Below are 140,337 nucleotides of genomic sequence, written 5' to 3' on the forward strand. Positions count from 1 at the left end.
CGTCTAGACTGGCGCTTTTCTCCGGCTTATCCCCAAGCCGGAAAAAAGCGGCAGCCATGTTAATGCAAATGCCGCGGGGGATATTTAAATCCCCCGCGGATTTGCCTATTCCAACATGCTACATTAGCATCCCTTTTCCGGAAGGGATGCCAGTGTAGACACAGCCCAGAGGATTATGGACTTGTTTACAACTTTAAGAGAAAAGACTATGTGAAATAAAATAACTCTGTATGTAACTGAGGCTGCATTCCCAGCATTGCCAGATAAGAAAAAGTAACAAGGGAAGAATCTAACCAAGGACAGATAATTGTTTCACACTCATGGTGAGGCAAGTGGTGCAAAAACCAGATATTTCTGGATCGGTTGAGGACATGCCAGTAAGAAGAAGAGGGTTTCACTAATGGACATCACCCTACTGGACTGTGTGCAACCAGTGGATGGCATCTCACTGGCCTGGCCCCTGTCAGGGGATATATACCACACCATTTTCCCCCATGAGTTGGAGTACATCAATTCAGTATATTAGGGTGATATGCACATCGGACTTCCGTCTCAACCAAATCAACCAACATTACCTGGGGTCTGGCCAGCCCCAGAGGATGTATGTGTGTGAAAGTGCGAGTGTGTGTGTGTTAAACTGGATTAAGAATTAGGCTGCTAAATTGGGTTAAGAATTAGATTTAAATTGTTAAGTATTCCATTTAATTATTGCTTTTAATTCCTTTTTATGCTTGCAATGCCTTCTAAAGTCTTTCACTGTTTGTTTTAATTAAGTACTAAATATACATATACATATAATGCTTTTAAAATTTCCTCCTGAATTGCTTGCAATAAACTTGTCAAGGGTACAATCTGTCTACTGTGGATCTCTTGTTATGTGAGACAGTTATAATACAGGGTCAGGAGCTCTGTTTGCTCGGCTTAATCACCTGAGCAGCAGCAGCGCCCTCTTGTGACAATAATGCAGGACAATGTAGCACTTTAAAGACTAACAAGATGGTTTATTAGATGATGAGCTTTCGTGGGCCAGACCCACTTCCTCAGATCAAATAGTGGAAGAAAGTAGTCACAACCATATATACCAAAGGATACAATTAAAAAAATGAACAAATATGAAAAGGACAAATCACATTGCAGAACAGAAGGGGGATGCGGGGGGGGGGGGGGGAGGGGGAGGAAGGAAGGTAAGTGTCTGTGAATTGCTGATATTAAAGGTAGGGAGAGTGGGATGTATGTGAGTTAATGGTATTACAGGTGATAATTGGGGAAACTGTCTTGGTAATGGGTGAGATAGTTCAAATTCTTGTTAAGTCCTTGTTGGCAAGTGTCGAATTTTAACATGAATGACAGTTCAGAGGATTCCCTTTCAAGTGCAGATGTAAAAGGTCTTTGTAGCAGAATGCAGGTGGCTAAGTCATTTAGAGAGTGTCCTTTCTGGTTAAAGTGGCAAGAAACTATTTTCTCTTTGTGATCTTATCTGATATCTGTTTTGTGGGCATTAATCCTTTGGCGAAGTGTCTGAGATGTTTGTCCAATGTACATAGCAGACGGACACTTTTGGCACATGATAGCATAGATTATATTTCTGGATGCGCAGGAATATGTGTTCTTGATCTTATAACTCACTTGGTTAGGTCCAATAATGGTATCAGCAGAATGAATATGTGGACAAAGCTGGCAACGGGGTTTGTTGCAAGGGAAGGTACCAGGGTTGGTATTAGTGTGGTATGTCCTGTGGTGGTTGGTAAGAATCATCTTGAGGTTAGGTGGTTGTCTATAGGAGACTATGGGTCTGTCTCCCAGAGCCTCTTTGAGTATGGTATCCTGTTCCAATATAGGCTGTAGTTTATTGATAATGTGTTGGACAGGTTTAAGTTGGGGGTTGTAGGTGATGACAAGTGGTGTTCTATTGTTGGTTTTCTTGGGTCTGTCTTGAAGTAGATGGTTTCTAGGTATTCGTCTGGCTCTTTCAATTTGCTTTTTTATTTCTCTGGGTGGGTAGTTGAGATTTATAAATGCTTGGTAGAGATCCTGAAGCTTCTGGTCTCTGTCAGTGGGATTAGAGCAGATGCGGTTGTATCGAAGGGCTTGGCTATAGACGATGGATCGTGTGGTGTGTTCTGGATGGGAGCTGGATGCATGTAGGTAACTGTATGCGTCGGTGGGTTTTCTGTAGAGAGTGGTGTCTAATTGTGACAATGGTTGAGAAATTTCTTCTCTGAATGATTTTTCAATGGATAATGCTCTTTTGTCTTTCCATTAGGAAAATAATTCCCAGCTTTCTGCCTGAAGGAGAGCTGCAGCCAAACTTGTGGGGGAAGGAGGGAGGCTGAAAATCTTGGCGCTCCATCTGCCCATTTCTCTTGAAGTACCGCTGCCTCTATGAAGGGGAAGCAGGGAGGTTGAAAGACAGGGAGGCAGAGAGGTAGAGCTCTGGATATGGGAGAGAAAGAGACATTGACAAGTATCTAGTGTGTAACACATTATTTATGATGTAACACATTAAAGAGTAGTGACACAGAAGGTGTTGGTCTTGAGATACTTATTTCCACTTCTGCCAAAGGAACTGGAGTAACTGACTTGACAGCCTGGCAGCCTGACAGCAGCCTGACCTAAAATAAAACTTTTCAGAATGCTTTTTGACCTATGAAAATGTAAAGGGTTTTATTTTTTGTCCCAAATTGAGATGTTAATTTTTTCCTACACCTTAGAATTTTCCACGAGATAGACATTTCATTTTCCAGACAGCTCTAAACCTAGTGATATTTTCAATACCCGAGTCCTTCTCTTCCTATATGTAGGCTCTTGTTAAGCTTTTTCACTTCATTCTGGAAAACAATTCTAAAATCACCCTTCTTTCTTTTGTCTGCCATGCCAAAACCTTATTAACTGCATTTCAAAGATACCGAGCATCCATGGCTCCTACTGACTTCAGTTATCAATCAGTTCAGAGAACAATGCTTCAGATTCAATCAGTTCAGATTCAGAGATGAATCTCTTCCTAATATGTAAACCAATGTGAGTTATGAATAAAGGAAAATTTACTCCCTCCCTCCTCCCACAATATGTAAGAAGCTAACAACTTTATGGTACTTTATGGTACTCTCTAGAAAAGTCCCCTTGAACCTACGTTATCCCCTGATATTGAATCAATTAGCATTAGCCATAGCATATACCCAAAGTAAATATATGTACCAGCCCTGACATTATGGATATCCTTTTCTATGTTTTCGCGCCTTGGCTGATGCATATGAAAACTCAGCTGCAATTCTGAATTCAGCTCCTCTTTCTTGGCACTTACAATGATCCAGGAGTTGGACATGGATTGGGTAAACCACTTCTTGAAGTGCTCAAAAAAGCAGAAGTGGATCCTATGATTGAAAAGCAAACCTATTACTTTTTGAGTAAAAAACGCAAACTCTGGGAAGTCTGACTCCACTGGGATAAGGTTCCTTACTAGTTACACAACACTGACACTACTCTTTCAACCAAACACAAGTAAGGTTAGCCTGCACAACTTGCTATTTTCTCATTTTTACAGAATCACAGTTCAATCTTCTTACCATGGATTTCTTGGCTATAGAAAAGCAACTGCTGAAATGCAGAAGAGCTGGTGCTCCATCAAAATGAAGGGTAAGGAAAAGGGCTCGAAGGGACAGGATTTAGAAATTAGAGCAAGGAACTGGAAGTCAGGTGCTTTTGGTTCATGGCTCTGTCAGTGCTTTGTTTTGTGACTAGACAAACCAATAAACTTTCTGTGTCTCAGTTTGTCTTTAAAATAAGGATGAGATCTTCCTCTCACATATGCCATGAGGCTTAAATATTTGATCAAATGCAATATAAAATGTTTTTTGTTTTAGAGGTCATATAAAGCGGTACTTGACCCACGGAAAAGAGACTCTTGAAGAATTCCACAAGGATTTCAACAACTTATACCCCACCATCAACCTCAGCCTGGACCAGTCTACACGAGAAAACCACTTCCTGGACACTACTGTACAGTTAAATAATGGACAAATTTCCACCACCTTATATCAGAAACCCACTTATCTCTACACTTACCTTCATGCCTCCAGCTTCCATCCCAGACACATTTCCCAATCTATTGTATACAGCCAAGCCCTAAGATACAATCGGATTTGCTCTGACCCCACAAACAGAGACAATCACCTACAGGATCTTTACAGAGCGTTCCTAAAACTGAAATACCCACCTGGAGAAGTGAAAAAACAAATTGACAGAGCCAAAAAACTGCCCAGACATGAACTACTTCAAGACAGACGCAAAAGAGAAAATAACAGAACTCCTCTTGTTACCCATAGTCCACAACTCAGACCCCTCCAACGCATTATACACAATCTACAACCCATCTTGGAAAATGATCCCTCACTCTCAGAGGCCTTGGGAGAAAAGCCTATTCTTGCTTACAGACAACCCCCTAACCTGAAACGAATTCTTTCTGGTAACCATGTCACACAACCACATCATAAGCCTCCAGGAACACAGCTCTGCAACCAAAAACGATGCCAACTCTGCCCACATATCTATACTGGCGAATTCATCACTGGAGCCAACATCAGTCACCAAATCAAAAGGTCATTTGACTGCACATCCAGTAATCTGATCGATGCCATCAAATTCCCCACTGCTATATATATTGGACAAACTGGACGGTCTCTGTGGGAAAGAATCAATGGACATAAATCAGATATGCACAAAGGAAACATATAGAAACCTATTGGAGAGCATGTCAATAGTCCAAATCACACTTTGAAAGATCTCCAAGTAGCTGTCTTATCACAAACCAGTTCTACAAGCCAGATCCACAGGGAAGCATTGGAATTAGAGTTCATCCTCAAATTCAGTTCACATGCTAATGAACTCAGTCATGATGAAAGTTGGTTGGGACACTAGCAATTTAACAACCATTGAAGGTGCAAACAGCTCTCTGTGTTGTATCCTTCCTGACATGGGAGCCTATCTATTGACTTTGATTTTTATCTGCTTCGGTTTAACAATCCAATCTTCAGATACTTACTGATGCCTTCAGGACGGGGGTTGGTGGTGTAAGGGGTGCAGAAATCAGGGCAGAACTTGGGGATGTGTTTGGGGAGGGCTGAGACTGAGGATGTGGGAGAAGGTGCAAGAGAGAAGGTCTGGAGATGAGGAGGGGCTCAGCATAGGGGATTCCATCCATTAGGGCTTTCTCTCCCCCCTCCCCACCAGCCAGCGGGGCCTTCTCCTCTCCTTAGCCCACCCCAGCTGACAGAGGCTGTTTCTCCCTCAGTCCTCCCCAGCCACCACGGGCCTTCTGTCTCTCCTCAGCCCTCCTGCCAGCCTTTAGGAGTCTTCTGTCTCTTCCCAGCTCCTCCCAGCTTCCAGGGGCCTTTACTCTCCCCGCTCTCTCTGGCACTGTGGCCAAGGGTTGAGAGGGGAAGGGTTTGGGGTAGGGTTGCCAGATGTCTGGTATTCACCTGGACAGCCTGGTATTTTCACCTCCTGTGCAGTAAAAAAAAATTCAGAAAATACTGGACACCTAAGATGTCCGGTATTTTTTGATTTTTTCCCCCAGCCAGGAGGTGAAAATGCTGGGCACCTGGAAACCCTACAAATACTCAGTGCCCGGCCTCCACCCCCCCACCCTGAATCCCTTTGGCGCCCAACATCTCCACCTCCCCGACCCCAGACCACATGCTTACCTGGTTCCGCAAGGCTGCTGGCACAAAATGGCTGCCAGCAAAAAACCCAAGGGCAAGCAATGACTCTTCTGGGCCTTAGTGCTCAACCGGTCCCCTGTTCCTATCCCTGCACTCACTCTTAGGGTACGTCTCGACTACATGCCTCTGTCGCCAGAGGCATGTAGATTAGGCTACCACACATCGTAAAATGAAGCGGCGATTTAAATAATCGCCGCTTCATTTAAATTTACATGGCTGCCGCGCTGAGCCGACAAACAGCTGATCAGCTATTTGTCGGCTTAGCGTGATAGTCTGGACACGCGGGTGTCGACATCAAAGGTATTTGTCGACCACCCAGGTATGCCTCCTGGGATGAGGTTTACCTGGGTGGTCGACAAATACCTTTGATGTCGCCACCCGCGCGTCCAGAATATCGCGCTGAGCTGACAAACAGCTGATCAGCTGCTTGTTGGCTCAGCGCGGCAGCCATGTAAATTTAAATGAAGCGGCGATTATTTAACTCGCCGCTTCATTTTACTATGTCTGGTAGCCTAATCTACATGCCTCTGGCGACAGAGGCATGTAATCTAGATGTACCCTTAAAGGGGACATTCTGTTTTAATGCTGTTTTATTTTTATTTTATTTTTTTTGCTCAAAAACTTTGGTCTGCCCCCCCCCCCCTTTTTTTCTTGAACAGAATTTTTTTCTGGTGTATTTTTTGGGGGGGAGGGACGGGTGTTCTGTATTTTTGTTTCAACCATCTGGCAACCCTAGTTTGGGGCAGGGGGATTATTTATCTGGTCTGCTGGCAAGCAAGATAATGGAGCCCTAGCCTTGATGGTACAGCTGTCCCCAGGGGTCACTCTGCAATATAGCTCTCCTCTGCAGGTTCATTGCCCCCATTAGCCACCCTCAGTATTGCATCCCGCCTCTCTGTGCCCCTCCCTTTCTGTGTTATGGAAAACAGTCCCATTCACAGCACTTCCCATTTTCTTGGGACAGCCAAACCCCGACCTTGCTTTAAGGATAAAAGGAAGTGGCACACAAATTTGGTGGTCCTAGCTCTTACCATTTAGGAGTTCTTGAACAAACGAACTTTTAGACACGCAGACTCACAGACAGACAGACAGACACAAAAATCTCTAAAATATATATAGATGGTAAAAATGAAAAAGTAAGCATTTTTTGTTAGTAATAATGTCCTGTGATACTTTTTGTATTTTTATGCCTGATTTTGTACGCAAGTAGTTTTTAAGTGATGTGAAACTTGGAATACATACAAAAAAACCCCCTGAAAGTAGTTTGGAAAGGTTGAGAGCCACTGTTTTAGATAACCGCAGACAGGTTGAAAGCCATGTCAAATATCTGAATCGATTTCCTATTACATATTTACTTTCAAATCCTAGGCTCTATGTAAACAAGAGCACTGCGCCCAAAAGCTTCTTGCTGCGGTATATGAGTCACAAAGGCATAGGACTGAGAGTCAAACAATCTGAGCACTATTTCTAGTACTAGCACAAGCTCCTGTATGGCTTTAGACAACTCATTAACTCTCTGAGCCGCCATTTGTAAAACGGGGCTATTATTCCCCCTATATCACAGAGGTGTTGTGAGGAGATCCTTAATGAAGGGTACGAAAATAAGGCATTTATTTATCCCATTACTACAGCACCTGAGTGCATAAGTTTTAATTTTGTGTATTTATCTTCACAATCCCTCTATGAGGTAGGGAAATACTAGTATCTCCCCTCTAGGGATCTATGCCCAGAGAGGCCAAGTAACTCACTCAAGGGCAGACTGAAGGTCTTTTGCAAAGCAAGAAACTGTGTCCCAAATCCCTGGTTAGCTCCTTAAGTATGGAACCACCATTTCTCCTTAAACACCATATCATACTTTTAAAAGATACAATAGTAGACTTTACAAATAAAAAGAGCTTTGAAAATAGGGGTACTATCATTTTCTCATTTTACAGATGGGGAAACTGAGGCACAGAGCAGTTTCATATGTCTAATTCCAATACACATAATGAATTTTTCTTACAAATAGTTAGTTAGTATGAAAGACTGGCAAAACAAACATGCATTCAAGCTGAACCTCTCTAGTCCCTCATGCTTGGGACCTGACAGTGCCAAACCTGAGAATTTGCCTATCCACAGGAGGTCAAAATTGCAGCAAGTGAGTCTCTTTTCCTTTTTATTTCAGTGAGACGAATAAATGGAACAATGCTTACAATGCTGCTCAATAATATGATTGTACTGATACACCCTATATAAGCCTATGCCTAGCCAAGTCTCATCGGCCTGCTTCATAACAAAGTATTAGTGTTGTTATACAATTTTATTGTATTGGCACAAGAAGTAAATAAAGAAGTGCATAAAACATAAAAACCATGCTTATGCTTAGCGACATTACCAACACTTCCACTGCTTGCTGGGCTCTTAGAAGACATTTAGGGGTAAATTAGAGCTAAACAACAGCACAGAACACTGAGGGTACGTCTAAACTACATGGCTCCGTCGACGGAGCCATGTAGATTTGTTTGTTTTGGCAAACTCAAATGAAGCCGCGATTTAAATGATTGCGGCTTCATTTAAATTTACATGGCTGCCGCGCTGAGCCGACAAACAGCTGATCAGCTGTTTGTCCGCTCAGTGCGCTAGTCTGGATGCTCCCCTGCCGACATCAAAGCCCTTTGTCAGCAGCCCCGGTAAACCTCATCCCACGAGGAATAACGGGGCTGCCGACAAAGGGCTTTGATGTCGGCAAGGAAGCGTCCAGACTAGCGCGCTGAGCAGACAAACAGCTGATCAGCTGTTTCTCGGCTCAGCGCGGCAGCCATGTAAATTTAAATGAAGCCGCGATCATTTAAATCGCGGCTTCATTTGACTTTGCCTATGTGTCTAATCTACATGCCTCTGCTGACAGAGGCATGTAGTCTAGACACAGCCTGAGAGCCAGGACTGGCGGTGGTCAACAAAATATATAGAACCAAGGGAAACTTGGCCACACCAATGATAAGAGGACAGCCAGCTAGCTAAAATCATGCTGGACCATGCATGTTGCCAGACCAGAAAATGCCAGACCATTCATCCGATACTATCATATTATAACAAATAATAGATTAAGTGATAATCAAATGCTGAACCTTGAAGTAAAATGGTTCCCTAGCAATGCTACAAGACATGTAACAAACTTCAGAAGATGAGTACTTAAGTACCAAGGATGATTGTGTTTGTTTATTTGTTTCCATCATGTATACAATTGTTTAGTGAATGATTCATTATAGCCAGGCTTTCCTCCCCCTCCCTGCCCAAGTTCCTGGGGAATAAGTTAGTTAAGAAACATATAGTATGGGTGTAAGAACTCTAGAGTTCTGATGAGTTAAGAATATGTTGTGAACATTGGTTTCTAGTGCTTAAAAGACTGGAAATGTTACACTAGTCGTCACAATAGCTAATCAGATAGCACATAGAATTTCTTAGTGGTGGTGTTTGATTTGCATATTAACAAATACTTTAGGTTTTGATCATGGTTTTACCCTAACCAATCAACCAGAGGCATAAAGGAGAATCAGACACCTCACATATACCTGCATGGCCTCTTCACATCTCCCCTGCAGGTGTCGGGGGAGAGAGGAAACAAGCTATGAATGTTGTACAAATCTCTCCCCTGTGCAGGTTGGATAGAGAATGACAGCTTAATCCACTAAAGGAAGGCTCCGCTCTGGTTAGGGCCTGGAACAGAATAATACCCATAGGGAGAAAGTTGCTTCCTGCTCCTCATCCAGGGTTGGGAACAAATTCTTAATCTAGGAATTAATTAATAACCATTCAAACTTTAGCTCACTTTCTCAGCTCAAGCCACTTCACACTTGATTAAGGATTCATCCATCTCTTGAATCCACTGCCTTCTATACAAGGATTCCTGAGAGATGACATCCCATAACTCTCCAAAACTCTGTTAGAAAAATTTAAATGTCAGACCCATTGAAAAATTAAAAATAAATGGACATTACACATACAGATGGCAGGCAAATAAAAAAGGAGATACAAGGGCTTAAGCTAGAGAACTAGATTAAATCAAATACACTCCCTTACTTCAATTGAAAAGGCTTCCAGATCAGAGTCATTTTCAATCTTTTTTAATAGAAGTTCAATTGTTCCATCAGATTCTGACAGTTTTGTCCAAAGCAACTTACCAGGCTCCAAAATGAACAGTTCCATTTCCTAAAACTGGGAGATTAGATATTGGGTATTAGGCCTTGATGCTTACATAACACTCCAGACTTCCTAGAGTCTCACCCTCCCAATGCAGGCTAACTCCTGCTTTAGCCTACCTGTGGCTTCATTATGACGGCCTCGTCCGCGCTCTGAGATATGTTCAATGATATTGCCATTTGTCCTCTCAGGAACTGCCAAGGAAGAAAATAAAAATGGTGCAGACTAGATGTGATGCTGCAGAATGTGTAAGGTAGCCACCATCACATTACTAAATCAATGCTAAGATCTCTGGTTTTTGTGCAGTAGGAACAATCCACTACAAGAACACAAAAGGGCACAGATAACAGCAGCACTTTGAAATTATACAGCACTTTTTATCCTATGATGACAAAACACTTAGCAGACATTTATTAAGTTTCACATTCCCTCTGTAAGGCATATATTATCTCCAGTTGAACAGGTGGGGATAATTAGGGCAAAAAGATGTTAAGTGACTTGCCAAATTGTGAAGGACGCAGAATAGAAATCAAGAAATATTGATTCCCATTTTCTGGTCCAGCCACAAGAAAACTTTGTCTTAAATTTTCACACTGGAACAAGTTATTGAGTGAAAAACCCAAAGGAAACCTTGAACCAATATAAATTAACGCATGGTCACATAATAGCCTTATTGGTTAATCGTGTAAACGACTACATGCTAACATCCCTACAAAGGACTTGTGCCTGTTTTTACCAGGGCTGAATTTGACTCCATGTCTCTAAAGTCTGAGTAATTAAACAAGTACAATAATACAATCAATGTTTCTGCGATTATTCTCTCCCTTCCATGTGGAAAATTCCCAAAAAATCATAAAAAAATAACTTAAGATTAAGTAGTAAACTTTACTAATGAAATCACTGAGGCCTCTAGCTTCACGGACTGCAATCACATCTTCGTTTTCTTCACCTTTTAGAAATCTTGTCATTTCCCTGAAATAGAAACAATGATGAAAGCCTTGAACTATGCCACAGAAGAAAAAATAGGGATTTCCAAAAGGCATTGCTTTGTATTTTGAAAGTCAGATTCATTTGTAAAAAATCTAAATGACATTAAGTATTATCACAATATGCAGAGAGTGTTCCTGCTCTCCCCTATCCCATGACCCCCTGCTAATCCCCAAGGCCACGTCATTAAGGGGAAGAGGTTTGGGAGAAAGGGGTGAAACGGGGGGAAGAGGAAAAACATACCCGGGATGGAATGTAAAACTACTCGGACCCTAGATGGCCTCTGGGCCATGAGTTTGAGACTCCTGCTCTTACACCTTGACTGTTAATAGAGAACTTAGCAGACACTTTGTTCAGGATGCATGAAGCAGAACAGACTCTCGGGGTGGCAAGTTTGTAGAAACTTTGGTGGTGTCCAGAACAGATCCAATTCCCTCTTTCCACCCACCTGCCCAAGATTCTGGGAGGATGTTTGGGTGAGGGAGTGAGTCTAGAGTGCAGACTCTAGGATGGAGTCTGGTTGATGTATGCAGGCTCTAGGGATGGCATAGGGAAGGGGGAGGAGGAGGGAATAAGGATTGAATGCTCCGAGAGTTTGAGCACAGGAGGGGATGCTGGCAGAGAGGGTGATGGGTGCAGTGCTTACCTGGGGTACCCCACTCTGGCAATAGCTTCTAGGCTTGGGAACTGGGGGGTCTCCATGCATTATAAGAACATAAGAACGGCTGTACTGGGTCAGACCAAAGGTCCATCTAGCCCAGTATCCTGTCTGCCGACAGCGACCAGCACCAGGTGCCCCAGAGAGGGTGGACCGAAGACAATGATCAAGCGATTTTTCTCCTGCCATCTCTCTCCAACCTCTGACAAACAGAGGCCAAGGACACCATTTTATCCCCTGGCTTATAGACTTTTATGGATCTAACCTCCATGAAATTATCTAGCTTCTCTTTAAACTCTATTATAGTCCTAGCCTTCACAGCCTCCTCTGGCAAGGAGTTCCACAGGTTGACTACACGCTGTGTGAAGAAGAACTTTTTTTATTAGTTTTAAACCTGCTACCCATTAATTTCATTTGGTGTCCTCTAGTTCTTCTATTTAGGGAACTAATAAATAACTATTCTTTATCGGCTCTCTCCAAACAACTCATGATTTTATAAATCATTGCAGCCTGCAGAGGCGCTTGGGGTAAAGACAGTACACGGAGACATGCACCTCTTGCCCAGGGGCTGCAGTGACATGCCAATACCCTTGTGCAAAGGGATCAGGCAGGGAGCAGAACTAACCCCACTGCACTGCCAGTGGAAGCAGCAGGGCCCCCGGACCATTTTAAATTGCCCGGGGGCAGCAGATGGAGCCAGGGGAGAAACTTGGCCCCAAACTTTGTTGGAACTGGTTCCTATAGGCCAGGAATATTCCATGAGCCCATATAGCTCACTGCCCCTGCAAATTCCACATGGCCAGGCCAGTATTGCCTTTCTTTACAGCTAGGAGAATAGAGTCACATGGATACTCAGTAATTTGCCCAGTAGAAGAATTATTACTAGAGCCACAATTAAAATTCAAGGAGTTGTTAGCTTTCAGTTCCATGCTCACACCTCATTGTCCATAGTCATAATACATGTGGTTACCCCTTTTTGACCCAAGTAGCTGGGCCAAAGTTTGCAATCTAATGGGTTGTTTTGGTTAGGAGAAAAAATTGATGTTGAAGTCAGGTCTTTCTTTGATGCAATCCTATTTCATTACAAAGAATATACAAAGTCCTCTCAAAACAGCATGTAAGTTGATTTGCTCTTAGTTCCAAGCCCCTGTCCAGCTAGCACACAGACCAAAAATTCTCTCTCTAGGCCTTTCTCAATGCAACATTCCCAATGCTTGCTCTGGCTGAGGCTTTGACTTTCTGGTGTTTCTCTCCCAGCTTCTCTGCTGTTTTTTTTCTTCTCCTTTCAAAGAGAAAGACACACACACACACTTCCACCAAACCTACTGAAAGCCTGCCACCCACATGGGCCTTGCATGTTTCTTTGTTTTGGGTGGAAGCTGATAATATTTCAGCTGGTTCCATAAAGGAGCTGTTTCTTTCTTTTATCAATAATGAAGTTTGGCTATTCTACCCACTAATTTCAAAGAGATTTAACCCAACACCTACCAATCTATAATTACAAATGTATACTTCCAATCTATACTTGTACAACACTGGGATTTCAATGGAACCATCATTGGGCATTTCCTCAAACCATTTCTGCTGGCGATGAGATAACAGTCCTTTACCAGCACACATTTTCATGTCTCTAACCACAGGAATCCTTCCACTCTTCATAGGAAACTTAGGTTGCACTGCCTTGTTTCTTGCTTCCTCCAGAAAGCATACTAAGTGAACCTTCATAGAAATATAATTAAGATCTTAGAATTTTCAGTAATCCAGGGAAAGCAGAGAAAAGCAAAGAAGCTACACTGAAAAAAGTGGGGGGAAAGTAGCTGAAAAGATAAAAGTAATAAACAATTATTTGCCCTTACATAACACCTTTTATCCAAGGTTCTTTACAATATGAATAAGAACATCTCCTTTTTTGCAGGTGGGGAAACTGAGAAACAGAAAGGTTAGATGACTTGCTTAAGGTCACACAGCAAGTCAGCGGCAGACTCGGGAACACAAATTAGGTAATCCTGAATTCAAATCCCATATTCCACCCACTAAACTATTCGGATGTTCCATTTCAAAATTAAATCACCTGTGTATAATAGCCAAATCCTTATGAGTCTGGCACACTAAACCTCTGAACTCATCCATCATTGCCATGTCATTAATATAGCAAATTTTGGCTTTGGTAAACACATTCTGAGGTTCAAAAGACAAATAGTACAACATCAAAAGGTTTGTTGAGGAGGGCAGCCTGAAGATATAAACATTATTTTCTGCTAAAACGAATAAAAAATCCAAAGGCTCAAATTCATGTCTTATCTAACTCTACTGAATTTACAACAGCAGGAATGAAGAGTAAATTTGGTTTAGCCTCTGATGTTTCTGTACCTCATCAAAAATCTGCCTGTAGACTTTCCCACTGGGGACAACACGTACTGCTCCCACCAGCACCATATTGCAGAGTGCTCAGGTCTTGGCTTGTTTGCAGAACAATTTCCTTGTATCAACAACTTGGGAGGAGGGACAGACACAGAGGGAGAGGCAAGAGAATTAAATCTTTAAAAGGACTCCATCAACTTTAAAATTAGACACAGGGCTGAAAATGTGGACTTTCATATTATTATAAATGTATACAAATACTATAGCTTAAAGATGGAAAAATATTGGTGATTTCTCTAGTTTGTGCATGTAACAGGACTGCCTGCCATCTGGCTATTCCAGTAGGTAAGCAAACAGGGGCTACTTCAGGCCAATCCCAGGAAGCCAACAGGAGAGGAAGAGTACCTTGTCCTGATTGCCTCCCTGAGCTCCTAAACTTAAGCCAAATATTGGCAGAGAAATGGACTGGAGTTTCTGTGTGTAAGCAGTTTTGTCCTGGAAAGACTCTTAATAAACAGGAGAACAGGAAAACTTATATGGTTTTATTAATTTTTTAAAATCTCAAGACAAACTGTTAAAAGCACACCAAAACCAGACATATTTTGAAATCAGATAATTAAAGAACATCAGGTTGTCGTTCTCCCATTAAAGAGAAATTGTTCCTTACTCAAGGCTTTTTTAAACAAATTACATAGCCTCCAATCCTATAAGTGACTTTATGTGAGTGAATTCCTGTGCCAATGTAATCTCAGTGACATCAGTGGGATCCACAAAAGCACAAGTATCTGTCAGGCATGGTCATCTACAAGTTCAGGGCCTTAAGAGAAACATTATGAAAACCCTCTACCTACAGAAACTAAAAACTAAAGATGATGGCCATCCTGAGAGCTATTAATGAAAACACAGGTTTCTTCCAGAGCCTAGATTCCAGATAGGGGAGCCTTACTGATTCGCACTGAAAGCCCAGCATCTATTGAGGGTTACAACATTTTCACATTTCCTAAATAAGCAATCAAAACATACAAAGCAATTTGTGAGTTCACTGCATCAGCTGTGACATCTTTTTAATTATTTAAAGATATTTCAGAGGGCTACATGAGTCATACAGGGTAGGGTGTGAACTAGGGATGTAATAGTGTAGTTAATTAACCAATAAGCAAAAGCTTATAGGTTAATGTTGTAGACTACGTGCATTCCTCCCCCCCAGTAAATTTTTTAGCAGGCTGGCCAGCAGCCTGCCTCAGTCCTGGCTCATGCCAGGTCCAGGACCTATCCACACTGCATCTCTGCATTTAAAGTGTATTAAGAGCTGGCCCAGCTTAGTTCCAGCTAGCGCTGGGTCCTATAAGGGGAGCTGGTTTTTAAACCGGCTCCCCTCACGGACCAGCTCCCACCTGGCACCCTGTGTTGCTGCCTCTGACAGGTGCAGCAGCACAGAGTAGCAGGGGGCTCCTCCAGAGTGAGGCTGGAATGCACTGGCTGCCAGCCTCGCCCCTGGGGACTATAGAATAGTTGACTTCTAATTGATAAGAATTAGTGAGGTTACTCGACTATTAAATTAACCAATATTTAACATCCCTTATGTGAACATCACGGAGTCACAGAGCGGTACAAACCGACATAAGAATGCTCTTCCCATGATGCAATTTCTCCTCCGACCTCCTAACACCGTGGTCACCAACCGGTCGATCGCGAGGCATTCGGGCCCCCCCATTTTCTCTCCACCCCCGAGAAGCCCCACTACCTACCTCCAGTGTAGTGCCGGCTTCCCACGGGGTGGACGGAAGTCCTGCCTGCAGCTTCATGCCACTTCTGGGGGTTCCGGAAGTGCGCTGGCTGCTCCCCTCCCACAGCTCGGTGGCGTGCTTGGCACGCTGCGGAAAGTGGCGTCGGCCCCGGAGGAGGAGTGCGACAGCTTCCCTGCGCCACAGGAGGGGTGAGTCGAGCACAGGGGTCGGCCCTGGGGTTTGGTCCCAGGGCAGGCGCATGTGGGAGTTTGGCTGCGCCGCAGGAGGCATGGACCCTCTTCCCTTGCGGTGGGGGGGAAGAATCCTGGGAGAAGGCAGGTGCAGGGGACTCTCTGCCCCCACTGCTCCCTTTCCCCACTCTCCAGCCTCAGAAACCTGTCCCCACTGGCACCCTGTCCCCAGCCCTCCCAGCACCCTGTTCCCTCTCCCCCGTTCCCAGTGCCCTCTGCCCAGACCCCAGCTCCCTCTCCCCACTCCCCCGCCTCAGAAACCTGTCCCCATTCAGTCACTCTTATATTCCTCTTTCCACGAGGAATAAGGGGGCTTCCAAAAGAAGGGGTTTCTGACATTTGGTCCAGCCTAGACAGGCCAAATGTTGGAAAAACGTCTTCCTACAGAAGAATTGGGGGAAAAAGCAGCAGTATAAGGGTTGGGGATAGCAAGTGACGGAGAGGAGGAGAAGAGAGGGAGGGCGGGGCTTCAAGGAAGAGGCGGGGGTGGTAGATCTTGGCTTGTTCTGTCATTTAAAAAGTGATCTTGGGTGTACCCTGGTCTCCATGGCAACCCGAGACTTGGCGACATAGGGAGCGAGAACTCATCTTCTCGCGAGAACCTTTGCACGCCGGCGCGAGTTCTCAGGCGCTTACCTGTTGCCCTGGAAACGCAGGGGGGGAGGCGGAGGCGCACGTCTCCCCCCCCCGGGGAGGGGGAGGGGCGGTTGTACGGTAGCGCTGCCCCGCCCCAGGGAAAATCACCCGCCCTTTTGCCGGGGGGGGGCCAGAGTAGCGCCCGTCCTCAGAGGCAGCTGCCTGCGCCTGGGCCCGGGGCTGTCCGTGCCGGCAGGGGAGGGGGCGAGGCTGGGCCGCTGCCTGTCACCCCTATTCCCACAGGGGCGGGGGGAGCCGGGCTGGGGCAGTTACCCCCCCCCCCCAAGGCCCAGGGGAGAAATGGGGGCGGGTCTCCCAGGCGGCCGAGGGCCGCACAGTCAAGTTTTTCAGCCCCTCTCGGCCCTTTGTTTCCCGTGGACCTACCGGGTGACTGGGGCGGGGGCTGCATGTTCCAAGGCTGCCGAGCCGGCCGCTCCCCCCAGTCACAGAGTCCTAGACCCGGAGAGCTGGAAGAGCCTTGCAGGGAATTCCCGTCTGGACGCTCCACGGTTTGTGAGAAAAAGAAAAAGCAGATTTTCTGTCCCGCGCTCGGTGTCTGCAAGAACCTTTCATTTGGCAGATGAAGAACTAACCACGGTATTTACCTTAGGAGTCTACAAACAATGAGTCCTTCGTCCTCACCCTCTGGGAGAAACCCACTGAACCACAGGAGGTCAGTATTGTCTACAGGCATTCCCTACATTGCTACTGCTTACTGGACTCTTAGGGTACGGCTCTACACTGTCTTTTTTTCCGGAAGAGGTATGCAAATGGAAGGAGGTTTTTGAAAGGGGAGGGGTTCTGACATTTGCCCTGTGTAACTGTGCTCAGGACAGCACAGTTAATGAGCTCCTGTCTCCCTGTCTTGGATGGAGCCACAAGCTGGTATCTCTGTCCACCCAGAGAAAACCCAAGCACCACTCCTTGACCAGAGGATCCCCTGGTTGGTCGCAGCCCTATCACCCACTCGCTCAGAGGTCCCCTGCGCCAGCTGCAGTCTTGTCCCTCATCTGCCCAGAGAAGGGCTGCCAGATGGTTTAACCAAAAATACCAAACACTGCCCCCCCCCCCCCCCGCAAAAAATATTCTGTTGAGAATCCTGACAGCAATGTCAAGCAAAAAAAATTTTTTTTAATTAAAAATCAGCATGGTAAGCATGGTATCCGGTATTTTCGCTTCCTGGCAGGGAAAAGCCCAGAAAATACCGGATATTTTCGGTGTCCGGTATTTTCTGAATTTACTACCAGACAGGAGCCGAAAATACCGGACTGTCCGGGTCAATACTGGACACCTAGCAATCCTAGCCCAGAGAAGCCTCACACTAGCTGTAGCTGTGCCTCCTCTCCCTTCTCCAGATCCAAGCCGCTGCATTTCATAGAATCAAAGAACTGGAAGGGACCTCTTCATCAAGTCCAGTGCCCTGCATTCATGGCAGGAGAAGCACCATCTAGACCAGGAGTGGGCAAAATAGAGCAGCTTGCCACATCCAGCCCACCAAACCCTTGGCTCCATCCCACTGCAGGACACTCAGACAACCTCTCTGCCTGCCATGGCGCCGCACATTGCCAAAACGGTCAGATGCTAGGGCCAGCTTGTGTGTCTCTGTGTGACCAGAGCCACTTTGGGGGGAGAGGAGTTTCTGCACCCTATTCCTGCCCCCAGCTGAAAATTGGTCAATGGGAGCTGCAAGGGCAGTGCTTGTGGGTGCATACAACATAGAGAGACCCACTGCACCCCCCTCAAAGGGCACAGCAAGTAGACACACAGATGCTGGTCCCAGACCCTAGCCACTTTACATAGCATATGGGGATGCAGCTGTCAGGCAACCAGCCTGAGGGTCCTGCTGGGCCACCAGAGCCTGCAACTGGCACCCCACCCCTTTCCAGACCTCAGTACCCTGCCCCATGTCACAACCCCCTCCTGTACTCAAACTCTTTCACTGACCCTGTCCTCTCCCCAGGTCAGAATTCCCACCCACACACTCTATGGAAATGCTGTATCAGATCCCACACCCTCTCCATTGATAGCTCAGGAAAGTGCGGCTGCTTACCACTTACCAAATTCTTGACTCAGCCTGCCATTGAAAATTGCCTACCTCAGTTTAGACCTTTCCCAACAGGTGTTTATCTAATCTGCTCTTAAAAAATCCACAATGATGGAGATTCCATAATTTCCCTAGAAGTTGTTTTAAATTCAGGAATAAGATTTTATTGTTTTAGGATTTCTTATGTGTCTTAACTCATGAGTTATGTGTCACAGAGAGGAAAAGTCTGTGGCTTTGACACATTTTTAGAATCTCCTTTGCGGAATCAAAGATTTATGAGGTATTAGGAGCACCACTAATGGGGTTCCTTTCTATTGTGATACTACTTCTCCCATGTCTTCCCAAGAAGCTAAGGTCATTTAAACACAGTCCTATGACTTCAGAAGAAAACATTAATTGAAAATAGATCCGATAACCCTGAGCTTTTTTCATTATAAATGAGATGAAAACCTAAAAATTTGATGCCATTTTCAGCTAGCTGAGATTGAAAAGTTGGATCCAAATAAATTGCAGCTATTAAGAAACAAAATTCTTTCATTGTCAAGGGTATTTTGCAAGGGAGAGAGCATAAGAAGAATGGAAGCAGCAGAACTTTGAGACACATTTCAAATATCTTACAGGTTAGGATAGTTACCCAAATCATGTGGAAAATCAAATTGAACCAAATATTTTTTAGATAAGCAAAAAGTCGTATTTTTTTTTAACAGACAGATATACCCACTGATATTTTGGTTTTTGTAACAAATAGAAATTCCAAAATACCTCTTACGGTCACACACTCACTCACACGTTAATATCTCTTGTGTTTCCACAACACTTCAGAGCCAAATAAAAGCAGAAAGAATTGGAAGAGTCATGAAAGTTTCTTTGCATCAGATGTCTGGCAAAAGAGGTTTGGATAAGTATCTGAATCCACAGGTCTCTATTTCCCCAGCGCTAAATACAACATAATGCCAGTACCACTGTATTACACAAAAATATCAATGTATTTTTGGCAAAGAAATTGATGGAATCAGCAAAGTATCCTTATGATAAATGTCATTTTGCAAACCATTCCCATATCCAGAACCACTGGAGCTGTAAGAAACAGTTATGGAGCCTTACCAGTTGTCTGTATATTCTCATCAACCAAGGGTACCTGCGATATCAGTTAGGTTAGTTTGAAATAAGATAGTGGTGGGCAACCTGTGGTCCATCAGGTTAATCTGATTCTAGGCCACAAAATATTTTGTTAGCATTGACTGTGCGCACTGCCCCTGTAACATTTAATGGCAGCCCTTCTCTGTTCTTGGCCAATGGGAGCTGTGATGTGTGGTACCTGCAAATGACCAACATCAGCAAAATGTCTCGCAGACACCAATCAAATTACTTTGGGCCACATGTTGCCTGCAGGTTGCCCACCACTGCACTAAGACCGGTCAGAGAAGAACTTCATTTATTTCTGATTGCAGCATGGTTCTTTGGTACAGCAAGAAACCTCCTTTTCCTAAGGATCTCTGGCCTACCCATATTGTCATCCCACACGTATTCTGGGGAAAGTATTTTAGTTGGTTTGTGGTAAACAAAATACTTGTTTAAGTGACTCTCTTCTTGCCATATTGCCTCAATTCTCTTGTCTTTGTCCACCATGATGGCTTCATGGCATTTCTTGGACAGCTTGTAAACCTCCTTTATTGTTCCTCCAAAAAATCCTCCAGCATAGTAGAAGTCACCCTCATCGTGGGGCACATAAGCTTGAGAAGCAGGATGACGTTCATACGTGAAAGACTGACGCTCTGCACCGTAGAATCCTGGGTGTAGTGTGCCAAACAAGTTGCTCAGGATTTCTACTCCAACTAAGTCATTAAACCTCATGTCTACGTCAACACACACAAGGTAGTCGACCTCATTAATGAACTGCTTCTTGGAGAAGTGGTTGATCATTTCCATGCGTCGCATAGAGATTTCTTGCCATCTCGAGTAGTTTTGGACTTGCAGAACTACTACGTTCCTTCCTTCTTTGAGCTCAACTTTAGGAACTTCTTGTGGTCTGTCTGTGAAAATGTAATAGTTTACTTTATGTCCAACCATAAAGTACATCTCTGCAGTTTCTAAAAATGTCTTGAGAAATACGACATACCTACACAAAAAAAGAAATTATCTATTAGAAATAAAAAGCACGGTGGGGAAGACTGGAAGAAGGGGACATAGAGAGCAAAAAAGTGAAGTACAGAAGATGGAGTAGAGCGGGGGAAAGGGTGGCAGTGTAAGAAGGGGCAGACCTGTACAGTATCATGAGGGTGAGGATGAAAATACTGAACTTAGTGTGGGAAAAGATAAGAGGTGGTAAAAGGACTGCTGAGGGCTGGTGACTTGGCTGGACTCACGAGAGTGATCTAGGATTCAGCTGTTGTTATTTAGGGAGAGGAAGATGAACCAATTAAAAGCACTTGTTGATGATCAAAGCAGTGTAAATATCTGGCTTTTTTCATAGGAGAAAACAACAATTAATATAAGATTTCTATTAAGAAGGAACAAATAAATCACTGTGATGCCACCTAACAGGCTTTGTTGCAAGCAGGAATTGATAATGCTCATGCCCCACCAAAATTACTGTTCTGTTTTAATCAGAAACAATGTTTTAAAAAATATTTGTTTTGAGTTTCCTGGTGAGGATTACTTCCTTCCAAATCCTGGTGATTATCAACCTTCATCTCTTGAGCCACATTCAGCTCTTCAGGACATTGTACATGACTCTGATGGAGTCTGTGCTATAGGAGCGAGTGAGATCTTAGATACTGTGCTGATTACTCGAGTGCTCTGCCCATGAAAACGTGGAAATGCCGAGAAATGAAGCACAGACACCATGGCGCTTGATTCATCTCAACAGCCAGGAAGGGAGTCTACCTGGGAAAAGTGAAGATCTCACATATACCCTGTCTGTATCTGAACCAAGTATTACAAGAGCTCCCCGCCATGTAGCCAACGATGAGCCAAGATCTCTGGCAGTGATTTGACATCAATGCCTGAGAAACAGCCTGGGCACTAGAACCACCAGCACTCAGGAGCCTTATCTTGCTGTCATATTGGAGAGAGCCAGCAAAGGAACCTGTAAAAAAATCCTTTCAAACCTCTCAAGAGTAGAAGGGTGAGATGAGGCACCAGACTTCAACTCACACCCAATAGGAGAGAGGGGGCTTTACAGTTACACTGCAAATATCCAAGCTCCCTTCATTTGACTATGAGAGAGATGAACATGAGAGTTGTACACTGTAGCTCTTAGAAATTAACATCAACCTCATTTGTTGCCCCTTTAGACCGCAGTAGCAGTGAATGAGAAACATCCTCCCGGTCTTTGTCCTTGTTTGGCTGCTCTTTATACAGTAAACAGATATATAGCACAGAGTGAAGACTGGAATTGTAAATTCACAGTAATTTCCAATGCAGTTACTGGCCCCATGCAGTTTGGATGCGCCAGAAGACCTTTCTGCAACATATTTAGCCTTGCTTGAAGAAACTGATTTCTGATTTTAAGCTAAGCACTTTTAAGTAAGCCCATTTCTCATTTCAAAAAAAATGTAAAGGTGCACCAGGAATCATTTAGCAACCTTCCCTATAAAACAAAGGGTACAAATGTGCTACTTATAGCCAACATATTATTGGGAAGAGATTCTAATTGATATCGATTCTTGGATAGTGCCAGAATCATTGTGCCAGGAACATATATAGGGGTGTTACATTGCTTGGAGTTTTGTCTTTCAAAGTCCTGCTTGCATGTAATCATTATCAATCCTATTAAACTTTTTACAAGAGTGGGAAAGTTAGCTCCAGTATCCTGGACAAATTCAATCCTCATTTCTATCATTCCATCTTCCCAGATTGGCCCTGTATTTTCAAAATGACCTGGTATTCTGTGCTTTCTGTCCTAATGTGTCGTGTCTCATTGATGTAGAACATTGAAAAGTTGTTGCATCTGATTGGTGGCCAAATCAACCTTGCATATATTTATTTAGCAGCTTATTCAGCACAGGTACAAAAACCAACTTATCCACGCTTAACAGGATAATAATGGAAAAATAATCTTGATATTTTACTATACTTTGCTCTTGGTTCTGCCTTGGGCAGGGGGCTGGACTTGATGACTCCTGAGGTCTCTTCCAGCTCTATGATTCTAAGAGAGGCAGCAGTGGAAGTGATTTTTTTTCTCCCCGTCCAAACCAGCCCCACAACTTGGAACTGCTCCAGGTCTCACCAGGGCTGCCGTAGCTGCAGCCATGCGCTTTTCTCACCAGCACTGGGGTGTGCGCAGAGCTGCTGTTAACATCCAGGCACGCAGCTCTGAACATTCAATTTGACATACACTTGCCACTTCCCCCTCCCTGATCCCCTTTGCAGGGCAAAATCCCAGACATTTTTTGCCAAATTTCACTAGCGTTGATGTACCCCCCGGACTTCTCTCGTGTATCCAAAAGGGTATGTGTACCACAAGCTTCAGGATCTCTACCAAGCATTTATAAACCTCAACTACCCACCCAGAGAAATAAAAAAGCAAATTGAAAGAGCCAGACGAATACCTAGAAACCATCTACTTCAAAACAGACCCAAGAAAACCAACAATAGAACACCACTTGTCATCACCTACAACCCCCAACTTAAACCTGTCCAACACATTATCAATAAACTACAGCCTATATTGGAACAGGATACCATACTCAAAGAGGCTCTGGGAGACAGACCCATAGTCTCCTATAGACAACCACCTAACCTCAAGATGATTCTTACCAACCACCACAGGACATACCACACTAATACCAACCCTGGTACCTTCCCTTGCAACAAACCCCGTTGCCAGCTTTGTCCACATATTCATTCTGCTGATACCATTATTGGACCTAACCAAGTGAGTTATAAGATCAAGAACACATATTCCTGCGCATCCAGAAATATAATCTATGCTATCATGTGCCAAAAGTGTCCGTCTGCTATGTACATTGGACAAACATCTCAGACACTTCGCCAAAGGATTAATGCCCACAAAACAGATATCAGACAAGATCACAAAGAGAAAACAGTTTCTTGCCATTTTAACCAGAAAGGACACTCTCTCAATGACTTAACCACCTGCATTCTGCTACAAAGACCTTTTACATCTGCACTTGAAAGGGAATCCTCTGAACTGTCATTCATGTTAAAATTCGACACTTGCCAAAAAGGACTCAACAAACATGTGAACTATCTCACCCATTACCAAGATAGTTTCCCCAATTATCGCCTCTAATACCATTAACTCACAAACATCCCACTCTCCCTACCTCTAATATCATCAATTCACAGACACTTACCTTCCTTCCTCCCCCCCCCCTGCATCCCCCTCCTGTTCTGCAATGTGATTTGTCCTTTTCATATTTGTTCATTTTTTTAATTGTATCCTTTGGTATATATGGTTGTGACTACTTTCTTCCACTATTTGATCTGAGGAAGTGGGTCTGGCCCACGAAAGCTCATCATCTAATAAACCATCTTGTTAGTCTTTAAAGTGCTACATTGTCCTGCATTTTGCTTCAGCTACCCCAGACTAACACGGCTACATCTCTATCACTATTCTACGGGCTGAGGAACACTGTTATAGGCTGCAACTGGTTTTAATGGAAGGTGGTGGGAGATGCCTGCTCTTCATGGGTGTATTCACTGAAAATATTTTTTGCTCCGACTCTGTCATGAAGGAAATAAGATTCCTAATGGAGGTAACAGCTGAGTCACTTACGGGAGGAAAGGATGAAAACAAAATGTAGAACTAATTTCCAGGGAGTGGTCACCTCCACACAGTTGCTTCTCAGGGTGTGAAGCTGGGAGCTGAGCACTGAAATCACAGAGGCAACCCACTCTTGGCCGACCCTGCTGCTCCCATTTTCTAGTCAGAGTGTAGAATTGGGCTGGGTTCTCCAGCACTGGTCAGTCTCTGGGTCAGTGTGGTGGTGCTGGGCTGTGATTTCCAGGCTGGAACAGGGGAAGTGAAGGGGGTGGGGCTAGAAAGCAAAGCGGGGCCTTGAGTGTAAGTAAACCAATTAGTCACTGGAGTAGCTCTTCAACTCATGGTTTGCCCTTCTCCCCTTTTCCACGGAGCAAGAGGAGACAACTCATAGGAACCTTACACTCCCTCCATCACCAGAGAGCTGGGTGGGGGAGTCTTCTACTCTAATTCCCCCCTTCCAGGAGCTTGAGGCCTCCCTCTTGCTCAGAGGGGGAACGACAGGCTTAAAACGTCAGCATCTGGTCTACACTGCAGCTCTTACAGTCAATATCATTGGTGGGAAATCCCAGATCCCAATTTCCTGACTGTTGACACAGCTTTGAAGACCTCATTATAACAGGCATCATCTTTCCATCCCAACAGGGCTGAGGGTTACTTTCTACATGTGCAAGTCCTGTGAGGGGCGGCCTGTCCTTGCTCCTCCCCTATCCTCCGCCAGCACCTCCACAAGCCACAAAACTACTGATCTGAAGCAGGCAATAAGGAAAGGCGCTGAGCCACAGGGCCCACCAGTAAGCAGGTTGTGATGGGGGAGGGAAAGGCATTGATAGCTGGCTGCCTGAAGGCTGCTGAGTACCCAGCATTATTTCCGTGGACCCCAGAACACCCATGGAGTCGGTACCTAGGGCTGCCAGTGTTGGAGACTGAGCCCAGTCCTACACAACACACACACGGAAGCGGCGCACCCAAAGCAGGGGGCCCGGAGCAGTCTCCCTGATTTGCCGTATCCTAGGGACGGCTCTGCTATCAGCTGCAGTGCATGAATAATGGCGGTAAATACCATACCTTGCCATCCTTATCTCTGCTGCTGGGGTGACTTTGCCTTCAGAGCTCAGATCCCAGCCAGCGACCAACATTCTCAGGCTGCTCAGCCCTGAAGGCAGCGCTGCCACCAGCATTACTGCAACCTCCTCCCCCCGCTACAATTATCTTGTGATACCCCTTCAGCTCCTTTTTGGGCCAGGACCCCTACAATTACAACACCTTGAACTATTAGATTTAAACAGCTAAAATCATTAAATGTATTGTTTTAAAAATCCTGTGACCATGAAATTGATCAAAATGGACCATGAATTTGGTAGGGCCCTATCCAGGATTAACAAGCACTTCCTTGTATCATGCACAGTTGTCAAAAAATACTTATGTTACTAAATAGTTCCTTAATCTGTCTTGGCATAGCATGTGTGGGTCCATCACAAGCCACCAAGTATTTTCCTTCATTTACAAATCTGATAAAGCCCTGCACAACATGAAAGTGAAATTCTTCCTTTGAAAGAAGGACTCCTGAGGAAAGTTTTTCTTCCCAGTTACATGGTTCTATTTCTGAAATATTCCACCCCAAGTAGAGTGATAACTAGGGCTTGACAAATGGCGGCGAAAACCGCTTGCAGGCCCCGTACTGCGCATGCTCCAGAGCCACAAGGCGCATGCGCACGCTGCCAGGGCCAGACCGAGCCATTCCAGGACCCCGGGCAGACAGTTTAATTGTGACCCGGGTTGGGGGAGGGCACATGCGAGGCCCCGCCCCCACACCGGCGCATGGGTGTACAGCCTAGGGCTGCCCAGGGCGTGCCAAGCCTGACCATGCAGGGCCCTGCAGCCATGGGGGGAAGGGTGCTTTTGGCCAGTGCTGCAGAGGTTAATGTGGTCCCCACCCCGGGCTGCCGCTGCAGGGTGGCCGCTGGGAGCTGCTGCAGCCCGCGATCCAGGAGCCAGGTGTGCAGCATCTGATGGCAGCTATAAGGGACACTATGCGCCCCTTACAGCTGCCATCAGGCACCCCCCATAGGTTGGCACCCTGGGCAGCTGCCCGGCTGACCTATGCCTTAATCCGGCCCTGCATGCCGCAAATGAACGGGGTGCACGGCTGAAATCTACTCGCTACGGGTAGTTCTTCCAGCAGAAAATATGCTAATGAGGGACCCAGTAGCATTAGTCATGGTCTCATTAGCATATTTTCTGCCATTTCTTTTTGGGCAGGGGGTTCTTGCGCAAAAAGAAGCAGTGTTGAATTTTTTTTTTCCACAAAACCCCTGTTTTGCTCAAAAACCTTATGCCTGTCCGGGACAGGCATAAGGATCTTGTACAAAATGGTGTTTTTGCTAAAAAACAAAAACAAAAAAAAATCCACACTGCTTAGTTTTCTGCATAAAACATAGTTGCTTCCATAGTTGCTAATCCTTTCAGTCCCCCTCTCTGTGGGTATGTCTACACTACCACCCTAGTTTGAACTAGGGTGGTTAATGTAGGCAACCGAAGTTGCAAATGAAGCCCGGGATTTGAATTTCCCGGGCTTCATTTGCATCTTGCCGGGTGCCGCCATTTTTAAATCCCCGCTAGTTCGGACTCCGTGCCCGCGGCTACACGCAGCACGGAGTAGATAGTTCGGATTAGGCTTCCTATTCTGAACTACTGTTACTCCTTGTGGAACAAGGTGTACCGTTAGTTCGGAATAGGACGCCTAATCCGAACTACCTACTCCGTGCCGCGTGTAGCCGCGGGCACGGAGTCCGAACTAGCGGGGATTTAAAAATGGCGGCGCCCAGTAAGATGCAAATGAAGCCCGGAAAATTCAAATTCCGGTCTTCATTTGCAACTTCGGTTGCCTACATTAACCACCCTAGTTCGAACTAGGGTGGTAGTGTAGATATATCCTTTGATACACACAACAAGCAGCTTAACTTGACCCTTTTTCATAGATGCCAGATCCTTATAATTTCCTCCTCTGCCCCATTGTGAAACCCCAGTCCTTTTGCTGTCACTGAAATGTGTTTTAAGTCAATCAGCAGTCTTCCAACAACACTCCTGCTAGGAAGGATGAGATGAACAAGGGATACACCATCACTACACGTATACACAAAACAGATTCCCACTCCTCTTAGTGGTTATCTTTCACTTTTCATAACTAACATATAGTTCTGTGAATTAGCCATACTCACTTTTTGATTGCAAAAACTGTTAGTCCTACAGTGACATTCCTTTGTCGGAACTGCTCATTCAGGATATCGAGGTTATAGGTCCCTTCCCAAACTATTGGTGCAAACCATGGAGTCATCATAAGGACGTCATTTCTCCTGTGGAAGAGGAAGTTTTCTTTAGAATCACACTGTAGAAGGTAGAAATACAGAGGCAGTTGCCTTCCCTACATTTAGAAAGACACCACCAGATCCATGTGTTAAAGTTCAAAAATAGATAACTAATAGTACAGAAATACACAAGTCCACAAACTCATGTGACATTGTACAATAAGGCTATATAATTAACAGGTTATTGGAATCTCTCTGGATTAACCCTTTAAGATTTAGTAATAATATAAGAAACTATCAGCTAACTAATGGTGCACTGCACTGGCATCTATCCATCATGCATAAAGTTTGTAACTGAATAAAAAATCTTGGGTTGTATTTTGTTTAAAGATCCAGGTGTTTCTGAAACTTTGTATGAATATATTAACAAACGGACAATCCAGGGAATCCAGGAATCCAGACCAGTCATCTTAACTTCTGTACCCAGAAAGATAACGAAACAAATAATTAAGCAATCAGTTTGCAAACTTCTAGAATATAATAAGGTGATAAGTAACAGTCAGCGTGGATTTGTCAAGAACAAATTGTGTCAAACATAACTGATAGCTTTCTTTGACAGGGTAACAAGTCTTGTGGATGGGGGAGAGGGGAAGCAGTAGATATGTTTTATCTTGTCTTTAGTAAAGGCTTTTGATACTGTCTCACATTACCTAGGGAAATACAACCTAGCTGGAGCTACTATAAAGTGTGCACATAGTTGGTTGGAAAACTGTTCTCAGACAATGGTTCATAGTCACGCTGGAAGATCATAATGAGTAGAGTTCTTCAGGGATCCGTTCTGGCTCTGGTTTTGTTCCATATCTTCATCAATTATTTAGATAATGGCAGAGAGTACACTTATAAAAGTTCTGGATGATACCAAGTTGGGAGAAGTTGCAAGTGCTTTGGAGAATAAGATTAAAATTTAAAATGAAAAGGACAAATGGGAGAAATGGTCGGAAATAAATAGAATGAAATTCAGTAAGGACAAATGCAAAGCACTCCACTTAGGAAGAATCAGTTGCACGCATAGAAAATGGGAAATGACTTCCTAGGAAGGAGAAGAGCACATAAGGATCTAGGGGTTATACTGAACCACAAACTAAATATGTGTAACACTGTTGCAAAAACATTGAACATAATTCTGGGATATATTAGCAGGAATATTGTAAGCAAGTCACGCAAAGTTATTTTTCTGCTCTAGTCCATATTGATTAGCCTCAACTAGAAGCATCTTTTCCAGATCTGGGTGCCACGTTTCAGGAAAGTTGTGAACAAACTGGAAAAAGTCTAGAAAAGAATGTCAAAAATTATTAAAGGTCTAGAAAACATGACCTATGAGGGAAGAGTGAAAAAGTGGGTTTGTTTATTATGGAAGAGAAGACTGAGAGAGGACATTATAACCATTTTCAAGTATATAAAGGGTTGTTTAAAAAAGGAGGAAGAAAAAATATTCTTCTTAACCTCTGAAAATAAATAAGCAAGGGAGATTTAGGTTGGAGATTAGGGAAACTTCCTGTCAGGTGGTTAAACATGGGAATAAATTGCCTAGGGAAGTTGTGGAATCTTTATCATTGGAGAGTTTTATGAGTAGGTTAGACAAACACCTCTCAGGAATGGTCTAGTATATATTTAAGCCGTGTCTACACTGGCAAATTACAGGGCAGTAAATCAGCTCCCAGGGCTATAACTCCTAAAGTATCCACGCTGGCAAGGTACTTAGTGTGCACTCATTCCACAGTTGTTGCACTCTAGGTAAACCACCTCAACAAGAGGCATAGAGCTTTCTGCGCTGTGGCTACAGCACTGGGATGCCCATGTAAACACTTCAATTGTTTTCTGAATAGTCACAGGCCTCGGGATATGTCCCATAATTCCTCAAGTGGCCACTCTGCTCATTATTTTGAATGTGGCTCTCTGCCCTGCAGGCGCATGCATTTCCCCTTTCAAAGCTCCATTTCTCACATCATGCTGATCTGCTCTGGGACACAGAGCAAGCCATTCAGTGGAAGGCTCATGCAGCTGTAGAAAGAGACAGGTGTGTGTGTGAGAGAGAGAGAGCGAGACAGAGACAGAGAGGCAGAGAGAGAGTTTGCTGTGTAGCTGTCTAAACTTACAAAGCAGCATGCTGACATCCCCCAAAACACACTGTCTCTCTCACCAATACATACCCACACACTCCTTGTCATACACTCCCCCCATCTTCCACACTTCTATTGAAAAGCAGCTGTCAGTGTAATAGGTTGAACATAGAGCAATGGGATTGGGAAACCTGCATCATGTGACACTGCCTGCCCCATGCACATTGCAAACCCTTTCCAAAGTACTCTGTGTCTAGTTGAGGAATAGCTGCCACAATGCACTACTCTCTGGGCCATTGCAAGAGCTGCTAATGTGGATGCACACCACCATCACAAGGAGCACAGTGCGGACACACAACAGCAGTATCCCTGCAGCACTCTGCCAGTGCAGTAAATCTGCCAGTGTAGACATACCCTGAGCCCTGCCACGAGTTCAGGGGACTGGACTAAAGGCACTGGTGCTGACTCCATTGATGCTCAGGGGCTGGAGCTCCCACAGGGAAAAATGTATAGGCAGCCAAGCTACTTCATCCACCCAATTACTTTTACCCACTGGTGGGCCTGCTGAGCAACACCTCTCCCATCCTCTTGGCACCCCCCACTCCTACAAACAGCTGTTTTGAAGCATTCAGGATACTCCAGGAGGAAGGGAGAGGAGCAGAGAAACAGCATGCTCAGAGGAAGAGTTGGGGTAGAGATGGAATGGGAGCAGGCAAAGCACGGTCAAGAAGAGGCAGGGCTAGACTGGGAGTGTGGGGGAATGGGGAAAGTAGGGACAGTGGTGGAGGAGAGATTGAGCACCCCCAGCCAAAGGGAAAGTCAGCACCTATGTCTCAAGGTCCCTTTCAAGCCTTTGGTTCTAAGTTCAGAAACTTCCTTAATCATTTTGGTTTCACCTTAGTCTATTAACTTTAGTTATAAGTTGGAGGAAACAAAAACACTTAGTTTTAGTTTTACTTACGGTGGCTTTAGAACCTGTGGCTTTGCGTAAATCATTCTAAAGGGAAAAGATGAAAACAAAAATTATTTCAAGTTAAAGAACGATTTTCATAGCTGTTAAAAAAAATCCTTCTGGAGTTTACAGCTAAAAGATTCCCCCCACTCAGGGACCAATACTCAGGACTCTCCAGGAAAGGATTTTAACTATACCTCTTGCTTGAGTTTAAATCCTGGTTCAGGTCACAAACGAACATGAGTTTAATGGTCTCTAATATTGGTTCTGATCACAAAACTGCTACATCGATGCTTAAGAGAGGCTCAGAGGGAGATAGCAAAAGTCAGGAATGATGTGCATTAGAAAAGCAGTGTGAGCATGCAGGATTGGAGAAAAATTTTGTAGATGGGTAATGGGCACATTTATAGAGCAGTGGGTGTGGCTCAAAGCTTTAATAATAGAAGTGCAGGCTGGTAACATTCATAGAGGGAAATCCATTATATCACTACTGAGAGGTAGGTAATATCCAAGTTTCTCTAAATCTCAGTGTCATCAGGCTCTCCTGACAATTCATAATACACAAACGCCATGCTAAGCCATAGTACTGGAGTTCCACAAGCATAAATGAGCATCATTCAGGAACCCCAGAGCTCTTCTGAAAGCAGATCAAATGCTTAAAAGAAACTAAATAAAGTTCTACCTTGGTAATTCAATTTCCAGCAAGTTCTCCAAGAGGTGGGTACGGTTGCTGTGGAGGAAGAGTAATGGAAGTTTGGTTTACAAGAAGACAACATGAAAAAGAAAATAACAAATCCAAGAAATCATTGAGGGTATGTCTATATTACCGCACTAATTCGAACTAACTTATTTCGAATTAGTTAAGTCGAGCTAATTCGAAATAATGCATCTAGACCCAAAAACTAATTCGAATTAGCATTTTGCTAATTCGAAATAGCACGTCCACACTGATTGGACGCTGGGTCACATTTAAGGGCAGCTGAAACCGGTTCTGGCAGGGCATCAGATCTGTAGCTGCTTTGTGTGGCTGCTGTCTGAGGCTATCTGAGGCTCGTGCTTTAAGGGACCCCCCCGGACAGCCAGATCTCAGCTTTTTCACTTGCTTGCCTACCTCTGTAAGGACAGCAAATCGTTTTCCTCTCTGCCTGCCTGTGTCTGTGGTTCCCATTGGGGACGCCGCTGCAGTTGGCACCATGGAGCCAGAGCTCACCCTGGGCCTTCTGCTCCAGTTTTTGGACTTGCTACTGCAAGCCTGCCAGCTGGAGGCTTCCTGGCACCATCTGGTGCACATCAGCCCCCAGCCCTTCTCCCTGGCCTCCCTGGAGGCCGTGGAGGAGTTGCAGCAGCGTCTGGACACCAGCAGCAACTGGTGGGACACCTTCCTGGAGCTCTGCAAGTGGCTCGCCCCTGCTCTGTGGCGATGGGACACTCGCATGAGGCCCGCCACCCCCCTCCAGAAGCGAGTGGCCATCGCCCTGTGGAAGCTTTTCATGCTGGACAACTACTGATCCGTCGGAAACCAGTTCGGCGTGGGGAAATCCACCGTCGGAGCAGTGCTCATGCAGGTACAGCACTCACTGGCCACTGGGCTGCAAGGAGGGGATGGACCGCCCCAGGGAAAACGGGGGGGAGGAGGCTAAAGTGCCCTGCATGGGAGGGTTCAGTCTGTCCCGGCCATATTACACACCGCTTGCAGCGGCCAGGATCGCAGCGGGGGTCACTTCTGGGAGTGGGGCACAGGGCAGTGCCAGGGAACAAACACTCCTAGTCACCCGGGCACCCCAGTGATTCGTGGTTTGGTGTGTCTATCTGCAGTTGGTCAAGGCCATCAACAGGTTGCTGCTCTGCAGGGTGGTCCACCTTACTGACCTGGACATTGTCATCCAGGGGTTTGGCGCCCTTGGTTTCCCCAACTGCGGGGGGGCCATCGACGGGACGCACATCCCCATCTATGCCCTGGAACACCAGACCTCCCTCTACATTAACCACAAAGGTTACTTCTCCATGATCCTGCAAGCCGTGTCTGACGACCAGGGCCAGTTCACGGACATTGATGTGGGCTGGTCCAGCAAGGCACACGACGCCAGGGAGTTTCGCAACTCCTCTGAGTGCCAGAGGCTGCACACCAGGTCCTTCTTCCCCGACCATCACATCAGGGTCAGGGACGTGAACATGCCCGTCTGCCTGGTGGGGGAATGCTGCCTACCCCCTATAGCCTGGCTCATGAAGCCCTACATGGGACACCTCAACCCCCCCCAGCAGGCCTTCAATGCCAGGCTCACCAGAGCCCACATTGTGGTTGAGGGGGCCTTCAGCCGACTGAAAGCCTGAATTCGATGCCTCCTCACTGGCCTCGACCTCGCAGAGCACAATATCCCTCCTGTGGTGGCAGCATGTTGTGTGTTGCACAATTTATGTGAGCGGAAGGGGGAGGCTATCCTGCCAGCCTGGATGGCTGAGGCTGACCACATGGCTGGCCAGTACGCACAGCCCTGCACTGTCGCCATCCGGAAGGCCCAGTGGGAAGCCGTTCAGATCCTGGAAGCCCTGCAGGAGAGCTTTCTGGTGGAGGAGGACTAAACTCTCCCTGCATGCCCCACTGGGGCCTTCTTCCACTGTCCCCTCCTTCCCCTTCCTAACCCCCCATCCTAATGTCAAATAAAGACACCTGTTTTGGCAACAAAAATCTCTTTTTATTTTACATAACTGGGGTGGAGGGAGGGAGGAATGAGGGTGGGAGAAGGGAGAGGGAAACCTGGGAGGAGGGAGCTGGAAGGAGGAGGAAGGGGAGGAAGGGAAGGGAAAGCTCAGGGCTTGGGATCCTGCTGGCTTTCCCGTCTTGCAGCACTGCGGGTGTGGGGGCGTCGGGGGGAGTGGGTGTGGAGGGTAGGGCAGGAGGGACAGGGGTGCAGAGGAAGCAGGAGGGGGAGCAGGGGTGGAAGAAAGAGCGAGAGCTGGGGCAGTTGCAGGGGCTGGAGCAGGAGGAGGCAGGAACCTGTCCAACAAGGTCTGGAGGTGGCCTCTGAGGGCAGGGCCCTTCTCCTCCAGCACCTCCAAGCTCTGCTGTCACAGCCACAGCTGCAGGTCCTCCTGGACCCAGTGGTTCTGGGTGCAGAGCTGTTGCTCCAGTAGCCACAGTTGCCACCGCTGATAGTCCTCCAGGTTGCAGATGCGCCTGCTGGCCCAGGTGCGGGTGGCTGTTCCAGGCGGGGTGGTGTGCCCTGCAGTCTCATGTGCTGCAGCTGTGGTGAAACAAGAGCAGTGATCAGTTCTCCCTGGGGACACAGTGGGTGAAACCCAGCCCTCCTCTGCAAGGTCAAGTTGGCATGTGGGGAACGGGCCAGGGCCCCTGCATGACACCCAGCTGCTGCTCCATGGTGGGCAAGGTCCAGGCACACGGTCCCTGGGCTCCCTCTCCTCCCCCACAAACACATAAGGGGAGCATGATGGCACTCACATGTGGAGCCTTCTCCAGCCTTGGACAACACAGCCGATGTGCTCTGTGGGATGCCTCAGGGGTCCTGGTTCCTGGGCAGGCTTCCTGCAGGCTCCTGGCTCTCAGCATCCTCCTCCTCCTCCTCCGTGTCAGGGACGGGGTCCTCTGACCCGGGGTCGATCACCATCAGGGGTCATGGATTGAGTGAGCCCCCAGGATGCAGTCCAGGGCATCATAATGAGGGCATTCCTCCAGGTCAGCCCCCTGGCTGGGAGGCCCTGGAGTAGGCCTGCTGCAGGTCCTTTATTTTGCAGCGTACCTGCTCCTGGGTCCACATGTGGCCTCTGATGGCCAGGCTGTCAGCCATGCGGCTGTAGACGGTCGCATTCCTGTGCCTAGTGCAGAAATTGTGGACGTTGGAGGCCTCCCCCAAACCTCGATGAGGTCCACGATATCCACACTAGACCAGGCGGGCACCCGCCTCTTGCGGCCCTGGGTAGGCTCCTGTGAGCCGCCAGCCTGGTCTTGGGAAGAGGCGGAGGGCTGGGTGGCAGCAGGTGGCTGGCTCATCTTGTGCCAGGTGCAAGGTCTGTTGGCTGGGTGCTGGCAGGCTTGCAACTGGCACAAGTACTGTAGCCAGACCGTGGCCTTTTAAGGGCTCCAGGGCCGGGAGGGGGGCAGAAGAGTTTCCTTGGTTTGGCCCAGAGTGGCCACCAGAGCAACCTTAGCCCAAGACCAGAGCCTGTGCCCCAACCCTCTGCCCCTGCCTGGTGAAAGGAAGGAAGGATGGAGTAGGGAGGGAGGATGGAGTGAGCTGGGGCCTCGAAGAAGGGGGACGAAGGAGGCGAGGCCAGGGTATTTGGGTTTGAGGTAGATCTTACATTGCACTTAAATTCAAAAAGTGATCTTGTGCTTAAAAAGGGTAGAGACCACTGCTGTAGGACCTTTTCCCAGTACTCTAGCACACAGCATCTCTGGGAGCTGAACCTCAAATAAATCTGTCTCCTGTATGGAATACAGAAATTGTAAATTTGTCCTTTTTCTCAATATAAAGAGAGAGATGCACAGACTCCTTGCCCCACACAGGTAACAATTATTTACTCTGGGTTTATCAATACACAAAAGTGATTTCATTAAGTATAAAAGGTAGGAAGGATGTAAGAGATCATAAGAGTTAGCACAGAGAACAAATTAGGTTACAAAGAAAATAAAACAAAACAAAGTAAGCTTAATACACTAAATAAATTAATTATTAATTAATATTTCACCCTACAAGTTGTTCTTATAATCATCTTCAGAGATCAGACATCCTTCTAAGCTAAGGTCAGTTCCTTCTGCTACTTAAGTCTTAGTTGTTAACAGCAGTCACCTTGGGTGGGGTAGCCAGGAGAACTGACTCATTCTCCACCCTTAAATTGGATTAGTATAAGCAAGAGTCCTTTGTTTCAGTTTGCTCTCCTCCCCTCTTACTGTGCAAAAGTGCAGATTTTAATATAGATTCCAGTATCAGGTGATAGGGATCATGTCTCTGGAAGGCCCTTGTCTCCATATCTCATGGGCTGACCCAAACCTCTGCAGGAAGGTTCAACTTCATTGTCTCTTGCTAATGGGCCATCACAGCCTTGAAACAGTGGGAGTGACCCAAATCAGGGAGTATGCCATTACAGAGATCCCCTGTAGTAATCCTCACTGATTAATGAAGGTAATGATACCCCCAGTCACACACTCTCCTCCTGACCCCTCCCCACCTCAGCTGAAAAGCAGCTGTGGGTATAGTAGGATGACCATAGAACAGTGGGATTGGGAAACCAGCATCATGTGAAACTGCCTGCTCCATGCGGCATTGCAAACCCTTCCCAAAGCACCCTGTGTCTAGTTGTACAGTGGGATAGCTGCCACAACGCACTGCTCCCTGGGCTGTTGCAAGAGCTGCTAATGCAGGTGCGCTCCACCATCACAAGGAGCACAACAGAGGTTCCCTGCAGTGCTCTGTGAGCAGAGCTGTAACTGCCAGCGCTGTACATCTGCCAGTGTAGACACACCCTTGTGAGTCCTGCCACGAGTGCAGGGAACCAGACTAGATGACCTCTCGATGCACAGGCACCGACTCCATGAATGTTCTCGAGGTAGAGCTCCCACTGGGAAAAATTAGCAATGCTCATCAGCCACGAGCAGCCTCCCCAGTGCCTCCCCAGTGCCTCTTGCCCCCTGGCAGGCCTGCTAACCAACTCCTCCTCCTCCCACATAGTATCTCTCACCCCCCACAAAGAGCTGTTCTGCAGCATTTGGGATGCTCTGGGGTGCAGGGGCAGGAGCAGAGACACAGCATGCTCAGAGGAGGTGGCAGAGCAGAGGACTTGGGGACCATGGTGGAATGTACGTGGTGGCAGGGGCAGAGCAGGGGCACGAAAAGGCAAGGCAAGGACAAGGGCGGAGGAGAGGGTGTCAAGCCCCCCCAGCTAAAGGGAAAGTCAGCGCCTATGTCTCAGGGTCCCAGTCAGGCCTGGTTATAAATTCAGAAACTTCCTTTTGCATTTTGCTCTGATTTTCGTTTGTTAACTTTAGTGACATCTTAGAGGTAACAAAAACACCTATTTTTAATTTTACTTACGGTGGCCTTAGAATCTGTGGCTTTGAGTAAATCTTTCTAAAAGGAACACAGGAAAACAAAAATTATTTCAAGGAACGATTTTCATAGCTCTTCAAAAAGCCTTGGACAGTTTACAGATACAGATTCCCACCACTCACTGATACCTACCAATTGGTGGGAGTGACGCAAACCCATAAATATGCCATTAGAGACCTCATTTAGTAATCCTCACTTGATCTACACAAATGATACATGCATATACATGGGATAATCTTATTCAGCTGATGACAGTCTTTCCAACCATGTTACCTAAGGCAACTTGTATAAAGCTTATCTCAGTTGTGACACATTGATTCTATAATCATGTGTTCAGAAAGTTTATGAAAGCCCTGTCACCGCTGCCTTGTTATTTGAAGTCCTCACCCAGAGCTGAAATCCTTTGTGGGAGGACTGATTCTGCCCTGCCTGCTAAGAGATAAAAATCACTGACAGCTGAAACTACATGAGATGGGGCAGTGTTTTTGCCCAGCCTGCACAGAGATGAAAGTTACGAAGAGACTAATGTGCAGAGGTCACAGCAGAGAGGCAGGTGGTAGCAGAAGGTGACTGATAGTCGGTTGGCAAACGAGTGGCAAACAAGTAGCAGAGAGGGACAGTGAGTGAGTGCCCAAGCAGCAGGAACAATAAGGTGCCTTTTTACACCCTACTCCACGTAGGGTGGAAAGTGAACTCCGTAGCTGTGTAACCCACACACCAAGGCTATATCTACACTGGCATGATTTTGCACAAAACTCTTTAGAGAAAGTAGTTGTGCAAGAGAGCGTTAAAATAGCTGTGCAAGAGAGCGCCTACACTGGCATATACTTTAGCGCAAGAGATGTGCTTTTGCGCGAGAGCATCCATGTCAGTATAGACACTCTCTTGCGCAAGAAAGCTCTGATGGTCATTTTAACCATAGGGCTTTCTTGCGCAAGAAATTCATGTTGCCTCTCTACACTGGCCTCTTGCGCAAGAACAGTTGTGCAAAAGGGCTTATTCCTGAGTGGGAGCATCATAGTGATTGCGCAAGAAGCCCTGCTTTCATACAGTAGAACGTCAGTTTACTTGCACAAGAACACGTGGCCAGTGTAGACAGGCAGCAAGTTTTTGCACAAGAGCGTCTGCTTTGGTGCAAGATCGCGCCAATATAGACACAGCCCAAAGGCTATGTCTACACTGGTGCGTTCTCACGCAAAAACTCTTTTGCGGAAGAGTACTTCTGCAAAAGCTCTTCCAGAAGAGAGCATCTACACTAGCATGTGCTTTTGTGCAAAAAATGTGCTGTTGCACAAGAGCATCCATGCCAGGGTAGACGCTCCCTTGCGCAAGAAAGCTCTGATGGTCATTTTAACCATAGGGCTTTCTTGTGCAAGAAATTCATGTTGCCTGTCTATACTGGCCTCTTCCTAAGAGCTCTTGCGCACGAGGGCTTATTCCTGAGTGGGATAATCAGAGTTCTCACGCAAGAAGCCCTGATTTTATACATTAGAATGTCAGTTTACTTGTGCAAGAACACGCGGCCAGTGTAGACAGGCAGCAAGTTTTTGTGCAAGAGTAGCCACACAGCCCCTAGTGAGTAGACACAGCCCCTAGTGAGGTTACTGAGCAATGCAAGTGGTACCTAGACCACAGTAACAGTTAAGACCAAGAGACCTCTACAGCCTGGGCTGGGAGCCAGCTGGCTTTTTGCTCAGAGGGTAGAGGCTCCTATACTCAGCTCCAGAAAGCCCAGGTTCAAATCTGCCTGGTGGTGGTTACAGCTGCACTTTAGCTCTGCACTGGCCAAGCAACACTGACAAGCAACTGTGAGTGGGGTGCAGAGAGGGTCAGGCATGTGAAAGGGTTTGGATGACTGGACTTAAGAACCTCAGAGGAAAAGGACACTCCCCCCCAGCCTACTTGGGCATAGCTCTTTTGAGCAGATCACTGATTCATACCAGCTGCAGACCTGCTCTCTTAATGTATCTAATTCTGAAGAAGATAATCACTAGATCCGTGCTGTCCCTCTCTGCCTACCTCTGAGGGGTCACTGCTAGTTTAAATTGAGTTTTCATTTGAAACGTGGCAGCAAACCCCAAATAAGTTTTAAGAACATAGGAATGGCCGTACTGCATCAGACCAAAGTTCATCTAGCCCAATATCCTGGCCTACGACAGTGGCCAATGCCAGATGCCCCAGAGAGAATGAACAGAACAGGAAATCATCAAGCGATCCCTCTCCTGTCATCCATTCCCAGCTTCAGGCAAACAGAGGCTAGCTAGGAACATCATTCCTGCACATCCTGGCAAATAAGTATTGATGGACCTACTCTCCATGAATTTAGCCACGTCATTTTTGGACCCTGTCAAAATCCTGGTCTTCACCACATTCCACAGGTAGATCATGGTTTTATACAGAGGAAATAAGATATTTTCTGTCTTATTCTCTATCCCTTTTTAAATGATTCCTAACATTCTGTTTGCTTTTTTGACTGCTGCTACACACTGAGTGGATGTTTTCAGAGAACTGTCCACAATGACTCCAAGATCTTTCTCTTGAGTGGTGATAGCTAAATTATTTCCCATTATTTTGTATGCGTAGTTGGGATTATTTTTTCCAATGTGCATTACTTTGCATTTATCAAAGCTAAAAGAGAAGTGGTTAGGAATCTCAGCAAAGGGGAATTGATTCCAGAGCTCTAACTGTGAGACTTCAAGGGCTCACAAAATCCAGGAAAGTCCAACAGGGGATAGTTACCTCACTGTGTTGAAGATCTTGACTGGTGTTTCCTGCCAGGTATAATTGGACATACTCCTGCACATTAAATCCAAATGTCATGTCAAACATGGAGATCTAAATAACATAAAGGCTTTACACCTAGTCCAATCTCTAGGCATGTTTAAAGATGCAAACTGTACAACAAAGAAACAAACCCAGCAATTTAGACTCACAATGGAACAAAACAAACCAGACAAACCAAAGGTTGCTAGAATGCTGTGGTCGATGAACAAAAGCAGTTTCATATTATTATCTGTCATGTAATGGGAGTGCACTCAATGATATATCATGATCTCTGCAATAAAGAGCTTACATCCTACATCATCATTGGAATGCCAAAACTAGAGTCATTAAAAGATAATCAAAAAGTGTTATATGGCAAAACAGATGTAGTGTTTACTTACCAAGCTTGTGAAGACCTCACGCTCAACAGTATTTCTTTTTGTCTCTGTGTTACGTGATAAGGCTTCAACTTTTGTGCTTCAAAAGCTCCTTTGTTTTTAAATTTCACTCATTTTTATTTAAAAAAATTAAAAAGATGAAAAATATTCCCAAGGTAACCCGAAACTGAAAACAAAATGTTTTGTTTGACCCAAAAAGTTTCTTTTACTGTATTTTGCCAGGGGAAAGAAATCAGTTTCAATTTGAAACCAACTGACTTTTTTCCTTCGGTTTAGACCCAATTTGAAAAATCGGTTATGCAGGCTTGGGAAAGTAAATCCATAATTCTGCCAGATACTGAAAACCATGGATTTCGGCTTTATGGCTCATTGTAAGAATTAGTCCTGCCAGCTGACCCTTAATTGCTCACTTAATTTTAGATAGTGATAGAAATGTAGCCACTAATTGATCTGAGGAAGTGGGTCTGGCCAACGAAAGTTCATTACCTAATAAACCATCTTGTTAGTCTTTAAAATGCTACATAGTCCTGTTTTTTGTTTAATTTTAGGTAGTCTCCCACAGCATGTGCAACAACCTCTCCCAACTTGTATTTAGTTCAAATACTTGCCCCAGACCTAAAGAGGAGCTTCTGTGAAGCTCAAAAGCTTGTCCCTTGCAACAACAGAATTTGGCTCAATAAAAGAGATTGCATCACCTCCTTGTCTCTCTGATCAGTTGGTGTCTGATATCCTGGAACCAACATGGAAAACCACATTGTTGATTCATATTGAATGTGTAATCTGCGGTAACCTCCCATCCTTTTTAGCAGTACTACTACCTACCCAATTATTCCCCATTTTGTAGTTGGGCATTTGATTTTTTTCTTGCTAAGTGCAGAATTTTGTCCTTGTCTTTATTGAATTTCATTGTATTCAGACTAGTTCTCCAATATGTCCAGGTTGTTTTGAATTCTAATCCAAACCCCAGAAGAGCTACCATCCCCTCCCATCTTGGTGTCATCCATTGATTTTATAACCATACGCCATTATCCAAATCATTAATAAAAAGAATGAAGAGTATTGGACCCAGGACAGACTGCTGTGGGACCCCATTAGACACACCCTCCCAATTTGACAGCCACCTATTGATATCTACTGTTTAGAGTCTTTTAATCAGTTTTGGGTGTACCTTGTAAGGGTTTTATCTAGACCACGTTTACCTATTTTAGTGATGAGACTGTGACAGTGTCAAAAGCATTACTAAAATAAAGCTATGGCATCTCTTTGCCTTTGTCCCTATCCATGAGGCCAGCCTCCCTGCCAAACAAGCTACATGGGAATGTCTACACAGCAGCATTATTTTGGAATAACTGGCATTATTCCGGAATAACAAAGAGTGCGTCTACACTACAAGCCTTTGTTTCAGAATAATGTCGAGTTGGACGACTTCTTACTCCAACTCCTGTAACCCTCATTTTACGAGGAGTAAGGAGGTCGAAGGAATAGTGTTCTTCCTTCGACTTCCTGCTGCGTAGACTGCACCTAAAAGCCCAGTTAATCTATATTGACTTAAGCTATACAACTGACGTAGCTGCTGTGCCTTTTTGTTAAAAAAAAGGGGGGGGCAGTACTCCAGTTGTTGAGCAAAAAAAAAACCAACCCCCCGGTTTTGCCCTTTTAAGACCCATGGTCCCATTAAGACACGTGGCTTAGCCGGCGTTCGGCCATTTTCATTACAGAGGTGTCAGTACACTCCATTCTTTCCAGGTAAGCTCTGATTGGAGGTGCCGGTACTGCATAGTGGGCAGTACTGTCACAAAAAAAGAATGACACAGCTGAAGTTGCATGGCTTAATTCGATTTCCTGCTGTGTAGACAGCACCTTAAAGCCGAGTGAAGCTATTTTGACTTAAGCTATACAATTGACGTAACTGAAGTTGCACAGCTTAAATTGACTTTAGTCCTGGTGTGTAGACATGCCCCATGGATTCTATGTGGTCAGCAACCAGAGCCAGGCTGGATCCCTGCTGCTTTCCCAGCCCAGGTGCAGAAGGATCGCTCTCCCTGAGCGGTTCCCTTCCCCCTTTGGTCTCTATTGCAGTGACAGGAGCAGAAGCTCAGCGGCAGGGGCAGCAGCTCAATTCTTGGCACGAGACAAACCGATGGAACCTTCAGGAACAGTGGGAAAGCTTCCGTCTAAACCGCCATGTTTTTGAAGTAGCAAATGTGCTGTGCAACTAGATAGATGCTGTAGGATGCTCACAGGGAGAGGGGCAGTGATTTTAAGAGTTAATGATTTCTGCACTTTGAGCTAAAGGGTGCAGTTAGCCATTCTGTGACAGCCCCGCTCATGTCACTTGGGTTGCACAGGTTGTGACAGAAGGGTCTGCTCTCTCGCTCATTTTTCTGCCCAGCTAGACCAACACAATGCTGGGGAATCTATTGTACCTCTAAGAACTGGGATTTTGCACCACTGATTTGAGTTTCTGTAGATATTCAGCGCCCCTGCTACTTTTTCCCACCCATGTGCAGAATGAATTGTGTCATGTGCAGCAATATGGAGATGATGTGTGACACATAACAAAATTCATGTGGTGGGGGTTGGGACAAGGGGCTCAGCATATGGGAGGGAGGTCAGAGTGAGCAGAGGGTTGGGCTGCAGGCTCTGGGGTAGGGCCAGGGATGAGGGGCTCAGGCTAGGGCACAAGGTTGGGGTGCAGAGATTTGGGGTGTAGGTGCGGCTACTGCAAGGAGAGGATTCCCCCAGATCTTTCTCACCCCGGGACAACACTTGGCTTGTGGGGGGAGAAGAGACACCTTTCTCAGCCAAAGCAGCTCTGGGGCTGAGGCCACAAAATAGGCACCTGGGCCCAGGACCCGGCAAGTCTAGGCTAGGGCCGGGTGGAAGCTGGGGAAGGGGCACTGCAGTGGGTCTGGGCTCCACAGTAGCTCGAGGTGTCATGGCAGGTCCAGGCCATAGCAGAGCTGGAGTGGGAGAGGGGTGCCTGTCCATGGCAGGTCCAGGCCAAGATTCGAACCAGCCGTTTCCCAGCTGTGGCAGATCCAGGGGCAGATTCCCTGAGCACCTGTGTGGTGCTAAACCGGCTGGTCCGCACAGATTGCAGGGAATTTAGGCAATAGCTACCTCAGGAGGGGAGCAATGGAGACTCTTGCTTACCAAAGCAATCTACTTACCAAAAGTAGCCAAGACTGAAGCACAGAACCACGGTGCAGCCCATCACATGCAAAGTGCGCCTTGTAGAACAGTCTTTGACCCATCCTCTTGTCCCTGGAATAAAGGAGACGTGCATGAGACTGGTCCTTTCTGTTCAATGCAGCATGAATTGGTGGCCAACCCTTCCTTTAGCCAGGATGCGGGGTAAGGCGAGAGGTCTGGTTACAGCCTGTGGCGGCATAGGTGACACGGGGAGGGGGAATGCAGGAGGGATCACATTCACACCTCCCTCCCCCAATGCTGTGCGCAGGAGGGGCTGAGCACCCTCCAGAGGGGGAGACTACTGAGGGTGGAACCTGGCACCTGCAGGAGGGGTCCATCCCCCAACGGGCCCAACAAAGGCTCCCTGCCCTAGGGAAATTCTATATAAGGCAAGGGAAACAAGGAATGGATTGTTTTCAGCTGACTTTACTCTCTGCCTTTCCACCCCAAGAGGATACATGAAAACACCTGCAAACAACAGGACTGTGTGATGGGGCGTGTGCCTTGCACTGGCCTTTTAAGGCGGAAGTGGGGAACCTCAGGCCTGGAGGGGGGATGGATGCAGCCCCCAGATTGCTTGGAACCAGCCCCTGAGGCTGAGGGCTCCTCCCTCCCTGCACTGGGGAGTCTGTGCTGGCACACCAGCCCTCCTGCCATCCCACCGCACGACTGGCGTATACAAAATCAACTAGCCTGGGCTCCCCTATATTCTGGTGTGCTAGGGTAATGTGGGGAATGTCTTTCTCTTTCTCAGTCAGGGGCCATGCCAGTGATATGAGGGGTGGTTTGTTTTGGGGTTTTGTTTCTCACTTGTGCCCCGATTGATTTTTCTGTGGGCCAGTGGCCTCCAGCCCAAGAAAGCTTCCCCAGTCCTGCTTTAAAGGTAAAACCCAGGCCTGGTAGAGGGCTGAAAGAAAAGCCCCACACCTAAGGCAAGTACTAGCTCATTGGGGCCCAAATGAAGGGAGTATAAATAAAGGGTCCAGGAGGTGAGGAGAGACAGATTGACTCTTGCTCTAGTTGGGGAACAGGAGGAACCTGATTGCCAAGGAAGCTGGAGGTATCCTGATACAGAGTAGTGCTGGGATGAGGCAGGCAGGCAGGGTTGGGAAGCTGTGGCCTGATCTCATTCCCAGGCTGCAGTGTCTGAGAATACTAGGGCTGGGGAAAGGCAGGCAGAGCTGCAGCTCCCAGGCTAGATAATGACTGCCAGTGGGTCACTGAGGCAAAGTGGGCATAGCGGATTGGGGGTTCCCAGCGCGGGAGGACCCCAGAATGAGGGTTCACTGTGGTAGGGCAGTACCCAGAGGTGGAGAAAATAGGTAACTGTGGGTGAGACACTGGCCAGAAAGGGGCACGCCAGCACCAAAAAACTAACTCCTGGAGTGTCCAGCCAGAGGTGCCCCTGACAGCAAGGCAGGACTGGTTACAGACTATAACAATGGGGGTGGAAGGGAACAGCTGGACTCAAGTCAGAAAGACATCTCTGGTCTGGAATATCAGAAATAAGAACTAAGATGAGAAATTATGACTTAGCTTCTATGTTTTTATTTTTTTTAGTAACCTACATACTTAGGGTATGAGTGTCTCTCTTTCATTGACAAAGGGTCTGAACATTTTTATGGGCTTGCTCTGTAAAACTTCATACCAGCATGGGGAACCTTTTCTGGGTTGATTGCCAATGACCCATTGAAAAATCAGGAAGAGGGGGAAAAAATAAAACCCTCACACATGGGGCTTGTAAGTGAGATGCAGAAAAGTAAAAAGATATTCACCTCATTCCCTTTGTGCTCCTTGCCAAGGAAACCATTCCTGCCACCGTTTATTACTGGTGTTGTGTAGCAGCACAACCCAGGTCTTTCAGAAAAACAGCGTATTGTTCAAACTTGGCAGGTATGTGTGTGGGGGGGGGGGGAGGGGAAAGTCTTTTTACCTTATCTGTAATTGATGACATGACACAGTACATTGGTACTTAGGGTCAGCCATAATAATAAGGATGCTTGTGTGAAAGTTCAGATTTAACAGCTCTTTTTATTCTTTGTGAGTGGGAAAGGGCTGTTTTAGCATTCTTTCTTCCATAACATTTAAATAGATATATGGTATGTTAGTAACTGGTGGGTGCCACGGGGGCACACATCCGAACAAACACGTGAGCTTGATATTGGTGCACAAGACAAAACTTGCTTTGCTCATGGGTGGAAAATCTTAGTGGGAACACTGGTGGTGGGTGCTTCAAAAGGCACAGAGGTGGGTTCAGTGGTATTTCAGCACATCAAGTGATAGTCTCAAGGGGCTTGCTGTGACTGGACCGGTTCCATTGGTTGGAGGATCTGTTATAGTGACGTTCCAAGTACATGGTTGCATAAAGTTTCAAGCACTCCTGCTATGTAGTTGAGCTTCACCGTTTTTGCTACACGTGGCCATGAACTTCTGTCAGTCTTATTATTATGACTATTTTGCCGATGACAAAGTGGGGCCCAGAGAATGGAATATAGGAGAGTCATTTGCAATACATAACAGTGTTATTAAAACCTACAGCCTTATGAGCAATACAACAATTTCTACTATTCTCATAAGTTACAAGCTGGTGACATTTATATATACTCACTGTAGGGCTGATCCTGCCTTATTGACATGAATAGCAATACTGCCATTGACTTCAGTTGTGCAGGATTTACCCCTACATACACAACTACATATACACATTTTACAGCTTATATTTTTACATACAACACTTTTTGGAGAAGATACTTTGCCCAAGTTTAATAATGGAAGATAAACCTATCTCCTAGAACTGGAAGAAACCTTGAAAGTTCATCAAGTCCAGTCCCCTGCCTTCATAGCAGGACCAATTACCATCCCTGACAGATTTGCTTCAGATCCCTAAATAGCCCCCCTCAAGGGCTGAACTCACAATCCCAGGTTTAGCTGGCCAATGCTCAAACCACTGAGCTATCCTTCCCCGTAGCTCATACAGCTAATTGGTGATGTAGCTGTCAAAAAAAATCCAGACTTTTGGCTCAATGATTTAGTGGCAAGACCTTCTTCTACCCCAGGGGCGAATGCATAAGAAATTACATAACACAGAGATCACAGTTCATAAAAAGTAAGAGGAACTGGCCTAACATGTTGCTGATTGTTCTGCGCCATCATAAAAGTGACTGTTGTGTTGGGCAACTCTAACAAATATAACCAAGAACAAAAATCAGACTCCACCTATACCATAAAATCGCTTATTAAACTGAACAATTGTTAAAGAAAGAGCAAACTAGTCCAGATAAAAAGGATGGTGAAGTTCATGACTGGTTGACAAAAGGGAATGGAATTGGAAACGAATTAGGAAATTAAGTCCAATAGGTGGACAAAATAATGAGGCAATAGGCTGTTCTACCCATCATGCCCTTTTGGCAATGCTGGATTTAGACTCAAGCTAAGTAAGCTACAGCTTAGGGAGGCCTCAGATTACGAAGGGCCTCTACATACAGAAACATGACTAGTTTAGTTGCATCCTGGCCTATAAACAATAAAACGTTATTATTTCTATTTTCATCATCCTTATTGTTAGAATACTACACATTTTTGGCAATGCTATGAGGCCTCTTAAATTTGACATATCTCAATCCAACCCTGCCTGGGGTGGGTTCTTGAAGAGACTTTGGAAGAGAATCACAATGCCAAGATGCAGTCAAGTGGATTGGTAGGTGCAAGCGTTACCGTCATGGCTGCCACCCCATCATATCCTGAGATCCTATGGGACCTTAATGGGCCTTCATCAGCCTGATCCTGAGAGCTGTTCTGAACAGAATGAGCCACAGAGAGAGACCCAGATCACACCCCCACCTTTACTGGCTTCAACTAAGACCTAAACAGCACCTGCAATGTGAAGTTTGCACTCCTGCTGTCACCCCTCCATGACATCATTTATCTTTCCCACCTTTTAACTTCCTTTTCTTCTCTTTCTCTCTCTCTCTCTTTGCCTTCTTATTAATAAATGTCTCACTTATCAGCAAAGATTATATCTCTTGCACCAACACCGGGGGCCAGTGATCAGAGAGGCACCTAAAAGCAAAGCCTTGAACAAGCCAATGTTGGTACAATTTGATGTTTCAAACTGACTGATAAAGTTACCATTTATGCCCATGCTGCTGTAGCAGTGAGGCTGCCAGTGAAAACACTGGAGACAGAAGGCTAAGAGGGTAGTCGTATTAATCTGTAACTTTAAAAACAAGTAGTCCTGTAGCACCTTGGAGACTAACAAAAATACAGAGCTCCAGGGGGTAGCTGAGTTTGTCTATAAAGTGCTACTAGTTTTTGGTTTTTAAGTTTATCCTGTACAGGCTAACAAAACATGTAGATGGTTATTTCGAAATCACATAGTGCGTGTCTACACAGCAAGCCATGATTTCTAAATAATGTCGAGATGGAGAATTTCTTACTCCGACTCCTCTAAATCTCATTTAATGAGGAGTTAGGGATGTTGAAAGAAGAGTGTTCTTCCTTTGACTTCCTGCTATGTAGAGAGCGCCAAAAACCAATTTAAGCTATTTTGACTTCAGTTACGCAATTGACGTAGCTGAAGTTGCGTATCATACAGCATGGAGAACAGCACGTCCAAAGCAAGAACTGGGACACAAGAGGAAAGCATTGCCTGATGGGAAATTGTGCTCCCCATGCAAATGACCCCACACCTGCCCGCATCTAGATCAGTTATTATCAGATCAAGTTTAGTAATAAATCCTCTATGAGTAACCATCATACTGAAACTACCTAATTGCATTATGAACACCACCCCTAGCCAGGAATAATCAGTCCCTATTATCTAGCCTAAACAAAACAACTTTGGGATACTCCCTTGAACCATCCATTTACCTATAAACAAGTCTAGTGTTCCTTCTTGAACCATTGTTGTTTCCCTACAAAAATCCCTACTCATGCTCAAGTAAAATGTTCTGATGCCTGGATCTAAATTCTGCATCAGTTCCATTGGGACTTCATCTTCTCCTGACTGATCCTGCTGGGGACTCTTCTCTGCTCTGCCTGTCTCCAATACTATAGACCCCCAGCTACCATCACCATCTGGGAATCCCGATCAGTTCAAAGTTTCATGGAATGATGAGATCTCTCTCCTCCCCTGCACCGCCCTCTCTAGGCATATAGCCTCCTGACCCTGCCTTATATGATCAGTTATGGTTTGTTAGCCCTAACATTTGTAATCAGATTTAAATTAGATTTAGTATTAGAACTGTTGTGATTGTTTGGCTCCTCATGTATGGTCACTCCCTAGAAATAAATAACTTTCATTAGTAAGCTGGTTGCTTTTCTCACTTTTCCTCTCTCTCCCTCCTCCCTGAAAGTGTTGTTTTGGCTTCCCCATTGACTTTGCAAAACCTCTCCTGGTAACATGAGGGCAACACACCGAGTCTTCTTGACGAGCCACCATGCAACTAGGGGCCACAGAGACCTAGCAACTGCTTTCTCTGAGCCACAGTAAATGCCACCAGGACCCCCATACTCCCAACTTCCTCCCACAATTCAACCTCCTGCCTGGATTCCTGTGCCACATGCAAACTCCCTCCTAGCACCTGCACCCCATACAAACCCCTGCACCCAACTGCCTGCCCCAGCCCAGAGCCCCTTTCTGCACCCTGAACTCTTCATCCCCAGCCCTACCCAGAGCCTGCACCTTTAGCTGGAACCCTCACCCCCTCCTGTACCCCAACCCTCTGTCACAGCCCAGTGAAAATGAGTAAAGGTAGAGGAGAACACACAATAGAGGACAGGGGGTGGAAAATTCAATAGTGGGACCTCAGAGAAGGGGGAGGGCCTTAGGGAAGGGGTGAGGTAGGGGTGTTGGTGTTGTACAATTAGAAGGTTGGCAACCCTAAATTTTAAGTGTGCAAGTGGCAAAAAAAAAAAGGAAAGTTGGTTTCCTTTCATCCCCCCCCTTTCCTTTTTTTTTTTAATAAACCATTCTGGACATACAGCCAAAGTAGTAATAAGACCTGGGTGTGATTCTAAACATGTAAGCGACGTCTAGACTGGCATGATTTTCCGCAAATGCTTTTAACGAAAAAGTCTTTCTGTTAAAAGCATTTGTGGAAAAGAGCGTCTAGATTGGCATGGAAGCTTTTGTGCAAAAGCACTTTTTGCGGAAAAGCGTCAGTGCCAATCTAGACACGGTTTTGCGCAAGAAAGCCCCGATCGCCATTTTTACCATCGGGCCTTTTTTGTGCAAAACGGTTCTCAGCTGTCTACACTGGCCCTCTTGCGCAAAAGCATTTGCACAAGAGGGCTTTTTCCCGAATGGGAGAGTCATTGTATTTGCGGAAGAACACTGACAATCTTACATTAGATCGTCAGTGTTCTTGCGCAAATTCAAAGTGGCCGGTGTAGACAGCTGGCAAGTTTTTCCACAAAAGCGGCTGCTTTTGTGGAAAAACTTGCCAGTCTAGACACAACCTTTGAGAACAGATTACAGTAGTTCTGTTTTGTTTATGAATCAAAGTCAGATATTGGTTTAAGAGAAATACTGTAATAAGCAGGGCGTACTCTGGAGAAACTGGAGAAGGTGCAGAGAAGAACAACAAAAATGATAAAAGGTCTAGAAACATGACCTATGAGGGAAGACTGAAAGAACTGAGCTTGTTTAGTTTAGAAAAGAGAAGACTGAGAGGGGGACATGCTAGCAGTTTTCAAGTATCTAAAATGGTGTTATAAGGAGGAGGGAGAAAAATTATTCTCCTTGGCTTCTGAGGATAGGACAAGAAGCAATGGGCTTAAATTGCAGCAAAGGAGATTTAGTTTGGATGTCAGGAAAAACTTCCTGCCTGTCAGGGTGATTAAACACTGGAATAAATTACTTAGGGAGGTTGTGGAATCTCCATCATTGGAGATATTTAGGAGCAGGTTAGACAGACACCTGTCAGGTATGATCTAGAGACAGTGCTTGGGCCTGCTGGGAGGCCAGGGGAGTGAACTCGATGACCTCTTGAAGTCCCTTCCAGTTCTAGGGTGTGTCTAGACTACATGGCTCCGTCGACGGAACCATGTAGTTGAGTTTACTCGGCATAGCAAAATGAAGCGGCGTGAAACGAGGCTTACAGGATCTGACGACAAAGTGTTCTGGGTTTGGCTGATCCCCGTCAAGACTACCGCACTGTGCTGACAATCAGCTGATCGGCACAGCGTAGCTGCCATTTTGATGTAAATGAAGCGGCGATTATTTAAATCGCCACTTAATTTTGCTATGCCTAGTAAACTCATCTACATGGCTCCATTGTCGGAGCCATGTAGTCTAGTCACACCCCTTGTGTTCTATGATTCTACTCCAAGGTGAGTCCAGCTGTTGGAAAGTGAATAAAAATCCATAAAATGTCACTGTCACAGGTCTCTGGTGCTTTATGAAAATTGGCTTATGAACATGCACATGCAGACCTCGAAGCCGCTTTAGGTGAAAAGCATCATGTAATGAATCATTTTTAAAGTCACAATCTATTGAATGTATATATTCTATTTCTGTGCATTTATCGCTCTCATATGTGAAGTTAGAAATATGAAGTGTAAACCTACTTATTGGGCTAGAATTTTTAGTGAGAGCCATTAGTGGTACTTAAGAATTTAATGGTCTGATGCTCAAGGTAATGATCTGTGAATGATTTTGGTTTTCCTGTGTAGGCTCCCTTTACTATCGGAGCCTCTGACTTTTACTGGAAGGATCCTTTGTGCTGCAATCTAGCCCTAGAGACTATAGCTCCCATGAGCCCTTGGAAAAAAGGAGGGAACTGTGGCTCTTCCAGGCAGGGAGAGAGAGAATTAGGGGAGGCTCCATTTGGAGAGAAGAGCCAGATTGCTGATATGGAGCCTTTTCCAGGCCAGGAGCTGTTTTGTTGGAGCTAGAGCCTGTTACTGAGAGCCTGCTGGGGCTTGGATTTCGCAGGCTGCTTCAGGGGCTGTTGGTGATTGTCCCTGGAAGGGAGAGACTTTGGCTGTGCCTGTGGCTGAGAAGGGCCTGCATAACCCTGCACAGAGGGTAACTGTGGTCTGGGATGGAGCATAGAAGACAAACTGACTGTTGGTCCAAAAAGAGCTAGAGTGATCTACCCAATGAACCAGAGCTGCTGATATTTGCTGGAGCCTACTCCGGTGGCAGAGCGATTTTGCAGCTGGCTGCCTGGCTGAACTGACACACAACCTGCATAGTGCTGTCTCCACTTCAGCTGCAGACCTTCAAGTGCACCCACACAAGCAAGTGAATCCAGAGGAATGCACACTTTGGGGTTGGATAGATGGTGGCAGTGTAAATGCCAGTTAGATAAGTTTCCTTTATTTCTGTGTACTTTGTTAATTGATTTTATTCATGTTTAGTCTAGTAAACCCTGTTTCTTTAAGTTGTTAAGTAAAGGTGTATTACTTCTAATTTAATCAATTGGGGTATGTCTGTACTGCAAAGTTAATTCGAAATAACAGCCATTATTTCAAATTAACTTTAATAGCAGCTATACATGCAAACCGCTATTTTGAAATTAAATCGAAATAGCGGAGCACTTAATTCGAATTTGGTAAACCGCATTCTACGAGGAGTAACACCAAATTCGAAATAGCTATTTCGAATTAAGTGCTGTGTAGACACTTAATTCGAAATAGGGGGCCTCCTGCCCTTCTCAGGGAGCCCTGGTGGCCATTCTGGGCACAACCAGGAAAACTCCTCTCCTCTCCCCTAGCCCCGGAGCTCTTAAAGGGAAAGACTCTGGCCAGATTGCACATGCCAGATCCAGGCCTGCCAGCAGTCTCTGCACCAACTCAGTGGCCCCACGATGAGCCAGGCAGCCAGTGCCAGCCAGCCGTCCCCTAGCACCCGGGAGTCAGCCAGGGGTCGTAGATGCCATGCTTCCTCCTGGTCTAGTGAGGAGATCATGGACCTCATTGAGGTTTGGGGACAGGCCTCCAATGTCCATGACCTCCGCACTAGATGGAGGAATGCGGCTGTCTACGGCCTCATAGCTGCCACGATGGCCCAGAAAGGCCACAGGTGCACCCAGGAGCAGGTGCACCTGAAAATTAAAGAGCTGTGCCAGGGGTACGCCAGGGCCACTCGGGGCAGCTCCTCAGCAGGGGCAGACATCTGCCCCTACTTCGAGGCACTGGACCACATCCTGGGGGGCGGGATGGTTCATGCCACTCCGGGGGGCAGCGAGCTGGGACCAGAAGGCCCTGATCAGGGCACAGAGCAGGAGCCGCCACACCACCAGGACCCCTGAGCTGTCCCAGCAGCAGAATCAGCAGGGTCTTCCAGGGAGGCCACACCATTTAAGTGCCATCACTGTCCCCTTCCTCGGGGAGGGATGGGGAGGGAGATCAGGGACAGCACGCATCACCACGGATCACTCAGCCACCTGTGCATAGGTGAGCAAGTGCCGTGCCACTCCTGGGCAGGTGGCTCCAGCTACCTGTCACACAGGGGCCTTGGCCTGATAGCCACACGCATGTGTGAAGAGACCTGATATGCTCCTGACCCTGGGGTGGGACACAGCAGGACGCCCTCTGTCATGATTATGAGGGTTAGCCAGCAGCCTGGGGATTAAGGGGTTAACTACACCTAGCCAGGTGGAGTGACCAGTAGGAATGTAGGTGGGACTTTCAAACCAGGACAAAGGAATTTGGGTTTTTTCCTTTCTCCCTTTTGTCTCTCTGGGTGTGTGTTCTCTACAGCTACAGAGAGGGACAATCATGTCTCTCTCTCTCTCCAAGACTCCATTCTTCATTTTCTGTAAGTAGGGTAAAGTTTAGATAGTTTCGTTAGGCTTTATTGTTTTAAGGGTTGGGTATGGGATCTGAGATCTGGCACTGTTTAAAAGATGTTTTGGTTTTTTCTTTGTAACTAAGTTCTAGGCCCATGGAGTTTCTCCATGGCTATGTCTACATTGGCACCCCTTTCCGGAAAAGGGATGCTAATGTAGACTTCGGAATTGCAAATTCCGCGGGGGATTTAAATATCCCCCGCGGCATTTGCATTTACATGGCTGCCGCTTTTTTCCGGCTTGGGGATAAGCCGGAGAAAAGCGCCAGTCTAGACGTGATTCTCCGGAAAATAAGCCCTTTTCCGGAGGATGTCTTATTCCTACTTTCAGCCCATGAGTATGTTTTGTTACCTTTCCATCGAGTCATTATGCTTGCAACAGGAATATTGTTGTAATAATAAAAGTTCTTTCTTTTCCTTTATTAATCTGGCATTGGAGTACGCTTGCTGTCATGGCTCCTTCCCCACTCTGGCATGAAAGTCTATTTAAGGAATGGAAAGCAATCAGCCTTTTGTCTTTAGCTGTCTTTTGAAATTGCCTCCCCACTTTAAGATGAAATACATGAAGACACCTGAGAACAAAGAACTCTATAGAACTCTAAAAAGCTGTAGACTGGCCAGGCCAGGGAAAAAAATATCAATTCTGTCTTGAAGGATTTTACCTGGAATGAGGAGAAGGATGAGGAATTAACGTTGAAATAATTTGTCTTAGTGTGTTAGGCTTAACTGGCATGTTTTGGCTTAGTAATTTGCTTTGATCTGTCTGTTTTATTTGCAATCACTTAAATCCTGCTTTTTATATTCAATAAAAACCCTTTTGTTTATTAACAAGCCCAGTGTAAATGGGATGAAGATGGACAACCCGTGGTGGGTAAAGAACAGGTTAGGAACTATTTAGAAAAGCTAAACATACACAAATCCATGGGTCTGGACTTAATGCATCTGAGGGTACTGAGGGAGTTGGCAAATGTCATTGAGGAGCCTTTGGCTATTATCTTTGAAAAGTCGTGGAGATTGGGAGAAATCCCAGATGATTGGAAAAAGGCAAATGTAGTGCTCATCTTCAAAAAAGGGAAAAAGGACGATCCAGGGAACTATAGGCCGGTCAGTCTTACCTCGGTTCCTGGAAAAATCATGGAAGGGATCCTTAAGGAATCCATTTTGAGGCACTTGAACGAGAGGAAAGTGATTAGGAATAGTCAGCATGGATTCACAAAGGGCAAGTCATGCCTGACCAATCTGATTAGCTTCTATAATGAGGTAACTGGCTCTGTGGACATGGGAAAGTCAGTGGATGTGATATACCTTGACTTTAGCAAGGCTTTTGATACGGTCTCCCACAATATTCTTGCCAGCAAGTTAAGGGAATGTGGATTGGATAAATGGACGGTAATATGGCTAGAAAGATGGCTAGAAGGCCGGGCCGAGCGGGTAGTGATCAACGGCTTGATGTCAAGATGGCGGTCGGTTTCTAGCGGAGTGCCCCAAGGTTCGGTTCTAGGACCGGTTTTGTTCAATATCTTTATTAATGACGTAGATGAGGGGATGGATTGCACCCTCAGCAAGTTTGTGGATGACACTAAGCTGGGGGGAGAGGTAGATACGCTTGAGGGCAGAGATAGAGTCCAGAGTGACTTAGACAAATTGGAGGATTGGGCCACAAGAAATCTGATGAGGTTCAACAAAGACAAGTGTAGAGTCCTGCACTTGGAACGGAAGAATCCCAAGCATAGTTACAAGCTGGGGACCAACCACTTAAGTAGTAGTTCTGCAGAAAAGGACCTGGGGGTTACAGTGGATGAGAAGCTGGATATGAGTCAACAGTGTGCCCTTGTAGCCAAGAAGGCTAATGGCATATTAGGTTGCATTAAGAGGAGCATTGCCAACTGATCCAGAGATGTCATTATTCCCCTTTATTCAACTCTGGTGAGGCCACATCTGGAGTATTGTGTCCAGTTCTGGGCCCCCCACTACAAAAAGGATGTGGACGCATTGGAGAGGGTCCAGCGGAAGGCAACCAAAATGATTAGGGGGCTGGAGCACATAACCTATGAGGAGAGGCTGAGGGAGTTGGGTCTGTTTAGTCTGCAGAAGCGAAGAGTGAGGGGGGCTTTGATAGCAGCCTTCAACTTCCTGAAGGGAGGTTCCAAAGAGGATGGAGAGAGGCTGTTCTCAGTAGTGACAGATGGCAGAACAAGGAGCAATGGTCTCAAGTTGTGGTGGGAGAGGTCCAGGTTAGATATTAGGAAAAACTATTTCACTAGGAGGGTGGTGAAGTACTGGAATGGGTTACCTAGGGAAGTAGTGGAGTCTCCATCCCTAGAGGTGTTTAAGTCTCAGCTTGACAAAGCCCTGGCTGGGTTGATTTAGTTGGGATTGGTCCTGCCTAGAGCAGGGGGCTGGACTTGATGACCTTCTGAGGTCTCTTCCAGGTCTATGGTTCTATAATTCTATGAACTGATATCTGGGAGAGAGCAACAGCTGTGCATATCTCCTTGTCACTAATAAAAAGAGCAAATCTTACATAGTTTTTCTGCGCAACTTTTTTTATTCAGAGTAAGGTGGATTTATTTGGGGTTTTGGTCTCTTTTGGGGGGATGCTCCTGGATGCTGTCAATAGCCCAATAGCTGAGACTTCCCAGAATTGGGCTGGTTCAGCATCTGTGGCGGGGGGCGAGGGGATGTTACCCCAACTCTGTGCCTTCACTAGGGGAGACCAGATCTTCTGGCCCAGCAGCACAGGATGATAGGGCACCCCAAAGGGCAGGTAAGCGGGCTCAGTGGCATGATCAGCACAGTCCCAAGGGAGCCTCTGTGACATCACAATCACGAGTAACAATGAATGTTGATAGAAAACTGAAAGGCAGATGGAATTCATACAAACCTAAAGGTCCAGCACCACCCAAGGACGGGGTTCAGATCATGACTGATAAACAAGGAGGGAGGAACCAGGAAGTAATGAGCCAAAATCGATGTCAAAACACCGAGAACAGCTGGAGTGAAAGAAGCAAGCTTCACTATCCTGCCACCCCCACTACTTCCTGGGCACCCTGGTTCTACTGTGAGATTGTAAGATGTCCTAAAGAACAAGATGCAAGGCCCACCTTTACAAGCTTCACATAAACCTCGCAAAGCACCTGGAATGGGAGACATGGGTTCCTGCTTTAACCTCTCCCACTTGTGTCCTCCTTCCCCACCAGATTGTGTCTCTTTGCTTTAGTTTAATAAGTGTCTAGCTTAGCCAGCCAAGATTGCGTTTTCTTGTAACAACAGTATGAGTCTTTGACCAGGAAGGCTGTTAAAAGCAATGACTTAAACCTTTCCAGACCATAGAATCCCTTTAAGTCTGATTTGTCTTGTGTACCCCCTAGTTTCGCCTCACTTAAAAACGACTGGCTTACAGAATCAGACACAAATGTCCCAGCGCACTGTTGCCGCAAAATTGCTTATGGTTTCATTTTACCAAGTAAGTGTAAAATAAGTTGAAAATATTGTACTTTTCAGTGTACAGTACATGGAGCAGTATAAACAAGTCAGAGCTTGAATAAAATTGTACTTTCTCTCACTTTCCTAGGGCTTTTGATGCAGCCTGTTGTAAATAGGCAAATACCCAAGTGAATTGATGTACCCACAGAAGACCTCTGCGCAGCCCCCAGGATATGTGTATCCATGGTTGAGCAACACAGACCTAAATAGATGGATGATATAAGTCTGACAGATCTCGGAGTATCTAATAAGATCATAAGCTATGCCAATATTCTCCTGGCAGAGAGACGGCAAGTGAAAGCCAACCCAAAGATAGCAGCTCCCTTTTCTATTTTTGCTATTCTTTCTCTTCCCTTTTGTTTGTGTTTGTCTTGTTTTGTGTTTAAAGAAACTGACTCAGACGTTAACAGCAACAGCAGCTCTAGCCTCACCTAACCTGCCTTTGTTTTTTCCCCCTGAAAAAATGAGTTATTATGATCATTAATATCACCTAAAAAGCTGTCAAAGAGAAGGTTTTCCTTATAAAAACTCCAATTATAGCTCAAGGGAAAGGGAAGAAGGGATATCAGTTAAATGAAAGCCTTAAGTAATACAAATATATTCAATGCTTAAATTGATTGTCTTACTGTATTTCTAATTATGTATAGATTTTAGAACAGTGTTTCCCAATTTTATTTGGCCACGGAACCCTTTTAAACTCGAAAGAATTTTGTGGAACCCCTCATAACAGTCTTATATATGGAGCTGAAAAAGTAGACCACAAATAAATAAGGATAATAATAAACAAGTGCCAAACAAGGTCATGAGATCAATATTTAGTTCAATTCCACATATTTAAAAACAAAAATCACGTTTCATGTGTACAAAAAATAACGCTGAAAACCTAATATTCATTATATTGGCAGTTTTCAATGCAAAGAGTGTTTTTTCTTCTTTTTCTTGGCAAATTCTTTTTATATGTGGTTTAATATGGAAAGTTGGTGGTATATTATAGGAGATTGCACCATTGACTCATTGCGCACGCAGTGCTGATGAGTGACATCATCGTCCCCTCTCTCTGGCTAAGCTAGCATTACACAGGGACACTTATTGTGGCAAACACACCTGAAAATTGTTTTCAGTAAAACTCGTACACTCATAAATGCTTACATATTAATTACTATTATTTAAATCATACATTTTACTGTAATGGAATTTTCTCACGGAACTCTTATTTTCACTTTTGGAACCCCTGTTTTAGAGAGTTGGTGCGTCTGTCTGTCTGTGAGTCTGTCCTTTCGTGAGTCTGTTTGTTCCAGAATTCCTCCTAAATGGAAAGAGCTAGGACCTTCCCTCTCCCAAATTTGGTAGGCAGCTTACTCTTATCCTAATTTAAAGGAAGGTAGGGTAGGTTTGTGCCAGGAATCCGCATGTTTTCTCAGCGCATGGAAAGGGAGGGGGCTGATAGGACAGGCAGGAGGCCAGGGCTGACCTGCATATCTCTGCTCCCCTCAGACAGGCCATTCGAGGAAGCTAGAGGCCCTTCCAGATCCTCCTCCCTTGGGAGGAGCCACCGGTGGGGGGATCCAGCCATCCCTGCCCCAACCCCCCTGCACAAGGAGCTGCCAGCTGAAGGGGCCAGGTAGCCCCCACCCCCTCCACAAGTAGCCACCAGACTGAGGGGGCTGGGCAGCTCATCCCCAGGAAGTGCCTCTAGGCCAGCGCAACCCCACCCCCCGACAGGAGCTGCCACTGGAGGAGCACCACCCTCACTCCCATGGGCAGCCCCAGTAAGCCCTCCCCCCGCAACCTCCCAGTCCCCTGCCTTAAGCCCTCCCACTCATCCTAAGTCCTGCACACCCCCATCCTGCACACCTCCACAGCTCCCCCCCATCCTGAGTCCCCTCCTGACTCCTGCATTTCCCACACCCACAACCCCCTGCCCTGAAGGACCCAAGCAAAACCAGGTACATGTTTTAGTAAAAGATCATTTCAGTAGCATTGGTTGTCATAGGGCTAAGCTGGCCAAAAACTCTTTGTAGTCAAAAACACTGAGCCAGATCAACTGTTTAGTGTTTGTATAGTGACAGTGGTGCCTCTCCTGGACCACTTACTCCTTAGATATTAACACAGCAGATCCAAGATCTCTCTCTCTCTCCAAGCCAATGGATAATGGGACTTCTCAAAAATTAAAGGGACTTAGTGTTCATTGTCAACCCATGCTGGTTAAATGAGCAGAGTTCTTTGGACTGGAGTAGATCCACCAATGCTTCCTGTGGATTTTCTCTCACAATAGAAGGGATCTACCCCTAGGAAACACCCTTCTTTGACTAGCCCCGAGTTGCAACTGAAATCTGCTCAAGCCACGTCACCGGCAGCTCTTTCTATAGCTGTCACATACGTGTCCCCAGAAAACACTGCCCTGCCCACAGCTCTACGGGAAGCAAACTAAATCTTAATCAATTGCTCTTTCAGAAACAACCAGGGAAGCAAGTACCAGTTCTACCACATTTTTAAGTCGCTCATCTCAAATCATGCTTTCTGACATAATAGATACATTGGGATAACGCCCTGTTCTTTTCATCAAATAAATAGGTTTGCTTTAAAAGCTGAAATATGGAGAGAGAGAGAGAGAGAGAGAGAGACAGAGAGAGAGAGAATTCAATCTTAAAAAGATTTTGGACCATTCATAGTTGGATCACATAAATTATGAAGAATCAGGAGATGGAAATGTTTTTAAGTTTCACAGGCTAATTGTTAAACAGAAAGGCTACGTCTACACTGGTGTGTTCTCACGCAAAAACTCTTTTGCGGAAGAGTTCTTCTGCAAAAGCTCTTCCAGAAGAGAGCGTTTACACTGGCATGTGCTCTTGCCCATGCCAGTATAGACGCTCTGTTACGCAAGAAAGCTCTGATGGCCATTTTAACCATAGGGCTTTCTTGTGCAAGAAATTCATGTTGCCTCTCTACACTGGCCTCTTCTGGAAGAGCTCTTGCACAAGAGGGCTTATTCATGAGCAGGAGCGTCAGAGTTTTCGCGCAAGAAGCCCTGATTTTATACATTAGAACATCAGTTTACTTGCACAAGAACATGCAGCCAGTGTAGACAGGCAGCAAGTTTTTGCGCAAGAGTGGCCACTTTTGCGCGAGATCGCACCAGTGTAGACACAGCCGAATCGTTCTTTTTCCTTAGACGCTTTTCCCCAGAATAAATCCAGTTTCAAGAAAACATGTTGGTTATGAAGAAAGGGTCATGAAATCTGTAGTCTACAGAGGAAAGAAAGGGAGATGGAGCAAACTCTAGAAACTTTCACTCATGCAAGTAGTCCTAATGGAAACAGCTCCACTGACTACACCAGAGCAACATATTAATTGCACAATCCAGTCAGAGGTTGAGGCTCTGAATGCCATAGAGTTACACTCACAAATGGTGCGTTTCTGCTATGTGCTAGAATGATGAATGCAGGAAGGTTGCAAATCCAACTAAGAGCCTGGGATTTTTGTGTGTGAGAGATTTTCCCTGGAAATTATTTGTAAAGATACAAAATCAACTCAGACACTGGGGAGAGCAAAAAAAAAAAAGTGTTTTTTACATCTGATAGAAAGCCAGCACCGTATTTTATATCATGTGCTTATGGGTAATCTTTCATATTCCCCAAATAGATCAAAAAGTATGGGCCCCATCCTGCCTTGACTGAACTTCCATTGTCTTTAGTGGGTCAGGATTGAGTCCTAAATTCATTATAAACATAAATGCATATAGGTAAAATGCACAGGTACAAATTCTCTCCCATTACATTGGTGAGACTTTACTGGGGCTGATATGCAGCAGCTGCTTTCTACTCTGCTAATTATTGCATTACTGTAAATGAGAAGAATTTGGCCCCATCGGGAGGACAAAAATAACTCTCGGTCTACAATATATATATATATACACACTACATATCAAAAGCATATACTGCTTCCATTCCTTTGTGGAAAAAAAATGAAAGTGTTTGAGAGCAAGAGAAAATTGGGAAAGGGATATAGAGAAAGAAAGCCCGAAGGAATATTAAAAATTGCATGCGTGCCTAAGACTTCCCTCATCTCCAGACACAGATATGAATTTGATTCAACTTCTGCAAGAAAAGGGGACAAATATTGTTCTGGTATAAACTATCCCAGCATAAATCAGATCTACGAGAGCTAGTAGAAGTAATTCAGATCTATCTTGACATTGCCAAGAGCAGGAAATGGACCTAAATTAACAGTATATTGGTTTGTCTTTTGTATTTACTATCTGCCACTTTAAAGTTCTTTCTCTGCATTTAAAACATCGTCTCCCTACAAACCCCACACTTGCTGCATTCTTTCAAAAGCCAAACAAGATTAGACATGACACAGCTCATAGAATGTCTTAAAGGCAAATTTACAGGTACCTTGGTCCTTGTTCATCGTGTACCCAAATATTTCCACCAGGAACTGGGGACCTTATTGCTGACAGCTGTTGACTGGAGCAGTCTTTAGAAGCTGGGAGCTGGGAGCTCTCTATAGAGAGCAGCAGGCTCCAAAACCTCTTATTTTATATCCTTATCAATACAAATAGTAATGAGATGGGCAGTTTGCAAGCCTATGAGAATCCTGACGTGCTCTGACGCAGTCCAATCCTTGCTCACAAACTCTCCCTCGGTCCGTGTAATCCCAGTCAGGAGCAAGCTGCTCGCGTACAATAACTGTTGCCACACCTGTGGCCTAGAGCCAGCCTTTCTTTGGAAGACAAAACATATTGAGACGGGCTGGAGGGTGAGGGCGTTCTCCAAGGTGTGTTTTATTGCTGCTCTAAAAAGAGACGTTCTTCATCAGCCAGGGATTTGAATAAACACCTCCGTTTGCTAAGTATGCTCCTTGCAGAGTTTATGTGCCAGCAGCTGTGGTAGTTAGTTTGCCCACTTTGTGCTCCGTCAAACCATAGGTCGGAAACTCACCCATATGGTGCTGGGGTGCGACACTTCCATCTCCTTTCCTCCCAAGCACTTGTAAGCCCAGCCACGATCTGCTCTCCTGATTTTAAATGAATGTGTCATACGACTCAAGCCTGGTCTCCTCTAGAAATATCTGCCTCCTAACCACTGGTGCCTCTAATGAGCCAACAACACACCAACCACGGACATGCCAAATTGCTCCCGGCGGCACATAGGGGATCATGCCCTTTGGAGACCTGCTCTGAGCAAGGCCAATCATCATCAAGCTAATCCCTCTCATGGGGATAGTGCCAAGAACATTGTTTTTTAAAATCTTGAGCGATGATTTTAAAGTTACGGGGACCGTACCACATTAAATTGTACTCAAGTAAACCACCTAAATTTAAAGCCCTACACGTGAGCAGCTCAAACTAAAATTGACAGGCAGGCAGGACTGTTGGTAACTTCTAAAATGATGTTTTGGTGCCCTCGCTGTCATGGCGATGGACACCTTAAAAATGTGGATGAGCTTTGGCCCATTTCTAATGTGAAGGGTTTGCAAGTTTTTGTCCATTTTGTCTATGTACCCAGAAGATGCAACGGAGGACACTGGAATAAAAAATGGTTACTCAACATTGTAACTTGTTCTTCACCATGTGCTGCTCATATGTATTCCAACTGAGGTGTGCCCACACTGTGTCTATGCCTGCTAGAAAGTTTACTCTTGCTGCTCTCCATTGGGTCAACTGTGGAGCCCCCTGGAGTGGTGCAGGTGTGGTGCACTATATATGACCCTGCCTACCCACGCACGGCTCTTCCTTCTTGCTGTTTTTTCTTCTTCCATTGCTTGCTAGTATGTATTCCAGTTGAGGTGATTCATAAGCCATTCCCAGGAGGAGGGGTCGGAGTCAATTAGTAGCTGATTCAAGTACTGTGGCACCAAAAGCTGCATCACGTCTGGACGTATGTTCAATAGCATAGTGCAAAGTAAAGGTATGGACTAAGGACCATGTTGGAGTCCTGCAGATTTCCTGGAAGAACGTGGGCCAGAAAAGCAGCCAAAAAGGCCTGCACCCACATTTTTGAGTGCGCCATGAGAGAAACAGGGAAACCTTAGCAGGGTCATAACACATGTGCATGCACACCGTGATCCAGGAGGAGTTGTGCTGTGATGAATCAGGTAGCCCTTCATGTGATCTGCTACTGCTATGAACAGCTGGGAGGATGTAGGGTAAACTGAGGCAGCCCTAAATGTGCTAGTAGGCCTCTAAACAGCATGACTCCATCCTGGGATCAGGCCTGGGAACACCACAGTCAGGATAAGAGCTGCAGGCAGTAAAAAGACCCTGGGCACCATAGCAACCACGTTCTAAGACACTCGGACAGGATCTCAGTTAGTAACGTAACACATTTTGCTTAAGATAACATTCATAAAATTTGCTTAACTGCCTTGCTTCACTCCTAGATAATGAGCCTGAGAACCAAGCACTGCACCAACTCAAGGCCATACCTGCCTGCTATAGAAACATCATCATTTATGCAGAGTAAAATGTTATTACTGTTTTGCTGACATGTTTCGGCATTTGAACAATAACCACCTGTATATTAATTAATGAGTTGTTACTTTGCAATGGGCGGAGATATTATGTAATCTTTAGTAGTTCTATTGGCTTATGTGCTCATTTCGTCTTGCTGCTAGACCTATCAAATCATTTTCCTCCGTCCACCTGCTGACTATATAACCTATTATATTGTGTTAATTAACCAGTGTTCACCAGGGTAACCCCTGCGTGTCACTCCATCAGCTGGTGTATAATAAATCCTCCGCTTGTTTTCACCTGCATCCAGAGTTTCCTGGATTATTTCCAACAGAGGATTTACGAAAAGGTTTAGCCCTGCCGATGTAGAATGCAAGAGCTCGCCTGACATCCAGGGAGTGCAGTCTCTGTTCTCGCATTGGCATTCTCCCGAGAGTTCTCAGAGAACTCAAATGTGAAATTGCAGAACTGATTATGGTTTCTAACCCACCTTTTAAATCATCATGTGCACCAAATGAATGGAAGCTAGCTAATATGATCCCAATATTTAAAAAGGGGTCTATAGGTGATCCTGGCAATTACAGCCTGTAAGTCTAACATCAGTACTGAGTAAATTAGTTGAAACTATAGTAAATAATAGAATTGACAGTCAGGGTACGAGGTGTACCGGTAGTTCGAATTAGAAAGCCTAATTCGAACTACCTACTCCGTGCCGCGTGTAGCCACAGGCACGGAGTCCGCACTAACGGGGATTTAAAAATGGCGGCGCCCGGCAAGATGCAAATGAAGCCCAGGATATTTAAATCCCGGGCTTTATTTGCAACTTTGAATGACTACATTAACCACCCTAGTTCGAACTAGGGTGGTAGTGTAGACATACCCTCACATAGATGAACATAAACTGATGGAATAAAGTCAGCATGGTTTCTGTAAAGGGAAATCGTGCCTTACTAATCTACGAGGGTTCTTTGAGTATGTCAACAAGCATGTGGACAAAGGGGATCCAGTGGATATAATGTACTTAGATTTCTAGTAAGCCTTTGACAAAGTCCCTCACCAAAGGCTCTTAAGTAAAGTAAGTTTTCATGGGATAAGAGAGAAGGTCCTCTGGTGGATTAATAACAGGTTAAAAGATAAGAAACAAAGGGTAAATTAATGATCAGTTTTGTGAATGGAAAGAGGTAACTAGTGGTGTTCCACATGGGTCTGTACTGGGACCAATCCTATTCAAAATATTCATAAATGACCTGGAGAATGGGATAAACAGTGAGGTGGCAACATTTGGAGATGATACTGAACTGCTCAAGATAGTGAAGCCAAAGCAGACTGTGAAGAGCTTCAAAAGGATCTCACCAAACTAGGTGACTGGGAAACAAAATGGAAAATGAATTTTAATGTTGATAAATGCAAAGTAATGGATATTGGAAAACATAATCCTAACTATATGTACAAAATGATGGGGAGTAATTAGCTGTTACCACTCAAGACATTCAGGGGGTAGCCGAGTTAGTCTGTACAGGATAAACTTAAAGTACAACAAATAGTCCGGTAGCACTTTAAAGACTAACAAAACATGTAGATGGTATCATGAGCTTTCGTGGGAATAGCCCACTTCTTCAGATCTTAGGGTACATCTAAACTACGTCGACAGAGCCATGTAGATTTGGTTTTTTGGCAAAGGGAAATGAAGCCGCGATTTAAATAATCGCGGCTTCATTTAAATTTACATGGCTGCCGTGCTGAGCCGACAAACAGCTGATCAGCTGTTTGTCAGCTCAGCGTGCTAGTCTGGACGTTCCCCTGCCGACATGAAAGCCTTTTATCGACATCCCCTGTAAACCTCATCCTACGAGGCACAAGGGGGATGTTGATAAAAGGCTTTCAGGTTGGCGCGGAGCGTCCATACTAGCGTGCTGAGCCGACAAACAGCTGATCAGCTGTTTGTCGGCTCAGCGCGGCAGCCATGTAAATTTAAATGAAGCCGCAATTATTTAAATCACGGCTTCATTTCCCTTTGCCTACAACCCTCATCTACATGGCTCCATCGATGGAGTCTAGACACAGCCTTAGAGTCATTGTGGATACTTCTCTAAAAACATCCATTCAATGTGTAGCAGCAGTCAAAAAACAAACAAACAATGTTAGGAATAATTAAAAATAGGATAGAGAATAAGACAAAGAACCTCTTATTGCCTTTGTATAAATCCATGGTATGCCCACATCTTGAATACTGTGAGCAGATGTGGTCCCCTCATCTCAAAAAAGATGGAAAAGCATTGGAAAAATTTCAGAAAAGGGCAACAAAAACTATTATAGGTTTGGAATAGGTGTCCTATTAAGAGAAATTAAGAAGACTGGGACTTTTCAGTTTAGAAAAGAGGAGACTAAGGTGGGGGAGATATGATAGGGGTCTATAAAATCATGACTGGGATGGAAAAAATGAATAAGGAAAAGTTATTTTCTTATTCCCATAACATAAGAACTAGGGATCATCAAACAAAATTAATAAAGCAAACAAAAGGAAGTTTTTCTTCATGCAACGCGCAATCAACCTGTGGAACTCCTTGTCAGAGGGTGTCTTGAAGACCAGAACTTTAACAAGGGTTCAAAAAAAGAAATAGATAAATACATGAAGGTTAGGTCCATTAATGGCTATTAGCCAAAGTGGGTAGGAATGGTGCCCCTACCCTGTTTGTCAGAGGCTGGGAATGGGTGATGGGTGGAATTGCTTGATGCTTACCTGTTCTGTTCATTTCCTATGTGGGCACCTAGCAATGGCCACTATCAGAAGACAGGATACTGGGCTAGATGGACCTTTGGTCTGACCCAGTATGGCTGTTCTTATGAGCTCTAGGTTTGGAGTAGAAAACCACAAGGAAATTTCCTGACCAATATTGAAGGGAGAGAACACTTTTGGGAAGAAAAGCTGGGTGAAGGCGATGCTGACCCATGTGTCTATGGAAAACAGCATTGTGAGGTTCTGACATGAGGGTGCAGAGTTCTGACGCCCACCTAGCAGAGATGATGGCAACCTTCCATGAAAGGTAAAGTGACAAACATGTTGATAAAGGATCAAAGGGGTGGAGGATGGGAGACCTGTGAGGGCTGAGAGGACCCGGTTAAGATCCCAAGCAGGGACAGGGGGCTGCGCTGGTGGGTGGAGTCTATCCATACCCTCGAAAAAATGCCCAACCAGGAGCTCATGAAAACAAAGTAACCATCCTCACGCTGGTGAAAGGCCAAAATAGCTGCCCGGTGAACCTTCAACGAGGAGGTAGCCAGTCTCTGATGTTTCAAGGAGACCAGATACTTCAGCACCTGGGGACTGGAGGCCAATAAGAGTTTCAGGTTACATTGGAGGTCCCAACAGAAGAAGAGTTTCCATTTCACCACATATGTAAGATGAATGGGGTTTGATGGGGTTCAGCTGCGGGAGCCACTATGCTTTGAGATGGAAAGAACGCAAGTCTGGGTAGCAGAGGCAACCACAGTCCTGAGTGATGAGTGATGAGAGCCAGCGAAGGGGAATGGCAGCACTCAAATAGACAGGTCCTGGAGGGTGGGTTGTCAGTGTGGTAAACCTCCTTTTTTGGGGCATAAGGATCTTGCAGAAAAAGGTGTTTTTGAACAAGAAGAAAACGTCCACACTGTTGGTTTTTGAGCAAAAACCACAGTGCAAAAATGGCTCAGCAGAAAATATGCAAATGAGATCACGACTCATGCAAATGAGTCCCTCATTAGCATATTTTGTACCAAAAAACTCGTAGTGTAGACTTAGCCTATGGGAATAACAGATTAACTATAAATCTGTATCCATGCACTCTTATGAAGATCATAGGGTCTAATGATGACAGCACAGAATGAAGAGTCAAAAGATATTGTCTTTGTTGGGGGCTCCCTACCATTAAAACAAGTTTCCCAGTTCACTTTTAACAATGGAGGTAAAACACACCTAAACTCCGACCACTGATCTCAAGCAAGAAATCACACAGGTGCTAACAAACCAGAGTTTGTGTCACTCATACCTGCAGTTTCTGGGTATTCAGGAGTATCCCATCAGCTTGTGGTTTTTTTTGTCTTTTTACCTCTTCCTGGCACAAAACCTCCAGCAGGGGTAAGTTGTCTGGGTGCCCCAGAGCTGGACGCAGTTTTTTCTTGTTCTCAGTCTTCAATCAAACAAAGACATCACTAGCATTTTCTGTAGGGAATGAGCGACTGGGTTCTAAAGAGAAAGAGGGATAAGTAGAAACACAACTTTTATGTATCAGATGTAACAGGGTGGCATGCTCTTTAATGGCTAAATCCCTTGGGTCAGCTATACGGAGTTACTAAGGAGATACAGCTGAGCAGGGATCAGCTGACTCCCTTATAAAGAACAGCAACATAGAGAGAATCACCAGGTAGATCAGCAGGGAGACAGAGACCTGTCAGAGGGTGAGGGAAGCAAGTAGGCGCTACCCGAGAACCCTGAGACATCAGTAATGCTATGATGCTTCCTGGGGTCCCCTGCATTGTTAGGCACCTTGTTATCACCTGCCCTTAGCAAGAGGAAGTCTTGTCTGTCGATCAGGTCCTTGACTCCACCAGCCTCTGCTGGCCCTAGCACTGTCCTCTGGGCCTTCAGAGGCCTTGCTTTCTCTGTACAGGTTAGGGATAGACACAGAACAACACCAGAGTCCTTCAAGCGTCCCTCTGGAGTGCCCAACCGCAACCCTCTAAATACTCACTGAATTTCCAGATTCTCTGCTCCCAAAGGAGTGATATACACACCAGCTTACTAGTGTCAACTGAGGATCACCACTCCGGTTAACACAGAGCACTTAAAGAACAGAAAATAAAAGTAAAAATACTGGAAAGAAAACAAAATCATAACATGGGTTCAAAACCCTGTACCCAGCTATAAGACTGAAACTAGGGGTGCAAGCAAGCAAATGAGTTTAATATAACTGCCAATAACATGTTCAGTCTCACAGCAGATATCTTATGCTGAAGACATTCCAGCATGCCCATAAACCGCACCTTTGCACTGTCCCATTCTTCCAGCTGTGCTCTGAAGAGTTGCTGGATCTGATCAGTGGAGTGCCTGAGCTGCTGCATCTTAAGGCACTGAGAAGCTTTTACTTATTGGAGTAATTTTTTGATAACACTTACTGCTACGTCTTCAATAACTGACTTTCCAAGTCTGCTTAGATTCAGCAGTGGAATATTATCTACCCCCATGACTACCATCCTACTCGCCTCCCTGAGACTCTCCGATCAGACGGCATTTGCAATAGAACCCTGCAACGCAAACTCTGTCTGTGCTGGGCTGGGGTCCTGGAGGTGGAGGAAAACCAAATCAGCTATTATTAAAGAGAACAGGCAGTTAGTTATTCTATTGCATGGAGGCACCAGAAGCTAAGCATGTTGCCCCACAGGCTAGATGAAAGAGTTTTATTCTTTAGGGTGAGTCTACACTGCACTGTTATTTCGAGATAATTACTGTTATTTTGAAATAACAATGCGAGCGTCTACACAGCCATTCCGTTATTTCGAAATTCTTTCAAAATAATGGACATCTTATTCTGAAATCTGTAAACTTCATTCTACGAGGAATAACGCCTATTCCAAAATAGCTATTTCGAAATAAGTTGTGTGTAGATGCTCCATTGCTCCTATTTCAAAATAGCCCCTCCCCAGTGCCTCGTGGGGCTCTAACTCGAGATAGCAAGTCTACATTAGGGAAGACTGCCCTGAACTAATTTTGAGGCTTCCCTGCAGTGTAGACGTGCTATTTAGAAATAAACTATTTCGGAATAGCTATTCTGGAATATCTTATTTTGAAATAAGCATGCAGTGTTGACGTGCCCTTAGAAACATTTCCAATAGATTTTCCCTTTTTCTGCAGCTATGGGAGGTTGAGCGTTACGTGTTAAAAACAATCCTCAAATAAATATAATTAAAATAACGATTCCTATTAGCTAACAAAAGACAACACATTGTAAAGAAGATGTACCAACCAATAAGGAAGATTAATCACTCGATACAAAATCTGCTATCCAATCAACTCCTTCAGCAAATGAATCTGAATTTTTTAAAGAGACTTTTGAAACACACTCTCACAACCTCTCATTAAGAATCACCTCTTCCAATGTGCTGAGCATCTCCAGAGTAGTTCTGAGCACCCTCAACACATGGTAGGGCACTCAACCTCACTCATTGGTGGGGCACTCAGGACCTTGCAAGTTTGGGCTTTACATCACCACCTCTTGGGCAGCTTGTGATAATTTGAAATTCAATTGCATATGTATTTTACATGAAAATTCAAAATATGCATTCTGTAACCCTATTAAAATACAGGAGTAATTAATATAGTTCTCATTTGAATAATGAAATTCACCCAAGGTCTACATAAAATAAAGAGTCCAGCTAATGTTATCTTATAGTACAATAGGAAGTGAGTGTATTTATCAGCAGGCAATTCAGATATTTGCTTCTTTTTTTCATTTCTTTCATCATAGTTTTGGCAAAGTCATACAGTTCTTCTGAAGTCACAGACTAGTTAAAAAGAAAGGATAACGTGGATAGTATTTTGCTCCACATGATAAAACATTTTTTCCCCTCTCTTTTCACTTCCCCTGCCCTTCTCCCCCCATCACGGGGTGTGAAACGAGGCTTACAGGAGAGGTCGACAAAGGCTTCCCTTGTCAAGCGCTCTACTTCTATACTGGTGCGCTGTGCTGGATCAGCTGATTGTCAGCACAGCATGGCAGCCATTTTTATTTTAATGAAGCGGAGATTATTTAAATCCCCGCTTCATTGACTATGTTGGGTAAACTAGTTTACATGGCTCCGTCGACGGAGCCATGTAGTCTAGAGTAGACATACCCCTAGGGTGTGTCTAGACTACATGCCTCCTTCGACGGAGGCATGTAGATTAGCCAGATCGGAAGAGGGAAATGAAGCCGCGATTAAAATAATCGCGGCTTCATTTAAATTTAAATGGCTGCCCCGATCTGCCGATCAGCTGTTTGTCGGCAGATCGGGGGAGTCTGGACGCGATGCCCCGACAAAGAAGCCTTTCTTCATCGACACAGGTAAGCCTCGTGAAACCAGGCTTACCTGTGTCGATGAAGAAAGGCTTCTTTGTCGGGGCATCGCGTCCAGACTCCCCCGATCTGCCGACAAACAGCTGATCGGCAGATCGGGGCAGCCATTTAAATTTAAATGAAGCCGCGATTATTTTAATCGCGGCTTCATTTCCCTCTTCCGATCTGGCTAATCTACATGCCTCCGTCGAAGGAGGCATGTAGTCTAGACACACCCCTAGTGACAGATGATATGGGAAAAGCCGAAGTACTCAATGTTTTCGTTGCCTCTGTCTTCACAGACAAGGTCAGCTCCCAGACTAATGCACTAGGCAACGCAGTATGGGAAGGAGGTGGCCAGCCCTTGGTGGGGAAAGAACAGGTTAGAAACTATTTAGAAAAGCTAAACATACACAAATCCATGGGTCCAGATTTAATGCATCCGAGGGTACTGAGGGAGTTCGCAAATGTCATTGCAGAGCCTTTGGCCATTATCTTTGAAAAGTCGTGGAGATCGGGAGATCCTAGATGATTGGAAAAAGGCAAATGTAGTGCCCAGCTTTAAAAAAGGGAAGAAGGACAATCCAGGGATCTACAGACCCGTCAGCGCGTCAGTCCCTGGAAAAATCATTGAGGCGATCCTCAAGGAGAAAGACTGTTCACAGTAGTAACAGATGGCAAAATGAGGAGCAATGATCTCAAGTTATAGTGGGGAAGGTCTCAGTTGGATATTAGGAAAAACTATTTCACTAGGAGGGTGGTGAAGTATTGGAATGGGTTACCTGTAGAGGTGGTGGAATCTCCATCCCTAGAGGTTTGTAAGTCTTGACTTGACAAAGCTCTGGCTGGGTTGATTTAGTTGGGGTTGGTTCTGTCTTGGGCAGGGGGATGGACTAGATGACCTCCTGAGGTCTCTTCCAGCTCTATGATTCTATGATTCGATGAGATGTGAGAAAAAGTTATGGAGTTTTACCAACTGTCTGTATATTCTAGGGGTGGTCAACAGTTAGCCGATGGTCAGGGCAGTGTGTGTGTGTGTGTTACACCCGAGTCTTCAACTGCTGGGATACAAGGTCCCGTCGCAGTGGGCAGCCTAGGGAAGGCTGACGGGCGCCCCGAGAAGTTTAATGTCCGTGTCTTTGACTGCTAGGATCAGGTTCCTTCGGGGTGGGCAGCTAACAGGCTGACAGATGCCCCAGAGTTTACAGGGAGAGCTTATTACACCTCAGACTTTGACTGCTAGGATACATGATCCCTTCACAGCGGGCAGCCTAGGGAAAGCTGAGAGATGCCTCTACGGATCTGTCCTCTGGAAGCGACACGATCCAAATGCCCAGCTCTGCCTGTATCTGTCCCTTATGACCAGCTGGATTTCTTTTAAATTGTGCTTGGTTCTGTTACAGCAACTGAAGGAGTCAGGTTAAAACTTAAACAGTTACAGGTTTATTAAAGAAGCTTATAAATCGTATGGTTACAATGGCTATTGCTCTATTTCTTAACTGCTAGCAAATATAGATCTTAAAAATGGTTACAAAGAAAATAAAGATAGAAAATAGAAATAATGGTACCAAGTGACAGCTTAATCTTTAAAGAGCTCTAAGTCTATGTGTACACTTAAGACAAAGGAACACATCCAGGTACAATTTTTACCCCCTTCTCTGCCTCTCGACTCCAGCGTGTCAGGCCAGGGCCGGTCCCTCAATTCCTAGGAAAGACGAATATGAGGTGGGCGTCCCCATGGAACCTCGGGAGGCCAATCACCTAACCCGACCAGCAGATAGATGGTAGATTGACTCTCAGAGTAAGTTGGACCCATCTTTACACCAATAGAGGCCTGTATCCTCTTTCTTATCTAAGATGCCAAATTGTGTTGGTCCGTCTTTGTGACGCCAGTTCTTACAAGGGAGTTTCAAGTTAATTTACACTTGCAAGAGAGATAACTAAATTGTGAGTACTGGACATTCTTTACTGGGCGGGAGATTCCTTCCCCCGCAGACGAATGTGTGTTTGTATCAATATAGGTGCCAGCCAAGGCAGTTCTTGCAGCCTCGGGGACAACAATTGGCGTATCTCTGTTTACAGCCATCCAGGGACACAGCAGCCAGCATATCCGGGCCTTCTGTCAAGGCTTTAAAGACTATGTTGATCTTACTGCTCTGTGTGCCCTGTATACTCCAGGCAAGCAAAAATGGATGTTACAGGGGGGGTTCCTGTCTGGCTACACCAACCCGCAGCTCACAAGCCATATGCAGCACTTTGATTAGAAAATTGCAGCTCCTGATGATACCGCTCAGGCTGGTGGCTCTGCAAAAGGCTGCTCACACCTTGGCCACTCTGAATTGTGTTCCAACGTGTGCTCACAGCCTGCCACTCTGCTGACAGCCTCCCCCCTGGGTACGGCTTTCCAGCCAGTGCACGCTTAAGGCTAGCCACTGAGTGCACGCACCCCAACAGCTGGAGGGAGACATGCATGGCGGTAGGTGTGTCGGTGGGTCCGGGTCTTAAGTTAGACCAAAGGGCGGGATTGGATTGGATTGGAGCGGAGGGAGGGCCTGGCTCTGGGCGAGGGGATGGGGGGATTTGGTTGGGGGGGGTGGGAGTAGGAGTCAGCTCCAACTGCTCAGGAAGCGCGCGGCTGTCGTGGGGAGTGAGGAGCAGAATGTGTGCTTCCTGAGCAGTTGGAGCTGGTGCAGTCCTGGGACTCCTCCTCCCTCTTCTCCCCCCCAACAGGCAGGCAGCAGGGGAAGGAAGTTGCTGGTGTGCCACATACATAGCTGTTCAGGAAACACGCCAGCTGTTTGGGGGAGGGGGAAGCAGTGCACATGCTTACTAAGACCCTAGACCTGGCGTGCAGCTGTAGGATCCCCAGGTACTGGCCCCAGTTGTCCCTGTCCCCTCCCCCTGGCTAAACCCCCCCCCATGAGTCCCTGCTCCCTGCACCAGCGCCCTGTTCCCTGCCCCCACCAGCACAGTTGGGGTTTGGGGGTTTTTGGAGGGGTTGTTTTTTAGCATCTCACTTGTGTGGACCCAACTAACTTTTCTCAGCGTCAGTGACCCCTAACTCAAAACAGGTTCTCCGCCCCTCTCATAAATAAAGACAACACTGAAACATGTTGTGTTTGATATAATATTTTATTTAAAAATGAAGCCTGATCAACAAGCCGCCAATTGGGGCCACGCCTGCATCTGGCCGCAGAATCATAACACTCCTGCACACACACCCAGACCTGAAACCTGAGCCTATCATACACTGGAACTCCCTGTCCTGAGCTTCTCATATCCCAAACTTCTGCACCCCCACATCCCCAGTCTTCTGCCACAAGATTGCTACACCAACCGCTCACTGCAAATCTGTGTCCTGGGCCCGTGATACTTCCAGCCTCCCTGCCCTGAACCCCTCATACAGCCCAACCCAAACTTGTGCACCCGCACATCTGCCAGCCTGCGGTTTGCTCAGCACCCAACCCTCCACCTGACCCCAACACTCTCCAGCCTGGAGCCCCCTCCCTGAGCCAGCATCCCCTTCTCTACTTTCTCCTGCACCCAAATTCCCTCCCAGCGCTTGCACCTCTCACCCCTTCCCACACCCAAATCCCTAATTCCCATCCCAAAGCCCGCACCTCCTGTTTCAATCTAGTGAGAGTGGCTCTTGTCCGAAATTTCCTGTACTGTTATTTTCATCACTATATTTTGTGTACTATCTATATCTGCATAACCTAAATGAATTGCATGCACCTCTTTTCCTGGAACGACTGGGACACGTGGTTTTAGACTCAACAACTTCGCCCCCGGAGTACCGGCACCTATATAGGTAGATATATAAAAATAAATATATAATATGTGGTTCTTTGCACTCTATCCACCGCTATTTTAGATCGTCATCTCTAATGGGTATATTCTCATCAACCAAGGAAACCTGCAATATCATTTAGGTAAGTTTGAACTAAGATCGTGGCGGGCAACCTGTGGCCCTTCAGGTTAATCTGATTACAGGCCACGACAGATTTTGCTAGCATTGACTGTGCGCACCACCCCTATAGCATTCCGTGGATGCCCTTCTCTGTTCTTGGCCAATAGGAGCTGTGATGTGTGGTGCCTGCAAATGATCAACATCAGCAACATCAAATTACTTTGGGCCACATTTGTCCTGCAGATTGCCCACCACAACACTAAGACCAGTCAGAGAAGAATTTCATTTATTTCTGATTGCAGTATGGTTCTTTGGTACAGCAAGAAACCTCCTTTTCCTAAGGATCTCTGGCCTACCTATATTGTCATCCCACAGGTATTCTGGGGAAAGTATTTTAGTTGGTTTGTGGTAAACAAAATACTTGTTTAAGTGACTCTCTTCTTGCCATACTGCCTCAATTCCATTGTCTTTGTCCACCATGATGGCTTCATGGCATTTCTTGGTCAGCTTGTAAATCTCCTTTACTGTTCCTCCAAAAAATGCTCCCATATAGTAGAAGTCACCCTCATCATGGGGCACATAAGCTTGAGAAACAGGTCGACGTTCATAGGAGAAAGACTGACGCTCTGCAGCATAGAATCCTGGGTGTAGTGTGCCAAACAAGTTGCTCAGGATTTCTACTCCAACTTGGTCATTAAACCTCATGTCTATATCAACACACACAAGGTAGTCGACCTCATTAATGAACTGATTCTGAGAAAAGTGGTTGATCATTTCCATGCGTCGCATAGAGATTTCTTGCCACCTCGAGTAGTTTTGGACTTTCAGAACTACTACGTTCCTTCCTTCTTTGAGCTCAACTTTAGGAACTTCTTGTGGTCTGTCTGTGAAAATGTAATAGTTCACCTTATATCCAACCATAAAATACATCTCTGCGGTTTCTAAAAATTTCTGGAGGAACACGACATACCTACCAAAAAAAAAAAGAAATTATTAGAAATAAAAGGCATGGTGGAGAAGACTGGAAGAAGGGGCAGAGCTATACTGCATCATGAAGATGAGGATGAAAATTCTGAACATAGTGTGCAACAGGATAAGAGGCGGTGAAAGAACTGACAGGGCTGGTGACTTGACTGGACTCACTAGAAGGATCTAGGATTTAGCTGTTGTTATTTAGGGAGGGAAAGATGAACCAATTGAAAGCACTTACTGATGATCAAAGCTGTGTAAATGTCTGTTGTTTTGTCCTTAAAAAAAACCCAATTAATATAAGATTTCTCTTAAGAAGTAACAAATCACTGTGACACCACCTAAAAGGCTTTGCTGCAAGCAGGAATTGATAATGCTCATGCACATCAAAAATAACTTTTATATTTTAATCAGAAACAATGTTTTAAAAAATATTTGGTGCGAGTTTCCTGGTGAGGATTACTTCCTTCCAAACCCTGGTGATTATCAACCTTCATCTCTTGAGCCACATTCAGCTCTCCAAAGCATTGTACATGACTCTGATGGAGTCTGTGCTACAGGAGCGAGTGAGGTCTTAGGGTATGTCTACACTACAAAGTTAGTTCGAACTAACGGACGTTAGTTCAAACTAACTTTCATAGGCGCTACACTAGCGCTCCGTTAGTTCGAATTTAATTCGAACTAACGGAGCGCTTAGTTCGGACTAGGAAAACCTCATTTTACGAGGATTAAGCCTAGTTCGAACTAGCTAGTTCGAATTAAGGGGTGTGTAGCCCCTTAATTCGAACTAGTGGGAGGCTAGCCCTCCCCAGCTTTCCCTGGTGGCCACTCTGGCCAACACCAGAGAAACTCTTCTGCCCCCCTCCCGGCCCTGGACCCCTTAAAGGGGCACGGGCTGGCTACAGTGCCCGTGCCAGGTGCAAGCCTGCCAGCACCCAGCCAGCAGACCCTGCACCTGCCACGGATCGAGCCACCCACCCGATGCCCCCCAGCCCTCCCCCTCTTCCCGGGACCAGGCTGGCGGCTCCCGGGAGCTTGCCCGGGACCTCAAGAGGCGGGCACCCACCTGGGCTAGTGCGGACATCGTGGACCTCGTCTACGATCTCCGCACTAGGCACAGGAAAGTGGCCGACTAGAGCAGGAGAGCTGTCAGCCTGGCCACCCAGGAGCAGGTGTGCAAGAGAATCAAGGGGGTCCACTGAGACCCCCGACCCTGAGCCCTGAGCTTACAATGGCCGTCCTGGGTCAGACCAAAGGGCCATCTAGCCCAGTAGCCTGTCTGCCGACAGCAGCCAACCCTAGGAACCCTGGAGGGGATGGACCGAAGACAGTGACCAAGCCATTTGTCTCGTGCCATCCATCTCCAGCCTTCCACAAATCTTGGCCAGGGACACCACTCCTACCCCCTGGCTAATACCACTCCATGGACCCAACCGCCACCACTTTATCTCACTTCCCTTTAAACTCTGTTCTAGTTCTAGCCTTCACAGCCTCCTGCAGCAAGGAGTTCCACAGGTTGACTCTTTGCTTTGTGAAGAAGAACTTTCTGTTGTTAGTTTGAAGCCTGCTACCCATTCCTTTCCTTTGGTGTCCTCTAGTCCTTCTTTATGGGAACTAATGAAGAACTTTTCTGTATGCACCCTCTCCACCCAACTCCTGCTTTTAGAGACCTCTATCCTGTCCCCCCTCCATCTCCTCTTTTCTAAGCTGAAAAGTCCCAGTCTCTTTAGCCTCTCTTCATATGGGACCTGTTCCCAACCCCTGATCATTTTAGTTGCCCTCCCCTCTCCCAGCCTCTCTCTTCCCCTCTCCCACCTCCTTTTCCCAGTCTCCCCCAGTTTTGTTCAATAAAGACAGATTCCATTTTGAACACAATTGTCCTTTATTTTGTACATCAAGAAGAGGGGCTAGGGAAGGGTAAGTGGAAGGAGGTGAGGGAGGAATGGGGTACGCGCCCCCGATGGGGAGGACTGGGCTGGCTCTGCGGGCTTCTGGGGGTGGAAGCTCTCCTGCAGCTCCCCAATTGCCCCCTCTCCCCAGATGGCAGTCTGCGGCAAGTGCAGCCGGGCTGATGGCCGAGTGCTGTGATGTGCCCAGTGTGGGTACTCCGGGCAATCCAAGCCAGGACTGCTTTGCAAGTGGGGCACCCCTGAGAATTGTCTGTCCGGGGTGCCTGAGACAGCATCTCCACGCTCTAAGTCCTCCTCTGATGCCCTGCCGGCACTGCTTCTGGCCATCCTTAAGCCTGGTTCAGGGTCCACTTAATGTGGACACGCTAGTTCGAATTAGTTTTTTAGTCTGGATCCGTTCGCTCGAATTAGCTTAGTTCGAATTAACTAATTCGAACTAAGTTAGTTCGAATTAACGTTGTAGTGTAGACGTACCCTTAGATACTGTGCAGATTACACAAGTGCTCTGCCCATGAATACATGTGGAAGTGCCAAGAAATGAAGCACAGACACCATGGCGCTCTATCCTTCCCCACAGCCAGGAAGGAGAAAAGTGAAGAGCTGACATGTACCCTGTCTGTATCTGAACCAAGTGTTATAAGAGCTCCCCGCCATGTAGCCAGTGATGAGCCAAGATCTTTGGCAGTGGTTTGACATCAATGGCTGGGAAACAGCCAGGGAACTAGGACCACCAGCACTTAGGAGCCTTATCCTGCTGTCATATTGGAGCGAGCCAGCAAAGGAAACTCTAAAACATCCATCAAAACCCCTCAAGGGCCAGTTGAGGCATCACTATCTTCCAGAATTCAACTCACACCCAACAGGAGAGAGGGAGCTTTACAGTTACACTGCAAATATCCACCCCCCTTCATTTGACTATGAGAGAGATGAACATGAGAGTTGTACACTGTAGCTCTTAGAAATTAACATCAACCTCATTTGTTGCCCCTTTAGAACTCTGTAGTAGTGAATGAGAAACATCCTCCCGGTCTTTGTCCTTGTTTGGCTGTTCTTTATACAGTACAGGCAGTCCCCGGGTTACGTACAAGATAGGGACTGTAGGTTTGTTCTTAAGTTGAATTTGTATGTAAGTCAGAACTGGTACATATTGTAGGGGAAACTCTAGCCAAACATTTCTCCAGAGCTCAGTTTTATTATCCCACACCTCACTTCCCTCAGTCCTGCAGACCAGGGAGACACGGAGTGGCTTTTCTCGCCATGGAGGACGCGGGCGGCAGGACCGCGGCGCGTCTCGGCGGTCTGCTGGGAGGGAGGGGGCGCAGCTAGTTTGGGGTTGCCTCACCCCGTTTGTAAGTAGGGATCCGATGTAAGTCGGATCCATGTAACCCGGGGACTGCCTGTAAATAGATATACAGCACAGAGTGAAGACTGGAATTGTTCATTCACAGTCATTTCCAATGCAGTTACTGGCCACATGCAGTTTGGATGCTCCAGAAGACCTTTTTGCAACATATTTAGGCTTGCTTGAAGAAACTGATTTCTGATTCAAAGCTAGGCATTTTTAAGTAAGCCCATTTCTCATTACAAAACAAAAAGCGTGAAGATGTACCAGGAATCATTTAGCAATCTTCCTTATAAAACAAAGGATACAAATATGCTACTTATACCCAAAATATTATTGGGAAGAGATTCTAACTGATATTGATTCTGGGGTAGTTGCAAACCATTGTGCCAGCATCATATATAGGGGTGTTACATTGCTTGGGGTTTTGTCTTTCTAAGTCCTGTCTGCATGTAATCATTATCAATCCTATTAAACTTTTTGCAAGGGTGGGAAAGTTAGCTCCAGTATCCTGGACAAATTCAATCCTCATTTCTATCATTCCATCTTCCCAGATTGGCCCTGTATTTTCAAAATGACCTGGTATTCTGTGCTTTCTGTCCTAATGTGTCGTGTCTCATTGATGTACAACATTGAAAAGCTGCCTTAGGGTATGTCAACACAGTAAAGTTAATTCGAAATAACAGACCTTATTTCGAAATAACTTTCCTAGCGTCTACACAGCCAAACCACTACAGCGCTCATTTCGAATTTGGTAAACCTCATTCTACGGGGAATAACGCCTTCTGTCTACACCACAATGTTATTTTGAAATAAGCTACTTCGAAATAGTTAAGTTGAAATAGCTTATTTCGAAATAACGTGTCTCCACACAAAATGCATTTCAAAATAGCGTTTTGCTATTTCGAAATAGCACGCCCGCACTGAGTGGATGCTGAATCGTATTTTAGGCCATCTGGAACCAGATCCGGCAGGGCATCAGGTCAGGCGTTACTTTGTGTGGCTGCTGCCTGAGGCTATCTGAGGCCTGTGCTTAAAGGGATACCCCCCTGGACAGCCTGTAATCACCTTTCCCTGCTTGTTTGCCTACCTCACTGAGGCACAGCACATTTTTGTCTCTGTCTGCTTTGGTTGTCCTGACTCGGGACACCACAGCACTTGGCACCGTGGAGCCAGAGCTGCCCCTGGGCACTCTTGTGCTCATTTTGGATGTCTTGCTGTAACCCTGGCAGCACTTTCTGCAGGCTGCCATCCAGGAGGCCAATCAGGAGGCTGTCAGCATCCAGGAAGCCCTGTGGGAGAGCTTCTACCCTAAGGAGCACTAAGAGCCTCCCCAGTCCTCCCCACCAGGGGCTCATGCCTCATTCCTCCCTCACGTCCTTCCACTTACACCTCCCCAACCCCCCTTCCTGATGTAAAATAAAATATACGTTTTTTCATAAATACAAACTGTATTTAACAAAACTGGGGGTGGAGAATGAAACTCTGGTGTGATTGGGGAAAGGAGGTGGGAGAAGGGAGGAGAGAGGGTGATAGAGGGGAGGGGGAAACCTGGGAGGAGGGAGCTGGAAGGGGGAAGCAACGGGAGGAAGGGGGAGGGGAAGATCAGGGTTCAGGGTTGGGGGTCTCACTGGACCAACTTGATTGTCATGCGAACCTGCTCCTGGGTTCGCATGTGGCTTTTGGTGGCCAGGCTGGCAGCTACCTTGCCATAGATGGCCGCATTCCTCCGTCTAGTGCAGAGATCATGGACATTGGGGGCATCCCTCCCAAACCTGAATAAGGTCCATGATCTCCACTCTGGACCAGGAAGGTGCCCGCCTTCTCCAGGCCCTGTCAGCAGAGCCGGACTGAGGCATGGGCGAGCCGGGCAGCTGCCCAGGGTGCCAACCGATGGGGGGCACCTGATGGCAGCTGTAAGAGGCATGCGGCGTCCCTTACAGCTGCCATCAGGCGCCACATGCCCAGCTCCTGCAGCACCGGCCAGCAACGCCCTTCCCCCCATGGCTGCGGGGCCCTGCATGACCCGGCACGTGTGTCAGCGGTGCTGGCCAGGCTGGGCTGGGCAGCACATGCGCTGTGCACCCCAGGGGCGGACCCTGGGCTGCTCGCCAGCGACTGTGGCCAGCCCGCACATGCACCATGCGCCCTTAAGGCGGGCCCGTGTACCCTGGGGGGAGGGGCTGCCTCACGCCCCACGGGCGGGCCTGCACATGCACTGTGTGCTCGGGGGTGGTGCGGCATTCCTGGGAGCCGGCAGACTGCTCCTGGAGAGTGGTGGAGGGCTGGCTCTCTGGCGTGTCTCACCACCCTGTCCTGCTGATCCAGACCCTCTGGTCTCCTCCAGCAATAGCACAGAGTTGGGGACTCAGCCCACAGCAGAGTAAAACAAACACTCAGCTCAGCTCTGGGAAGGCTCAGTCAAATGGGCTTGACATGGCATTCAGGTGCACATCCCCAGTGGGATCAGAATCCCAGCTAAATACACTTTACTCAGTATTAAGTTTTACACAAAGCAAGCTCATAAAATGTTCACCCCCTTTTTTCAATGAATGTGAGATATGGACAGCTGTTTCCCCCTCAGGTAACAATTATTTACACAGGACTGAATATAAACAAGTGCTTTTGTTAAGTACAAAAAGTAGGATTGAAGCAATTTGCAAATAATACCAGACAGATCAAAGTAAGTTACTAAGCGAAGTAAAACAAAACACACCAGCTAAATCCAGAAGCACCAACAGACCTTCTGGGTCCCTGGGAAAGGGGAGAGGGAGCAGGGCCATGGGTGGAAGGAGCAGAGCTAGGGCAGCTGGCCCTCAACACTGCAGTTGTCCCATTTCCCTTCCCTGTTGGTGGGCCTGGCTAAGCCTAATACACTAGGAAATGTGTTACATACAATATTTTGCCCTAGCTGTAGTTCTAATCGTCCTTTTTCACAGGCTGGACTGCCTCCCAGACTGGGCTTGATCGTCCCCCTTATTTAGTCTTAGATGTTTCTAGCAATCATCTTGGGTGGTAAGGAGGGGCGTCCTTATGTCTGCCAGCAGCCCTTATTGTTTAGTTTCCCACCTTTATATCTCTTTTGCCAAAGATGGGAATTCTTTGTGTTCACTTCCAACTTCTTCATGCTTCCAGTGGAAAAATACAGCATCCAAAATGGGTTTCAGCATCAGGCCTTGGCAGAACCAGGGTCACCGATGGGATGGGGGGAGTAGGAAAAGGAGACAGTTGCCTGGAGTGCGGGCCCTTTAAAGCACTGCCGGAGACCCACCCAGAGCAGTCTACATGGTGCAGAGGGCTGGCTGTCCCTACTGACAAGGTTCCACTCCTTTTGCTGGTTCTAGAACTGAGCCTCCTCTAACATTGCCCAGGGCCCAACCAAGTCTGTTGCCAGCCTTAAACAGGACCACCCATAGTCCAGGCTAACAGGGAAAACAAAACTATTCACAGATCATTGTTCTGAGTACTGGACCATTCCGTTCCTTGAGTATTACTAATGGCCCTTACTTAGCATGTCTAGTTTAGTAAAATAGATTTATATTTCATATTTCTAACTTCAAATGCAGGAATGATACATGCACACAAAGAGCATGTCTACACAGCAGCGTTATTTCAGAATAATGTCAGTTATTCCGAAATAACAGCACGCGTCTATACAGCAAGCTCATTATTTCGAAATAAATTCGAAATAACGGGCTTCTTACTCTGACTTCTGTAAACCTCATTGCATGAGGATTAAGGGAAGTTGGGGAAAGAATGCTTTATTTCAAAATAACTGCTCTGTAGACAACATTAAGGGTACGTCTACACTAGCCCCCTAGTTCGAACTAAGGAGTCTAATGTAGGCATTCAAAGTTGCAAATGAAGCTGGGATTTAAATACCCCAGCCTTTATTTGCACCTTCCCGTCCGGGCACCATTTTTAAATCCCCTTAGTCCGAACTAACTGCCCGCTGCTACACACGGCAGTCAAACGTTAACTCGAACTAAGTTGTTAGTTCGTGTTAACTGTTGCACCCTACCTTTGAAATGGCTGCTCCTGCTGCCCAGACCTGCCTTGGTGGCTTGTCTGCAGGGAGCAAGTGGCCTGCCAGTACCAGGCTGTGCGCTCCCACCTCAGCCCAGGGCCCTCCTAGCGTGGTGCCCAAGGGCAACTGCCCTCCCTCGCTACGCCACTGATGCAGGGGGGCTTTTGGAGCAAAGCTTATTGTGCCGCTTCACCGCCTTTTAGCTCCTCTCCGCAGTGCCACCGGGAAGGGGCGATGGGGATGCATTGTACTGAGCTGCTGGCGGGGGTGGGGGCAATGAGCATCTCCAGGTTCAGCCACCTTCCTGCTGGAGCATCCCGGGAAGGCTACGAGAGAGAAAATGAACTTGAGAAAGCCCTGGCTGGGTTGATTTAGTTGGGATTGGTTCTGCCTTGGGCAGGGGGCTGGAATTGATGATCTCCTAAGGTCTCTTCCAGCTCTATGATTCTAAGAGAGGCAGCAGTGGAAGAGATTTTTTTTTTTCTCCCTGTCCAAATCTGCCCCCCAACTTGGAACTGCTCCAGGTCTCACCAGAACTGCCGCAGCTGCAGCCATGCGCTTTTCTCACCAGCACTGGGGTGTGCGCAGAGCTGCTGTTAACATCCAGGCACGCAGCTCTGAACATTCAATTTGACATACACGTGCCACTTCCCCCTCCCTGATCCCCTTTGCAGGGCAAAAGCCCAGACATTTTTTGCTAAATTTCACTAGCGTTGATGTACCCCCCAGACTTCTCTCATGTAGCCCTAAGGGGATGTGTACCACAGGCTGAGGAACACTGTTATAGGCTGCAACTGGTTTTAATGGAAGGTGGTGGGAGATGCCTGCTCTTCATGGGTGTGTTCACTGGAAGCTATTTGCAGCTCCAACTCTGTCATGAAGGAAATAAGATTCCTAATGGAGGTAACAGCTGAGTCACTTACGGGAGGAAAGGATGAAAACAAAATGTAGAACTAATTTCCAGGGAGTGGTCACCTCCACACAGTTGCTTCTCAGGGTGTGAAGCTGGGAGCTGAGGACTGAAATCACAGAGGCAACCCACTCTTGGCCGACCCTGCTGCTCCCATTTTCTAGTCAGAGTGTAGAATTGGGCCGGGTTCTCCAGCACTGGTCAGTCTCTGGGTCAGTGTGGTGGTGCTGGGCTGTGATTTCCAGGCTGGAACAGGGGAAGTGAAGGGGGTGGGGCTAGAAAGCAAAGCGGGGCCTTGAGTGTAAGTAAACCAATTAGTCACTGGAGTAGCTCTTCAACTCATGGTTTGCCCTTCTCCCCTTTTCCACGGAGCAAGAGGAGACAACTCGTAGGAACCTTACACTCCCTCCATCACCAGAGAGCTGGGTGGGGGAGACTCCTACTCTAATTCCCCCCTTCCAGAATCTTGAGGCCTCCCTCTTGCTCAGAGGGGAGTTGAACGACAGGCTTAAAACGTCAGCACCTGGTCTACACTGCAGCTCTTACAGTCAATATCACTGGTGGGAAATCCCAGATCCCAATTTCCTGACTGTTGACACAGCTTTGGAGACCTCATTATAACAGGCATCATCTTTCCATCCCAACAGGGCTGAGGGTTACTTTCTACATGTGCAAGTCCTGTGAGGGGCGGCCTGTCCTTGCTCCTCCCCTATCCTCCCCCAGCACCTCCACAAGCCACAAAACTACTGATCTGAAGCAGGCAATAAGGAAAGGCGCTGAGCCACAGGGCCCACCAGTAAGCAGGTTGTGATGGGGGAGGGAAAGGCATTGATAGCTGGCTGCCTGAAGGCTGCTGAGTACCCAGCATTATTTCCGTGGACCTCAGAACACCCACGGAGTCGGTACCTAGGGCTGCCACTGCTGGAGAGTGAGCCCAAGCCCTGCACAACACACACACACACACACACACACACACACGCATGCACACACACGGAAGCGGCGCACCCAAAGCAGGGGGCCTGGAACAGCCTCCCTGATTTGCCGTACCCTAGGGACGGCTCTGCTACCAGCTGCAGTGCACGAGTAAAGGTGGTTAATATTATACCATGCCATCCTTACCTCTGTACTGCTGCTGGCGGTGGTTTTGCCTTCAGAGCTCGGATCCCAGGCAGCAACAACCATTCTCCAGCTGCTCAGCCCTGAAGGCGGCGCTGCCACCAGCATTACTGCAACCCCCTCCCCCCCGCTACAATTATCTTGTGATACCCCTTCAGCTCCGATTTGGGCCAGGACCCCTACAGTTACAACACGATGAAATGTTAGATTTAAATAGCTCAAATCATGAAATGTATTGTTTTAAAAATCCTGTGACCATGAAATTAATCAAAATAGAAAATGAATTAGGTAGGGCCCTATGCAGGATTAACAAACACTTCCCTGTGGCATGCACAGCTGTTGCAAAATACTTATGTTACTAAATAGTTCCTTAATCTGTCTTGGCATAGCATGTGTGGGTCCGTCACAAGCCACCAAGTATTTTCCTTCATTTACAAATCTGATAAAGCCCTGCTCAACATGAAAGTGAAATTCTTCCTTTGAAAGAAGGACTCTTGAGGAAAGAGTTTTTTTCCTAGTTACATGGTTCTATTTCTGAAATATTCCACCCCAAGTAGAGGGATAACAGTGTAGTGAGAAGATAGAAGATCACCTAGGCTATGTCTTCACTGCTGGTTCTTCCAGGAGAAAATATCCTAATAAGGGACTCATTAGCATAAGTCATGATCTTATTAGCATATTTTCTGCGGTTTCTTTTCGCGCCAGGGGTTTTTGCACAAAAAGGAGCAGTGTGGACTGTTTTTTTTTTTTGCACAAAAACACCATTTTGCGCAATATCTTCCCGCCTCTCCGGTACAGGCATAAGGATCTTGCGCAAAACGGGGGTTTAGCACAAAAAAAACCCCATCCATACTCCTTTTTGTGCAAAAACCATAGTTGCTTCCATAGTTGCTAATCCTTTCAGACCCCCTCTCTCTGATACACACAACAAGCAGCTTAACTTGACCCTTTTTCACAGATGCCAGATCCTTCTAATTTCTTCCTCCATCCCACTGTGAAACCCCAGTCCTTTCCCTGTCACTGAAATGTGTTTTAAGTCAATCAGCAGTCTTCCAACAACACCCCTGCTAGGAAGGGTGAGATGAGCAAGGGATACACCATCACTACACACATACACAAAACAGATTCCCACTCCGCTTAGTGGTTATCTTTCACCTTTCGTAACTAACATATAGTTCTGTGAATAAGCCATACTCACTTTTTGATCGCAAAAACCGTGAGTCCTACAGTGACATTCCTTTGTCGGAACTGCTCATTCAGGATATCGAGGTTATAGGTCCCTTCCCAAACTATTGGCGCAAACCATGGAGTCATCATAAGGACGTCATTTCTCCTGTGGAAGAGGAAGTTTTCTTTAGCATCACACTGTAGAAGTAAGAAATACGGAGGCAGTTGCCTTCACAACACTTAGAAAGACACTACCAGATCTGTGTGTTAAAGTTCAAAAATAGATAACTAAGGGTATGTCTACACTACAAAGTTAATTCATAGAATCATAGAATCATAGGACTGGAAGGGACCTCGAGAGGTCATCGAGTCCAGCCCCCTGCCCTCAAGGCAGGACCAAGCTCCGTCTACACCATCCCTGACAGATGTCTATCTAACCTGTTCTTAAATATCTCCAGAGAGGGAGATTCCACCACCTCCATTGGCAATTTATTCCAATATTTGACCACCCTGACAGTTAGGAGTTTTTTCCTAATGTCCAATCTAAACCTCCCTTGCTGCACTTTAAGCCCATTACTCCTTGTCCTGTCCTCAGAAACCAAGAGGAACAAATTTTCTCCTTCCTCCTTGTGACACCCTTTTAGATATTTGAAAACCGCTATCATGTCCCCCCTTAATCTTCTTTTTTCCCAAACTAAACAAGCCCAGTTCATGAAGCCTGGCTTCATAGGTCATGTTCTCTAGATCTTTAATCATTCTTGTCGCTCTTCTCTGTACCTTTTCCAATTTCTCCACATCTTTCTTGAAATGTGGCGCCCAGAACTGGACACAGTACTCCAGCTGAGGCCTAACTAGTGCAGAGTAGAGCAGCAGAATGACTTCACGAGTTTTGCTTACAACACACCTGTTGATACAACCTAGAATCATATTTGCTTTTTTTGCAACAGCATCACACTGTTGACTCATATTCAACTTATGGTCCACTATGACCCCTAGATCCCTTTCCGCCATGCTCCTTCCTAGACAGTCGCTTCCCATCTTGTATGTATGTAACTGATTGTTCCTTCGTAAGTGGAGCACTTTGCATTTCTCTTTATTAAACTTTATCCTGTTTACCTCTGACCATTTCTCTAACTTGCTAAGGTCATTTTGAATTATGTCCCTATCCTCCAAAGAAGTTGCAACCCCACCCAGTTTGGTATCATCTGCAAACTTAATAAGCATGCTCTCTATCCCAATATCTACATCATTGATGAAGATATTGAACAGTACAGGTCCCAAAACAGACCCTTGCGGAACTCCACTTGTTATCCCTTTCCAGCAGGATTTAGCACCGTTAACAACAACTCTCTGACTACGGTTATCCAGCCAATTATGCACCCACCTTATCGTGGCCCTATCTAAGTTATATTTGCCTAGTTTATCAATAAGAATATCATGCGAGACTGTATCAAATGCCTTACTAAAGTCTAGGTATATGACATCCACCGCTTCTCCCTTATCCACAAGTCTCTTTATCCTATCAAAGAAAGCTATCAGATTAGTTTGGCATGACTTGTTCTTCACAAACCCATGCTGGCTATTCCCTATCACTTTATTACCTTCCAAATGTTTGCATATGATTTCCTTAATTACCTGCTCCATTATCTTCCCTGGGACAGACGTTAAACTGACCGGTCTGTAGTTTCCTGGGTTAGTTCGAATTAACTTTGATAGGCGCTACACATAGAAACCGCTAGTTTGAACTTAATTCGAACTAGTGGAGCGCTTAATTCGAACTAGGTAAACCTCATTCTACGAGGACTAATGCCTAGTTCGAATTAAGTAGTTCGAATTAAGGGCTCTGTAGCCACTTAATTCGAACTAGCGGGAGGCTAGCTCTCCCCAGCTTTCCCTGGTGGCCACTCTGGGCACCACCAGGGAAACTCTTCTGCCCCCTCCCGGCCCCGGAGCCCTTAAAGGGGCACGGGCTGGCTACGGTGCCCATGCCAGGTGCAAGCCTGCCAGCACCCAGCCAGCAGACCCTGCACCTGGTACAAGATGAGCCAGCCACCCACTGCCACCCAGCCCTCCGCCTCTTCCCGGGACCAGGCTGGCGGCTCCCGGGAGCCTGCCCAGGTCCACAAGAGGCGGGTGCCCACCTGGTCTAGTGCAGCCCTCATCCACGACCTCCACACTAGGCACAGGAAAGTGGCCATCTAGGGCAGGATAGCTGCCAGCCTGGCCACCCAGGAGCAAGTTGGCATGAAAATCAAGGTGGTCCACTGAGACCCCCGACCCTGAGCCCTGAGCTTAGAATGGCCGTACTGGGTCAGACCAAAGGTCCATCTAGCCCAGTAGCCTGTCTGCCGACAGCGGCCAACACTAGGTACCCTGGAGGGAATGGACCGAAGACAATGACCAAGCCATTTGTCTTGTGCCATCCATCTCCAGCCTTCCACAAACAGAGGCCAGGGACACCATTCCTACCCCCTGGCTAATAGCACTCCATGGACCCAACCTCCATGACTTTATCTCACTTCTCTTTAAACTCTGTTATAGCTCTAGCCTTCACAGCCTCCTGCAGCAAGGAGTTCCACAGGTTGACTATTTGCTTTGTGAAGAACAACTTTCTGTTGTTAGTTTGAAGCCTGCTACCCATTCCTTTCCTTTGGTGTCCTCTAGTCCTTCTATTATGGGAACTAATGAAGAACTTTTCTTTATGCACCCTCTCCACAGCACTCATGGTTTTATAGACCTCTATCAAATCCCCCTCAGTCTCCTCTTTTCTAAGCTGAGAAGTCCCAGTCTCTTTAGCCTCTCTTCATATGGGACCTGTTCCAAACCCCTGACCATTTTAGTTGCCCTCCCCTCTCCCACCCTCTCTCTTCCCCTCCTCCCACCTTCTTTTCCCAGTCTCCCCAAGTTTTGTTCAATAAAGAGAGTTTCTATTTTTGAACACACGTATCCTTTATTTTGTACATCAGGAAGGGGGGCTGGGGAAGGGTAAGTGGAAGGAGGTGAGGGAGGAATGGGGTACAAGCCCCTGATGGGGAGGACTGTGCTGGGTCTGCAGGCTCCTTGGGGTGGAAACTCTCCTGAAGCCCCTTGATTGATCCCCCCTCCGGCTGGCAGCCTGCGGCAAGTGCAGCCGGGCTAATGGCCGAATGCTGTTATGTGCCGAGTGTGGGCACTCAGGGCACTCCAAGCCAGGACTGCTTTGCAAGCGGGGAACCCCTGAGAACTGTCTGTCCGGGGTCGGGGTCGGGTCCCTTTAATCACAGCCCTCGGCTAGCCTGAGGCAGCAGCTCCACACTCTAAGTCCTAATCTGATGCCCTGCCGGCACTGCTTCCGGCCATCCTTAACCTCAGTTCAGGATCCACTCAGTGTGGACATGCTAGTTCGAATTAGCAAAATGCTAATTCGAACTAGTTTTTAAGTCTAGATGCGCTAATTCTAATTAGTTCGAATTAGTGCTGTAGTGTAGACATACCCTAATAGGTGTACAGAAATACACAAGTCCACAAACTCACATGGCATTGTGGAATAAGGCTATACAATGTAACAGGTTATTGGAATCTCTCTGGATTAACCCTTTAAGATTTAGTAATAATATAAGAAATTATCAGCTAACTAATGGTACACTGCTCTGGCCTCTATCCATCATGCATAAAGTTTGTAACTGAATAAAAAATCCTGGGTTGTACTTTGTTTAATGATCCAGGTGTTTCTGAGATTTTGTATGAATACATTAACACACGGACAATCCAGTGAATTACAGACCAGTCATCTTAACTTCTGTACCCAGAAACATAACGGAGCAAATAATTAAGCAATCAATTTGCAAACATCTAAAAGATAATAAGGTGATAAGTAACAGTCAGCGTGGATTTGTCAAGAATAAATCATGTCAAACCTAACTGATAGCTTTCTTTGACAGGGTAACAAGACCTATGGATGGGGGAGTGGGGAAAGCAGTAGATATGGTTTATCTTGCCTTTAGTAAAGGCTTTTGATACTGTCTCACATGACCTTCTCATTAACAAATTAAGGAAATACAACCTAGATGGAGCTACTACAAGGTGGGTGCATAATTGGTTGGAAAACTGGTGTCAGTCAATGGTTCACAGTCATGCTGGAAGATCATAATGAGTAGAGTTCTTCAGGGATCAGTTCTGGCTCTGGTTTTGTTCAATATCTTCATCAATTAATAAGATAATGGTAGAGAGAACACTTATAAAGGTTATGGATGATACCAAGTTGGGAGAAATTGCAAGTGCTTTGGAGAATAACATTAGAATTAAAAATGATCAGGACAAATAGGAGAAATGATCTGAAATAAATAGGATGAAATTCAGTAAGGACAAATGCAAAGCACTTCACTTAGGAAGAATTAGTTGCACACATAGAAAACGGGAAATGACTGCCTAGGAAGGAGTACTGTACAATGATATCTAGGGGTTATAGTGAACCACAAATTAAATATGTGTAACACTGTTGCAAAAAATATTGAACATAATTCTGGGATATATTATCAGGAATATTGTAAGCAAGTCACGCGAAGTAATTTTTCTGCTCTAGTCCACATTGATTAGCTTCAATTAGAAACATCTTTTCCAGATTTGGGTGCCACGTTTCAGGAAAGTTGTGAACAAACTGGAAAAAGTCTAGAGAAGAGTGTCAAAAATTATTAAAGGTCTAGAAAACATGACCTATGAGGGAAGAGTGAAAAAGTGGGTTTGTTTATTATGAAAGAGAAGACAGAGAGGACATTATAACCATTTTCAAGTATATAAAAGGTTGTTTCAAAAAGGAGGAAGAAAAAATGTTCTTCTTAACCACTGAAGATAAATAAGCAAGGGAGATTTAGGTTGGACATTAGGGAAACTTCCTGTCAGGTGGCTAAACATGGGAATAAATTGCCTAGGGAAGTTGTGGAATCTTTATCATTGGAGAGTTTTATGAGTAGGTTAGACAAAAAGCTATCAGGAATGGTCTAGTTAATATTTAGGCCTTGTCTACACTGGGAAATTACAGGGCAGTAAACCAGCTCCCAGGGATTTAACTCCTAAAGTGTCCATGCTGGCAAGGTACTTAGTGAGCACTAATTTCACAGTTGTTGCATTCTAGGTAAACCACCTCAACAAGAGGCATAGAGCTTTCTGCGCTGTGGCTACAGCACTGGGATGCCAGTGTAAACACTTCAATAGTTTTCTACATAGTCACAGGCCTCCGGATATGTCCCATAATCCCTCAAGTGGCCACTCTGCTCATTATTTTGAATTTGGCTGTCTGCCCGGCACATGCATATCCCCTTTCAAAGCTCTAGTTCTGACATCCGGCTGATCTGAGCTGGGACACAGAGCAAGCCATTCAGTGGAATGCTCATGCTGCTGTACAAAGAGACAGGTGTGTGTGTGTGTGTGTGTGTGTGTGTGTGTGTGTGTGTGTGTGTGTGTGTGTGAGAGAGAGAGAGAGAGATTGCTGTGTAGCTGTCTGAACTTACAAAGCAACATTCTGATGTCCCCCAAAACACAGTCTCTACCCCCAATACATACCCACACACTTCTCCCTCCCTTGCCCCCCATCAGTCTGCTGACTCCATCGGTGTCAGGGGCTGGAGTTCCCACAGGAAAAATGTAGAGGCAGCCAAGCTCCTTCATCCCCCCAGTGACTTTTGCCCACCAGCGGACTTGCTGACCAACTCCTCCCCCTTCCTCTTGGCACCCCCCCCACTCCCACAAACAGCTGTTTTGCACCATTCGGGATACTCCAGGAGGAGGGGAGAGGAGCAGGGAAACAGCATGCTCAGAGGAAGAGATGCGGGCAGAGCTGGGACAGGAGCAGGGCAGAGCAAGAAGAGGTGGGGCTGGACTGGGAGTTTGGGGGAATGGGTAAAGTGGGAACGAGGGTAGAGGAGAGATTGAGCACCCCCAGCTAAAGGGAAAGTCAGCACCTATGTCTCAAGGTCCCTTTCAAGCTTATGGTTCTAAGTTCAGAAACTTCTTTAATCATTTTGGTTTCACTTTAGTCTATTAATTTTAGTTATATCTTGGAGGAAACAAAAACACTTATTTTTAGTTTTACTTACGGTGGCTTTAGAACCTGTGGCTTTGAGTAAATCATTCTAAAGGGAAAAGATGAAAACAAAAAAAGTTAAGGAATGATTTTCATAGCTGTTAAAAAAAAATCCTTCTGGAGTTTACAGCTAAAAGATTCCCCCCACTCAGGGTATGTCTACACTACAAAGTTAATTCGAACTAACAGCCGTTAGTTCAAATTAACTTCGATAGGCGCTACACACGCGAACCGCTAGTTCGAACTTAATTCGAACTAGCGGAGCGCTTAATTCAAACTAGGTAAACCTCATTCCACGAGGACTAACGCCTAGTTTGAATTAACTAGTTCGAATTAAGGGCTGTGTAGCCACTTAATTCGAATTAGTGAGAGGCTAGCCCTTCCCAGCTTGCCCTGGTGGCCACTCTGGCCAACACCAGGGAAACTCTTCTGCCCCCCTCCCGGCCCCAGAGCCCTTAAAGGGCCACGGTCTGGCTACAGTGCCCGTGCCAGGTGCAAGCCTGCCAGCACCCAGCCAGGAGACCCTGCACCTGGCACGGGATAAGCCAGCCACCCGCTGCCACCCAGCCCTCCCCCTCTTCCCGGGACCAGGCTGGCAGCTCACACAAGCCTGCCCAGGGCCGCAAGAGGCGGGCGCCCGCTTGGTCAAGTGCGGAGATCGTGGACCTTATCCAAGTTTGGGGGGAAGCCTCCAACGTCCATGATCTCCGCACTAGCCACAGGAACGCGGCTGTCTACAGCCTCATGGCTGCAGGCCGGCCTCCAGAGGCCACCAGCGGAGCCGGGATCAGGTCTGCTGTAAAATTAACGACCTGCGGCAGTCCTACTCCCGGGTCTGCCAGCCAGGGGCCGACCCGGAGGCCTGCCCCCACTTTGAGGCCCTGGACCATATTCTGGGGTCTCACGCCATCTATGTCCCCCGGGTGGTGATCGACCCCGGGGCAGAGGGACCCATCCCAGACACGGAGGAGGAGCAGGAGGATGCCGAGAGCCAGGAGCCTGCCGGTAGCCTGCCCAGGACCCAGGACCTTCGAGGCATCCCACAGAGCATAATGCCTGTGTCGTCCGAGGCCGGGGAGGCCTCCACATGTGAGTACCATCATGCTCCCCTTATGTGTATGGGAGGTTGTGGGGGGAGAGGGAGCCCAGGGACCGTGCACCTGGGCCTTGCCCACCATGGAGCAGCAGCTGGGTGTCATGCAGGGGCCCTGGCCTTGCAAGGGGGGGGGCTGGGTTTCACCCACCTTGTCCCCAGGGAGAATTGACCGCTGCTCTTGTTTCACCACAGCCGCAGCACCTGGGACTGCAGGGTGCACCACCCCGCCTGCAAAAGCCACCCGCACCTGGGCCAGCAGGCGTGCCAGGAACGAGGAAGAGTACCAGCGGCGGCACCTGCGATTCCTGGAGCACCAGCTCCGCACCCAGGACCACTGGGTCCAGGAGGACCTTCGGCTGCACCAGTGGAGATTGGAGGCGCTGGAGGAGCACAGCCGTGCCCTCAGAGGCCACCTCCAGACCCTGGCCGACAGGTTCCTGCCTCCTCCTGCTCCAGCTCCTGCGGCTGCCCGAGCTCTCGCTCCTCCTCCCACCCCTGCTCCCCCTGCTCCTGCTGCCCCTGCTCCCCCTCCTGCTTCCTCTGCACCCCCATCCCTCCTGCCCCACCCTCCACACACATTCCCCCCCAATACCCTCACACCCGCAGTGCTGCGAGACGGGAGAGCCAGCCGGACCCCCAAGCCTGAGCTTTCCCTTCCCTTCCTCCCTTTCCTCCCCTTCCAGCTCCCTCCTCCCAGGTTTCCCCCTCGCCTCTCCCACCCTCATTCATCCCTCCCCCCACCCCAGTTATGTAAAATAAAAAGAGAATTTTGTTGGCAAAAAAGGTGTCTTTATTTGATATTAGGAAGGGGGCTTAGGGAGGGGAAGGGGGAGAGGGTGGAAGAAGGCCCCAGTGGGGTATGCAGAGAGAGTTCAGTCCTCCTCCACATGGAAGCTCTCCCGCGGGGCTTCCCGAATCCGGACGGCCCCCCGCTGGGCTTAATGGACTGAGCGTAATGTCCAGCCATGCAGTCAGCCTCAGCCATCCAGGCTGGCAGGAAAGCCTCCCCTTTCTTTTTGTACAAATTGTGCAGCACACAACATGCTGCCACCATGGGAGGGATATTGTGCTCTGCGAGGTCGAGACGGGTGAGGAGGCATCTAAATCAGGCTTTCAGTTGCCCGAAGGCCCCCACAATGATGATGCGGGCCCTGGTCAGCCTGGCATTGAAGGCCTGGTGGGATGGGTTGAGGTGCCCCGTGTAGGGCCGCATCCCCCACCAGGCACACGGGCATGTCCACATCCCCGACCCTGATTTGGCGGTCGGGGAAGAAGGTCCCGGCCTGCAGCCTCTGGCACACGGAGGAGTTCTGGTACACCCTGGCGTCGTGTGCCTTGCTGGACCAGCCCACATTAATGTCCGTGAACTGTCCCCGGTGGTCACACACGGCCTGCAAGAGCACGGAGAAGTACCCCTTGCGGTTCACGTACTGGGAGGTCTGGTATTCCGGGGCACGGATGGGGGTGTGCATCCCGTCGATGGCTCCCCTGCAGTTGGGGAAGCCGAGGGTGCCGAACCCCCGGATGACGGTGTCCGGGTCGGCGAGGCGGACCACCCTGCGGAGCAACACCCTGTTGATGGCCTTGACCACTTGCAGAGAGACACAGCAAAGCATGAATCACTGGGGCGCCCGGGTGGCTGGGAGTGTTCGTGCCCTGGCAGTGCCCCGCATCCCACTCCCGGAAGCAACCCCCCTGGGCGGCGTGTAGTACGGCCGGGACAGACCGACCCCTCCGGTGCAGGACACTTTTGCCTCCTCTTCCCCATATCCCTCCATTTCCCCTCCTTGCAATCCCCCTCCCTACCTGCATGAGCACTGCTCCAACGGTGGATCTCCCCACGCCAAACTGGTTCTCGACGGATCGGTAGCTGTCCGGCGTGGAGAGCTTCCAGAGGGCAATGGCCACACGCTTCTGGAGGGGGGGTGGTGGGCCTCATGCGAGTGTCCCTTCTCTGCAGACCAGGGACGAGCCACTTGTAGAGCTCCAGGAAGGTGTCCCTCTTCATCCTGAAGTTCTGGGTCCACTGCCTGATTCCCCAGCTCTCCAGGATGACGTGGTCCCACCAGTCAGTGCTGGTGTCCAGACGCCAGATGCAGCGGGGCACGCCGGCATCCGGGTGCCGCTGCGGCTCCTCCATGGCCCCCAGGGAGGCCAGGCGGAGAGGCAGGAGGCTGACATGCACCAAGTGGTGCCAGGCAGCCTCCAGCCATTGCTGGCAGGCTTGCAGTAGCAAGTCCACAAACTGCACCAGAAACTGCAGGGCGAGCTCTAGCTCCATGTTGCCTCCTGCGGCGGCGGCCCCGAAGGGAAGCACCGACACAGACAGGCGCAGAGAAAAACGCTTTGCTGTCCCTCGGCGAGGTAGGCAAGCAAGCGGAAAAGCTGAGAACCGGCTGTCCAGGGGGTCCCTTTAAGCACGAGCCTCAGATAGCCTCAGACAGCAGCCACACAAAGCAACTGCTGACCTGATGCCCTGCCAGAACTGGTTTCAGCCGCCCTTAAATGCGTCCCTGCGTCCAATCAGTGTGGATGCACTAGTTCAAATTAGCAAAATGCTAATTCGAACTAGTTTTTAAGTCTGGATGCACTAATTCGAATTAGCTTAACTTAGTTCGAATTAGCGCTGTAGTGTAGACATACCCTCAGGGACCAATACTCAAGACTCCTCAGGAAAGGGTTTTAACTATACCTCTTGCCTGAGTTTAAATCCTCGTTCAGGTCACAAATGAACATGAGTTTAATGGTCTCTAATATTGGTTCGGATCAGAAAACCCCTACATTGTGTGTCTTCATTGACAATCTATACTTAAGAGAGGCTCAGATGGAGATAGCAAAAGTCAGGAATGATGTGCATTAGAAAAGCAGTGTGAGCATGCAGGATCGGAGAAGAAAAATTTTGCTGGTGGGGAATGGGGCACCTTGATAGAGCAGTGGGTGTGGCTCAGAACTTGAATAATAGAAGTGCAGGCTGGTAACATTCATAGAGGGAAATCCATGATATCACTACTGAGAGGTAGGTAATATCCAAGCTAATGTAAATCTGGGTGTCTCTAGACTACAGGGTTTTGTCAACAAAACTATACCTGCATCTAAACTGCCGCTGAGTTCTGTCGACAGAACTCAGCAGTTTTGTTGATGGCGGTAAACCTCATTCTACGAGGAATAATGCCTTCTGTTGACAGATTTCTGTCGACAGAAGGCATTATTGCATCTACGCTGTCGACAGAACTTTGCAAGCCACTTTGTCGACAGAACTGGTTGTAGTCTAGACGTTCTTTGTCGACAGAAGCCTCGTTGACAGACAAAACTTCTGTCAACAAAAGACTGTAATCTAGACGTTCCCTCAGTGACATCAGGCTCTCTTGACAATTCATAAAACACAAATGCAATGCTAAACCATAGTAGTGGACTTCCACAAGCATAGATGATCATCCTTCAGGAACCCCAGAGCTCTTCTCAAAGCAGATCAAATGCTTAAAAGAAACTAAGTAAAATTCTACCTTGGTAATTCAATTTCCAGTAAGTTCTCCAGGAGGTAGGTACGGTTGCTATGGAGGAAGAACAATGGAACTTTGGTTTACAAAAAGACATCACAAAATAGAAAATAACTAGTCCAATGAATTATTGAGTTATTTCACATTTACCAGCATCTAAATATAAAAGAAATTTTAAAAAAATGCTACTGTATAATCTTTCTTTCTTGAACGTCAGTGTGATATTGGTTTGTTTTTTCATTGAAAGAAAACACTGAACATTTAGTTTACCAAAAATATAGCATTATTAGAGCATAACTTGTTTAAAAGTACTACAAGTCCAAGGGAGATACATCTGCAAATCTACACAAGTTGAACTTCTTTAGTCCAGCGCCCTCAGGGCCTGACCAATGCCGAACCAGAGACTTTTCCAGACCACGGGTAGTCAATATTTTATATCAGCACTACCAACACTTCTGCTTATTGGGCTCTTAGAAGTCATTTAGGGATAAATTAGAACTAAAGAGCACAGAACCCTGAGAGCCAAAACTGCTGGATATAAAAAAACTCTACAGGACCACAGGAAATTCGATGACGCCCATGAGAAGTGGACATCTGGCTAATTCAAATCATTCTGGACCACGGATATTACTATACTGGAGAGTGCTGGACTAGCAAGGTTCAGCCTGTCGTCCCACTGAAGCAAATGGTATTATCACATCAGTAAAGGCCAGTCAAGTTAGCAAGCATTTTCAGAATTATGTCAAAGATATTAAATGGAATTAACAAAAGGCCCCACCTTGGTAGATTTATATTGTGAAAGTCATCCCGGTCCTGGGTATTTGGGCTACAGGAAGAAAGCATGTCACATTTAGTGTTTGGTTGTTTTGTTGTTGTTGTTTTAAACATAGCATAGGACAAAATAGGCAGTCACCAGAAGTGTTAAGATTAACACCATTCAACATTTAAGAGAAGGGAACAAAAGATTCCACCTTGGATGTTTTATTTCTTGTGCCTCATCCAAGTCCTGGGAGAGAAAGTGCTGGAAATGTTATTAATTAAATTTGCATGGCTAGTGGCAGGCATGGGAGGGTAGGGGATGGGCATTAGGCTCTTTCCCCAAGCCAGCAGAAGGTACCACCTTATATGTTAACAAGAGAGGAAATACGATCCCTTTTAGTTCATGAGAAAGAGCAAGGAGAAAAAAACCTCACCACAAAACCCAATACTGATTGGCAGAAACATGGCCAATTCTTTCATATAAACGCCTCTGGTATGGATGTCATGCCATGTGGTAATCTCGAATCTGTAGGTCAAGTTTCTCTGGAATTACTTGCTTATATTTGGGTGGGTGGGGTTCTCTCATCGTCCCTCTAATTACCCGAAAGTAAAGTACTTTTATCTGTCTACTGTTACCGAATCAAATTCTGATTTGCAACATCATTCAAAGCCCAGTAGCAAACATAATGGCAAACGCAAGAGATTATTTATTTTGTAAGTACTATACTAGTCTGTGCAGTGGTTTTCCTGTAACTGGGTTTATTCTGGGGAAAAGTGTCTAAGGAAAAAGAAAGATTCGGCTGTGCCTACACTGGCGCAATCTCGTGCAAAAGCGGCCACTCTTGCGCAAAAACTTGCTGCCTGTCTACACTGGCCGCGTGTTCTTGTGCAAGTAAACTGATGTTCTAATGTATAAAATCAAGGCTTCTTGTGTGAGAACTCTGATGCTCCCGCTCTGGAATAAGCCCTTTTGTGCAACTGTTCTTGCGCAAGAGGCCAGTGTAGACAGGCAACATGAATTTCTTGCGCAAGAAAGCCCTATGGTTAAAATGGCCATCAGAACTTTCTTGTGCAAGAGACCGTCTACACTGGCATAAATGCTCTTGAGCAAAAGCACATGCCAGTGTAGATGCTCTCTTCTGGAAGAGTTTTTGCACAAGAACTCTTCCGCAAGATCATGCCAGTGTAGACGTAGCCAGACTGTAAAGCAGCTCCTTACTTTAGGACAGTGACCACCACCCAGTAGATCGCTGCTGATAAAGGCAGCGGTCGGTGTGTGTGTGGAACAGAGGCTCTGCCACGAAGCAGCCCCTGTCTGTACGAGGTCCCAGTGGGAAGGGGCCCGGCTCAGTCCTGGCTTGTGCTGGGGACGAGACCAAACCCTGCTGCGGCTTTGCAATTTAAAATGCAGTAGGAGCTGGGTAGCCTGTCCCCCGGTTCCTACTGCGTTTAAAATTGCAGAGTTACAGCGGGGTTTGGTTCCACACCCTGTGTGAGCTGGGACTGACCCGGGCTGCCTATCGACTAATCGGGTAGGAGATAAAAATTCTATCGACTATCTGATTAGTTAAATATCTGCGTCTTAAGTTCTTTGGCTTGTCATGCTGTGGCAGGGAAACATAGTTCTTCAGTTACTCATTTCCCATATGCTCATGAACACATCACAGAAGAAATTGTGCCTCTTGCCTTACAGTGCACTTAAAACTAGACTGCCTTGCAGTGTATTTAAATCTAGACTTAAACCAGTGCAGGAAAGTGTAAGGCACATTCTCTGGTAGATTTTGGAGCCTCTGACAGGTGATCTTGACTGGTTTGGCCAAGAGGCTGTCAAGCAAAGCACTTCAGCTGCCCCATCCCCCATTGCTGTGCTCATCTCCTGCCCTTTGCCTTAGAGCTTTCCCCACCCCCCGGGAGCCTCCTGCTTGCAGTACAGAGCAGGGAAGGGAGAGGAGGGGTGCTGATGTTGGGGTGCCCCCTCTTCCACCCTGTATTCTGTCTCCACAGAACGGGGAGAGGGGGACAACAGCGCTTGGGATGGATGGAGTTTGCTGTCTGCTTTTGAGAGTGCTACCGGCCCAGGGCAGGGGTGAGTCTGCCTTAGATGCACTGCACCACCACCCTGGAGCCTCCTGGGGTAAGCAGTGCCCAGGTGAAGCCAGCTCCAAACCCCTGCCCCAGTCATGTACCTCCCTTTACATCCCAAACCACTGCCCTAGCCCTGAGCCTCCCCCCCCCCCCGACCCATACTCCCTTACACCCTGAATCCTGCACCCTAAATCCTCTCCTGCAGGCCAACTCATAGACTCATAGACTTTAAGGTCAGAAGGGACCATTATGATCATCTAGTCTGACCCCCTGCACAGTGCAGGCCACAAAATCTCACCCACCCCTCCTAGAATAATCCTCTCACCTATATCTCAGATATTGAAGCCTTCAAATACTTTGAAGACCCCAAGATGCAGAGAATCCTCCAGCTGTGATCTGGACCCCATGCTACAGAGGAAGGCGAAAAACCTCCAGGGCCTCTGCCAATCTACCCTGGAGGAAAATTCCTTCCTGACCCCAAATATGGCGATCGGCTAAACCCTGAGCATGTGGGCAAGACTCATCAGCCAGACACCCAGAAAGTTCTCTGTAGTAACTCCTATCATCCCTCCATTGACCTATTCCCACTGATAATGAATGGACAATTAGTTACCAAAATCATTTTATCTCATCAAACCATCCCCTTCATAAACCCATCTAGTTTAATTGAAACCAGATAGATCTTTTGCCCCCACTACTTCCCTTGGAAGGCCATTCCAGAACCTCACTCCTCTAAAGGTTAGAAACCTTCGTCTAATCTCAAGTCTAAACTTCCTACTAGCCAGCTTATATCCATTTGTTCTTGTGTCCACATTGGTATTAAGCTTAAATAATTCCTCTCCCTCCCTCTAATTTATCCCTCTAATATATTTAAACAGTGCAATCATGTCCCCCCTCAGCCTTCTTTTGGTTAAAGTAAACAAGCCAAGCTCCTTGAGTCTCCTTTCATAAGAGAGGTTTTCCATTCCTCGGATCATCCTAGTGGCCCTTCTTTGTACCTGTTCCAGTTTGAATTCATCCTTCTTAAACATGGGAGACCAGAACTGCACACAGTATTCCAAATGGGGTCTCACCAATGCCTTGTATAATGGCACTAACACCTCCTTATCCCTACTGGAAATACCTCACCTAATACATCCCAAGATCGTATTAGCCTTTTTCACGGCCATGTCACAATGGCGGCTCATAGTCATTCTATAATCAACCAGATTATAGGTTTGTAACCTATCCTTTAAATCGGCTTCCGTACCTAATGACTGGAAGATAGCCAACGTGACACCAATATTTAAAAAGGGCTGTAAAGGCGATCCTGGCAATTACAGACCGGTAAGTCTAACTTCAGTACCAGGCAAATTAGTCGAAACAATAGTAAAGAATAAAATTGTGAAGCATGTAGAAGAACATAATTTGTTGGACAAAAGTCAACATGGTTTCTGTAAAGGGAAATCCTGTTTTACTAATCTGTTAGAGTTCTTTGAAGGGGTTAACAAACATGCAGACAAGGGGGATCCAGTAGATATAGTATACTTGGATTTTCAGAAAGCTTTTGACAAGGTCCCTCACCAAAGGCTCTTGTGTAAATTACATGGCCATGGGATAAGAGGGAAGGTCCTTTCTTGGATTGAGAACTGGTTAAAAGACAGGAAACAAAGGGTAGGAATAAATGGTAAATTTTCAGATTGGAGAGGGGTAACTCCAAGGGTCAGTCCTGGGACCAATCCTTTTCAACTTATTCATAAATGATCTGGAGAAAGGGGTAAGCAGTGAGGTAGTAAAGTTTGCAGATGATACCAAACTGTTTAGGATAGTCAAGACAGAAGCAGACTGTGAGGGACTCCAAGAAGATCTCACCAAACTGAGTGATTGAGCAACAAAATGGCAAATGAAATTTAATGTGGATAAGTGTAAAGTAATGCACATCGGGAAAAATAACCCCAACTATACGTACAGTATGATGGGGGCTAATTTGGCTACGACAAATCAGGAAAGAGATCTTGGAGTTATCATGGACAGTTCTCTGAAAACTTCCACACAGAGTGCAGCGGCGGTCAAAAAGGCAAATAGGATGCTAGGAATTATTAGGAAAGGGATAGAAAATAAGACCCAGAATATCTTACTGCCCCTGTAGAAAACTATGGTACGCCCACATCTTGAATACTGTGTACAGATGTGGTCTCCTCACCTCAAAAAAGATATTTTGGCCTTGGAAAGGGTTCAGAAAAGGACAACTAAAATGATTAGGGGTTTGGAACGGGTCCCATATAAGGAGAGGTTAAAGCGACTGGGACTTTTCAGTTAGAAAAGAGGAGACTGAGGGGGGATATGATAGAGGTCTATAAAATCATGAGTGGTGTGGAGAGGGCTGATAAAGAAAAGTTATTTATTAGTTCCCATAATAGAAGAACTAGAGGACACCAAATGAAATTAATGGGTAGCAGATTTAAAACTAATAAAAGAAAGTTCTTCTTCACACAGCGTGTAGTCAACCTGTGGAACTCCTTGCCAGAGGAGGCTGTGAAGGCTAGGACTATAATAGAGTTTAAAGAGAAGCTAGATAATTTCATGGAGGTTAGGTCCATAAAAGGCTATTAGCCAGGGGATAAAATGGTGTCCTTGGCCTCTGTTTGTCAGAGGCTGGAGAGGGATGGCAGGAGACAAATCGCTTGATCATTGTCTTCGGTCCACCCTCTCTGGGGCACCTGGTGCTGGCCACTGTCGGTAGACAGGGATACTGGGCTAGATGGACCTTTGGTCTGACCCAGTATGGCCGTTCTTATGTTCTTATGTTCTAACCAGGACTCCGAGGTCCTCCTCCTCCGTTACTTCCAACTGATGTGTCCCCAGCTTATAACTAAAATTCTTGTTATTAATCCCTAAATGCATAACCTTACACTTCTCACTATTAAATTTCATCCTATTGCTATCACTCCAATTTACAAGATCATCCAGATCTTCCTGTATGATATCCCGATCCTTTTCTGAATTGGCAATAGCTCCCAACTTTGTATCATCCGCAAATTTTATTAGGACACTTCCACTTTTGGTGCCAAGATCAGCAATAAAAAGATTAAATAAAACTGGCCCCAAAACTGATCCCTGAGGAACTCGGCTAATAACCTTCCTCCAACCTGACAGTTCACCTTTCAATATGACCCGCTGTAGTCTCCCCTTTAACCAGTTGCTGATCCACCTCTCAACTTTCATATTAATCCCTATCTTTTCCAATTTAACCAATAATTCCCCATGTGGTACTGTATCAAATGCCTTACTAAAATCGAGGTAGATTAGATCCACTGCATTTCCTTTATCTAAAAAATCTGTTACTTTCTCAAAAAAGGAGATCAGGTTGGTTTGGCACGATCTACCTTTTGTAAAACCATGTTGTAATTTGTCCCAATTGCCATTAGCCTCAATGTCTCTAACTACTTCCTCCTTCAAAATTTTTTCCAGGCTCAGCTCAGAGCCCCCTCACACTCCAAATCCCTTAGCTCAAGACCAGAGCCTGTGCCCCAACTCCCTGCCCCTGCCTGGTGAAAAGGAGGGAGGGAGGATGGAGTGAGCAGGGGCGGGGCCTCGGAGAAGGGGGACGAAGGAGGCGGGGCCAGGGTATTTGGGTCTGAGGTAGATCTTAGATTGCACTTAAATTCAGAAAGGGTACGTCTACACTAAAGCGCTAATTCGAACTAACTTAGTTTGAATTAGTTAATTCGAACTAAGCTAATTCGAACTAACGCGTCTAGAACTAAAAACTAGTTCGAATTAGCATTTTGCTAATCCGAACTAGCATGTCCACATTAAGTGGACCCTGAACCGAGGTTAAGGATGGCCGGAAGCAGTGCCGGCAGGGCATCAGAGGAGGACTTAGAGCGTGGAGATACTGTCTCGGGCTAGCCGAGGGCTGCGCTTAAAGGGTCCCGACCCCCACCCCGGACAGACAGTTCTCAGGGGTTCCCCGCTTGCAAAGCAGTCCTGGCTTGGAGTGCCCGGAGTACCCACACTGGGCACATCACACCACTCGGCCATCAGCCCGGCTGCACTTGCCGCAGGCTGCCATCTGGGGAGAGGGGGCAATTGGGGGGCTGCAGGAGAGCTTCCACCCCCAGAAGCCCGCAGAGCCAGCCCAGTCCTCCCCATCGGGGGCTCATACCCCATTCCTCCCTCACCACCTTCCACTTACCCTTCCCTAGCCCCTTTTCTTGATGTACAAAATAAAGGACAATTGTGTTCAAAAATGGAATCTGTCTTTATTGAACAAAACTGGGGGAGACTGGGAAAAGGAGGTGGGAGAGGGGAAAAGAGAGGCTGGGAGAGGGGAGGGCAACTACAATGATCAGGGGTTGGGAACAGGTCCCATATGAAGAGAGGCTAAAGAAACTGGGACTTTTCAGCTTAGAAAAGAGGAGACGGAGGGGGGACAGGATAGAAGTCTCTAAAAGCAGGAGTTGGGTGGAGAGGGTGCATACAGAAAAGTTCTTCATTAGTTCCCATAAAGAAGGACTAGAGGACACCAAAGGAAAGGAATGGGTAGCAGGCTTCAAACTAGTAAGAGAAAGTTGTTCTTCACAAAGCAAAGAGTCAACCTGTGGAACTCCTTGCTTCAGGAGGCTGTGAAGGCTACAACTAGAACAGAGTTTAAAGGGACGTGAGATCAAGTCATGGAGGTTGGGTCCATGGAGTAGTCTTAGCCAGGGGGTAGGAGTGGTGTCCCTGCCCAAGGTTTGTGGAAGGCTGGAGAGGGATGGCACGAGACAAATGGCTTGGTCACTGTCTTCGGTCCATCCCCTCCAGGGTCCCTAGGGTTGGCCGCTGTCGGCAGACAGGCTACTGGGCTAGATGGACCTTTGGTCTGACCCAGGACGGCCATTGTAAGCTCAGGGCTCAGGGTCGGGGGTCTCAGTGGACCCCCTTGATTTTCATGCACACCTGCTCCTGGGTGGCCAGGCTGGCAGCTCTCCTGCCCTAGCTGGCCACTTTCCTGTGCCTAGTGCGGAGATCGTGGACAAGGTCCACGATGTCCGCACTAGCCCAGGCGGGTACCCGCCTCTTGCGGTCCCGGGCAAGCTCCCAGGAGCCGCCAGCCTGGTCCCGGGAAGAGGGGGAGGGCTGGGGGGCATCGGGTGGGTGGCTCGATCCGTGCCAGGTGCAGCGTCTGCTGGCTGGGTGCTGGCAGGCTTGCACCTGGCACGGGCACCGTAGCCAGCCCGTGCCCCTTTAAGGGGTCCGGGGCCGGGAGGGGGGCAAGAGAGTTTCCCTGGTGTTGGCCAGAGTGGCCACCAGGGAAACCTGGGGAGGGCTAGCCTCCCACTAGTTTGAATTAAGGGTCTACACAGTCCTTAATTCAAACTAGTAAGTTTGAACTAGGCTTAATGCTCGTGGAATGAGGATTACCTAGTTCAAACTAAGCGCTCCGTTAGTTCAAATTAAGTTCGAATTAACGGAGTGCTAGTGTAGCGCTTATGAAAGTTAGTTCGAACTAACGTCCGTTAGTTCGAACTAACTTTGTAGTGTAGACATACCCAAAGTGATCTTGTGCTTAAAAAGGTTAGGGTATGTCTACACTACCACCCTAGTTCGAACTAGGGTGGTTAATGTAGTCAATCGAAGTTGCAAATGAAGCCCGGGATTTAAATATCCCGGGCTTCATTTGCAACTTCGATTGACTACATTAACCACCCTAGTTCGAACTAGGGTGGTAGTGCAGACATACCCTTAGAGACCACTGCTGTAGGACCTTTTCCCAGCACTCTAGCACACAGCATCTTTGGGAGCTGAACCCCAAATAAATCTTGTTACCACAGAGAACAAATTAGGTTACTAAGCAAAATAAAGCAGAACACACAAAGTAAGCTTAATACACTGAATCAGTGTTTCCCAATCTTTTCCGCATCATGCCCCCTTTTTGATTTTTAAGAAACCCTCACGCCCTCAGAAAAAAAAAAGGAGCTGACTAGGGCCAACAAACAAAAATAGCAACAAAACTTGGCAGGGAGGAGGGAGGATTGTTGGGGTACAAGTCACCTCGCGCACCCCCCTGGAATTTCTTCATGCCTCCCGGGGCATGAAGAAATAAATAAACTAATTATTAATTAATATTTCACCCTACAAAGTCATTCTTATAATCATCTTTACAGATGAGACATCCTTCTAGCCTAAGGTCAGTTCCTTCTGCTAGTTAAGTCTTAGTTGTTAACAGCAGTCACCTTGGGTGGGGTAGCCAGGAGAACTGACTCATTCTCCGCCCTTAAATAGGATTAGTATAAACAGGAGTCCATTGTTTCAATTTTGGCACAAGTGCAGATTTCAATATAGATTCCAGTATCAGGTGATAGGGATCATATCTCTGTAAGGCCCTTATCTCCATATCTCATGGGCTGACCCAAACCTCTGCAGGAAGGTTCAACCTCATTGTCTCTTGCTAATGGGCCATCACAGCCTTGAAACAGTGGGAGTGACCCAAATCAGGGAGTATGCCATTACAGAGACTCCATCCAGTAATCCTCACTGATTAATGAGGGTAATAATGCTCCCTGACACACACTCTCCTCCTGACCCCTCCCCATTTCAGCTGAAAAGCAGCTGTGGATATACAGTAGTAGGATGACCATAGAACAGTGGGACTGGGAAACCAGCATCATGTGAAACTGCCCACTCCATACGGCATTGCAAACCCTTCTCAAAGCACAGTGGCTACGTCTACACTGGCCCCTTTTCCGGAAGGGGCATGTAAATTTCACGAGTCGTCGTAGGGAAATCCGCGGGGGATTTAAATATCCCCCGCGGCATTTAAATAAAAATGTCCGCCGCTTTTTTCCGGCTTTTAAAAAAGCCGGAAAAGAGCGTCTAGACTGGCCCCGATCCTCCGGAAAAAGTGCCCTTTTCCGGAGGATCGGGGCCAGTCTAGACGCTCTTTTCCGGCTTTTTTAAAAGCCGGAAAAAAGCGGCGGACATTTTTATTTAAATGCCGCGGGGGATATTTAAATCCCCCGCGGATTTCCCTACGACGACTCGTGAAATTTACATGCCCCTTCCAGAAAAGGGGCCAGTGTAGACGTAGCCCCTGTGTCTAGTTGCACAGTGGGATAGCTGCCACAACACACTGCTCCCTGGGCTGTTGCAAGAGCTGCTAATGCAGGTGTGCTCCACCATCACAAGGAGCACAACAGAGGTTCCCTGCAGTGCTCTGTGAGCAGAGCTGTAACTGCCAGCGCTGTACATCTGCCAGTGTAGACACACCCTGAGTCCTGCCACGAGTGCAGGGAACCAGACTAGATGACCTCTCGATGCACAGGCACCGACTCCATGAATGCTCTGGAGCTAGAGCTCCCACTGGGAAAAATTAGCAATGCTCATCAGCCACGAGCAGCCAAGCTCCCTCTACTGCCCCCCCAGTGCCTCTCGCCCACTGGCACCAACTCCTCCTCCTCCCATACAGTATCTCTCACCCCCACAAAGAGCTGTTCTGCAGCATTCGGGATGCTCTGGGGTGCAGGAGCAGGAGCAGAGAGACAGCATGCTCAGAGGAGGAGGCAGGGTAGGGGACTTGGGGGCCATGGTGGAATGTACGTGGTGGCAGGGGCAGAGCAGGGGCACGAAAAGGCAAGGCAAGGACAAGGGCGGAGAGGAGGGTGTCAAGCCCCCCCAGCTAAAGGGAAAGTCAGCGCCTATGTCTCAGGGTCCCAGTCAGGCCTCTGGTTATAAATTCAGAAACTTCCTTTTGCATTTTGGTCTGACTTCAGTTTATTAACTTTTGTGACATCTTGGAGGTAACAAGAACACCTACTTTTAATTTTACTTACGGTGGCCTTAGAATCTGTGGCATTGAGTAAATCTTTCTAAAAGGAACACAGGAAAACAAAAATTATTTCAAGTTAAGGAACGATTTTCATAGCTCTTCAAAAAGCCTTGGACAGTTTACAGATAAAGATTCCCACCAATCGGTGGGAGTGACCCAAACCTGCAAATATGCCATTATAGAGACCTCATTCAGTAATCCTCACTTGATCTACACAAATGATACATGCATATACATGGGATAATCTTATTCAGCTGATGACAATCTTTCCAACCATATGTTACGTGAGGCAACTTGCATAAAGCTTATCTCATTTGTGACACACTAATTCCTTAATCATGTGTTCAGAAAGCTTATGAAAGCCCTGTCACCAACGCCTTGTTATTTGAAGTCCTCACTCAGAGGTGAAATCAGTTGTGGAAGAACTGATTCTGCCCTGCATACTAAGAGATAAAAATCACTGACAGAATGGTCATACTGCATCAGACCAAAGTTCACCTAGCCCAGTATCCTGTCTTCCGACAGTGGCCAAAGCCAGATGCCCCAGAGGGAGTGAACAGAACAGGTAATCATCAAGAGATCCCTCTCCTGTCATCCATTCCCAGCTTCTGGCAAAAAGAGGCAATGAACACCATTCCTGCCCATCCTGGCAAATAAGTATTGATGGACCTACGCTCCATGAATTTAGCTAAGTCCTTTTTGGACTCTGTTTAAGCCCTGGTCTTTACCACATCCTCTAGCAAGGCATTCCACAGGTAGACTGTGTGCTGCATGAAGAAAAACTTCCTTTTGTTTGTTTTAAACCTGCTACCTATTAATTTCATTTGGTGACTCCTAGTTCTTATGTTATGGGAACAAGTAAATAACTTTTCCTTATTAATTTTCTCCATACCTGTCCTGATTTTACACTCCTCTGTCATATTACCCTCTGAATCTCCTCTCCTCTAAGATGAAAAGTCCCCATCTTCTTAATCTCTATTCAAATGGCACCCATTTCAAACCCCTAATCATTTGTGTTGCCCTTTTCTGAACCTTTTCCAATGCCAATATTTCTTTCTTGAGATGAAGTGACCATATCTGTATACAGTATTCAAGATGTGAGCATACCATGGTTTTCAATAGAGGCAATAAAATATTTTCTGTCTTATTCTCTCTCCCTTTTTTAACATTTCCTAACATTCTGTTTGCTTTTTTGACTGCTGCTGCACACTGAGTGGATGTTTTCAGAGAACTATCCACAATGACTCCAAGATCTTTCTCTTGAGTGATAATAGCTAAGTTATTTCCCATTATTTTGTATGCGTAGTTGGGATTATTTTTTCCAATGTGCATTACTTTGCATTTATCAAAACTAAAAGAGAAGTGGTTAGGAATCTCAGCAAAGCGGAATTGATTCCAGAGCTCACAAAATCCAGGGAAGTCCAACAGGGGATAGTTACCTCATTGTGTTGAAGATCTTGGCTGGTGTTTCCTGCCAGGTATCATTGGACATACTCCTGCACATTAAATCCAAATGTCATGTCAAACATAGAGATCTAAATAACATAAAGGCTTTACACCTAGTCCAATCTCTAGGCATGTTTAAAGATGCAAACTGTACAGCAAAGAAGCAAACCCAGCAGTTTAGCCTCACAACGGAACAAAACAAACCAGACAAACCAAAGGTTGCTAGAATGCCGTGGTCGATGAACAAAAGCAGTTTCATATTATTATCTGTCATGCACTGGGAGTGCACTCAATGATATATCATGATCTCTGCAATAAGGAGCTTACATCGTTCATCATCATTGGAATGTCAAAACTAGAGTCATTAAAAGATAATCGAAAAGAGTTATATGGCAAAACAGATGTAGTGTTTACTTACCAAGCTTGTGAAGACCTCACACTCATCAGTATTTCTGTTTATCTCTGTGTTACCTGATAGTGCTTCTACTTCTGTGCTTCAAAAGCTCCTTTGTTTTCAAATTTCACTCATTTTTATTTAAAAAAATTAAAAAGATGAAAAATACTCCCAAGGTAACCCAAAACTGAAAACAAAATGTTTTGTTTGACCCAAAAAGTTTCTTTTATTTTGCCAGGGGGAAAAAAATCAGTTTCAATTTGAAACCAACTGATTTTTTTTCTTCTGTTCAGACCCAATCTGAAAAATCAGTGATGCAGGTTTGGGAAACTAAATCCATAATTTGGCCTGATGACAATTAGCCCTGTCAGCTAACCCTTAATTACTCACTTAATTTTAGGTGTCTCCCACAGCATGTGCAACAACCTCTCCCAACTTTTATTTAGTTCAAATACTTGCTCCAGACCTAAAGAGGAGCTCTGTGAAGCTCGAAAGCTTGTCCCTTACAACAACAGAATTTGGTCCAATAAAAGATATTGCATCACCTACCTCGTCTCTCTGATATCCTAGAACCAACACTGAAAAAAACACACTGTTGATTCATATTGAATGTGTAATCTGCGGCAACCCCCCATCCTTTTCAGCAGTACTACTACCTACCCAATTATTCCCCATTATGTAGTTGGGCATTTGATTTTTTTCTTGCTAAGTGCAGTATTTTGTCCTTGTTTTATTGAATTTCGTTGTATTCAGACTAGTTCTCCAATATGTCCAGGTTGTTTTGAATTCTAATCCAATCCCCAGAAGAGCTACCATCCCCTCCCATCTTGGTGTCATCCATTGATTTTATAACCATATGCCATTATCCAAATCATTAGTAAAAAGAATGAAGAGTATTGGACCCAGGACAGACTGCTGTGGGACCCCATTAGACACACCCTCTCAGTTTGACAGCCACCTATTAATATCTATTGTTTAGAGTCTTTTAATCAGTTTTGGGTCCACCTTGTAAGGGTTTTATCTAGACCACGTTTCCTTATTTTGGTGATGAGACTGTCAAGCATTACTAAAATAAAGCTATGGCATGTCTTTGCCTTTGCCCCTATCCATGAGGCCAGCCTCCCTGCCAAACAAGCTACATGGGTACGTCTACACAGCAGCATTATTTCGTAATAACTGACATTATTCCGGAATAACAAAGAGTGCGTCTACACTGCAAGCCTTTGTTTCAGAATAATGTCGAGCTGGAGGACTTCTTACTCCAACTCCTGTAACCCTCATTTTACGAGGGGTAAGGGAAGTGGAAGGAAGAATGTTCTTCTTTCGACTTCCTGCTGTGCAGACAGCACCTTAAAGCCGAGTTAAGCTATTTTGACTTAAGCTATACAATTGACGTAGCTGAAGTTGCACAGCTTAAATTGACTTTAGTCCTGGTGTGTAGACATACCCCATGGATTCTATGAGGTCAGTAACCAGAGCCAGGGTGGATCCCTGCTGCTTTCCCAGCCCAGGTGCAGAAGGATCGCTCTCCCTGAGCGGTTCCTTTCCCCCTTTGGTCTCTATTGCAGTGACAGGAGCAGGAGCTCAGCGGCAGAAGCTCAATTCTTGGCACGAGACAAACCGATGGAACCTTCAGGGACAGTGGGAAAGCTTCCCTCTGAGCCGCCATGTTTTTAAAATAGCAAATGTGCTGTGCAACTAGATAGATGTTGTAGGACGCTCACAGGGAGGGGCAGTGATTTCAAGAGTTAATGATTTCTACACTTTGAGGTAAACGATGCTGTTAGCCAGGCTGTGACGGCCCCTCTCATGTCACTTCCATTGCACAGGGTGTGACAGAAGAGTCTGCTCCCTCGCTCATTTTTCTGCCCAGCAAAGCTAGCACCACACTGGGGAATCTATTGTACCTCTGAGAACTGAGATTTTGCACCACAGATTTGAGTTTCTGTAGATATTCAGGGCTCCTCAAATTTTTCCCACCCATGTGCAGAATGAATTGTGTCCTGTGCACCAATATGGAGACGTGTGACACATAACAAAATTCATGTGGTGGGGGTTGGGACGAGGGGTTTAACATATGGGAGGGAGGTCAGAGTGAGCAGAAAGTTGGGCTGCGGGCTCTGGGGTAGGGCCTGGGATGAGGAGCTCAGGCTAGGGCAGAGGGTTGGGGTGCAGAGGTTTGGGGTGTAGGTGGGGCTACTACAGGGAGAGGATTCCCCCAGCTCTCTCTCTCCACAGCAACACTTGGTTTGTGGGGGGAGAAGAGGCACCTCTCTGCCAAGGCAGCTCTGGGGTTGGAGCCACAGAATAGGACTCTGGCCCCTGGACTCTGGACCCTGGACCGGCAAGTCTAGGCTGGGGCTGGGTTGAAGCTGGGGAAGGGGCGCTGCAGCAGGTCTGGGCTCCACAGTAGCTCGAGGTGTCAGGTCAGGTCCAGGCCATAGCAGAGCTGGAGTGGGGGAGGGGTGCCTGTCCATGGCAAGTCCAGGTCGGGGTTTCAGTCAACCTTTCCCCAAATGTGGCAGATCCACAGGCAGATTCCCTGAGCACCTGTGTGGTGCTAAACCGGCTGGTCCGCACAGATTGCCGGGAATTTAGGCAATAGCTACCTCAGGAGGGGAGCGATGGAGACTCTTGCTTACCAAAGCAATCTACTTACCAAAAGTAGCCAAGACTGAAGCACAGCACAACAGCGCAGCCCATCACATGCAAAGTGCGCCTTGTAGAACAGTATTTGACCCATCCTCTTTTCCCTGGAATAAAGGAGACGTGCATGAGACTGGTCCTTTCTGTTCAAAGCAGCATGAATTGGTGGCCAACCCTTCCTTTAGCCAGGATGCAGGGTAAGGCAAGAGGTGTAGTTACAGCCTCTGGCGGCATAGGTGACACGGGGAGGGGGAATGCAGGAGGGGGTCCCACACACCCCTCCCCCGCTATGCTGTGCACAGGAGGGGCTGACTGTCAGCCGCGGGGGAGACTACTGAGGGTAGAATCTGGCACCTGCAGCAGGGGTCCATCCCCCAATGGGCCCAGCTCCCTGTGCTCTTCCCAATGCCCAGGGGAGGGGCAGGGCCAACTCACACTCACTGGTAAGAAGCAGAGAAGCCAGGAGAGCAAAGCGAGTTGGGGCCGTTGCTGCACTTGCCTCACTGCGTGTAGGGGTGGGGGATCCTTGCTACTGGCATTGGCCACCCAGCCCCACTCATCCCACATGGGGTGGGTGTAGAGAGAGGGCTGAGCAAAGGCAGGGAGGGACAGAGCCGGGGCAGAGGGGGGGTTGTCCCAGCCCTTCCCCAGGCTGTGGGGAGGTCATGTTCCCAGTGGTCCCCACCACCCCCATTCACCAGTCACCTCTGCATAGCGGAGGGTTGGGGGAAATTGGTTCACACCTCCCTAATGAGACTCCTTCCAAACATCCAGGTGACTATATCCTCAGGAAATATGCCAGTAATTCCCAACCTTTGTTATACCAGGGACCGGCCAACTGATTCAACAACTTCTGGTGGACCAGCACAGAAACATTTGTGTATTCATTATGGTAATTAATGTATTTGCATATTCATTGTGGTGATTAATTTTGAGCAATCACGTGTTATTTTACATTGCGTCTGTACGCACGCAAAACGTGTCATTGTGTGGATGGGAAGATCAAAATCCTACATTGTGGTTTTCACTAATTTTTGGAGGGAGGCAAAGGGGTACAGCAGGCAGGGCAGGAGAAGGGGGAGGCTGAGGTCAAGAGGAAGAAGTGAGGGGAAAAAAAGAAAAGAGGGACCAAGCCGGGGCGAGGCTGGGCTGAAAATGGTGGGGCCCTGCTCTCCCACATGGTCCAGCCACCCCGGCGCAGACCTCCTCTACCATTTGCCCTAGCTGCCCCTGCAGAAGCCCTGGCCCCTGAAGGGACCCTGGCTCCCAGAAGAGCCTTGCTCCGTCATGCAGTCCAACTGCCCCACTCCACCGTGCGGGCTGGCCTCCCCTGCAGCAGCCTTGGCCCCCCGAGCAGCCACGCCACTCCCTGTGCTGCCGCATAGGAAAGTGGATGGGAGGAGAACTTTCGGGAACTGTGCTCCCCAGGGGGTGGGGCTCATTATCAGCTGTGGGGGTGGCCTGGCAGGATGCCAGGGCCAACCAGGCAGGAGTTTGTGACACACCACCAGTCCACGAACCCGCGGTTGGGAACGGATGAAATAGGCAGGGACTGTCTTACATCGCCTGACTTTTAGCAACATGGGTTTGTTTCCCCGTCCCCATGAATCATCCAGTAGGAAGGGTTCAGCATCCCCACAAGGACATGTAATCACATCACTTGATGCTAGAATCCATTTTGAATTTGGTACTTTTCCACAATTGCATGGGGGGAATTGAACAAAGGCTCCTTGCCCTAGGGAAATTCTATATAAGGCAAGGGAAACAAGGAATGGATTGATTTCAGCTGACTTTACTATCTGCCTTTCCACCCCAAGAGGATACATGAAAACACCTGTAAACAACAGGACTGTGTGATGGGGCGTCTGCCTTGCACTGGCCTTGTAAGGCAGAAGTGGGGAACCTCAGGCCTGGAGGGGGGGGTGGATCCAGCCCCTGAGGCTGAGGGCTCCTCCCTCCCTGCACTGGGGAGTCTGTGCTGGCACACCAGCCCTCTCCTCCCCCCCTGCCATCCCATCGCACGACTGGCGTATACAAAATCAACTAGCCTGGGCTCCCCTACATTCTGGTGTGCTAGGGAAATGTGGGAAATGTCTTTCTCTTTCTCAGTCAGGGGCCATGCCAGTGATATGAGGGGTGGTTTGTTTTGGGGTTTTGTTTCTCACTTGTGGCCCGATTGATTTTTCTGTGGGCCAGTGGCCTCCAACCCAAGAAAGCTTCCCCAGTCCTGCTTTAAAGGTAAAACCCAGGCCTGGTAGAGGGCTGAAAGAAAAGCCCCACAGCTAAGGCAAGTACTAGCTCATTGGGGCCCAAAGGAAGGGAGTATAAATAAAGGCTCCAGGAGGTGAGGGGAGACAGATTGACTCTTGCTCTAGTTGGGGAACAGGAGGAACCTGATTGCCAAGAAAGCTGGAGGTATCCTGATACAGAGTAGTGCTGGGATGAGGCAGGCAGGGTGGGGAAGCTGTGGCCTGACCTCATTCCCAGGCTGCAGGGTCTGAGAATACTAGGGCTGGGGAAAGGCAGGCAGAGCTGGCAAAGTTCTGGGCAGGCAAGCTCCCAGGCTGCAAGGCCTGAGTGTACTAAGGTTGCAGAGAGGCAGCCAGGGTAGGCAAAGGCAGCAGGTCCACACCCCCTTGCCAATGAGGAGTGGCCATCTCAGACTGTGGTTTGCCTTGAGGTAAGGGGCTAGAGGATGACTGGCAGTAGGTCACTGAGGCAAGGTGGGCATAGGGGATTGGGGGTTCCCAGCGTGGGAGGACCCCAGAGTGAGGGTTCACTGTGGTAGGGCAGAACCCAGAGGTGGAGAAAATAGGTAACTGTGGGTGAGAGACTGGCCAGAAAGAGGCATGCCGGCACCAAAATCTAATACCTGGAGTGTCCAGCAGGAGGTACCCCTGGCAGTGAGGCACACCTGGTTACAGACTATAACAATGGGGGTGGAAGGGAACAGCTGGACTCAAGTCAGACATCTCTGGTCTGAAATCTCAGAAATAAGAACTAGGGTGAGAAATTATGATATAACAATTCATGGCATTGAACTTAACTAGCATGCTTTTATTTTTTTAGTAATCTATATTATTCCCTCTATCTCTTATGACCACTTAAATCCTGCTTTCCATACTTAATAAAATCACTTTTGTTTCTGAAAAAAACTAGTATAAATAATTGCTACCTTGGGCTATGAATCTCTCTCTTACATTGACAAAGGGTGTGAGCATTTTTATGGGTTTTCTCTGTAAAACTTCATACCAGGGTGGGGAACTTTTTCTGTGTTGATTACCACTGACCCACAGAAAAATTAGGAGGAGGAAAAAGAAATAAAACCCTCACACATGTGGCTTGCAAGTAAGATATAGAAAAGTAAAAAGATACTTACCAAGATAATCATCTTGAGCTATAGCTAGGGTTGCCAGGTGTCTGGTATTGACCCAAGCCATCTGGTATTTTCACCTCCTGTTTGGTAAAAAAAAAATTCAGAAAATAGCAGACACCTAAAATGTCTGGTATTTTCTGATTTTTTTTTCCTGGACAAGAGCCGAAAATACCGGACACCTGGCAAGCCTAGCACCTGAGCCCCGACACCCCCAGCTCCCTGCCCCCAGACTCCATGCTTACCTGGTTCTGCAGGGAAGCTAAGTTCTGGCTTGAACAAGAACACAAAATGGCTGCCAGCAAAAAGCCTAAAGACCAAGGGGAAGCAATGCCTCCCCTGGGTCTTAGAGCTGAACTTTTCATCTCTTCCTATCCTTATTCTAACTCTGCACTCCCCCTGAAAGGGGCCATGCTGTTTTATTATTTTTTTAAAATTATTTTTGCTTAAGTCTAGGAGTCCTCTTTTTCTTTTCCCCCTCAACAACCTTGGTCTCCCACCCCACTTCCCCGGTGTCTTTTTTTTTTCTGGGGGGGAGGGGGTTTCGGTATGTTTGGTTCAACCATCTGGCAACCCTAGCTACATCCCCACCAGTTGGCAGAGCATTGAAGCTCAGGGCTTTCCCCCCAGTGCTTAATTCACTTTTCTAAAGCCCAAAGGTAGTAGATTTTTGGGGCCCTGAAGGGGAGCCTGCACTACTCTGCCTTGGCAATACATGATGATGTCTGCCTTGTCCAAAGTGTGGATTTTTGGCCTGTTTCAAGTCTGGTGCGCGAAAGCTCACAGGCAAGGCCTGAGTCAGGCATAATAATGCAGATTAAGGCATGGTACGTGAGACCACATCAAGAACACACAAGCGGACTTGTACTGGTTCTTCTGTTCTGATAAGCAAAAAGTACAGATGCAGCCATGAAACTGTCAACTGCGCACATAGCAGCAACATCCTGAATAGCAGGATGTACGCCAAATAGGGGCATTAGGCATGTTACGTATCCTACATAATACGTAATCAATTGGTAAATATTATTAGAACTAGCCAATTAGCCCGTCATAAGACGGGATTTTCAGGTCTCTCCTCCTGCACCTCTAGTCTCTTGCTCCGTCTCTCTCTGTCTCTTCTCCCCCTCCCGCCTCTCACTCTCTGTTTCTCTTCTCCTCCTCCTGCTGCGTCTCTCTCACTCTCTCTCTTTCTCTCTCTCCCTCGCTGTCCTCTGCCTCCTCTCTGCCTCCCTGTTCTCCTCTCTGTCTGCTCCGCATCCACTCCGCTTTCCTCCTTTTGAATCCGGCACCCTTTCCTGATGTCAGAGATGCATGCCCGTCCAGGCCCCGCCTCCTGGCTGTTCCCTCTGGGCAGCGCTGTTGCCTCCCACCGTGGCACTCAGGTGACTTCTGCGCCGCTCAGCTGACTTCTGCGCCACTCAGCCGGGCCGCCGCATGGGAGCAAGCAGCACAAGTGGCCGCTTGGGCCCCATGCTCCCCATGCTGTGCTGCATGGGGAGCACAGGGCCCAACGGCCACTTGCACCACTTGCTCCCACATGGCAGCCTGGCTGAGCAGTGCAAGTGGCAAAGATATTACTCTTGTAAGTATGTTTTAAGGGTTTAGATTTCCAGTACTTACTGCCTTTTTCTCAGTTCTACTACAAGGCTTTCAATCTTATCTGTTACCTGCCTGCTTGTCTGGGCCTGATCCTGTTTTCCATTTCTGCCTGCTTGTCTGGGCCTGATCCTGTTTTCCATTTCTGCCTGCTTGTCTGGGCCTGATCCTGTTTTCCATTTCTGCCTGCTTGTCTGGGCCTGATCCTGTTTTCCTTGCTAAATGGAAAGTGGCTCCTTTCCACAGACTCAGGCTTTGTCCCATTCTTTAGCTTGCAGGCAGGAAGTTCTTTTAAATTGTGCCTGGTTCTGTTACAGCAACTGAAGGAGTCAGGTTAAAACTTAAACAGTTACAGGTTTATTAAAGAAGCTTATAAATCATATGGTTACAATGGCTATTGCTCTATTTCTTAACTACTAGCAAAATATAGATACTGCTAGCAAAATATAGATCTTAAAAATGGTTACAAAGAAGATAAAGATAGAAAAATAGAAATAATGGTACCAAGTAACAGCTTACTCTTTCTATGTGTACTCTTAAGACAGAGGACCACATCCAGGTACAATTTTTACCCCCTTCTGTGCCTCTCGACTCCAGCATGTCAGGCCAGGGCCGGTCTCTCAATTCCTAGGAAAGACGAAAATACGAGGTGGGCGTCCCCATAGAACCTCGGGAGGTCAAACACCTAACCCGACCAGCAGGTAGAGGGCAGAATGACACTCAAAGTGAGTGTGTGCTGGGCCCATCTTTTATACTTATGGGGTCACGTATTTCTCTTTCTTATCTGTCATGCCAAATGGGGCTGGTCTGTCTTTTGTGAGACCAGTTCTTACAAGGGAGTTGTGAACTTAATTTACACTTGTAAGAGAGATAACTAAATTGGAATTACTGGGGATTCTTTTCTCAGTGGGAAATTCCTCTTCCAGGGACTGTGTGTGTGTTCGAATCAACATAGGTGCCAGCCGGTGGCAGTTCTCGCAGCCTCAAGGCCAGCTTATTGCCTTAATCGCTTTCTTCTCATATCTATGTTTCAGCTTCTCAGGATCAGATGATCCAGCATAGACTATGCTGATTTTACTGCTCCTTCTCTGCCCTGTATGCTTCAGAGAGGCAAATAAGATGGATGTGATGGAGGCGGGCTGTCTGGCCACACCCCGTCCTTGTCTTTTCCCTAATCCTCTACCTCTTCCTCCCCCTATTCTGCTTCCTCCTCTCCCTACTTTTCCTGATCCCCTCCCTGAACTCTTTTCCTCCCCTTACTCTGGTACTGTCACCCCTGGGGTTGCCACGTTTAGCCCGGACGTTGGCCCCATGGAGGCGGTTTTTGTTTCTCCTGCTCCCAGCACATTTGGGGCTGTTCTCCCTCCGCCACTGTCCTTACCATCTTCCCAGCAGGGACTTCAGAGTCCCTGCACCCCTATGAGGACGGGTCGTGGGGCTCATGGAGGAGTCTGGCCCCAAGGCGTTCGAGGTCCTGAGCCCGACGCCAGATGCGCTGAAGGGCGAGATGCGTGCTTTCTTGGAAGACATCCGTGGTTCCAAGAACAAAGTCTCTCTCACTGTTCAGCACTGGGGAGATTTCCATCTTGTCTTGCAAACAATAAGGGCCCTCTTAGGGGAGGGTAAAGGGACCGGGTGGTGGGAGGCTGCAGCCTATCAGCGGGTCTGCAGCTTCCGTTATGCCCTACTCACTGTTGGGTACGGTCACGGTTTGCTGCGGGGCCCAATGGGGACTGCTAGCACTCCTGACAGCAAGGATCTTCCCCAGCCCTCTTGATGCCACCGATCATCTTTACCACTCTGAACACCAAGGGCTGCAGGTCGGGTCTCTGCAGGGATCGGGTACTCTCCTTCCATTGTGGGGGGGGGGGTACTCTGTCACATTCCTGCAGGAGACCCATATGACTCCAGCCACCGAGACTAGCTGGCAGCTGGAGTGGGGGGACAGAGTTTATTTCAGCCACCTATCGGCCCATCAAGCCAGGATGGCCATTCTGTTCTCCCCAAACCTGCAGCCCGAGGTGCTGGGGACCACCGAGGTCATGCAGGGTCACCTGCTGCATCTCCGGGTTTGGATAGAGGGGCTGACATTAAACCTTATTAACATCTATGCCCCAACATCCAGCCTGGAGAGACTCCGCTTCTAACAGCAGGCGTCTGCCTTCCTTGGCTCTGGATCCTCGTGAATGCCTGGTCCTGGGTGGGGACTTCAACTGCACCCTAGAGGAATGGGACCGTACAGGGATCAAGCAGTGCCCAGATGCCGCAGATGTCCTCAGGGAGATAACAGACCATCATTCCCTGATGGACGTCTGGTGAGACCTCCACCTGGGCATGGACACGGTGTTTACCAACGTCCAGGTGGTGGGTCATCGGTCATTCCACTCGTAGTTGGACCGCATTTATCTTTCTTATCATCATCTCTTCCGGTCCCACTCCTCCAGCATCAGGACAGCCCCATTCTCGGACCACCATCTGGTGGCTGTGAAGGCCTCTCTTTCCTCGGAGAGGCCGGGGCCAGCCTACTGGCATTTCAATAACAGCCTGCTGGAGGATGTGGGCTTCGTAGCGTCCTTCTGGGAGTTCTGGCTGGCCTGGCGCGGGCAGTGGTGTGCCTTTCCCTCAGCGCGGCAGTGGTGGGATGTGGGGAAGGTGTGTACGTGGCTCATCTGCCATGATTACACACGGGGGGGCCAGCCGGTGGAGGGATGTGGCGATAGAGCAGTTGGAACAAGAGGTCTTAGAGCTAGAGAGGTGACTTGCCACCGGCCCTGGAGATCCATCCCCCTGCGGAGCGTACCGAGAGAAGCAGGAGGAACTCTGGGCCCTCGAGGATCTTAAGGCCCAGGGTGCCTTTGTTCGTTCTCACATCCATCTCTTTCAGGAGATGGATTGTGGCTCCCACTTCTTCTATGCCCTAGAGAAAAAAAGGGGGGCTAAAAAGCGGAGGATGGTGCCCCCCTCATGGATCCAAGGAGATGCACGAGAGGGCTCATGCCTTCTATGCCTCTTTGTTCTCCCCGGATCCAACTGACGCTGACGTCCACTGAGTTCTCTGGACGTCAGCGCAGGCAACCGAGGCCGGCTAGAGCTGCCTCTCTCTCTGGCTGAGTTCTCGGAAGCCCTCCATCTCATGCCCACAAATAAATCCCCGGACATGGATGGGCTGACCGTGGAGTTCTACCGCATGTTCTGGGACGTCCTCCGCCCAGACCTCGCTAGTGTCTGGGCTGAGTCCTTGGAGAGCGGGGTCCTCCCTTTATCGTGCAGGCGATCCGTGCTCGCCTTGCTGCCCAAGAAGGGGGACCTCCGCGATCTGAAGAACTGGTGTCCTGTCTTGCTCCTTAGCACGGGCTATAAAATTGTCACCAAAGCCATCTCCCTAAGGCTGAAGTCCGTGCTGGCAGATGTGGTCCATCCAGGAATAACGGCATTGTGCAAGAGGGTTTTTCTTGCACAAAAAGGGGCAGCGTAGACAGCTCCATCTGGCGCAAGAGCTTCTTCTGCAAAAATGGAGGCTCATTAGATATGCAAATGAGGCTCAGCGATATTCCACGCTTAGCCTCATCTGCATATTTCTGTCACATTAAGTGAGGCTAGAGCTGAAAAATCTAATTAGAAGATATCTAATTTTGAAATAACGCATCTACACACAAAATGCATTTCAAAATAGCTTTTTGCTATTTTGAAATAGTATGTCCACACTGATTGGATGCTGAAACACATTTACGGCCAGCTGAAACTGGTTCCGGCAGAGCATCAGGTCAGAAGTTACCTTGTAGCCAGAGCGGCCAGCAGGGAACCCTGGGAAGGGCTGGAGGCCTCCTATTTAGAAATAAGCAGCTACACAGAGCTTATTTCGAAAGAGCAATTTCGAAATTGGCACTATTCCTTGTGGAATGAGGTTTACCAATTTCGAAATAAGCCCTCCACTATTTTGAATTACAGCCGGTCCCCAACTTACAGCCAACTCGACTTACGACCATCCGCACTTACGACCAAAGCAGTTGTAAATGCAGGCTCCAAGTTACGAACGCGATCTGCATTTATGAATAGCGTGGTCGCAATGTAACTCAATGGGTTCCGAGTTACAACCATTCCGAGTTATGGCCAAGCGTTTGGTCCGTAATGTGTTCATAACTCGGGGACCAGCTGTAATTTCGAAATAGGAGTTTGGCTGTGTAGACGCTCAGAAAGTTATTTCAAAATAACGGCTGTCATTTCGAAATAACTTTGCTGTGTAGACATACCCTAAGTGAGTTGCTGTACTCCCAGAAGATCTCTGTGCAGCCCCCAGGGTATGTGTACCCCTGGTTGAGGAACACTGACCTAAATGGATTATGTAAAACTGACGGATCTCAGAGTAACTAATAAGATGGCGGTCGGTTTCTAGTGGAGTGCCCCAAGGTTCGGTTCTAGGACCGGTTTTGTTCAATATCTTTATTAATGATCTGGATGAGGGGATGGATTGTACCCTCAGCAAGTTTGCAGATGACACTAAACTGGGGGGAGAGGTAGATACGCTTGAGGGCAGAGATAGGGTCCAGAATGACTTAGACAAATTGGAGGATTGGGCCACAAGAAATCTGATGAGGTTCAACAAGGACACGTGTAGAGTCCTGCACTTGGGATGGAAGAATCCCAAGCATAGTTACAAGCTGGGGACCAACCAGTTAAATAGCAGTTCTGCAGAAAAGGACCTGGGGGTTACAGTGGATGAGAAGCTGGATATGAGTCAACAGTGTGCCCTTGTAGCCAAGAAGGCTAATGGCATATTAGGCTGCATTAAGAGGAGCATTGCCAGCAGATCCAGAGATGTCTTTATTCGGCTTTGGTGAGGCCACATCTGGAGTATCGTGTCCAGTTCTGGGCCCCCCAATACAAAAAGGATGTGGACGCATTGGAGAGGGTCCAGCGGAGGGCAACCAAAATGATTAGGGGGCTGGAGCATATGGCTTATGAGGAGAGGCTGAGGGACTTGGGTCTGTTTAGTCTGCAGAAGCGAAGAGTGAGGGGGAATTTGATAGCAGCCTTCAACTTCCTGAAGAGAAGTTCCAAAGAGGATGGAGAGAGGCTGTTCTCAGTAGTGACAGATGGCAGAACGAGGAGCAATGGTCTCAAGTTGTGGTGGGAGAGGTCCAGGTTGGATATTAGGAAAAACTATTTCACTAGGAGAGTGGTGAAGCACTGGAATGGGTTACCTAGGGAAGTAGTGGAGTCTCCATCCCTAGAGGTGTTTAAGTCTCGGCTTGACAAAGCCCTGGCTGGGTTGATTTAGTTGGAATTGGTCCTGCCTAGAGCAGGGGGCTGGACTTGATGACCTTCTGAGGTATCTTCCAGTTCTATGATTCTATGATTCTATGCCAATATTCTCCTGGCAGAGAGGCAGCAAGTGAAAGACAACCCTTTCTTTCTAGTTGTCTCTCTTTCTAGTTTTGCTATTCTTTCGCTTCCCTTTTGTTTATGTTTATCTTGTTTTGTGTTTAAAGAAACTGGCTCAGACGTCAACAGCAGCTCTAGCCTCACCTAACCTACCTTTGTTTTTTCCCCTAAAATTGATCTTTAATGTCACCTAAAAAGCTGTCAAAGAGAAGGTTTTCCTTATAAAAACTCCAATTATAGCTCAAGGGAAAGGGAGGAAGGGATATCAGTTAAATGAAAGCCTTAAGTAATACAAATATTTTCAACGTTTCAATTGATTTTCTTACTGTATTTCTAATGTATAGATTTTAGAGCAGTGTTTCCCAATTTTATTTGTCCATGGAACCCTTTTAAACTCGAAAGAATTTTGCGGAATCCCTAATAACAGTCTTAGGGTATGTCTACACTACAAAGTTAATTCGAACTAACAGCCGTTAGTTCGAATTAACTTTCATAGGCGCTACACATGCAAACCGCTACTTCGAACTTAATTCGAACTAGCAGAGCGCTTAATTCGAACTAGTTAAACCTCATTCTACAAGGACTAATGCCTAGTTCGAATTAAGTAGTTCGAATTAAGGGGTGTGTAGCCACTTAATTCGAACTAGTGGGAGGCTAGCCCTCCCCAGCTTGCCCTGGTGGCCACTCTGGGCACAACCATGGAAACTCTTCTGCCCCCCTCCCGGCCCCAGAGCCCTTAAAGGGCTACGGTCTGGTTACAGTGCCTGTGCCAGGTGAAAGCCTGCCAGCACCCAGCCAGCAGACCCTGCACCTGGCACGGCACAAGCCAGCCACCCCCTACCACCCAGCCCTCCTCCTCTTCCCGGGACCAGGCTGGTGGCTCCCAGGAGAATGCCCAGGGCTGCAAGAGGCGGGCACCTGCCTGGTCAAGTGCGGAGATCGTGGACCTCATCCAGGTTTGTGGGGAGGCCTCCAACGTCCACGATCTCTGCACTAGCCACAGGAATGCGGCCGTCTACAGCCACATGGCTGACAGCCTGGACCCGGGAGCAGGTCCGCTGCAAAATCAAGGACCTGTGGCAGTCCTACTCCAGGGCCTGCTAGCCAGGTGCTGACCCGGAGACCTGCCCCCACTTTGAGGCCCTGGACCGCATCCTGGGGGCTCACGCCGTCCATGCCCCCTGGGTGGTGATTGACCCCGGGGCAGAGGGACCCGTCCCTGATACGGAGGAGGAGGACGCCAAGAGCCAGGAGCCTGTAGGGATCGGGGCTATTTTGCGCAAAAGTGCGTCTAGATTGGCCATGGATGCTTTTCTGCAAAAAGTGCTTTTGCGGAAAAGCGTCCATGGCAATCTAGATGCTCTGTTCCGAAAATGCTTTTAACGGAAAACTTTTCCGTTAAAAGCATTTCCAGAAAATCATGCCAGTCTAGATGTAGCCTATATGTATACACTACTTATCGAAAGCATTTACTGCTTCCATTCCTTTGTGGACAAAATATGAAAGTGGTTGAGAGCAAGGGAAATATGTGGAGAAGAAAGAAAAAAGAAGAGAAAAAGAGAAAATTGGGAAAGGGATACAGAGAAAGAAAGTGGGAAGGAATATTAAAAACTGCATGTGCGCCTAACACTTCCCTCATCTCCAGACACAGATATGAATTTGATTCAATTTCTGCAAGAAAATGGGACAAATAGGATATGTCTACACTACAGCGTTAATTTGAGTTAACTTAATTCAAAATAGTTCATTCGAATTAAGGCATCTACACACAATACCTATTTTGAAATAGTGTTTTGCTATTTTGAAATAGCACATCCACACTGAGTGGACCCTGAACCGAAGTTAAGGCTGGCTGGAACCAGTGCCGGCAGGGCATCAGGTTAGGACTTAGTGTGTGGGACTGCTGCCTGAGGCTAAGTGAGCTCTGTACTTAAAGGGACCCTACCCCCACCCCGGACAGACAGTTCTCAGGGTTCCCTGCTTGCTTGTCTACCTCGATGAGGGACAACAAAGCAGTCCTGTCTTGGAGTGCCCTGAGTGCCCAAACTTGGGACATCACAGCACTCGGCCACACAGAGCCAGAGCTGCCCCTGGGCACACCAGTGCATCTTGTGGGATCATTGCCATCAGCCCAGCTGCACTTGCTGCAGGCTGCCATCTGGGGAGTCCATCGGGGGGCTGTCAGGATCCAGGAGGCCCTGCAGGAGAGCTTCCACCCCGAGGAGCCCTCAGAGCCATCCCGGTCCTCCACACTGGGGGCTCATGCCCCATTCCTCCCTCACGTCATTCCACTTACCCCTCTCTAGCCCCCCTTCCTGATGTAAAAAAAAAGACATGAATGTTCAAAAATAGAAACTGGGTTTATTGAACAAAACTGGGGGAGGATGAACCTGGGGAGACTGGGAAAAGGAGCTGGGAGAAGGGAAAAGAGAGGGTGGGAGAGGGGAGGAGAAACCTGGGAGGAGGGAGCTGGAAGGGGGAAGCAAGGGGAAGAAGGGGGAGTGGAAGCTCAGGGCTCAGGGTTGGGGGTCTCGCCGGACCAACTTGACTTTCATGCAAACCTGCTCCTGGGTTAGCATGTGGCCTTTGGTGGCCAGGCTGGCAGCTATCCTGCCACATTCCTCCATCTAGTGCGGAGATCATGGACCTTGGGGGCATCGCCCCCAAACCTGAATAAGGTCCATGATCTCCACCTTGGATCAGGAAGGCACCCGCCTTCTCCAGCCCCTGTCAGGCTCCTGGGAGCTGGCAGACTGCTCCTGGGGAGTGGTGGAGGGCTGGCTGCCAGTGGGTTGCTGGGAGAGGAGAGTAAATTTTCCTCGTTGTGTCCAGAGTGGGAAGGGCTGGAGACCCCCTATTTCGAATTTAGTGTCTACACAGCATTTATTTCGAAATAGCTATTTCGAATTTGGCGTTACACCTCGTAGAATGAGGTTTTCCAAATTCAAACTAAGCGCTTCGCTATTTTGAATTAATTTTGAAATAGTAGTTTGCATGTATAGATGCTTGTGACGGGCCGAAGGCGGCCTGCACAGCAGAGCACAGAGTGGGGCTGGGGGACACAGCGACCCCGGCTGCAACGCTGGCTATTGGGAGCTGGCGCACAGCAGGCAGTGGCTGCAGGGTTTTCCCCCGCGGCTGAGAAACCGAGCTGCGGCTAGCCCGGCTCCTAGCGTGCGTCCGCTGAGGGCGAATGCCAGAACTGACGGGCCAAACGGGGTGGGGGAGCGAGAGCCGACGCAGGCGGGGCGGTGCTCTGGGAGCATGTCACCTCCGGCGGGCCATTTAAAAAGGGCCTGTCAGCAGCGCGGAAGGGGGCGGTTCCTGAGACCAGCTCCAGAGAGGCTTGGGGTCGGGAGCAGGGTAGCACCACCCCCCAGGGAGTCCGGTGCCCCGACACAAACCCCCGGAGACTGAGGACCCCCACAGACGCGGACTATCGACAGCCCCGGAACCTGCTGCGGAGAGTAGATGTCTCCTCCGTCGGACGACCAAAGCACGGTAAGCTCTGGGGGCCCCATGGGAAGGACGGTGGGATACGTGGGGGGGAGGAAGCAGCCCGGGGCAGGGCCCTTTTGGCGTCCATGGGTAGACGTGTTTCAGGAGTGCATCCCACGTCTATCGCACAGGGAGCAAGTAGACCCCTGTGCTTAGGGCCCTGGGCTGGGACCTGGTGGAGAGGGTGGGCCCGGGTCCCCCTCCCCTCCCGCCACCGTAGGGAGCCTAGAGTCACTCCAGCACTGGTGAGAGGGAGTCTCCAGGCAACACCACGGGGAAGAGCCCCGCACAGAGGGGTAGACAACCCCTGGGTTCGGGGATCCCCCAGACTCGGTAGAGTGGGGTGATTGCACCCAAAGACATCAATACGGACTAGACTCCGAGACCAGCCGACCAGAACCAAGTGACGAGGTTTGCTGACCCCCCCTTCCTGTTGGTAGGGGGTGATCGCACCCCTTGGCGCGGTCACAACGCTATTAAAGTTAATTTGAAATAACAGCTGTTATTTTGAATTAACTTCGCAGTGTAGACATAACCATATTGTTCTGGTATAAACTATCCCAGCATAAATCAGATCTACGAGAGTCAGTAGAATTAATCCAAATCTATCTTGGCATAGCCAAGAGCAGGAAATGTACCTAAGTTAACAGTATATTGGTTTGTCTTGTGTATTTAATATCTGCCACTTTAAAGTTCTTTCTCTGCATTTAAAAATGGTCTCCCTACGAACCCCACACTTGCTGCATTCTTTCAAAAGCCAAACAAGATTAGATATGACACAGCTCATAGAATGTCTTAAAGGAAAATGTACGGGTACCTTGGTCCTTGTTCATCATGTACCCAATTACTTCCACAGGAATGTGTGTGAAGGAGGAACTGGGGATCTTATTGCTGACATCTGTTGACTGGAGCAGTCTTAAGAAGCTGGGAGCTGCGAGCTCTCTATAGAGGGAAGCAGGCACCAAAACCTCTTATTTTATATCCTTATCAATACAAATAGTAATGAGATGGGCAGTCTGCAAGCCTATGAGAATCCTGACGTGCTCTGACAAAGTCCAATCCTCGCTCACAGAAACTCTCCCTCGGTCCATGTAATCCCAGTCAGGAGTAAGCTGCTCGCGTACAATAACTGTTGCCACACCTGTGGCCTAGAGCCAGCCTTTCTTTAGAAGGCAAAACATATTGAGACGGGCTGGAGGGTGAGGGCGTTCTCCAAGGTGTGCTTTATTGCTCCTCTAAAAAGAGACGTTCTTCATCAGCCAGGGATTTGAATAAACACCTCCGTTTGCTGAGCATGCTCCTTGCAGACTTTATGTGCCGGCAGTTGTGGTAGCTAGTTTGCTCACTTTGTGCTCCGTCAAGCCATAGGTAGGAAGCTGGCCCATATGGTGCTGGGGTGCAACACTTCCATCTCCTTTCCTCCCATGCACTTGTAAGCCCAGCCACGATCTGCTCTCCTGATTTTAAATGAATGTGTCATACGTCTCAGGCCTGGTCTCCTCTAGAAATGTCTGCCTCCTAACCACTGGTGCCTCTAATGAGCCAACAATACACCGAGCACTGACATGCCAAATTGCTCCCAGTGGCACATAGGCGATCATGCCCTTTGGAGACCTGCTCTGAGCAAGGCCAATCATCACCAAGCCAATCTCTCTCATAGGGATAGTGCCAAGAATGTTGTTTTTTAAAATCTTGAGAGATGATGCTTTGAGTTACAAGGACTGTGCCACATTAAATTGTCATCAACCCACATACCAGGATCTTTTCTCCTATTATTTACAGCATGAGCAAGTGTAGTCTCTGACACATCCACACCTTCTAGAACAATGTCTGTTTTACCACCAGGAGTAGGATGATCAGTTACAGTCTCTGACACATCCACATGTTCTGGAATGGTGTTTGTTTCACCAATAAAAGAAGGGTCAGTCTCTGAAACACCTACAGGTTTTGGAACGATGTCTGTGCTACTGAGAGAAGATGTTGCTTCTGATGGATTCGCTTTGAAAAATGATGTCAGCTTTGGAAGATTTTGGAAAATTTCACTAGTTTTTTGTTTCTTTTCTTCCGTCAGTTTACGTTTCTGTGCTCCACTCAGTTAGTAACGTTTCATCCTGCCCCTTATCTCAGTTATCTGAACTTAAAAAACAAAAACAAATTACACAATGTACACTATTTTTATGTATATATATATATATGAAAGAAAAAAATGAATCAAGTACGTATAACTCAGAAGAATCATCATATATATAGTAGCCCATTGTCTGTGAGTCTGTAACGCTGACGTACACGGCCACGCCCCCTGGCTGTGTACGTCAGCGCCCCGCCCCCCTTCTCCTCCCTCCCTGGCGGTTTGGCCGAGTGCTGCGCCGCTCAGCTGGGCCGCGGCGGGGGAGCAAGCAGCGGTAAGCGGCCATTTGGGGGCCGCGCTCCCCACGCGCTGCTTGCCGCCCGGGGCTCAGCTGAGCGGCCCCCCTTCCCCTCCCTCTGTGGCGCCCCCCCTTCCCCTCCCTCTGTGGTGCCCCGCCCCTCCTTCCCCTCCCTCTGTGGCGCCCCCCCCCCTTCCATTCCTCTGTGGCGCGCTACGCCGCTAAGCTGGGCCCTGGCAGTTGGCCAGTCTGCTACGAGACCAGGAATGCATCCACTAGGGACCCCAGATTGAGGCCCTGGAACAAGCAGAACTTGGTGTGACGGTTTCACACACACACACACACACACACACACACACCCCGCCCCCAATGCTTTATGAAATTGACTTATGGACATAAATATGCATAAGATGCTTTCGGCAAAATACCTCATGTCACCCATCAATGTGTATGTCTCAGTCTGCTAGATCTGTGTGTCATACTTTGGTGTATGTATCACTCTTGTTCATGGAGTTAGGAATATGGAATAGTTTATGGTTTCAAATGTGCAAATGAAAGCCATCCAGGGTGTTTCCCTCAGTGTCTGGGTGATCACCTGTAAACAGCCTCCTTTGTCCTTAAACTCTAAGCAGTGGTTGGTCTTAGGAAGTCATGTGATCCTCCTCCCCCACTTACTGGTTGGTTCCAACCAGGTAATTGTCCATGGAAGAGGAGAATGTACAACAGAGAATTCTCGCCTAAAAGGAAAGCTATTTGAGATGCAAAGTTAGTCAGTCTCTTTGTCTTTGGCTGGCATGTCACTCCCAAGAGAACAAACCAGAGACTGTAGGGGAAAAAGGAACTTCCCTAGTTTGGAGGCTTAGCTGGAATAAGAACAGTTTTAGGATGAGTTTGTAGTAAGTGCTAGAACGAGCTATGCATTGTCTGTTAGTTTAAATTTGTAATCTGCTTCACTCAGCCTGTTTTCACTTGCAATCACTTAAATCTCACTGCTTGTATATAATAAAATCACTTGGATTTGTTATCAAGCCCAGTGCAAATAATTGTTATCTTGGCGGAGAAATCTGTATACAGCCTCCTTTCATTGTTAAAGGGGCTTTACCTGAATAATTTATCCGGGGTTCTGAGCCCATTTGGGGAGCGGTTTCCTGCAACCAGGGCCCAAAACTGCATTTTCCTTGGCCCTGAAGAGTTTCAGTGTCTATATTGCTCCTCAGGGAGGAGGGTTATGGGGGTACAGTGATCTCAGCTCTGTGCCATGGCTGGGGGGGAGGAGGGGAACCAGGAGATCTGGCCCAGCAGGGCAGGGTGGTGAGAAGCCCCATAGAGCACTGGGCCAGGTGTGCCTCTCAGTCAGCAACAGGTTTATTCGTTGGCAGGGACACAGCATAGCACAGATGTGTTGTGAACACAGGAACCAGAAGCTGCCGGTACAATCCAGCTTGGGGAGAGGGGGACCCAGGCCCTGTACCCTGGGCCCCTCCCTGCATCCTCGGCCAGCGGAGAGAACCCACACATCCAGCAACTTGTCCTGTCACCTGGAGGCAGCTCCGCCCCCTCCTTTGTTCAGATTCCAGGGCAAGGTGTAACTCGGTTGCTCCCCACCCAGGCTCAAGTTACAGGACAGCCTGAGCTATTATTGTGTATGTGCTAAGATGGGACAGCCTGGGGCAGATGCCCCTCAGTGGAAGACACACCCAACATTCCCATCTCCCGCCCGGTTCCAGTGCAGCGCCCAGGGAAACTGAGGCACACACAGGGTTACAACAGGACAGTCGGAATCACACACAACATAGCAATGCAAACAAAGTGAACACAATCCCCACTACGTGTCACAGCGGTTTTGTCAGCATACCAGGAAGCAGCCCAACGGGTCTTTTGTGACTGCACTCTGTTACACACAAAGAAAGGCACCAACCAAATTCCCTCAGCTCCCAGCATTGTCCCTCAGGAATATACCATCTTTCACGGCTCAACATGAGCAGTACACATTTATTAAACCAGTTCACCACTTCATCAATGGAAAGTGGATGTACACTAGCCTTGGTAAACCTGAGCAACCTACCAGATACTTCAGGCAAACTCTGGTAAAATTAAACAGTAAAACAAGTTTACTGACTGTAAAAGATAGATATTAAGTGATAGACAAAAAGAAAGAACAGAAAATATACACACAGTCTAAACTTTCAACCTAATTAGATTGGGCAATATCTGGAGTACGCGGTTTTTCACCCCTCTGGATGTAACCCTTCTACCAGGTACAGCCAACAGCAGCCAGGGCCAGGTTCTGTATCTAGGAGTACCTCTCCACTCATCCAACACAGAACTGGCTCAAGCCCCCACCTGGATGCCTCTGTGAGGCAATACTTCCCCACTTGCAAGCACAGAGCCTGAGCATAGAAAAGAAACTTTTAACAAAAGGGGGAGAAGTAACTTGGAATTAATTTGGAAAAACACCCCCGACAGACACAATAATAGAAACAAAAGCCATGAGTAAAAGCCCTACCCAAATAGTTTGGGCAATGTCCTTTTCCTCTCAGGTTCTGAAGTCCACAAATCTGGATGTCCTCTTAATATGCCCAACACTTCTCCACACCCTACATGAAGTCACTGCCCTTGGTCAAAGCAGAACTAGAGGACAGAGGTGAAGGTGCAGAATTCACCTTCCTGAGGCTATGTCTACACTACAGGCTTCTCGCACAAGAAGCTTTTTGCAGAAGAGATCGTCCGCAAAAACTTCTTGTGCAAGAGTGTGTCCACACTGCATGGACGCTCTCTTGAAAGGTAAACTCTGATTGCTATTTACAGAATGGTTGCCAGGGCACCTGTGCTTTTTTCGATTGCCTCTTTTTGTGCAAAAAAACCCTGTTCCCCATCCACACACACCTTTTTGCACAAGAACTCTTGCGCAAAAAGGAGTTATTCCTCGTAGGAGGAGGAGTATCTACTCTGGAAAAACCCTACTGTTCTTTCATTTTACTTGAGCAAAAACGCGTTTGAAGTGCAGAGGCTCTGTTTTTGTGCAGAAACTCTGTAGAGCAGACCTAGCCTGAGCGTGGAGAGGTAAAGAAACATCTTACATCACTGGTCATTCACTTGCTCACTTCTGCTGCTCCCCGCCGCCATCTGCTGCCATCAACTTTTTAGCTGAAACAAAAGACAGGACTATGCAGCCCTGTAAAGACTAACAAGATGGTTTATTAGGTGATGAGCTTTCGTGGGCCAGACCCACTTCCTCAGATCAATTTGTGGAAGAAAATTGGCACAATCATATATACCAAAGTGATACAATCAAAAAAAAGTGAACACCATATAAAATTGACGAATCAGATTTAATAACAGAGGAGGGGTGAGGGGTGAAGGTTAGTGTCTGTGAGGGAATGACATTAGGGGTGATAATTGGGGAAGCTATCTTTACCCCCTTGCCCCATCTCTGTTCTTAAATCTGATTAGTCAATTTTATATGTGTTAACTTTTTTTTGATTGTATCACTTTGGTATATATGGTTGTGCCAATTTCTTCCACAAATTGATCTGAGGAAGTGGATCTGGCCCACGAAAGCTCATCACCTAATAAACCATCTTGTTAGTCTTTAAAGTGTTGCATAGTCCTGTCTTTTGTTTCAGCTGCACCAGACTAACACGGCTGCATCTCTATCACTAATCAACTTTTTAGCTGTAACCTCTGCCCATCAGTATCAAACGATTTCCATTCCCAGTGATTTCAACTCTTGGCAAGCAAGGTAGAAGAAACATAACTCCAACACCATTAACAAAAGAAGCGTTTAATGTATCTAGCTCTGTTGTTTGAAGGGGGAGGGGGAGAAACAGGTCAAACAAGTCTAGGCAGGAGAAGCTATACACTTCCCTACTAGTATAACCATCCCTTTCCTCAAAAAGCTTAGAAAGTTGAGCCCCTGCATATGCAAGATTCTTTTTGATAACTGTGAGCCCTTTCATTTGGAACAATGTAGCACAGTCCTGCTTTTCTGCATTCCCACACAATTACAAACATTGGTCACCATATTTTAGCTATCCCTGCATTTAAGACAAACAGAGCAGGTCACAAATTAAGTTGACGACAATGAGCAAAACACCAGTCCATCTGCTGAATACCTAACAACATTTAACCAAAGCAAGAGCAAACTGTATTTACATAGGCACACCCAAGGTTTCTCTCCAATTCCAGCTAGCTGTAATGGAAGGATTCCTTCAGATCCTGCTTACATACTGGTTTGGCCCTTAAACCTAAGCCAATCTCCTCTGTTGGAATCTTCTGTCTCCTGCTCAGCGTCCTTATTGCTTTCAGCATACCTTCACTCTATGGGGTTGAAGCACACAGGTCAAAGCATGCCTGGTGGACATTCCTGAGTTCCTACATAAGGACTGAACAATTCCCTTGGTGTAGACTCATGCAGGTGAGTCAGTTTTAGCTCCCTTGCTGGACAGTGGCTGTGGATGGTTGTTTGACACCCTGTCAGGGCTTTGGTGTGCCTCAGTTTCCCCATTCACACAGCACAGCAGAGTTGTTACAGTTTCTCTGCTTTAAATCTGTTTCCAAGTAATAACTGAGAAGTAGCAGCACCACATTTAACATCAGGACTAAAATTCTTATCCCATGACTTAACATTAATATCTATTTTTTTTTAATCATAGATGTACACCTCCAGCAGTGGGTCTCAAACTGCAGTCCACGGACCTTCCAGGTGGTCTGCAGCTTAAGCTCAGCTCCCCTTCTTCCCTCGCAGTGGGGAGCCCACGCGGGCACTCCAGCTTTACCCTCCTTCCTCCCGCCGCGAGGTTGGAGTGTCAGTGTTGGTTTCCTGCTGCGGGAGGGAAGGGCGAGGAAGCCCCAAGCCTCGCTGCACGATCCAGCTCACAGGCAAGAAGTGCAGCAGCACTAGCAAAACGGCTCGGGTGCAATTATCGGCAAGTTTCCATTAGCAACTGGCGGTCTGGGGACAGGTGTGCATGGAGCCAGGTGGGCCATGAGCCAAAAAGTTTGAGAACCACAGGCCTACAGGTGGGTGTACACCATACCCTCTGTTCAGACATGTTGGTTTGTTCATTATGCATGGCGGCATTTGGCTCCCGTCCACGTAATTGGTCTCTGCTTTTCTTTCCAGTCAGTGGTTCCCTTTTGTGTGGGCTCTTAATTTAATCACATTTCTGGGATTTTGTTACCTCACGGATGGGCAAGATGGAGGTCTGGGGGGATCCTGCATCTTGGCTGGCCCTTTGGGGTAGGGATATCAACATTTAGATGACTGCACGATTAACCGAAAAACGTGGGCTTCTCAGTTAATCTGGTTATCTACACACATTTGCCCACCAGCATCCCTGCCTCTGTATCAGGGGCAGGTGGCTCCATGGATTTGGTTCCCGTGAGGAGCCAGCTTTTAAGCCAGCTCCTCATAGGCTCCCCTCCCCCTCGCTGCCTCTCTATCATGGGGGTGGGGAGTCGGGAGCCAGTGCCCATGGCCGGCTCCCCACACATGCCAGTTCCCAGGGAGCTCCCTGCCCCTCCCAGAGAGGCAGCACTGCAGGGGGAAGACAGGAGCCAGGGCTAAGGAAGCTGGTTTAAAAGCCAGCTCCCTGCGTGTATTGGCTCCCGCCTGCCCTCCCCATGTTGCTGTGTTGGATAGAGAGGCAGCAGTGTGTGTGTGGGGGGGGAGGGGGGCAGGCTGCTAAACTCTAGTTGCCATCCCCTGGGAAGTATGGCTTCAGCCTCTGGTACCTCCTCTGCCGCTCCTGACCTCTGTCGGGGAAGTGAGGTGCAGCAGACATGGAGGAGGGAAGCCATGTGAGCTGCTAACCTGCTCCGCTGACATGGCTAGACCTCATGTCCCCTTCCACCTGCAGGCTCCTGCAGGATGAAAAAGTGGCACTCTCCCAGGAAGTGGGGTGTGGTGGACACAGAGGAGGGAAGCCACATGAGCCACTGCCCTAGCCCACCAACACACCCACACTCCGTCCTCGCCTGCCACCCTCAGCATTGTGCTTTGGCAGTTCCCTTACCATGCCTGCCTCTCAATGGTGTGAGTCCAGATGTTCCCTTGAGAACTCTGTTGTGTACCTGCTGTACACTTGAAAGCCTAACTTTGGCCTTGCACAGAACACATCTCCGTTGTCTTTAGAGAGACCTTCACTGTATGTTAACAGGTTAGGTTTTAGGCTCCACAAAGTATCTCCTGTAACGCGTGCCCTCATTGCAGGAATAACAGGGAGCTTGATTCATACTCCCCTGGCTTCATTAGCTGGCCAATTTGCACAAATCTGAAAGCAAAAATGGACAAGGGAAGACACATCAGGAAAGGAGACCCCACAGAGAACTGCAAACGTAGCACCAGGATAATGTCTTGTCATCCCTCATGCCTATGATGGAATAGCATGGCAGCTTTCCAAGACACATACCTGGACAGATTCCCTTCCACCCCTTGCAGAACAACTTTTCCTCCTCACCCAGTTCTGTAGCTGCCTCCTCCAGGGGCCCTAGGACACGGGGGAAGGGGGACTCAAGGGCAGCCTCACACTCAACCTCCAGGGCATTGTGAAGCAAAAGGCTGTCCCTTCTTGCATTTCTGATCCCCCTCACCAAGTTCCACCATGGACTCTTTTTCTGTCTCTGCTGTGTTCCCTAAATACAAATGCATGACTTCTGAACGATAATTTCTTTGTATTGCTTGTAGTGTGTGTGTGCACGTGCATGCGTGTGTGTGTGCGTGTGTGTGTGTGTGTAATACAGGAAAAGACGCTACATGCAGGGGCACCTAGTTGAGAGCAACGTGCATGACATCATGGGGTTATTTTGAGAAAAAACCCTTCCTTCAAAATACCCCATACTCCTTTGGGTTTTACGTACTCCTGAAGGGTTTTTTTTCTCAAAATAACCCCACGGGGTCCGCGTTTGTTTTCTCAAAAGACGCTATTTCAGAAAAGCGTCGGTCCGCAATTATGCAAATGAAATTCAAATCCGCGCTTCATTTGCAGTTTCGCTTTTCTGCATTTGCATTCCTCTCTCGAAGGAGTAATGCAATGTAGACATGCCCTGGGAGAGAAAGGGTGAACTGCTTCTCCATGTGCGGAGTAATGAGGCACTTTGAACAGCCAGACACTCGAGCTATTGCAGGAGCGCACAGGGGGTATGTCTAGACTGCATCCCTCTGTCGGCAGAGGGATGCAGATTAGGCAGGTCGACATTGCAAATGAGGCAGGGATTTAAATATCCCGTGCCTAATTTGCATAAAAATGGCCACCACGTTTTGCTGACAGCACTTTGTCGGCAAAAAGCAGCAGTCTAGAGGGGGATCTGTCGACAGATCCCTTATGCCTCCCACAAGGAGGTGTACAGGATCTGTCAAAAAAGGCTTTCTTTCTCGACAGATCCCCCTCTAGACTACTGCTTTTTGCCGACAAAGTGCTGAGTTGGAAAAACGCGGTGGCCATTTTTATGCAAATTAGGACCGGGATATTTAAATCCCTGCCTCATTTGCAATGTTGACCTGCCTAATCTGCATCCCTCTGCCGACAGAGGGATGCAGTCTAGACATACCCAGGGAGGCCACTGGTATCAGAGAGGTATGAGGAACCTCTTTGACCAATAAAGGGGCCCAAGATTTGCATGTGTTAGGATTGTCAGCCAGGCATTCCCTTGGTACCAAATGGGTTATTTAACACAAAATAAAAACTCGTGGAAACATGCATGACATTTGTCTTTGAAAACCTCACAGCTGTGCGAATGTCCAGTTGTCCCCATTGCTTTCACAGGGAGTGAGGTGCAAGGGGAAGAAACCATGACTGCATTGTGATAAGCCTGCAGAGGAAGGGTTGCTGAATACAAAATTGCATCTTTGCAGCCATGCATGGTGATGTGGGGGAGTAGAGGCATGGCCGCTGGAAAGAGTTGTGCATGGGAGGCCTTTGGTTATGGTCACCATTATTATTCCTCAGTACTATACTCCTCAGAATGGCATTTTGGTCCTTCATGAGCTGTAGTGTGCTCAGTGGTCTCCTGTGTCTGTTGATTGGCCCTAGCTTGTCTCTGCTCCCTCTCCCTCTCTCATCTGTGTGCTCTCTGCTCCCTGTCCCTCTCCATAGTCCAGTTCTACTCTCTTTGTTGCCCTTTTTTCTCTGACTTATTGAGTGACCCAGGGGCAGACTGGCAATCAAAATAGGCCTGGGAAATGGGTTGAGAACGGCCCACTTTTTCACATCAAAGAATTTTTTTTTTAAAATTTACTCTTTGACCTCCATTAGTCACACTCCTAACCCCTGTTAACCAGGCCCCTGACCCCCATTAGCCACACCCCCTGACTCCTATTAGCCAGACCTCTGGAGGTAACACTCATGTGTCATGTGACCCCTCTCTAAGGACTTTTCCTACCGTTCTCCTACCAATAGGGATTAGTTTGGCCCCCACCAAACCCCCCTCATGCAACTATCCTGCAATTGCATTAACCCAGTGTGTGTGACATTAACTCGGGGGTGGAGGGGATGGAGAGGGTGGGGGAAGTGTTCCCTCTAAGAGTTTCCTCCTATGAGCAGAATGAATTTTGTGTTGTGCACCAGTACTGAGTTCATGTGGCTTGTTTGGATGTGCCACTGTGGGACCCAAGTTATTAATAAATATTTTATAAACCTCTACCCTTTCCCTCTGCTGCCATGCCTCTTCCCCTTACTCCATCAGCTCCCTTGGTGCCTGCTGCCCCCCCTCCTCTGCTGTCCTGACTCCTGCCCTTCTCACTGCCCTCAGCCTTCCTGCAACCTACCCCCCCCCACCAGCCCTTCTCCCCTCCCTGTGCCCACTCCTCCAGTAGCCCCACTCTGATCATGTGAGGTAGCCCTCCTCATCCCCTCTCCTAACACCTCCCTCTACACACCTGCCCTGCCTCTCTCCCCTGGGTCTGGTCCCTCCCCTGCAGGTGTCTGCCCTTCTGCTTCACCCCCAGAATCACCTGGCACCTGCACCTTCCCTTACCCCTGCACCCTCCTGGCGCCCCCTCATTCCTCACTGCTCCTGACTCCTTTGCCCTCTTTTTCCCTGATGCCCACCCCCTCACCACTCCCTACTCCCATTCCCCTCATGCCCCTCTGTGCCCTCACACATGACTTGCTCCATCCCCACCTTTCTCATGCCCACCCCTTCTTTCAAACCTTATCCCAGCACCTCCCCCACTTGCCAGGCCTGGAGCTGGGTTGCGCAGTGCAACTCTGGGCAGGGCAGTTTTAAAGTCCCGGGCTGTGACGTCACGCCATGCTCGGGCATCTCCCCTCTCAACTGCTGCGCGGCCCCCACTGGTCCCCGTACCGGGCTGGCACCAGGGAATTTAAAGTGCGGGGCTGCGGCGCTCCATCACAATCCCCCTCCTTTTTCAGCAGCCGCCAGCCGGCCCTTCAGCAGATGGCCCACCAGGAAATTCCCGGTATCCCGCCGGGCCAGTCCACCCCTGGAGTGACCCAACAAATCCTTCACCAGATCATCACGCGTCCTTGGCTTCTTTTTCCTCAGTTGCCGTAGTCTGTCTGATGGTGGACAAGACATCTGAGAACTCAAGGTCTGGTCTGCAAAAGTAACCATTAATAGAGTGACTGTACTTTTCATGAGAAAAGATTGTTTACATTTCACTAACATGCACTGAAGAAAACTTCCCACTTCCTTGGATTAGCCTGGAGGCAAGCACAGAGCTCTGCAAACACTGTGATTGTGCTGAGTTTGAAAAGGAGGGGGGAAAGCAGAGAGGGGAAAGGAGGATTGTTGCTGACTCCCCAAGAAAGCACAGAGCGTGGTTGTGCAACAGTTGTACAAGGAAACAATTTCTGATCATTCTACGCTTGTTCGCAGGCTGCACTCTTGCTGACATATCCATGGGGAAAGTTAAGAAGTAAACCCAGGCTGAGCTTTTGGAGGCAAGTAAGGAGGGGGCTCCCTAGTACTTATCCAGCCAAACTGTGTGGTTTTGATTTTGGCTGCACATAGAGGGCTGGTTTGATGCCTGGTACCACAGGGGTGGGGCAAAGGCAGCCCTGTCATGGAACTTCCAACACCATTTCCCAGGAAGATTCTATTGCGATCCCTGCATGCATCCATGCTGTTTGGCTAGAACAGACCCAGGGAGTGAAATCCAGCCTCTGGTCATCCCATACTGCGGTGTCCCCCTTCCTAACTGCACAGAGCAACTTACCACCCCGCGTGGCCACCGATGGTCAACACCTGCTCAGCCCCCAACCCCATCCACCTGCACAGCAACTACTTGCCGAGGCACAGTCTCTATCCAGCCCCACATGGCTGCCCCCTACTTAGCCCCGAACCCCACCTGCCTGCACACCAACGTACCCTGCATCCCTTCCATTGCTTCGACACGTGGTGCCTCTTCCACAGCCTCACAAACATCGTTTGACAACAATTCCTCGCTGCCAGGCGCACAGGTTGTCACCTCATCGACCCTGACCTCCTGCCCCTCTTCAATCAACTTGTGTCTGTGTACCTAGGACAAGTATTTCTAGCTCTTTCTCCTGAGTGCCCCAGGGTTTCGTCATCCACTAGGGATGTTGAGGTGTAGTCGAATATATGATTTACTGATTAGTCTCGGCTTATCGGTTAATCTTGAGCCTACACACCTTTCCCCTTCCTTGCGGCCACTGTATCGAAAAAGCTGGTTCTCCCCCCATGGTGCTGCCTGCCTGTCCCCCCTCCCCAGCACTGCTGCCTCTGTTAGAGGCAACAACATGGGCAGGGGAGGATGCTATGAAGCAACCTCCCACAGAGCAGCCACTGTCCACAGTGAGGCTGGGCCTGCCATGGACAGAGGCTAGTCCCGGCAGCAGCTCCTGTCCACCGGGAAGTTCAAGCATCCTACAGACAGAGGCTGGCCTCTGTCCACTGGGAACTCAGAGCCCGCATGGACAGGGGCTGCTCCATAGGAGGCAGAGCAGCCTCTCCCCACCACCCCCTCAGACCTCCTCATGGACAGGCGTTGCTGCCACCCCACACTGCTGCCTCTTTATCAGAGGCAGCAACATGGCACAGCAGTAAGCCACTCTGCACTGGGAGCTGGTTTTTAAACTGTCTCCCCTTGCGGAATGGCCCCTGCCTGGCACCCCGTATTGCTGCCACAAATAGAGAGGCAGAAGTGTGAAGTGGCAGGGGCTCCCCGGGAGTGAGGCTGGAGCACACTGGCTGCTGGCCCTGCCCCTGAGAACCATAGAACAGTCAAGTAACCAACAAGAATTCATATGGTTACTCAACTGCTCAATGAACTGACATCTAACATCCTTAGTCCCCACCCAGCATTCCATCCAGTTCTTTATAAAACCAGCATGTTTTGGCTTTCAGCTCAGCTTTGCAATACAGCTTGGCTACTTAACACCCAACACTGCTCCCCAGCATCTCAGGATTGAGGATCTGGGACCATCAGAGGAGGCTGGGCCTTTGTCTTCCACTCCCAGGTGCCCCAGGGGGGTGCGAGTACATGAGTTTTAGTCTGGTAAACAGATGAGATCTACAGAACTGTGCTATTTCTTTGTAGCCCTGTGGTTTGGAGCTCTGATTGTTCTTTCCTTTGTTGTAATGAAATCTCTAAAATCTGGCTTTGTCCTCAGCATGAATGTCTTTGCCACACCCGAGTGCCTGTACAAAGTGCAAAGCATGATTAGAGGTCTCGGGGCCAAAATGAACTCAATCTATTCTCAAACTTTAAATGGGTAAGAAGCCCAGCTCACTGGCATGGAGCCGGGCATGGAATGCATGTACAAAGTAGTGGACTATGTTCTCTAATTCTGTCACCTGATTTGGGAACAAGAACCTATGTATTTTCTGGTCAGATCATTGGTGAAGCTATAATAAATTAGTCCATAAAAATCAGGTTAAACAGAAGGGATGGGTTCATCAGTTGACTCTAGGGATGGCCTCATCGGTTAACTCTCATGGTAACACATACAGCCAACCTCCCTCCCCCCCCCCCAGTGCTGCTGCCTCTATATAAGAGGCAGCAGCGTTGCGGGGAGAGGGAGGAGCCAGTGCTGGTGGGGAGCTGGCTTTTCCCACCTGCATATAAACGTGTAACTGCAGAAAATTTCAGTGGTTACACATTCACATTTTAACCTCCCTAGTTAACAGGTAGATCCCAAATCATGGCAAACCACCATGGAAGTTCTGCTCATTTTGTTTATGAAAAATGGATTTGTGCTGGAACAGGAGGACTAGAATGGTGTGTCTGCACTGACATATGGAAAAAATGTGCTTCAGCTGAGAGATCTGTGGCTGCCAGGGAGAAGTCTGCCATGCTCTTGAAGAGCATGGTGCGATTCATTTTGTTTCTTCCTTGCCCTTAAGTTCACAAATTGCAATGGGCTCAAAAGCAAAAAGCAAGGGCTCCTTTTGGCACTCCAGAGAAAAGGGGGGAAACCAAAACTGAATTTCAGCACAATCTCAGAACTGGAAACATCGGAATGGATTTCTGTGGAGATCTGCAGCTGATGAATAAAGGGAGAAAGAGGAGTGGGTGTGGAAGACCTCTTACAACACATCTAGACTATGCGCGGCTTCCGAAAGATATGCAAATTCAGCTGAAATGTGCACATCTTCCGGTTTTCTTCCCTGGAAGAGGCTTTTCCGATATTTGACCCGTCTACATGGGGCCAAATATCGGAAAAAACCCTCTTTCGAAAGCCCCCTTATTTCTCCTAAAGGGAGGTTTACAGGGAGCTTTCGAAAGAGGAGTTCGTATAGACGAGCCAAATATAGGAAAAGCCTCTTCCAGGAAAAAAGAAATATGCAAATCTGAGCCAAATTTGCATATCTTTTTAGAAGTCGCATGTAGTCTAGATGCGCCTGCAGTATACGCACAATATGCCTGAGGAGGCACATAACCAAGATTAATCTCTGAACTTGTCCTGCTGGTTAGATTATCAGCACCTTTAAGCTGGGTACTAATAGGAAACATGTTGTAAACTTTGATCCATGCTGCCTCCCACAGAAGGTATTAAAGGAGGCTGAGTCAAGATGCTGTATGGAATTTGGGAAACACCTTCAGTAGAGCCCTGCAAATCCAGATATCCACTTTATGTCTGCAGATGTGAATCACGGCAGCTCACATTTGCAGATGCAGA

General features: G+C 47.2%; 2 protein-coding genes and 1 long non-coding RNA gene across 7 annotated transcripts; 1 reads left to right on the forward strand and 2 right to left on the reverse strand.

The window, feature by feature from the left end:
- Positions 1 to 2,237: 2,237 nt before the first annotated feature.
- LOC102455524 (histo-blood group ABO system transferase 1-like) lies at positions 2,238 to 63,123 on the reverse strand. Of its 4 annotated transcripts, XM_075905162.1 has the most exons (13): positions 60,766 to 63,123; positions 43,065 to 43,158; positions 39,470 to 39,526; positions 36,716 to 36,751; positions 31,351 to 31,398; positions 30,678 to 30,713; positions 27,510 to 27,644; positions 15,651 to 15,822; positions 13,067 to 13,260; positions 10,786 to 10,868; positions 10,016 to 10,090; positions 9,878 to 9,911; positions 2,297 to 2,433 (listed from the first exon to the last, which is right to left on the reverse strand). In XM_075905162.1, coding segments are annotated over exons 1-13 (981 nt in total). In that variant the 5' UTR covers positions 60,782 to 63,123; the 3' UTR covers positions 2,297 to 2,432. The 4 variants fall into 4 exon arrangements, with proteins under 4 accessions (XP_075761275.1, XP_075761277.1, XP_075761276.1 ...); XM_075905160.1 differs by lacking the exon at positions 9,878 to 9,911 and having other exon boundaries at positions 2,238 to 2,433; XM_075905161.1 differs by lacking the exon at positions 2,297 to 2,433 and having other exon boundaries at positions 8,894 to 9,911.
- Positions 55,726 to 56,786, forward strand: LOC112547166 (uncharacterized). Its single transcript, XR_003090908.2, has 3 exons — positions 55,726 to 55,951; positions 56,254 to 56,348; positions 56,457 to 56,786. It is a non-coding gene; the product is annotated as an uncharacterized LOC112547166 (long non-coding RNA).
- A 10,381-nt stretch (positions 63,124 to 73,504) lies between the features above and the next one.
- Positions 73,505 to 114,702, reverse strand: LOC102451371 (histo-blood group ABO system transferase-like). Of its 2 annotated transcripts, XM_075905816.1 has the most exons (9): positions 114,635 to 114,702; positions 111,030 to 111,123; positions 107,970 to 108,026; positions 106,535 to 106,570; positions 96,673 to 96,720; positions 95,901 to 95,948; positions 91,315 to 91,350; positions 85,275 to 85,409; positions 73,505 to 74,772 (listed from the first exon to the last, which is right to left on the reverse strand). In XM_075905816.1, the coding sequence occupies exons 2-9, from the start codon at positions 111,071 to 111,073 to the stop codon at positions 74,085 to 74,087; spliced, it is 1,092 nt and encodes a 363-aa protein (XP_075761931.1). In that variant the 5' UTR covers positions 111,074 to 111,123; positions 114,635 to 114,702; the 3' UTR covers positions 73,505 to 74,084. The 2 variants fall into 2 exon arrangements, with proteins under 2 accessions (XP_075761931.1, XP_075761932.1); XM_075905817.1 differs by lacking the exon at positions 106,535 to 106,570.
- Between the last annotated feature and the right edge of the window lie 25,635 nt (positions 114,703 to 140,337).

The sequence above is a fragment of the Pelodiscus sinensis genome, chromosome 22 (assembly GCF_049634645.1).
Source record: "Pelodiscus sinensis isolate JC-2024 chromosome 22, ASM4963464v1, whole genome shotgun sequence".
Lineage (NCBI taxonomy): Eukaryota > Metazoa > Chordata > Testudines > Trionychidae > Pelodiscus > Pelodiscus sinensis.

Excerpts from the sequence above, each read along its gene's own strand:
- LOC102455524 (XM_075905159.1), bottom strand. Across the intron at positions 31,399-36,715 it reads CCACAGATTCTAAGGCCACC|CAACCGTACCCACCTCTTGG; the intron begins GTAAGTAAAATT and ends CTTCCTCCACAG. Across the intron at positions 27,645-30,677 it reads CCACAGGTTCTAAAGCCACC|GAGAAATGACGTCCTTATGA; the intron begins GTAAGTAAAACT and ends CCTCTTCCACAG.
- LOC102451371 (XM_075905816.1), bottom strand. The coding sequence starts at position 111,073 with ATGGGCTGCGCTGTTGTGCTGTGCTTCAGTCTTGGCTACTTTTG. Across the intron at positions 108,027-111,029 it reads TTCAGTCTTGGCTACTTTTG|GAGTATGTCCAATGATACCT; the intron begins GTAAGTAGATTG and ends TTTAATGTGCAG. Across the intron at positions 85,410-91,314 it reads CCACAGGTTCTAAAGCCACC|GAGAAATGACGTCCTTATGA; the intron begins GTAAGTAAAACT and ends CCTCTTCCACAG.